The following is a 144,179-nucleotide window of genomic DNA, read 5'->3' as shown; positions in this document are numbered from 1 at the left end:
AGGGGCTTTTTGGGCCAATGGGGGGGGGGTGACTTCTCAGCTTCTCCCTCTTTCATGCATTGAAGTCTGGCCAAATCTAACTCAACGTCTGCTGCATGTTCATACCAAGCAGTCACTCGGCGGGGAAGGTGTCTGTTAACGCACTGTTGGTAAATTTTTTCATTCAATCCCCCAGCGAACTGATCTAATAAAGCGTCTTCTGACCATCCCCTCATACAGGCTGACAGCTGTTGAAACTCCTGAATATATTCAGCCACCGGTCTATTTCCCTGCTTCAGGGCCATAAATTTCACCTTCCCGCATTTCTCAATCAGCAGGTCATCAAACCTCCTCTTCATTGCAGCCATAAAGTCATTAAAATTCCTCAGGAGATGTTGTAACATAAGTGTAGGCATGCAAAGGTATGCTGGAACACTATACAACAGCAGTAATCATTTACCATAAGACCAGAGGTCACAAACTGTTAACTCTCAGTACTAAGTAGGTCAGAGGTCACAACTGGTTAACTCTCAGCATTAACTAGGGGGTCAGAAGTTTGCATGCTGACTTTGCAATATCAACTAGGGGTCAGAAGTTTGCATGCTGGTAAAAGATTTATTTGCTGACTATGGGCATTCTTTAGGTTCAGAGGTCTACATGGAAGTAAATGAGTTACCATATACCATAGACTTGTACAACCATGATTGGTCCACATAGACCATGTGACTCCACTCTTTCCTTGTGTATGCTCAATAAAAGAGGCCTCCGGATTCTATTCCGTGTCGGCTCATCCCGAGAAAGACCTGCCTCCGAGTCTTCCTTCATCATTGGCTTCATGGGCGACCCGCGGAGAAATCGCATCTGGTGACCCCAACGTGATGATCCATGTCGCCCACCTCATCTCACCCCCAGGCTGGGAGAAGCCTCACACCCAGGGATGGCCGTCAGCGAACGGAGCACCCTCCCATTTCGTGAGTATGAGGTCAGGTTTCTCGAAGGAACAGGTAGCACACCTTCAAGAACTTCGGGATATCTGTAAATTTTCTGGTGTAATTATTCAAGCGATGGGCAAGTCGCTTCCCGTTTTCCCCTTGAAAGCATTTAATTGACTTATTGACTTATGTCTAAAATCATTGTCCAATCTACCTGGAAAAAGGGGCCTTTAAAACTCTCCTTATGGATAAAATTGGGCACCTACTTCCATGAGGAACCCCGAGCCCCTCCGGGCATTTTAACAACATGGTGTTTGCTTATCAAATGCCTCCAAATTCACGAGGAGGGCCATTCCTTTTAAAACCATTAAGGAAATTAAAAATGCTCCTTCTCTGTATGGCATGCAATCCCCGTACACCAGGGGTTTAGTTAGAAGTCTGTTGACTGGCTCCCCATTGAAGCTGTGGGGGAGGGAACCTTGTTTTCATGTTTTTCAGGCCTGGAAGATTTACTCTTCAGGTGAGTAAAGATTTTTTTCTTTTGGGGGAGGAGGAGAGTGTTGCCTTGTGTGTGCATGTATAAGATGAAGGAAATTCCTACTAAAGGTTTGCCTTCAACCTGAGTAAAACCCTCTGCACATCTATCTGGCCAACCTACTCGAAACCTGGCCTCTAGAAGACAGTTTTCATTTAGATTTTATAACAAATTTGCTGATTTTCTGGCCACCATCAGATGAACTGAAGAGAAGTTCTACCTGAGTTTCTTCCCCAAAGCGATTAAGGAGTCCACAGGGATATGTTAGAAAGCTGTTAATAGTTGTCTTTTAAAAGAAAAGTAGAGCTCGAGCCCCACCCAGATGCAAATGATGTGTTAATAAAATATCTATATACCTTGCTCTTTAAAACTATGCCAGCGCTCAGCTGGGAGGACCAACCTGGAACCCTGGCCAATGCAAACAATGTGGACAAACATCTCTATACATTGTCTCTATAAATCTTGACCTTTAAAAATATGCCAGCGCTGCTTGGAGATCAAGATAGAAACGGAACATCCCAGGGAGAGACAGATATTAACAATCTAGTGCTTAAGGAGATAGAATGGGCATAACTTTGAGCAAAAGTAAGAAATTTAGCAGGTAACGAGGTAAAGCCTGACTGAATGGGAAGACCTAGGTAATTGGACTTGATTACTTTGATGTAATGTCTGTTAAAAAATTTCTTAGGTGTGCATCTAATAACATGTAGAATTGAATTGAATTGATGGTGATATGTTTGATCAGCTAGCTAAATAAATAAATAAGCTTGGGCTTGAAGCTGTGGGGGAGGGAAGAGTAGTTAGGATTTAAGCTGCTCTCTGAGTTTCCCCACTGCTTGGAGAATGAGCCACAAGTTCTCCAAGGAAAGAAATTTGAAGATTTAAAGTGACAGAACCTCCCCCAGGCCTGAAAGTGTTGTTTCATGGTATGTGTGCATATATGTGTACATGTGTGTGTGTAATCATTTTCAGACCTGGAGGGAAGTTGAGATTCCTTAATAATAGAAAATGGAGCTCATTGGCTTATGTACAGCTCCCTGAAATAATTGTAATAATTGCTTTGTATGAAAGAAGAATGAAATGGGATATTTTTGTATGTGAAATTAATTTACACAAGCAGTCTGATTGCAGTGCAAATGTATGTCATGGTAAAAGTTGGTATGAATGTATTTTAATTCCTTTCATATAAAGAAACAGTAAGTTGCAAGGTTATTTAATGGTATGTGTGTGTATGCTTGTGTGTTATCATTTCCAAACCTGAAGGGAGGGTGAGATCCTCTAATAAATAAAATGAAGCTTGGTGGCTTGTGAAAAAGCTTCCTGAAATAGTTACATTGATTGGTTGGCATGAGCAAGCATGAGCTCTGATTGCAGTATGAATGTATATGTCCCCAATGCCCCAGAGAGTGATAACTGAAGAGATCCAAAGACCTGTGGTTGCCTGCGTGAACACCCCCCCCCTCCTTTCCCTCTGGGTCATTCTTTGGAGGGAAGCAGGAGAAATGGGGAGAGTGTGTGTCTGTTCATTTTGCAATGAGCGTGTGTATGAAATGCCCCCAGAGATACCTGTGAATGCCTCTGTGCATTCCCCCCCCCTTTCTTTCCCTCATTCTTTTTGGGTCATTGAAGGGCGGCTGAAGTTTTTTGCTCACTTTAACCATTTTTTTCCTCTCTCTTCTGAGAAATTTGGAGTAAATGGGTGACTTGCTCCTTCACCCTTACCTTTCACTGTTATCTTTTCATCTATAAAAGTTATGCAATTACATTTCCTTTTCTGCTCTGAATACAATTTTGATTTTTTTCTTTTCCTTCTGGACATTTTTGAGGTTTAAAATGCTTAATTAAACCTATGAAAAGAAATGATTTTGAGATATTTTGCTTACATTTGTAAATGTTCTAACATACTTGATGAGAATTTGCTTCCATCTGAATGGAATCTAATATTTTGGAGCGTTGGTACCTCTTTTTTTAATTGCATTTTTTTTAAAGCTATTTTTCTTCCCTTTCTCTTTTACACCTGAGTGCATTTTTTAAAAGCTTGTGAGTCAAGGTACTCTACCCTATGATATTTTGTTTGTTGTTTGCAAGACAAGTTGTTGTCCCTTTTGAAAATTTACTCATCTTACTGCAAAAGTGTTTCAATCATAGAAGCAGTGGGAATGTGCTGTTCCATGAAATTTACATCATTTACATCGTCTGCCTTCTGGAATAATGTTTGGATTTCCACATTTGGACAGAATGGGTGAGATTCCACAACATGAGACTAAAGATATGTCTGTAAAGAACTGTACACTTGGCCTCTCCTTTTCTTCACCTCAGAAACAAAGGACTGCTAGCTCAAACATTAACTCTTGAAGTGGCTGCTGGTGATTGCATCCTGATAAAACCTGACATGAGGAAAAAGAAAAAACTTACCCAAGCCTGGGACAGACTCTACCAAGCCTGACTGACCACTCTTATCAGCAAGCTAAGCCTAATGCCATCCAGCAGATATGAAAGAATGGACCCAGAGATGGAGAAGTAAAGACCAAAAGACTTTCTTCTATCCCCAGAAGACAGCTGTAAAGACTATAGGGGAGGGTGAAAATTGATCCTAAAGTTTTATTTCTTTGCTTTCTTCACAGAAATTCATTGTAAGGTTTTTTTTCTTGTCTCATTTATATTGTAATCAGTTTAATGTATTCATGTAAGAATTGTATTTTGAGAATGACTAGCACAGCAATTCTGAACACCTTAGATTTATGTCTGGTGGGAGGGAAAGTTTGTCCAAAATGTCTGTATTTTCTGTATTGTAGAAGCAGCTACACACACACACACCAAGAGAGAGAGAGAGAAAAGAGCCTATTCAGAATTAGATTGAAACTATCTCCTCCACACACAGTTTTTCCTAGGTTGATTTTTGCCCCAGGCACAAAAGCTTGGATTGCACATTAGCTAAACTCAATTTGGCCTCACTAAAATAAGAGCCAGGGCAGGTTGAAGAACCATCCCTTTTTTCTGCTTGTTTAAAAACCTGTCTGAAAGCTCATATAAGGTGATATCTGATACTAATTGGCATGGAAAATTGGATATTGTAAATTTCTTTCCAGAAATTTGTGCCCTGGTTGCTAGACCTTCATGGTTGAAAGCTATCTGGGAGCCACTGAAGAGATCCTTCTAGTGTCTCTCTCAATGCTTTTTCATCAGAAGAATTGGATCTCCCTGATCTGACCAATTTTAATCTTTTGTCAAAAACATGTGCATTCCACTCACATGTTTTGAAGAAAAAACAAAAGGAAGGGGAGTATGTGGGAAATTTAATCTTACAAATTGCTGTCTTCAAATTGATGAAACTGGCAAGGTAGTGGCCGATCTCACCGCGGACTTGCGGAAATTGGTTCACGTACCCGTGCAAAAGTGGACAGGATTAATGGATGATGCAGGTTTCCTGGGAGGAATTTTTCGCAATTGGAAACAAGCCGCCTTCATGGCAGGCATGGCACTCCTAGGGTTTCTCCTTTTGCCCTGCTTAATCCCAGTGCTCCGAAGCATCATTCAGTCCACAGTAGAAAGTATGACACAGAGCAAAAACATTAACACAGCAACCTTTGATTCGCAACACAAAGCCCTGCTAACGGCCTCTCCGATGAAGGACCAGAGGAAGACAATACTCCTTTCTGACTCCTCAAAATTTAAAACAAAGGAGGAGATGTTGTAACATAAGTGTAGGCATGCAAAGGTATGCTGGAACACTATACAACAGCAGTAATCATTTACCATAAGACCAGAGGTCACAAACTGTTAACTCTCAGTACTAAGTAGGTCAGAGGTCACAACTGGTTAACTCTCAGCATTAACTAGGGGGTCAGAAGTTTGCATGCTGACTTTGCAATATCAACTAGGGGTCAGAAGTTTGCATGCTGGTAAAAGATTTATTTGCTGACTATGGGCATTCTTTAGGTTCAGAGGTCTACATGGAAGTAAATGAGTTACCATATACCATAGACTTGTACAACCATGATTGGTCCACATAGACCATGTGACTCCACTCTTTCCTTGTGTATGCTCAATAAAAGAGGCCTCCGGATTCTATTCCGTGTCGGCTCATCCCGAGAAAGACCTGCCTCCGAGTCTTCCTTCATCATTGGCTTCATGGGCGACCCGCGGAGAAATCACAAGGAGAGGGGAATTGCATTGGTGCAAGCCCACCGTCCAGTCGGCCGCTTTGTCTTCCAATGAGAGTAAAACCATTCTTACTTTCATATCATCCGTTTCTAAATCCGGACCATAAATTTCCATATAGTTCCAAATCTGTATGGCAAACAACCCTAATTTTTTGGGATCGCCATTATATTTCACTGTTAAGGGAGTTAACAGTTAACAATTGGCGTCGCCAGGCCCCCCCCCCCTTCTCTTGGAGCAGCCCTAGCTGGGGAGGAGGCTGGTTCTGGGTTTCCTTGCTCCCAACCCCCCTCGGCCTCTTCACCCTCCCTTAACCTATGCATGGAGTACCTTTGTTCAAACTCTTCAGCTTGATCCCTTTCCATTGCTCTTTCACGGTTTTTGCGTTCGGACATAGCTTCCTCAAGGATTCGCATGGCGTGGGACAATTTGTAATCCTCGTCTCCAGCGTCACCCCATTCTGCTGATTTTTTTTCCGGTCTCCTTCTCGTGACTCCTGCATCCAACTCCTCAGACTCCTCTTTTTGCCCCACACCCAAAGTCCATCAGGGACGAACAGTAGGCTCTTCCACTCTTAGACCAGCCAGCCTTTCAGTTAAAGATGGTTCTGCTGCCGCCCCTTCAGTTTCCTCTTCATCACTCACATGCAAAGACATTCTTTTTCTTCTTGTGAGAACACCCCCCTCGGTAGGTTGTAGCTCCTGGTGGGGTGGAGGTTGAGACTTCGCTTAATTGTCAGCCCTTCCTCATTCAAAAATCAGGAAAGAAAATCACAGGACTCCATTGATAGAAATCAAGTGTACTTTTACTAATTATAAATGAATAGAAGTGAAGCTAAGCGAAGTCTGATTATTTAGGCACGAAAGCGAATAATATATTGTATAATTCATTCCCCTCCCCTTGGCATCCCGTGCACAGTCCAGTCATAATTCTCCCAATTGTCAGGTGTGAGATAACTTCGAAAGGCATCACCAGGATGGAATGCTGGTTCTGTTGGCCTTGGCGGGAAACACTCCTCCTCCACATGCACAGTAAGGTGGACAGTTCGAACGCTAGAATCTTCCTCCAGCAGAACAATCAGTCCCCTCCCAAATACCGTGCCCCCCTCCCCGTTTCAATGGCAACCAAAGCAGCAGCAAAGCGGAGGCTGACATCTTCTTTCTTTCTTTCTTTCTTTCTTTCTTTCTTTCTTTCTTTCTTTCTTTCTTTCTTTCTTTCTTCACAAAGACCTTTCATGCAATTTTCATTTATTCAAGCCACACAGATCTTCATGGCTTTCTTTTCTTGCTAACTGGAGGGCTCTTTCTCTGGCTGGGCATGGGATTCTATCTATTGGCCCCTCCTTGACAATTCCTCCAGCAAGTTGCTAACTGGAGGCCTCTTTCTATCCTTCTTCTCTGAAATTTGAGCCCAATTAACATATGTTTTGTATGCTCATTCCACAAGTTCAGAGATGCCTTTACTGCCCCCACTTTTTGTCTTCTGTATTTTACTTATTTATTTTTTTAGCCTAATGTCATCTGCAGAGTGACCAATGAAGATTGGTTCACCGACAAAACTGCGAAGCCCTTTTCCACGCCGACATAACCGCGGAGGGCAAATCCACGCCGTCCAAAGCACTAAGCAAAATGCGACCCTAGCGCGGTGACACAACCGCAGAGGGCAAATCCACGCCTTCCGAAGCACTCAGAAAAATGTGACCCTAGCGCGCCGACATCAGTACTACATTTTACTGTCTGTAATTGATATATTTATTCCATTTGATGCAACAAAATAAACTTTTACTAGCATTCAAAAGCTAACCCTAACCCTAACCCTAACCCTAACCCTAAACATAACGCTAACCCTAACCCTAACCCTAACCCTAACCCTAACCCTAACCCTAACCCTAACCCTAACCCTAACCCTAACCCTAACCCTTACCTTAACTTAAATCGGCTTTCTGTCACCGCACTGTTGTAAAGCGCCCTTCTGTCGCTGCGCTGTTGTCGCCGCGCTGTTGTCGGCATGGTGATGATGTCGCGGTTTTAGCAACGCGGTTTTGTTGGCGTGCTTTTGTCGTGCGCGCTTTTGTCAGGTCACAATGAAGATCATATTGATCATTCTCTTACTTTCTTCAAGCTCAGGATCTAATGTGGTATTTTGCCTAAAGGTTTGATAAATGCATGCTAGGATTTCCCCTGGATTTTCATCCTGTTTCTGTTGAATTTAATAGACCTTCTCTAAATTTTTAACTTTTGTTGAATCCTAACAAAACTAAGGTCCAATAGTTTTTCAGCTGAATGGACTAGGTTCCCAATCTGGTTCCTTCAGTAACCATGTCCAGTCTGGAATTTTTTTTCATGATCCTTCTGCAAAGGCTTATTCATAGTTATCTTCACCAGTCTTCTTTTCTCTGGGGTTAATAAAATTTCCATCAGACTTTGTATGTCAGCTCAAGCAGACTGGTGAGTTCAGAAGGATGGATGCAAAAAGGACATACATCTCATCTGGATTTTCTCTATAAGCAGGAATTTGATTTTTCCAATTATATAAATCAGCCATTAAGAATGGAGCATATCCACACCTTATGTAGCTCCCCCTCAGTTTCTGGCAATAAAATTTTCCTTAGGGGCAATTTGAGTTTTTGTCTCAACTACTCCCTTGACCAGGTTGTGGTCCACTTAATCTGTCCCTTCGGTAACCTTTTTGGTTTCCTTCCTCCTGGCCCCACCTAATGGGACCGTTTGTTCATTCTAACCAATATCTGATCCCACCTTTTGTCTCCCTAGGTCTCCTACCCCTTCAGTGTCAACTACTTCATGTTAAGGCTACACAAGTGGAGGGCACTGATGTCGGAGACACACTCTCTCTTTCTCTTTTTAAACACATCAACAAAGACAAACATGCAAGCTAAAACAGCACAGGAACTAAATGTTTCATTGAGACTCTCTTTTTCTTTTTTGTTTCTTATCTATGTCTCTTTTGTGGATTCATACAGTGGTTTGGCTAGGAGGGCAAAATTCGGTATCCATATTCTACAATACCCTGCTACAACCAAAAACCCTCATAATTGCCTCCTATTTTTGGTTTTGTCATTAAATCAAATCATTAAATTTTTCAACACCACTACTCTGTAGGGAATAGACAGCATGAAGTTTCCACTTAATGCGCATGTGCAAGCTGCGAACGGTTGGTAGCCTTCTTGCTCCGGCTCAATAGGCAGAAAGAAATGCTGGAAACATTACCGGTTTAACTGTGAGTCCTGCGAGAAGGGGTTCCAATGGTAGAGTATGACCCAGGGGACCTGGGCAGGTGGTCAGCCAGGGGGTCGCCATTCTCGGTTGGCTCCCAGCATACGCGGTTGCTTTGGTGGTCCTTTTTATCTGGTGGCGAATATGGCGGCGTCATGCTGACGGCTTTATTTTCTGGACTCGGGAGACCCGGGAGAGCCTTGGACTATATTGGACTATATTGGATACCATCGTGCCAGGGAGGGAGTGGCTGGTCCGGATGGCGCTGAATGAGAGCAGGCGGCTGGCTTCATTGCCACCACCACGGCCCTCCCAGGCGCCCTCCCTCCCTCATCGTCCCATCGGCTTGCGGCGGTCCTGGCGGCCTTGTTCCTGTTTCTCACGACTGGGAGGAGGCCTTGGAATTGTACCAGTTTATCGTCATCTTCCAAGGAGTGGGGTGGTCGATTTACTCGGCGCTGGACGGACGTGGGCAATTGACTTTATTTGGCATTGTCGCGGCCCCTTCGGGCGCCCCCCACTCCATTCAATCGGGGTCTTCTCTGTGGTGCGGCCTCTCCCCCGCCTTTCCTTGTGGCTGCGGAGCCTCCTTTTCCTTACCATCTTTACCATCTGGCTCTCTCTGTCTACGAACTTGGACTCTCGGACTTTCCAGACTTACGACCTTGCTTTTTTGTTACGACCACTGCCACCCACCGCTACCCCAGGGACACCATTTCAGCCACCTAGACTCTTGGCCCCCTTTTCACGCTATTTTGGGAGGGAAGGCAAATTATTCCCTCTATATCACCATCGATCTGCCATCGACTTGACTCTTATGCCTCCGCTTCACGAACCTTTTTACGAACTTACTTGCACAAGATTATTTTTAATACCTGCACAATCTTTTCCGTATGTAGAGTCTATGTGTATGCTTGTGATTGAATGAGCCCACGTTCTTTTAAATTAGCTTAATATACTTTCTTAGTGTATTGTTGTATTCTTTTAATTCTATAGTGGGGTATGTATGTGGAGAATGTTTGGCCAGTGCATATGAGGGGATTGAGAGTGCAGCCTGGAGCTCCCTCCACTGAGTGCGGAAGCAGAAGTGGATGGGGGCCCGGATTTGCCTCTCATCCCAGAGTGTTTGGTATGAATGGCCTGCCGAGAAGAATGGGGGCCTTGGGAGGGAGGGGGGGTCTACGGGGATGGGGATGGGCCGGAGCATCATGGTCACAACTGGGAGGGGCAGGTATGACGGGAACTACAGGGCTAGCCATTACCGGGGAAGGAGGGTTCGCTACGTCACAGCGATCCCTTGTTCTGGCCCTGAAAGCTCAACTCGGGAGCCAGGTGACATGGGAAGTCAGGGCCCTGGCTTCAGGCTGCTGTTGCTAAATGCCAGGTCTGTGATTCATAAAGCTCCCCTCGTACAGGACTTACTATTAGACGAGGGGGCAGACCTGGCATGCATTACTGAAACCTGGCTTGGCCACGAGGGAGGAGTCCCCCTCTCATAAATGTGCCCAGAAGGGTTTCAGGTGCTCCACCAGCCATGACACCAGTTAAGGGGTGGGGGAGTAGCAGTTATTATCCGGGAGTCATTAGTTCCTCGCAGGATCCCTGCTCCAGAGAATGCCGGGTGTGAGTCCCTCCTAGAGTCAATAGCCGGACTGGCGGTTGAGTTCCCCACATTTATAGTACTGGGGGATTTCAACCTGCCATCTCTTGGCAAACGCTCCGATGGGGCCCAGGAGTTCATGGCTTCCATGGCAACCATGGACTTGACCCAAGTAATTCAGGGTCCGACTCACGTGGCGGGACACACGCTCGACCTTGTGTTTCTCTCGGGGCAGTGGAGACGTGATCTGGAATTAAAGGGGATAGAGATCTCGCCCTTGTCATGGTCAGATCACTTCCTGCTGAGGCTTGATTTCCGGAAGCTACTCCCCCACCACAGGGAGGTGGAACCGATTAAATGGTTCCATCCCAGGTGCCTGATGGACCCATTGGGATTTCAGACGGAGCTTGGGGAGATACCTGACTCCCTTGCCCACAATCCGACTGAGTCCTTGGTCGCTGCCTGGAATAGAACGGTGGCTGGGATATTAGACCGGATTACGCCTTTGCGGCCTCTCCGCGGCAGTGGATCCAGGAGGGCACCTTGGTTTATCGAGGAACTCCGGGAGATGAAGCGCGAAAAGAAACGGCTAGAGCGATGCTGGAGGGCTAGTAACTCCGAATCCGACCGAACACTACGAAGAGCCTTTATTAGGACTTATCTAGTGGCGATAAGGGTGGCAAAATGTACTCATTTTTCCGCTCTTATTGCGTCCGCAGAATCACGCCCGGCCTCCCTGCTTAGGATAATCCGCTCCCTCCTGAAAGAAAGGGATGCGAGTGAACCCTTACAGGGGAGAGCTGAGGAATTTGTTCAGTTTCTATCGGACAAAGTCACTCAGATTCGGACGGACCTGGACTCCACTTGGACAGTGCCAGCAGAGATGCCGAGGGAGGGCCTTGATCAAATTTTGTGGAGTGAGTTCCAGCTTGTCACTCCTGAGGAAGTGGACAAGGCCATGGGAGCAATGAGTGCCGCCACCTGTTTACTGGACCCGTGTCCCTCCTGGTTGGTTTCGACCAGCAGGGAGGTGACACGTGGCTGGATCCAGAGGATTGTAAACACCTCGCTTCAGGAGGGATCTTTCCCACAGCCTTTGAAGGAAACGGTGGTGAGACCCCTCCTTAAGAAGCCTTCTCTGGACCCAGATGCTCTTAAAAACTATCGCCCAGTCTCCAACCTCCCTTTCTTAGGGAAGGTTGTTGAGAAGGTGGTGGCCTCCCAACTCCGACGGACCTTGGATGAAGCGGATTATCTAGATCCCTTTCAGTCTGGTTTCAGGCCTGCTTACTGCACCGAAACCGCTTTGGTCGCGCTGACCGATGATCTCTGGCGAGCCAGGGATAGAGGACCTTCCTCTCTCCTGGTGCTCCTTGACCTCTCAGCGGCCTTCGATACCATCGATCATGGTATCCTTCTGCGGTGGCTGGAAGAGGTGGGAGTGGGAGGCACCGTTTTACAGTGGTTCTCCTCTTACTTCTCTGGCAGGTTGCAGTCGGTGTTGGTCGGAGGACAGAGGTCGACCCCTAGGCCCCTTGAATACGGGATGCCGCAGGGCTTGGTCCTGTCCCCCCTGCTATTTAATATCTACATGAAGCTGCTGGGCGAGATCATCCGCTGGCACGGGATTAAATACCATCAGTACGCGGATGATACCCAGCTGTATCTGTCCATCCTGTGCCAACTCAGTGAAGCAGTGGAAGTGATGTCCCAGTGCCTGGAAGCTGTCAGGGTCTGGATGGGATTGAACAAGCTTGCATTCAACCCCGACAAGACCGAGTGGCTTTGGATGTTGTCCCCCAAAGAAAGTCCAGATATTCCATCTCTAAACCTGGGGGGTGAAATCTTACACCCCTCAGAGAGGGCCCGCAACTTGGGTGTTCTTCTGGATCCGCAGATGACACTAGAACATCATTTGTCGGCTGTGACCAGGGGAGCTTTTGCCCAGGTTCGCCTGGTGCACCAGTTGCGGCCCTATCTGGACCGGGAGGCACTCCAAATGATCACTCATGCCCTCGTCACCTCAAGACTCGACTACTGTAACACGCTCTACATGGGGCTGCCCCTGAAAAGTGTCCGGAGACTACAGTTGGTCCAGAATGCAGCTGCACGCGCGATACTGGGTGTACCGAGGTACACCCATGTGACACCTATCCTCCGCGAGCTGCACTGGCTCCCTATTGGTCTCCGAACGTGCTTCAAGGTGCTGGTTATTACCTTTAAAGCCCTACATGGCCTAGGACCTGGATATCTCCGTGACCGCCTCCTGCCGCATACCTCCCAGCATCCGATAAGATCTCACAGGGTGAGCCTTCTCCGGGTGCCGTCGACTACACAATAACTACAAGGATGAAACTTTTCTCGTGTCCTTTTGGATTGGAGACATCTTAGTTTCAATTACCTTGAGGGTGCACAAAGACTTAGACACACCTAAGAATTTCAACAGACATTACATCAAATTAATCAAGTCCAATTACCTGCTAAATTTCTTACTTTTGCTCAAAGTTATGCCCGATGTTCTATCTCCTTAAGCAATAGATTGTTAATACATGTCTCTGCCCTGGGGTGTTCCGTTTCTAATTTGGATCTGCCAGCGGCGCTGGCTAATTTTTAAAGATCCAAATTCTTCTATCTTGACCTCCCAGCCCGTGCTGGCATATTTTTAAAGATCAAAATAACACATTGTTTGCATCTGGGTGGGGCTCTTAATTCATCTGATGGTGACCAGAATCTGAGGCCCTACAGAAAGGCACCCCGAATCTTGGCACAATGTCTTTTAGTACACACAAAGCCAAGAGATCTCTAAATCCCAATTTCTGGGAATATTGTGGGGAAATCTATTTGCCATACAGCACCTGGGAGCCCTGTAGAAGGACTTCCAAAGGAAGTTTCCATCCTGTCTTTGAGTTGTTTTTTTCACAACTGAGACAGGCTGCAGCAACCTGATTAACAACAGCATATGTGTCTCTAACTACTGATCCCTGCAAACAACCTCCTTGAGGCTTGTACAATGGGGGTGAGGATAATTTCTCTGGCGGAGACTTTACTAAAACTTTCTGAAAGTATTTTTCAACATGTATTGGAGGGGCGTTCGAGGAACTCTCCCCACCCTCCCATGTTCTATTTCTAACACACTTTCTGCTGACCTGCGGTCCCGAAGCTCACGGTCACCAACAGGAACTGCAACAGATTAACTTCCCACATAGACCTAGAGCCTCATTAGGATACGCCAGTTCCGTTTGGAAGGGACGCTATCCCGGGCTCAGGAGGGTGATCGCCCCCCCCCTCTTCCACTCCTAACCGAATGGGTCTACAATTCTTTTGATACTTGCCTGCAGGCGTCTCCTTTCTCAGCTGGCGTAATTTTTATTAACTTGTCCTGTCCCTGGTCAGATTCTTGGATCAATGATGTCCTCCGGATGCCCAAGAGAGGTCATCAGCCCTCTTCCAGAGAAAGGTCTCTGTGGCGCCTGAAGATGGGGGAGATGGCTTCGATGGGGCACTGGTCGTCCGTTCCGTCCTCAGCAAAATATCACTCTAAATCCTGCCCACGGTGGCCAGAATTGTTGCAGAAAATTACAGGCTTTAGACTTCTCAGAATACAGGAAAAGTTTATTTGGCAGCCAGGTTCAGAAAGCTAGCCCATGGCTAGCATTGCAAGTTCTGAACAACCTTCATTATCAAAGCACACGTTCTTATACATTCTCAAAGACAGCGTAACACGGAAACACTTAACTCATTTCTTAGTGGTTACCTTGAGGAGAAAGCCTTATAAGGAGATGGGGTCTTACTTCTCCTTTTGTTACAAGTATGGAGTATGTGTCATTAACGAACTTTAATTGTGGTTTGGATAGGGTGACCAGACGTCCCGCATTTGGCGGGACAGGCACGCATTTTCATCATTTTTCCCACGTCCCGCCCACTTCTCAAAAAACCCCGCTTTATTTTGGCGCTCGCTGGCTCCCCTGCCCATCATCAGCTGCCGCTAGCTCGCTCGTTCCGTTCCCCCATCTATTCTATCTACACTAAAAATCTAAGCCAGCCCAGTGTGCCGCTCACTGATTGGCCTGGACTCCAGCCAATCAGTGAGCTGGCTGGGATGGAAAACTTTAAGCACGCAGTTTTCCATCCCAGCCAGCTCACTGATTGGCTGGAGTCCGCTTAGCTTACCGCGCGAGTCTCCATTTCATTTCACTTTTGCTTGCTGCAGCTTAACTGGTGAGTAACGGTACCGGTGGGAATCGGGAGGCGCTGGGGGGAGGAGACGGCCCTCCTCTCCTTCTCCCCCTTTGCGGAGTTTCCCTGTGTCTCCCAGGTCGCGCCCGTTCCCTCTCAAAAGGATTCGGCTCAGCCACCGCTTCCTCCTCTTCTTCTTCCCTGTCTGCGGTTCTGATTGCAGTTGCAAGGAGTGAGAAGGAGAGGAAGGAAGGAGGGAGGGGGGAAGGAAAAGAAGAAGGGAGGGGGGAGAAGATGGAAGGAGAAAAGATGGAAGGAAGGAGAAAGAATGGAAGGAGAAGGAGGAAGATGGAAAAAGAAAGGAAGAAAAAGAAGAAGGGAGGGAGAAAAGAGGGAAGGAGGTAGGAAGAAAAGGGGTCGCCCGAGCTCTGATGCTGGCAAAAGAAAAGTCCTTTCCTTCGCCTGAATCCCGCCCGAGCTCTGATGCAGGCACCGTGGGGTCCGTGCAGGGAGGAGAAGAGAGATTCCTCCCAGCACACACTCCACTGACTAAAGCGCTTTCACGTGCAGGGAGGAATCTCCTGTCCTCCCAGCTCCCTTTCGCCCGCAGCAGAGATCGGGCGGGCCAGAGGAAGCACTTTATTCAGTGGATGTGTGCAGGGAGGAGGGGATATATTCGTCCCTGCACGCAGCCCACTGATTAAAATACGAGCTCTGATGCCGGCAAAAGAAAAGTCCTTTCCTTCACCTGAATCCCGCCCGAGCTCTGATGCAGGCACCGTGGGGTCCGTGCAGGGAGGAGAAGAGAGATTTCTCCCAGCACACACTCCACTGACTAAAGCACTTTCACGTGCAGGGAGGAATCTCCTGTCCTCCCAGCTCCCTCTCGCCCGCAGCAGAGATCAGGCGGGCCAGAGGAAGCACTTTATTCAGTGGATGCGTGCAGGGAGGAGGGGATATATTCGTCCCTGCACGTAGCCCACTGATTAAAATACTTGCTTTTGCTCGCCCGAGCTCTGATGCCGGCAAAAGAAAAGTCCTTTCCTTCACCTGAATCCCGCCCGAGCTCTGATGCAGGCACCGTGGGGTCCGTGCAGGGAGAAGAGAGATTCCTCCCAGCACACACTCCACTGACTAAAGCGCTTTCACGTGCAGGAAGAATAAACTGACAGTTGGTCGGAGGGAAGGTGGGGGTGGGGGTGGCAGCTGAGTGTCCAAGGAAGCCAACCCAGACGGGCATCGCAGGGCGCAGAGGAATCCAGCAGACAGACGGGAGACCGGGGGGGAGAGGGAGGAAGAGATCCCATCCAGGGTAGGCTCTCCGCTTTTCCCTCTTTTTACCCTGGACGGGATCTCTTCCTTCCCCCCTCCCCAAGTCTCCCATCTGTCTGCTGGCTTCCTCTGCGCCCTGCAATGCCCGGCGCCTCGTGAACATGGGTAGCGGCGATGTGACACCGTTGCATCCGTATTGAGGTTGGCATGTTTCCGGTGGTGCTCTGGGAGGAGGGGGAATGATGGAGGGGAGGACGGCGGCGCGGCGGCCAGTGCCTAGAGCGGAGCCAAAAGAGGTCCGTGACGGTGGCTCGGAGCCGAACGGGAAGAAAAGGCGCTGCAGGCCTGGGGAGTGGGGGAGCGGGAGGAGCGCTGGTGGTTTGTTTTTGGGGTGGGGGGCGTGACGGGGAAGGGGGTGACTGCGCGGAGAGGCTCAGAGGCGGACCGTGCAAGCTCCCTTTCCCAGCACACGCCCCTCTCAGCACCGTCCCCACCGACTGCCAGGCGTATCCGCCTCTGAGCCTCTCCGTTTTGTTCCAAGAACGGGCTGCTCGGTGAGAGGAAAGGGAGCTCCCTGGGAAGCGAGAGCAGCGAAGAGGTGATGCAGTCGCAGAATTCCCCGACACTCGCTTTTTTTTTTAACCCAGCCTACCTCGTAGGGTTGTTGTTACGGGGCTAGACTAGGAAAGGCAGCCTCTCTCCCGTTTTCGAGAAAAAGTAAGGATGTCCATCTGGTAGAACAACCACCTGTGCAATTTGGTGGCGATCCGCGAACGTTCAAGCCATGTAATGCGTGGGAAGGCATAGAATAAAGTTAGCATACTTGAAATGAAATAGGCTTTGGTTATGTTTAGGTTGCATTAGCTAAAATGTGTCAATACCGTCCTTGTTGGTAAGAATTGTTGTCATGTTAGAAGAATGACTAAGGCTGACAGCCTAATCTACTCTGTGTTAAATAAATAAAATGGATGGAAGGAAATGAAAGAATACAGAAAAGGTTGGTGAGGCATTTAGTGGCCTATGGATGAGAATGGTGGCTGTTTAGTAAGAAAATCTGTTTGGAATGTGCATATATATTCATATGTGGCCATAGCAAAATAATAAATAGAAATAAAAAAGCATGAGTGATTTTTACTGATTTTTATGAAAGTGAGAGGATTAGTGAAGGCTAGGTGCAGCAAGGATCCCACTATCTTACTATTTTATTTTTCTTTATGTACACTGAGAGCATATTCACCAAAGACAAATTCCTTGTGTGTCCAATCACACTTGGCTAATAAACTATTCTATTCTATTTTACTCTACTCTATTCATTTCTATTTCAATTCTAACAAGGAGTTTAGCTTCTCTCTCTTGAAAATGTAAGCTAGCATAAGGCATTATAATGCAAGCTAGCCTTAACTTTCAAACAGTTCATTTAGTGACCAAAGTTACAATGGCATTGAAAAAAGTGTCTGATGACCATTTTCACACTTAGCAACCATTTTCACACTTAGCGACTGTTGCAGCATCCTCATGGTCATGTGATCAAAATTTTGATGTTTGGCAACAGATTCGTATTTATGATGGTTTCAGTGTCCTGGGGTCATGTTTGACAAAATATAAATTTTTTAATCAAGCCCCCCCCCCCCCCAATCTGAAAATCTGGTCACCTTAGGTTTGGACTTTTGACAGAGGTTTTTACATAGGGACGTTGGCTAGAACATCTTGTGATTAGGCACTTGCTTCCTGTTCTGTTGCAAGCTGCAACTCTGCCTATGTGGCTTTTTAAAATAGAAGTAAACGGCCCCGGAGAAGCTGTCCAGCCTGACCCAGTAGGTTTCACACTTAATGTCCAAATCTCATTTTACATCCTACTTTAAAGGGAGGCTTTGTTATTAAATTGGGAAAAGGTTAAAAGATTACACTACTTAAACATTCTAGTCTGGATATCAATGATTGAAGCATTTTCATATCCAGTAATATATAAAAAGGAACAAACAGTTAGATATGTTGAAATACTGAATGCAGAGGGTGAACTCAAATCTATCCAAGAGTTAAAACAAGAAGGAATAGAAATGAATTGGTACTCATATGTACAGATACAATCTAGATAGAATGAAGATAGAAAATCAAAAGGTTTTTACAATAAAATGACTGAGATAAAATTCTAGCATGTACTGATGAAAAAGTAATTAAAAAATTATATGGATATTTATTGGAGGTTAAATTACAAGAGGAACAAGTTAAAGAAACCATGATAGCTTGGGGAAAAAACTTTAGGCATGGGATTGATTTAGAGAAATGGCAGAAATTGTGGTCTCAAAATTATAAAATGACAATGTCTACTGCATATAGAGGAAATTTGTATAAGATGTTTTACAGGTGGCATCTACCCCCAATGAGAATTGCAAGAATGTCCAAGAATAAATCAGAAAAGTGCTGGAAATGTCATCAGATACCGGGCTCATATTACCACATGTGGTGGACTTGCATTGAAGCCAAAAGATACTGGACTAAAATTCACATGTGGTTGGAGAAAATGATACACAAACACATAGATCTTAAACCAGAGATTTTTTTATTGGGAATTATACCAGAAATCTATAACAAAGACTTAAAATATTTGATTGTAAACATCTTAACAGCAGCTAGAATCGTATTTGCAAAAAACTGGAAAAATGAAACAATACCAAAACAGGAAGAAGTTATTCGAAAAATAATGGAGTGCGCTGAAATGAGTAAATTGACATTTGAAATTAGAGAACAAGAAGATGAGCAATTCTATAAGATATGGGATTTGTTTTATGAGTGGTTGGGAAAAAAAACTTGGAAATGAAAAATGTTTTACCTGTTTGCAGAATTTTAGAAGAATTCTAGAGATGAGGTTCGGAGTAGAGTAATAAAATTCTTTTTATTAAAAATCTCTCTTGATCAACGGTTTGCAAAGCGTGGTGGATTCCTCGTGTGTTACAAGAAAGAGCCACACCCACAACGAAAGCGAAACAGCAGTTATACCCTCCCTAACTCCTCCTACTCCCATATCAGCTAGCCTGATCGGGGCAGTTACAAACCAATCAGCGACAGTAATGCCCTAACTATTACCTTATATAGAATTATGACGTTTAACCAATCAACTTCTAACATTGTTTTTCTTTAACCAATCAAATGATTACACATTTCTCTTCTAAAACTCCCTCTTGGACTCCCTCTAGTGGTCATACAAAATATTAACTCTTTTTCAATTTATTCCATCAATTCCCCCATCTCTTATTTGGCAATTTTCTTAATATTTTCCCTTATTTCTTTCAACCTTTCTTTTTCTATTACTGTACTTTCCATAGGGAATGTATTCATACTTTCCAATAATTGGATCTGATCCCCAATTTCTTTTAATACCATCACTGACTTTTCATGTTGCTGAGCTTGTATTATGCCTCCCACAGTGGAGGTGACAACATTTCTTATTATGGGAATTAAACATGGCAGCATCATTAATCCAATAAAAATTATACCAACCATGAACAATGCTTGTTTCCAATTTCTAAAAATCCCCCCTAAAAAGCCCCCACCATCCAAATTGAATCCCCGCCATATCTGGTCAGGATTATAAGTTAATTGCCGCATCTCTGCAGTTAACTGCTTCACAACGGCCCCAGTTTCATCAATTTGTAAACAACAGTTAGATAGATTAAACTTCCCACATACACCCCCTTCCTTGGCTAACAAATAGTCTAATGCCAAACGGTTTTGATATACTGCGGTTCTTATTTTGTCTGTAGCAGTAGACAAAATATTAAGAGCTTTATCAATTCGTTGACCAGCCAAATCTAATACTGCTTGGAGACGAATAATTCTATTTATCATATAAATGGGTGTACGGTACCCATAAGTTCCATCTTCTGCCCACGTTGCTCTACCATATGTACATATAATTCTTTCTGAGCTCCAAACATCACTATTTTCAAATTTCGTGAAATCACTACAAAGAAAGTTGGAAAAGACCGAGTTTGATTCTAACTCTCGTCTTCTTCTGCTCTGAGAGCCAACCTTTTCATACAGCGGGACCCCTAACACCTGTCGGGCTTTTATAGGCAAGAGGAAAAATGATGGTTTTATCCATCCTAAAATACAAGAACCAGACCAATTTTTGGGCAGAGTTTCATATGCTAATTTTCCACAAATCCAATACATAGCATTGGGTGCTTTCCACATATCATCAATAGAAGAAGAATTCAAATAGCTCAAATTAGTCATATTAAAACATAGGGGTTGAGTATTATTAGCCGGAGAAGACCAAATATTATAGTCAGGACTCCATGTTCCCAGACAAATTAAATTCCCAACATGAATAGATCCATTCCTAACAAAGCAATTTCTCCCTACCAGGTTGGTAGACAGAGTCCACACAATTCCAGTGAAGTCTTTTCTTGCTGTGATATTACCAGCATACGAAAGGTTATTATATGTCACTGGATCAGCCTCCAGAGCTTCCCATGGCCATTGCTCTCCCATGTTAGTCCCTCCACAAACAAAACAGTTTTTAACAGTCAAGGTTTTAGCCACCTGCTCAGCCATCTCTATAAATAAATTATTAGCCTTAGTATTTATTGGTAAGGGGTCATCTAATTTTCGTAGAGTATCATACACAGACCACCCAAGGGATTTTATTTCTCCATCTTTAATCCTCTCAACTTTAATAGTTAGATATGTCTCTGGATCCGACCCTTGTCCGTCAATTCCAAAACCATACGTCACCATGGGTGGAATATCACGGGATATTTCTAATTGGATAGTATTCCCGACACCCCTTCGGAAGGAAGTTACATAAGGGCACCCCTCATAACCGCCCCCTGTGTGATCACAAACACATTTCCATCCGGAGCACTGGGTGGTGCCTCCACAAGGAATCCAAACGTTAGGATTACCATAAGCCTAGTTAAGAGTAGTTTCACACAAGTATTTATGATTAATGTTATAACTATTAATCCAAGCCTGGTCTCCACAAGGCACTCCTTTTCCCCACTTAGTGGCAGTACATGCACCAAACACCAGAATTAGGGGTTGTTTCCCCTGCTGCAACTGTATAGTATAATTAAGGAAATACAGCTTACCCTCTCCCTCGGGATCCTTCCTAATACCCGTCTTGGGCAAGCCTGTCCATAAAGTAACGTTAAGGCGAACTGGAGTATTGGGATTATAACATACAGTTTTTCCCTGTAGAGTACACAGACTGTACATCGTTTTGTTATAAAGGCAATCCATTTTAGTAGGTTTACATCCCTGGGGTGGATGCGTATGATATATTAAGGTGTTGATAGTCCGTTCACCCACCTTAGCCTTGGTAATGCAGGGTGAACAGTCCTCTGACTCAACTTTGGTCACAGCAGTTGGAACCCTTTTAGTTCGAGAGGGGCTTTTATTGTACCAGCTGGGTTCCCATAATACTTTACACAACCCACTCCATCCTAATTGTATGTTTTGACTCTTATTATTATTATTACAAAGAAATTGTATATCTCCAGGGCTTCCTTCTGAAATTTTGCAGCTACTAGACCATAAAATTTTATCAATCCAATAACACCTTGGGTCTCCATTATCTAAATCTTTCTTAGTTACATTCTTACATATTTCGAAAATTCCTTTTCTCCACCCATCATTTTGATTCTTACATGACCAGGCCAATCCTCTCTTAGTTTGTTTTGCCGTTACTTCTAATGTTAGATTGCATCCCTCATGTGTCGTTTTCGAATATTGGAATTCTCCTTTCTGTAGTCCTCCTCCTTTTATACAAATGGTGTTTACGGGTGGGTTTATGAGTCTCTTCGCATGATGGTGAAAACTTATCTCTCTTTTTGAGCGATTCTGTTTAGAGGGAGGTCCATAGAAATCCTCTACTATTCCCTCCTTATTTTGATACTCATATTCACATGCTCCCCACACCACCAAAAGTAACACACCCATCATTATTGTCATGCCTAGAAAATGCAACAGGAAATACTTGCAAGATGGTCGAGGAGCCCAATAGTCTCTAAATAGGAGGGAGACGGGGGACTCCCTACAGGGTAAGGCTGAGGAGTATGTCCAGTTCTTGGCGGACAAAGTTGCCCGGTTTCGAGCGGACCTGGACTCCACCCCAGTAGATCCAGCCGAGACACAAGGAGAAGACTTGGCAAACCATCTCTGGGTTGAGTTTCAGGAAGTTGCCTCTGGGGATGTGGACAAGGCTATGCGAGCTGTGAGTGCCTCCACCTGCATACTGGACCCGTGTCCCTCCTGGCTGGTTGCCAACAGCAGTGAGGTGACACGAGGCTGGATCCAGGCGGTTGTGACCGCCTCTCTTCGGGAGGGGTACTTTCCCACCGCGCTCAAGACAGCGGTGGTAAGACCCCTCCTGAAGAAACCGTCCTTGGATCCAGCTGTTCTTAATAACTATCGTCCAGTCTCCAACCTCCCCTTTGTAGGGAAGGTTGTTGAGAAGGTGGTGGCTCTCCAGCTTCAGCGTACCTTGGAGGAAGCTAACTATCTTGACCCCTTCCAGTCTGGCTTCAGACCCGGTTACAGCACAGAAACCGCTTTGGTCGCATTGACCGATGATCTCTGGAGAGCTAGGGATGGAGGCCATGCTTCCATCCTAGTTCTCCTGGACCTCTCAGCGGCTTTCGATACCATCGACCATGGTATCCTTCTGCGACGACTGCGGGAGATAGGGGTGGGCGGCACCGTTTTGCAGTGGTTCTCCTCCTATCTCTCGGACAGGTCGCAGTCAGTGTTGGTGGGGGGGCAGAGATCGTCCCTGAGGCCCCTAACTTATGGGGTGCCGCAGGGGTCGGTCCTATCCCCCCTACTATTTAACATTTACATGAAACCGCTGGGCGAGATCATCCGAAGGCACGGGATAAAATACCACCAATATGCGGACGATACACAGTTGTATCTGTCCACCCCGTGCCAACTCAATGAAGCGGTGGACGTGATGAACCGGGGTCTAGAAGCCGTTAAAGACTGGATGAGAGCAAACAAGCTGATACTCAACCCAGACAAGACCGAGTGGCTGTTGTGTTTCCCTCCCAAAAATTTGACCAACATACCATCACTCAGGCTGGGGGGACAAAACTTACACTCCTCAGAAAGGGCCCGCAACTTGGGAGTCCTCCTGGACCCACAGCTGACTTTTGACCACCATCTCTCAGCTGTGACCAGGGGGGCATTTGCCCAGGTTAGCCTGGTGCGCCAGTTGCGGCCCTACCTGAATCGGGAGGCCCTCACAACAGTCACTCGAGCCCTTGTGATCTCCAGGCTGGAATACTGTAATGTGCTCTACATGGGGCTGCCCTTGAAGAGCATCCGGAGACTTCAGCTAGTCCAGAATGCGGCCGCGCGAGTGATTGTGGGCGCACCACGGTTCGCCCACATAACACCGATCCTCCGTGAGCTGCACTGGCTACCTGTCGATCTCCGGGTGCACTTCAAGGTTCTACTCACCACCTATAAAGCGCTCCATGGTAGTGGATCTGGCTATTTGAGAGACCGCCTTCTGCCAATTACCTCCCTGCGTCCCATCAGATCGCATAGAGTTGGCCTCCTCCGTATTCCATCCGCCAGTCAGTGCCGACTGGCGACTACTCGGAGGAGAGCCTTCTCTGTTGCGGCTCCGACACTATGGAACAATCTCCCCATGGAGATTCGTACCCTCACCACCGTCCAGGCCTTCCGCACAGCCCTCAAGAACTGGCTAGCCCGTCAGGCCTGGGGATAAGTTTACTTTTGCCCCTCCCGAATGTTGAGTGAATGTTGAGTTTTACTATTTAATTTACTTTTGTGCACATTTCTTTTTGTATTGTCCTACACTCCCTTTCCTTTTTGACTGTAAGCCGCCCTGAGTCCCCTCAGGGAAAAGGGCGGCCTATAAATGTCTAATAAATACAAAATACAAAAAAAATAGTCCCAAAATCCTGCTTCCTGCCCGGGTAACGGTCCTCTGATGAAAGGGCATCGTGGTTTCATCTTCTATAGGCCTAGGCGGCGTGATAATTGTCAGAAAAGGGATTATCGAGCGCTCTCTGTACTGTTGGGGTAATACGGAGGTCTGTGGTGAGAGCAGTTGAAAATAGACCCGGATAATAAAAATATTCCGCCAGGTATTGTTCAATCAATATAATGTCACAGGGGATCCGGCAGTGGGTACAAAGTACACAGTCAATACAATGGGAACAACAGCAAGCTTCACATGGACAGGAACAGAACCAACACATTGGTCACAAACCAGGAACTCACGGGCCTTTTCCTTTAGAAGAATTACTGCCTTTTCAACACCAACTTCAATGGCTCCTTCTGAAAGGCCTTCCAAGTTTCCGACTCCTCCAAGTTGTCTCTCTTCGCTCTGGTGTAGTGGGTCCAGCCTTTTTCTTTCATCCGGATGGCAGTGTCTGTGGTCAGCAACACCAGGAATGGTCCATCCCACTTTGGCTTTAGGGAATCGTCCTTCCAAGTCTTTATCCACACCTGGTCTCCCACTTCAATGGAATGTACTTTGAAGCTCAATGGGGGAGTCTGTATTAAATAGCCCGCTTTTCTGAAAGAATCAAAAGTCTGGGACAGTATTTGCAAGTATTGTATCAACCCTTTGTCTTTGCTAGGTAAATTCCCCATTCGTATCCCAGCATTCCTTAGTGGCATTCCAAATAACATTTCATAAGGTGAGACTCCCACATCCCTCCTGGGTTGTGTTCTTATTCTAAATAAAGCTATCGGCAAAGCTTTTGTCCAATTCATTCCTGTCTCCAAATACAATTTTGTCAACATTGTTTTAATCTTTCCATTCATATTTTCCACCTTCCCACTAGAGGGTGGATGCCATGGACTGTGTAGGTCCCATTTTATTCCCAATACGTTAGCCACTCCTTGAGTAATTTTCCCCGTGAAGTGTCTTCCCTGGTCACTATCAACTCTCTGAATAATCCCATACCTTGGTATAATATGTTCTAATAATAATCTAACAACAGTTCTAGCAGTTTCATCAAAACAAGGGTAGGCTTCTACCCATCCTGTCAGATGATCTATAATAACTAACAAATATTTATATCTTCCCACTTGTGGCATTTCAGTGAAGTCTATTTGTATATTTTGGAAAGGATAGAGCGCTAAAGGTCTTCCTCCCTTTTGTTTTTCCCTTAATTGATTTCTATTTACCCTTTGACAAATTATACATTTTTGAGTTACTTGTTGTGCTGCAGTATAGACTTTTACTCCTGCATATTTCTTTAATACTTCATCAATCAAGGCCTGAGTTCCCCAATGACTCCCCTCATGTAGTCTTTCAAAGATTTGTCTCATGAGGGGGTAATTGAGAATTTGTCTCCCATCTGGTAACCACCATTTTCCATCTTCATCTTTCGTTCCCCCCATCTGTTTAATTTTGTTTTCCTCTCTCTCATTAAAAATTGGTATCTCCTTCATTTCAAATACATGGGGAATCATAATTTTGATTTGTTCAATGACTTCATTCATACCAGCTTCTTTAGCTTCCTGGTCTGCCAACCTGTTTCCCTTCTTCTCAACCTCATCTCCCTTTTGGTGTGCTCTCAAATGCACTACAGCAATTCTATGGGGCAGGGCAAGGGCTGATAACACCTCCTCGATTAATTGCTGGTGGATCAGGTCCTTTCCCTGGCTTGTCACATATCCTCTTTCCTTCCAAATCTTCCCAAAGGTTTGCACCACTCCAAACGCATATTTAGAGTCGGTGTAAATCGTTAAATTTGATTTTTTTCCCCAATATGAGAGCTCTTTTCAAGGCATACAATTCGGCTGCCTGTGCAGACCAATGGTTTGGCAATCTCCCCCCTTCCAGAAGAGCCCATGTGCCCTCCTGGATTATAGCATATCCATTTTGTCTTTTCCCTTCTATCACTCATGAAGAGCCATCAATATACCATCTTTCTCCTTTTTCCAAAGGGGTATCCTGTAAATCTGGCCTGATTTTTGTTTCTAAATCTACTATTTCACTACACCAGTGTTCAATTTCTTCACTTTCAGATGAACTGGTTTTATTGAGGAATTGTGCTGGATTCAATGCTGAGTCAGTTGTCAGGACTAGGTCAGCATGATCCAGTAACATTCCCTCATATTTCAGCAACCTTGAATCAGTCAACCACCTCCCAGCTTTTTGTCTTAACAATGTTCTCACTTGATGTGGGCTGCTTACAATTAGCGCCCCTCCCATTGTGATTTTCTCACTCTTCTTTACTAATAACGCTACTGCTGCTATGGCTTGAATACATGTGGGCCATCCTTGAGCTACAGGGTCAAGGTTTTCGGACAGATATGCTACTGGCTTCTTTTGCCCTGCCCAACTTTGTGTCAAAATTCCCAGGGCTGTCCCTCCTTCCACTGACGCAAAAAGGTGAAATGGTTTCTCTAAATTGGGAAGACTTAAGACTGGGGCACTGACTAACAAGTGCTTAAGTCTCTGAAAGTCCTCATCCAACCCCTTGGTCTACCCAATTTTAAATGGTTTTGTTTGAGTTAACTGTTCATATAATCCTTTTGTCCATTTGGCATAATCTTCTATCCATAACCTACAATATCCAATTAATCCTAAAAACTTTCTCAACTCTTTTTGCGTTTTAGGCCTTGGTTGTTCTATAATCACTTGAATTCTTTCAGCACTGATCTTCCTTGAGCCCTGACTAATTAAATGTCCCAAATATTTTACTTCTTGTTCTACAAACTGAAGTTTTCCCTTACTTACTCTCAGACCCTGTTGGGCCAAAAAATTTAGTAAGGCTATTGTTCCTTCCTCGGTATCTATTTTCTTTTTGCCTGACACTAAAAGATCATCTACATATTGGATCATGTTTATTCCTTTTGGTAACTTGAACTTTTCTAAGGTCTGCTCTAATACTTGTCCAAACAAATTTGGAGATTCTGTAAATCCTTGAGGCAACACAGTCCATTGATACTGCTGTTTCCTCCCAGTGAAAGGATTCTCCCACTCAAATGCAAATAAAGCTCTACTGTCTTTGTCCAAAGGACAAGACCAAAAAGCGTCTTTTAAATCTATTACACTAAACCAGCGGTGTTCTACAGGTATTTTGCTCAAAATAGTATAAGGATTTGGGACTACCGGATGTCTGGTTTCCACTATTTTATTTAAAAGTCTCAGGTCCTGCACCATCCTGTAAGTACCATCTGGTTTTCTCACAGGCAATATAGGGGTATTGTAAGGTGACATAGTCCCTTCTAATAGCCCATCTTTTATTAGTTGGTCTATCACTGGTTGAAGACCTTTTCTTCCTTCCATCGAAATATTATACTGTCTTTGGCTTACTATCTCACTATTGGGTTTCAATTTTATCTTTAGAGGCTCTATCTCTAATCCACCTCTATTTCCCGGTTGCACCCAAACTAAAGGATCAATCTTTTGTTCTTTCTCTTCTGTTAGAACATAAACTGTTTCACTTTTATCAAAGCTTATTGTAAGTCCTAAGGCAGACATCAGATCTCTTCCCATGATGTTAATTCCTGCTTCAGGCACATACAATAATTTTAGAGTCCGGATCTCATTTTTCCCATATCTTATTTTCACTGGTTCTAACTGCTTCACATTAAAAGCTTCCCCCTTTACCCCACTAACTTTGATTTTTGCCTGATTGTCAATTTTTCCCTCCTTTGGCATCACACACACAGAGGTGCGAGATGCTCCGGTGTCCACTAAGAAGGTATATTCCTGGGTTCCCACCTCCAAATTTATCAAGGGCTCCCGGCGGGAACTCCTAATGAAGGGCCCCTGACTTCCCTAATATATATCTTCATCTTCCTCCATCAATCGGTTAATTTGCTCCTCCCCGGCCAGAGCGGGACATTCTCTCTTAAAATGTCCTGTCTTGCCGCAATGGAAGCAAGTTCCTCTTTCTCCTATTGTTTTCCTTCTCATCATTCCTCGGTTAACTCCGCCTCTACTTCTCATTCCGGACTTCCCTGGCCTAAGTCCGGTATCGCCTCTCCCTCGTCCACGTGGCACCCAGCCCCGCCCCCTTCCTTGCTTGGGCTGTGTTTGCATAGCCCCCCTCACTGCGATAGCCATCATTCGACTTGTCCTCTGTCCGTCCCTTTTCACTTTTTCCTCTTCCCTATTTACATATGTTTTCTGTGCTTCCCTTAACAAAACTTCTAAAGATTCTGTAGTCCAATTCTCTCTCTTTTGTAATTTCTTTGCAATGTCTGGCCATGCCTTAGTTACAAACTGAATTTTAACTATCTGCACATTTAGGGCATCGTCAGGATCCGCCCCAGCATACTTCCGCATTCCGTCCTTAAGACGTTGCAAGAACGTAGCTGGTGCTTCTTCCTTTTCCTGCTCTATATTTATGGCTTTAGTCATGTTCTGAGTTCTTGGTATTGCTTCCTTCATCCCCTTTATAATTATTAATCTTAAATCTTGCATGTTTCTTCTTCCCTCTGCTTCATTATTATTCCAATTTGGCCTTACCAGGGGATATTTAGCATCTCCTCTGTCTTGATTTCCTCCCGCCACCACAGGGTTCTCTCTCTCCCACACCGCCATGGCGGCTACTCTGATTAAATTTCTCTCTTCGGGGCTAAACAAAATACCCATTATATTTTGTATTTCTTCCCAAGTATATATGTTAGGTCCTAATAGAGAATCCAATTGATCGCTAGCTGTTAATGGATCCTCAATGAAGCTTTTCATTTCCTTTTTAAATGCCCGAACCTCCGTTGCCCTTAGCGGTTCGTGTACATATGTTATAATTGGGGCCCCTTGGGCATTTACTCCATTCGGGGTCTCTCTTAGAGGAAATTGCTTAACCTGTTCCTCTTCATCTAGTTGGTTTATTAAATTCTTCCTTGCACTATCTAATTTGTCCTTTGAACATCCTGTTTTCTCATCAACCCCTGGAGTGTATGGCATTAGGAAAGGGATTGGGGGGGTGGAGCAATTAGGAGTCCAGACTGGGTTTTCCCCTCCCTGTGGACTTAATACGGGCATCGGAGAACCAGACCACTGCCCTAGGGTGAGTTGGCTTATTCCTCCCGGCATTTCAGGATATAATGGTGGAGTTACTATATTAGCCGGGTGTGGTGGATTTTGGATATGAACCGGATTATACGGAGGAGGGATATTTTTCAACAAATCCCTTTTTGGGGTTTCTTCCTCTTCTTCCTGCTCTCCGGGCTTCACCATCAGAATACGTTCTTGTGGCCAAAGATCCGGATTCCAGAGCAGGGCGTAATCCAACTCATTGTCCAAACTTTTACACTTTTTCTGTTTCACGTAATCATACAGATTACGGCATTTAAAGAAATTTATAGAGCCGTCCCGCGGCCACTCAACATTATCATCTTGCCACCAGATAAAACAGCATAAATTTACCATATCTTCTTTAGTCAATCCTAATCTCAAAATCTCCCGATTATAAGGTGGGGACCCCCATCCGGCCAGCATTTGGCCCAATGGGCCGTTCGGGTCGATTTTAAGCTTAGGATTCTTTCTAATTTTCTTTACACACTGTGTTCCTTTCTCAGCTGAACTTGTATTTCCCCCCATTTCTTTTATGGGTAGGTAGCCTTTCCTTGAGTGTGTGCTCCTGTGTCCCTCCCAGCAACTCTTTTCAATTCCACACATCACCGTCTCCGGATATTCACAATATCCCCATCACTCACTCCGTCCTGCGAATCTCCCCTGAGATTCCTCAAAAGGACTTCCACCCGGCCCCGTTGCCAGTTCTCACATCCACACACTCCCTGACTGCCCTGGGTCTTGTGTTCTGGTGTTTTCAAAACCAGTACTCACCAGGGTCTGCGCGCAGAAGTTATCCGGTCTGTCTTCAGGCTGCTTCTTATTTTATTCACTCCCCTCCTACTGCTCGTCTATCGCACAATTTTTACGGGCTTCCAAAAGCTACGCAGTCCTCTGGGTGGCTCCCCTCCTTTCAAAAAGGAAAGGGGTGCACCTGAGGGGGACCCCTCAGAGTCCCAACGCAGATTGGATCCCGGACACGAGCCCCCAATTTGTTTGCAGAATTTTAGAAGAATTCTAGAGACGAGGTTCGGAGTAGAGTAATAAAATTCTTTTTATTAAAAATCTCTCTTGATCAACGGTTTGCAAAGCGTGGTGGATTCCTCGTGTGTTACAAGAAAGAGCCACACCCACAACGAAAGCGAAACAGCAGTTATACCCTCCCTAACTCCTCCTACTCCCATATCAGCTAGCCTGATCGGGGCAGTTACAAACCAATCAGCGACAGTAATGCCCTAACTATTACCTTATATAGAATTATGACGTTTAACCAATCAACTTCTAACATTGTTTTTCTTTAACCAATCAAATGATTACACATTTCTCTTCTAAAACTCCCTCTTGGACTCCCTCTAGTGGTCATACAAAATATTAACTCTTTTTCAATTTATTCCATCATACCTATATTTTAATTGAAGGAGTTAAGTGATAATGCAATTATGACGTGAAATAGATTAATAACGATACAAAGAAAAGACTGATACATATATGAATTGAATAATTTAGATTTTTTTGTTTTAAAATAGATAAGGATAACAATGAATTTATGTATACTTGATAGAAGATTGGTGATATAATGTATAAGTCTAAGTATATATTATAAAGATATTCTGTTGTTGATAAACAATTTTAATAAGGAAGTAATCAAAAACTGGTATATATATGAAGTGAGTATTTAGAATACCTTGTTGAAAAATGAAGGAATAACATCTTTGTTTGAATGTATGACGTACAAGGACAATAATGAACATAAGCATACTCGATAGATGATTGGTGGGATTATACATAATTGAAAATAGTGATATACAAATATAAATAGTGGGTATTTTTGTATATTGTAAAAATATTTAGAATGGGATAAGTGATTATATAAAGGTATATTGTTATTAAACAGACAATCAAGAATGTAAGGGAATTAGGTTTATTGAAAAAATATTCCTTGCAATTGAATATATGTTGTATAATGAAAGTGAGGTATTTAGTTATAGTCGATGGAAAATCTGCGATTGTATATGTAATAGAGAATATGGATGCAAAAACACTTCTAACCAAACTCAAGAATGATACAATCCCAGGACACTGCAGAATCTAAGAGTAGTCGGATCCCCTGGGGAAAAAAAACCCTGTTATTAAATTGACAGACCAAACCATTGCAGAACTTTTGATACTGATAGACGGAGAAAAGCTTTCTGTGTTATGATTAACTGTTCTGCGAATAACCATCTCCGGAATGATAGGGAAAGTGCCATTAAACTCAGTTAGTGAGGCTCCTTGGTTTCAGTCATGGGTTAAGCAGAAATCGAATCAGTTTCAAGCTGTATGTTTGGAGTAGGTGTGTTCTCTCTGGGGATGACTTAATTTGAGAAAATAAATGGGATGGTTTCAGAAGAACTGAGAATCCAGTTGCTAAAGCTTTGGAAGAGCAAAAGAGACAGATTGGAGAACTGCAAAAAGGTTGGGCAGAATATTTGCAAGCTGTGAGTGGCAGAAGGAGATGAATTATATTTACTTTCCACAATAGCAATAGCTTTTCATCATTAAAGGCAGTCCTCGACTTATGACCACAACTTAGCCCAAAATTTCTCTTGGCAAGCAAAAAAGTTGAATTTTTGTCCTCTTTACAATCTTTCTTGTCACAGTTCTTAAGGGAAACACCATAGTTGTTAAATTAGTAATGTGTTTATTAAGTGATAACCATTGACTTTGCTTGTCAGAAGGTCACAAAATATGAGACAGTTGCCAAGCATTTGAATTTTGATCATGAGATCACAGGGATGTTGCTACAGTCATGTGAAAAACAGTAATGTCACTGTTTTCAGTGCTGAAGTAACTTAAAATGGTCACTAAATGAATGATTGTTAAGATGAAGATTCTATGTATTTTTGACCAAGATAACAAACCATCCTGGTGTGGAAAGTTATCACCCAGCCCTCTCCCAGAGAAATGAAATATCCTAGGAAATGTTGAAAAGGCAGAATATTATATTTCCCTTGATGTGAAAGGGAGAAACAAACTTCCTGCAGCTTCCTGCCTCCCCCACTTTTGTCAATGGACCATTAAGAAGGCCAAGCTAGTCACTTTACATAATAAAGAATTCTCCACTTCAGTTCCAGGGGGATGGGATTAAGGAATGATAATATTGGCACTTTGCCCAACTCACCACATGGCATCTGAGAACTCAACCAAACCTGGATTCAAAATGCAGCCTAGAGAGTTGCCCCTGCATGGCCCCATGGGAGTCTGACAACCAATCAGAATACAAGCTCAAGATCAAAGGCCAGAGAGGGCATAAAACCAGGACTCAGCATCTCAGCCCTTCCTTCACTATATAATGTGATCACCTTTTCTGTTCAGGACTCAAGCCATGTGGTCCTGTCCACAAATAAACCATCTTTCCAAGCAGCCTCCATGTCTCCAGTGTCTTTTTCCTCACTTGGAGCCAAACCCAGAAGGACATTTCTTTCAACACTGGGGAACAAGATTTATTAGTATACTCCATGTTGTGGTCTTAATTTCTTATTTTCAATGGTGACTGGATGAAGGAGAATCAGATGCTGTTGGTCCAAATGTTCTTTTAACTGGATCTAAAAACCAACTGCTTTAATTCATCAATTCCAGTAAGGATCCTAATCAGTGTGTCTGTTGTTTTCCTAAAGACCAACCATTTGCAACATGATGCAATGATGCAAAATGTCATGTGTGCAGTGAAGACATGATACTTGTAAAGTCTTTGTGGTTTCTACCTCATTTACTGAAACATGCAAATTAAAAAAAAACAAGCAAAGTATTAAAAAATTGACTCTCGTGAAGGCTGAAGGATCACAAAACAGCGGATTCATTCTACGGTTTCAGGGGCAATCAGTGCAGGCCAAATTACAAATAAACCCATGATATTCCCTTAATATAGAGTTCTATGCTTTCCCCCCTTCCATTCAATAATGTTTGATTCTTGGAGATGGCTTGGAAAAGTCCCTGCATTTTTCTTATTGTTTTTCAGAAATGGTTTGCCATTGCCTCCTTCTTAGGGCTAAGAGAGAGTGACTGGCCCAACAAGGTCACGAGGCTGGTTTTGTGCCAAAGGTAGGACTAAAATTTAGTTTCCTGAGTTCTAGCCTAGTGTCTTAAACACTATACCAAACTGATTCTTCATAGCAGTTTACAACCAATCAATAAATCTACCTTGTTTTTCTAGTAGTAGAAATCTTTTCTCTGTTCTCTTCAATTTTTTTGTTCCTTTGCCTCATTTAATGGCGGTTTAGGTATTTATTTCCCAAATTGTTGTTTTTTGCATTGTTCAATAGCTGTCCCATCTGTGCAGTTTGTAAAATACAATAAGACATACACAACAAATTTAAAGTTGTCATTGATTAAACTTGAATGAATTGTTTGTGGCTGCTGTTTAATCTGTTTTGAATCAGCTTCCCTGGCAATTTTCAGTCACATAAAACATTTGAATAAATAACTATTGCATATAAATGTGCAGGATAATAAATGGATCATTAATCGATGTGCGGCTGGTTGCTAAGCTCTAATGTGTAGCATAGGGCTCCCTTCTCTCATGATGTTGAGATTCTGTCAGCATTTCAGTTCTCAATGGGGTGAGTCTCACATTTGTCCATATGTGGACCTGCTCTATTTCCTGGGTATTTTGCATTTCAGAGCATTTGTGCATTTATAATTGTTGGAAGAAATGTCCTTCTGAGTTCAGTTCCAAGTGGAGAGAACGACACTGGAAACATGGAGGCTGCTTGGAAAGATGGTTTAATGGTGGACAGGATCACATCGCTTGAGCTCCTGAACAGAAAAGGGGGATCTCATGCTTCCAGATGTTGGGTGAAGAAGAAAAGAGAGCAAGATGCTGAAAGTTCCTGGTTTAATGCCCTCTGTTGGGCCCCACCCCAGAGCTTCCCATTCCTGGGTAAGAAATGCATTCTGATTGGTGGTGAATCTCCCAGGGAGCAGTGCAGGGGCAACTTTGTAGGCTGTGCTGAGATCCAAGCCTGTTTGTCCTGCTGGCTGAGGCAATCCTCCCAGGTGACATGTGGTGAGATGGGTAAAGGGCTAATACTATCATGCCTTAATCCCATCACCCTGGAGCCGGAGGGGGAGATCTTTGTTATGTAGACTGGCTCAGGCATTTTAATGGTCCATTGACAAAGGTGGGGGCTATTAAGAGTTTCCTACCTAAAACATGTTTCTCCATTTGTTATCCAGGAAAATATAATATTCTGCCTTTTCAATATTTCCCAGGATACTTCATTTTTCTAGAAGGGTATGTTTTAACTTCCTAGTGTTCCTACATTAACAATAAACAAATGTAAAAAAAGGCAAACCTGTTTGTTTAGTCTCTGTAATCAAGAGTCCTTGATTCATGATAATGGAAACTACCTATAATGGTCGTAAAGCAGGTCACGCAGTGACAACCCAATTTTACCTTTTTTGCAATGGTTGTAATGCACACGCTACGATTGTTGAATTCACTGTTCACTATGTTTTGCTGAAAAGTGAAAGTACAAATTTCAACAAAAATATAAATCAGTCATGTGGCTATGGGAAGCTGCAAACAGCTTTAAATGCCGGCTGGACTTTAGGGGAGGCAGCAGTCAGAATTTTGGAAGTGGGTTGTTAAGTAGCTTTTGGGGAAAATTTATTATAACTTCAAATGGCCACAGCAACAGATTCATAAGTCAAGAATTATTATAATTAAATGTAACAGCTAAAAAAGTTAGGTTTGGAGAAAACCTAAATTCAGTCGCTAACCACAGAGGTTCCAGTGACTTCGAGTCAGCTCAAACCAAGAATGTTATTTAAATTTGATTTTATTAATTTCATCTTATTTTTGTTGATTTTATATTTGTTTGTTTGTTTGATTTCTATTATTGCCCAACTCAACTAAGTGACTCTGGGTGGCTTTATCTTAGTTTTATCCCTGAGACAAAACACTACTTATTTATTTTTTATTTTATTTATTTGTCAAACATGTTCAAGATAACAAGTATAGGTATGAACATAAACATGAACAAAGGAAGTAAATACAGATAAATGGCGACAGTAAGACAGGGACAGTACGCACACTGGTGCACTTATGCACCCCCCCCCCCCTTTATGGACTCTTAAGAATGGAGTGAGGTCCACAGTAGACAGTTTGAGATTGAAGCTGTGAGGGTTTGAGGATGACCGAGTCGGATAGGCGTTCACCACTTTGCTGCTGAAGTCAAACCACTGTGAGGTGGTTTGGGCTAAGGGATAGATAAAAATGCAACATATAAAAAATATGATTGGAAGTTTACATATTTACAGTCCAATGGTTTACAAATACAGCATGTAAAATATATATTTGTATTAAAGTGTCATATGGACTAGAGATGAGTAACATGAAATATCAGGCAATTTCTATAAGCCATAATTATTGATAAAACATCTTGCAAAAAAGCACATGAACTTTGCAATATAAAGAAATGTGCCACCACCCTTGTGTATGTCAACACTCCAAATGGCTGACAATGAATGATATTTTTAAAAAATCACAAACTGTTGGTCTATACGATTAGAGTGAGTAATGTTAAAGGACTCTTATCTTGATCCTTTATGGATAAATTTTTACTTTCTTCATTTCAATCCCTCATCCCCATTTTGTATATTTTCTTTTGATTTAATCAGCATTTCATGGGTTACACTTTATCATATTTTCTGTTGCTATATTTCACTACTTTATTTTAAAAAACCAAGACACATGGGGGGGAGGGAATATCATCAAAGATAAAAAAATATAAATTATAAACATTAAAATTATAAACATTAAAATAAAAATGGAAACCAATCCTATGAAAGCAAATAAATCACTTGCCGACTATCAAGAGCATTTATCATAGGCTACACCCCTTAACCAGGCCAACTAATCCAGCACCACCACAACACGTGTAGGCTCTACCCAAGTTCCCAAAACCCACCGACCACCCGCTCCAGCTGGCGGGCAGAGCAAACCAGCGCTCATGCGCGGCCAGGGCCAGCCTCCTTCGGCCCGGCAGCCTCAGCAAATCCGTCGGGGAGGGCGGGGCCGCGGTTGCCTAGCGACGGCGCCCGGGCGGCCTAGTATCCAAGCCGCCTCAGTTGGAGATCGCCGTTGGCGGCGCGTCTTCTCAAATTCCGGAGCCGCTTCGCATTCCGGCTGCTAAGTCTCTTCTGCGGCCGTCCTCATGTGTGGATGCCGCTGAGCGGGAGCGGCCACCACGACCCCCCCCCCCCCCCAAGCGGAGACGCCGCCGGCAGATCCTGAGCGGGCAGCTGCATCGGCGAGGAGGCCCGGTGAGGAGGGCAGGGGGCTCTGTGGCTGGAGGAAGCGGGTGTTGCTGTTCTTCTAAGCTCTCATGGCCCAGGCCGGGAGAGTTTCCCAATGCAGGGGCAGTCTACCTTATAGAGTCCCAGAGATTTAAAACAGCGGAGATGGAGGGGGGGGGGCTCTTCCGGATCTGGCTGGGATCGCTGAGATCGCAGTGTTGTCTTCGTGGAAGAAGGGGGAGGTGGTGGTTCACCCCCTCTTTTTTCCCCTTCCCCTTCCGAGAATTGAGTTGATATCCTGGTTTTCCTCTAGGGGAGGCCCCAGTTGACGAATTTTTTATCAGTATAAGTAGTCCTCGAGTTACAACAGGTAATTTAGTGACCGTTCAAAGTGACAACATCACTGAAAAAAGGAACATGATCATTTTTCACACTTACAACCGATCCTTATGGTCACATGATCCAAATTCAGACAGTTGGCAACTGACTCACATTTATGACGGTTGTAGGGTTCCAGGATCATGTGATCTCCTTTTGCAACTTTCTTACAAGCAATGTCAATGGATAAATCAGATTCACTTAACAAACATGTAACTTAACAAGCTTAACGAGCCGAGGTGGCGCAGTGGTTAGGGTGCAGTACTGCAGGCCACTTCAGCTGACTGTTATCTGCAGTTATCTGCAGTTCAGCGGTTCAAATCTCACCTGCTCAGCCTTCCATCCTTCCGAGGTGGGTGAAATGAGGACCCAGATTGTGGGGGCGATATGCTGACTCTGTAAACCGCTTAGAGAGGTCTGAAAGCCCTATGAAGCGGTATATAAGTCTAACTGCTAAGTCTAAGTCTAACTGCTATTAACAAACATGTAACTGCCATGATTTCTTAACAACTGTGGCAAGAAAGGTTGTAAGATGGGGCAAAGCTCACTTAGGAAATGTCTCACTTAGCAAATTTGGGGTTCAATTGTGTCTACGACTACCTGTACTTTATGTCTCTGAAAAATATATATAAAAATTTTAAAAGCCAGAGAGGAATTCGTCATAAAAGAAACCAATGTTGGGTTTGAAGTCCAGGTTTTCAACGTCTGGCTTATGATGGAGGCCGTGAAGTGGCTTCAATCCCTGGTGGGGGAACTGTCAGGAGGAAACCCAGGGTTCCAAAATGAGACCTAGCCTTTGGTGGGTCTTCCTTGGGCATTCATTGATTGCATTCATATATCCACTGATTGCATTGGTTTGCTGCTGTCTGAAGCATTTGACGCCCATATATTGGACCCATAAAGAAGAATATTTGTAACTCAAGGTTGAAAGGAGGCGTTCTCCGTGCTCTCTGAGCTTGTTTGTTTTCGTGCAGACATTTCATTACCCAAACTAGGTAACAACATCAGTGCTAGTAAGGAATGTGGTTTGCTGTCAGTTTGTATTCTTTATTGGATTGAAATCTTGCCATTGATATGCCTGGTTTGGTTGTATGCATTGTGTTGGTTGATTGCATTGCATTGATTTGATTTACTGTATTTTTTGGAGTATAAGACACACCTTTGTCCCTTAAAAAAGAGGGTGAAAATCTGGGTGCGTCTTATACACTGTATACAGCATTTTTTGCCTCCCGAATCCCCACCTTCTTCACCAAAATGTGCATACATGAGGCTTCCAGAGGGGTCCTGGGGGCTGGGGTGGGCAAAAATTTACAAAAACGGGCCATTTTTTGCTTCCCTCCCAGCAGTATTCTATAAGCCTCCTAAAGGCTATGCATGCCCTTTTTTTGACAGAAAATGGGCCAAGCCTCTTAAAGGCTAGACATGCCCCCATTTTTTTTGCCAAAAATTGGGCCCGTTTTTGCGAAAAACAGGTCATTTTTGGGAGGTTTGCAAAAACTTTTTTTTAAAATTTGCCTCTTCAAAATATTGATGCATTTTATACTCTGAAAAATACATTATATAGCCTCCCCTCTTGCAAAAGTAACACTGGGCGGCTCACAACAATTTTTTAAAAAATCACAATTTAAACAATTTAAAATATATAGGTAGTCCTCAACTTACAACAGTTCATTTAGTGACCATTCAAAGTTACACTGAAAATAATGACCATTTTTCCACACACAACCATTGCAGCATCTCCATGGTCATGTGATCAAAATTCAGTCATCTGGCAACCGACTCATATTTATGACGGTTGCAGTATCTTGGGGTCATGTGATCACCTTTTGCCGCATTCTCACAAGCAAAGTCAATGGGGCAGTCAGATTCACTTAACAACCATATTACTAATTTAACAACTGCAGTGATTCACTTAATAACTGTGGCAAGAAAGGTTGTAAAATAGGGCTAAACTCTCTTAATAAATGTCTCACTTAGCAACAGAAATTTTGGACTCGAAGATACTAGTACTAGCTTCCAGCAAGAACCATATCTAGAATAAGAGATAAAAAGGAACAACCAAATGCAACTAGTCCTTGACTTACAACAGTTCATTTAGTGACCATTCAAAGTTACAACAGCATTAAGAAAAAATGATTTACAATCATTTTTCATCGTTACAACTTTGAAGCATCCCCCTGATCATGGGATCAAAATTCAGATGATTGGCAACTGGTTCATACTTACGACCGTTGATGTATCCGAAGATTATATGATTACCTTTTGCCATCTTCTAACAAGCAAAGTCAATGTGGAAGCACAATTCACTACCAACCATGTTCCTAACTTATCAACTGCAGTGATTCTCTTAACAACTGTGGCAAGAAAGATTGTTAAATGGGGAAAAACTCTTTTAACAAATGTCTTACTTAGCAACAGAAATTTTGGGCTCAGTTGTGGTCGTAAGTCGAGGACTACATGTATTTATCTTTATTTCATTTGTGCAGAGCTTTCATCCCTAGGTTGGCTTGCAACCAGGATTAAAAGCCGCTAGTGTTACTGAATGACCATTATCAGTTTGTATAGCTTCAGGTGGGGGGTGTTGGATTAGGGTTTTGATTAGATGACCTACAAGGTCCCTTCCAACTCTATTATTCTCTATTATAACAGGAGTGGTTAGGAAGTGCAGGGTAGTAACATCAGCAGGCCAAGAACACAAAAGAAACCCTAGGTTGGTGGAGAGTGCCTTTTGTAAGAAGATGTTCCCTGGATATGTAGCATGACTCCTAGAAACTTATTTCTCAGTATTGGGCATTCTTGCATATTATTCCATGGCATCTTTGCTTAAAGGCAGTGAATTCTGAAATTAACAGCTTCTTTGGCTATAAAATTGTTTGAACAGACAAAAGTGAAAGTAGGTTTATTAACAAGTATTAATTATACTGGTTATACCACAGCATTCTCAATAGATTGCCTTTTCAAAATAGAATCTTTGTAAAGTGACCCAGAATTGCTGGGAGTCAGGCAGCATATAAATTTAATTATTACTCTCATAAATGTAAAGTATAAAACCACTTTTCAACCAGAAAAAAGAAACACAGGTAGTCCACAACTTATGACCACAATTGACCCCAAAATTTATGTTGCTAAGTAAAACAATTAAGTGAATTTTTCCCCATTTTACGACCTTCCTTGCCAGAGTTGTTAAGTGAATCTGGTTTCCCAGTTGACCGCAACTGTCATAAATATGAGACAGTTGCCAAGTATCTGAATTTTGATCACATGACGATGCGGATACTGCAACAGTCATAAGTGCTGTACGTCATTTTTCAGTGCTGTTGTAACTTTGAACGGTCACTAAATGAGCTGTTGCAAGTCAAGGACTTCCTGTAGTTCCTGAGTCTGTTTACAATAAAAGATAAAACAGTATAACAATAGCCAAAAGTTCACTGAGTGAGCAATATAATCAATAAAATTATCTCAGCTAATATTCATTTTAATTATCTAAAGACAATTTTTTTCCCCAACCAAATTTTTATTTTTTATAATCTCTCTCTATATCAGTGCATGAATGGTGTGGTAACTGGGTAACATACATTTCATATAGTCTTATTATTCCTAAATATTACATTTCATTTCCATTATTTCATAATGTTTATACATGCCTTTTATTATCACCTTTCATTTCTGAACCATCTTTCTGTACTTTTGTATATCTTAACATATTGATATATAATTATTATTCCCTACTATTTTCTATCCCCCTTAACCCTCCCCTTTCATATCGCTATAATATTCAAAGACATGTTTACCACCTATTTTGTTGTTCATATTTCCTTAATTAAATCAAAGGTCCATCCTTCATTCTTCATTTATTCAATATCTCCTTATATAGTTTTAGTATCAATCACAATCATGTATAGATTTAAGGTACTTCAATTCATATTCTTTCCAGTTCTTCAATCCATATAATTCTTCTATTAATGCACATGTTTAAGTTTACACACACACATACATACATACATACATACATATATATATATATAATGTTTTTTTTTAAATTTGTGCTGATAGTTACACACACATACATACATACATACATACATACACACACACATACACATACGTACACACACATACATACACACACATACACCTAATCACTTATTGTTAAGTTCTAGCCATCCACTTTTGTTCATATTTTTATACATATTTAGTAGTACAGTCATTCAAAATCTATTTTTCCAATTCTTCATATCCATCTATGTTAAAATATTTCCTGATATTTGTCACACTGCTAAAATAATAATCCAACCTTTAAAGTTCTAATATTAATACACATTATTGAAATATATTCATAAAACTATTATTTTACTCTATTTTGCCTTATCCATCATCCCTTACCCACGTCCAATCTTATTTTCTTTTTAGTTTTCCTCCCATAATTGTCCCTTATGTATTTTATTCCCTCTATTTGACTATGCAATCTAGCTTTTCCTCCCAACTCTATCCTTTCCCACAGTCTAATTTCAGAACTATCCATTCCACCTCCTATTTATTTATTTATTTATTAATAAAATTTATAGGCCGCCCAATCCCGAAGGACTCCGGGCGGCTTACAAAAAGAAGGAAGAAGGGATAATAAAAAAGGAAAGACAGATTTAAAATTACCACACATGCATTTGTTCTGATCGGGGCTGGACCTCAACAGTGAGGTCAACAGCCCCAGGCCTGCTGGAATAGCCAGGTTTTAACAGCTTTCCTGAAGGCCATGAGAGTGGGTAAGGTCTGGATCTCAGAGGGTAGCTCATTCCAAAGGATAGGAGCAGCCACAGAGAAGGCTCTCCTCTGGGGAGCTGCCAGCCAACATTGTCTGATTGACGACATCTGAAGGAGGCCCACCCTGTGGGATCTCACCAACCTCAGGGAGGTATGTGGCAGTAGGCGGTCTCGCAGGTACGCTAGCCGTAAGCCATGTAGGGCTTTAAAGGTAATAACCGACACCTTGAATTGCGTCTGGAGACCAATTGGTAGCCAGTGCAGCTCGCGGAGGACAAGTGTAATGTGGGTGTACCTCGGTACACCCAATATCGCTCGCGCGGCTGCATTCTGGACCAGCTGCAGTCTCCGAACGCTTTTCAAGGGTAGCCCCATGTAGAGTGCGTTGCAGTAATCTAGCCTTGAGGTGACAAGGGCGTGAGTGACTGTTTGAAGTGCCTCCCGATCCAAATAGGGCCGCAATTGGTGTACCAGGTGAACCTAGGCAAAGGCCCCCCTGGTCACAGCCGACAGATGGTGTTCCAGTGTCAGCTGTGAATCCAGGAGGACCCCCAAATTGCGGGCCTTCTCTGAGGGGTGTAAGTTTTCACCCCCCAGGAGCAAGGATGGACTGTCTGGGCTGTCCTTCGGGGGCAACATCCAAAGCTACTCAGTCTTATCAGGATTGAGTACAAGTTTGTTCACCCCCATCCAGATCCTGACAGCTTCCAGGCATCGGCACATCACGTCCGCCGCTACACTGAGCTGGCACGGGGCAGAAAGATACAGTTGCGTATCATCTGCATATTGTTGGTACTTAACCCCGTGCTGTCGTATGATCTCACCCAGCGGCTTCATGTAGATGTTAAATAGGAGGGGGGACAAGACCGAACCCTGTGGCACATCACATTTAAGGGGCCTAGGGGTCGACCTTTGCCCCCCACCAACACCAACTGCGACCTGTCAGAGGACGGGAGGCGAATCTGGGCCCCCATCCACTTCTGCTTCTGCACTCGGTGGAGAGGACTCCCGGTCCTCTCATATGCACCAATCAGACACTCTTCTCATGCACACCCCACAATAATCATTAAAATACAATACAATATAATAATTAATTAAGTTAAAAGTGGGCACATTCTCTCTCACATTCATACATTCATACACTCAACAAACAGGCTAAAAACGCAGTTCTTAAATCCGCAAAGGCGGTCAGCGCAAGTTCAAAGTGGCTGGGGTGGGTAATAGTTTGGGAGGGAAGGGTTTCTCCCTTCCACTCTTCTCTCCTGCGGGGCCCGGAAGAATGTAGAAAGTCCGAAAGTCTGAGATGGCTGTGGGAGTTGGCGCCAGTTGGGGAGGGGTGGGCAGGCTCCCTGTCCCCATCCTCCTCGTCCCTTGTCTTCTCATAGAGCAAAACGCAAAGCTGCCAGCCTCTCACTCCCACCTCCTCCAGCCGTCGCAGAAGGATACCATGGTCGATGGTATCGAAGGCCGCTGAGAGGTCAAGAAGCACCAGGATAGAGGAATGTCCTCTATCCCTAGCCCGCCAGAGATCATCGGTCAGTGCGACCAAAGCGGTTTCCGTGCTGTACCCAGGCCTGAAACCAGACTGAAAGGAGTCTAGATAATCCGCTTCATTCAAAGTCCATCGGAGTTGAAGCGCCACCACCTTCTCAACAACCTTCCCTAAAAAAGGAAGGTTGGAGACAGGACGATAGTTTTTCAAACTAGCTGGGTCCAGGGAAGGCTTCTTGAGGAGGGATCTTACCACTGCTTCCTTTAATGGTTGTGGGAAAGACCCCTCCTGCAAAGATGCGTTAGTAATCGTCTGGTGCCAGCCTCATGTCACCTCTCTGCTGGTCGAAACCAGCCAGGAGGGGCACAGGTCCAATAAACAGGTGGAGGCACTCATTGCTCCCATGGCCTTGTCCACTTCCTCAGGGGTGACAAATTCGAAATCTATTATTACTAAATTTCACTAAGTTTAACTAGTTCTCCATAGCGAGGGGGGAGGAGTATCCAGAATGGGTTGACCTTATCCTCTCGTGATTGGATTGAGTCAGATAAGCTCTTTGGGCAACGCCCCCCTGGCACCAGGAATCCCCAGTTTTTCTGACTCAAATCGATCATGAAAGGTTGCTCATTCTGGATCTCCAGCAATTTACTAGGATCTAAGGGAAATTCAGTTGGACCCGTCGAGTTTTGCCTCCCTGCTCCGCGCACAGCCTCCTCCTGCAGGATTGGGACTGCCACTATATTCTTCCATCTATCAACTTGTATCTTTCCAATAACAAAATAATCTTGTATCTTCTGCCATAGTATTTTAACTCAGATATTTATACATGTTACCCTTATACCTCCAATTTTTATTTGACTATAATTTTTTGAACGTCCTTCATAAAATATACCCAGATTTAATACATAACCATATACTGGCATTTCATTTAATATTTCTAAAATCCTTCAGTAACACTGAATCCTTATGTTCTGTTCTAGCTAAACATCCATAATATTTAGTAACAAACCTTTCTAATCCTCCTTCCGAGATCACTATTTGTAATTTTCATCCAGTTTCCTTATATTGTACCTATACCTATATAAAGGTTGTCATCATTATCCCTCCTTTATTTGACTATATCCTGTATCATAACATTTCCCCCTAATAATAAAAACTTAACTATATCTTATTTAGTTCTTTTTTATTAAACTTTGTATATAATCCAAAAGGATTTCTAATCCTCTTTTCATGAGTACCATTCAATATTCATATCCATTATTACTTACCATAACACAACACATTGCATACATTATTATCATTATCAATTATTTATTTAATTATATCTATTATTACTAAGTTTCACTAAGTTTAATTAGTTTTAAGTTATATTCTTCCATCTATCAAACTGTATCTTTCCAATAATAAAACAATCTCATATCTTCTGCCATTTGTGGTCTCAATCCTCTAGTCATCTTCTTGATCAGCTTTGTATGGACTTCTCTTAGCAACTCCTTGCTTACAAGATCTCTCATATAATCTTGATGCCCTCTTTCTGTTTCCTTATTCAGTTTGTCTTTGATTGTCAGCAGTGTTATGAAAACTTTTGCTAGTGGAATTTCTTTCTTTAAGTCTATAGGTTCTTTAATTTTATCTTCTTCTATCTCTTGGCCCTTGAAGTAGATTTCCTCTCCATTTAATTTCTCTTTCTGTATTCCATTCTTTCCATTGTCAGGAACAAACCAATTACCATAGATATCAGCAAATTTGGTCTCTTTATATTCATTTTCCACTTTGGTGTTTTGAATTTCAATCACCCCGTTTTGCATTTGATGAACATTTTCAATTTTTTCATCATATTTCCTTGTTATGTGCTCTAAGTATTCCAATTGTTTCTCTTCTTTATTTAATATTTTCTGTCGTTCTGAAAGTATATCTTGCAAAGTCAAGACCTCTATGTTTTCTGGGTATTGCATCATTGTGACAAACACAGCAACCCTAGCTTAAAAGATTTCTCCTCTCTGGTCAAATTTCAAAGGGACATTTGTGCGTTCATTATCAGTGTGTAGCCAAAACAAAGCCTTGGGGTGCCAAGTCAGCAATCCGTGAAAGAAAAGAAAAGAAGAAACGTTCCATTTTGAATATGGAACACTCTTAAAGAGTTTCTTTTTGTAAATAGCCACAGAGATAAAGAGGAAAACTTTAATCTGTATGTTACAGAGAGTCACAAAGAAAGAAGAAAACTTAGTCCATCCGTTTCAAAAGGCTTGCATAGATTCGATCCATGTAATTAACATTTAAAAAGTATGATAACCACTGTCCAAAACCATTCCAAATTCAATTCCGCCGCTTGGTTCTTCTATTCTATAATTTAAATTGGTTTTTAAGTTTTTGTAGGCAGACTCTTTTTTAAAACAATAAAAATTCCTCACCAGCTGAAAACACTTTCTCTTTCCATATCCTTCCCTTTTGGGCCGCCCTGACTTTGTCAGCCTTGTGGCTGGAATTTTTGTCACTGTCTTGAAGATCTTCTCTTGCTTCTTTCGAGGATTTTGCGATATCCCTGAGATCAGCAAGACGTAACCTTCCTGTTCACTGTCTTCGGGACGGTTTAGGTCCGTTGGGACCACCCAGTGGCAAAAGTATTGGCTGTGGTCTCAGAGCATTGAGACCACACAACTATCTCGTCGTGACATTGGCTCCTCCCTCGTAAAAAGAAATTTTTAAATCCAATAATTGGGCAATATTTATAAAAAGAAATTTGGGACTTTAATTCCAGCATTTTAAAATGCTCTCAATATCATGTATTTTAACTTTGAGAACCAATTTTTTATTTATAATTTAAAAAACAGATCTTTCTCCTGTGCGCTGCTTGGAGACTCCATGCATGGGTTATAACTTCTGCCTATTAGCCCAGAGACTGAGTTTGAATTGTTTGGACATGTCTCCTTGGCTTGACTGGAGCCAGTTCTTAATTCAGTCTAAGCCCAAATAGACGTATTTTCACTCACTCTCTAGGTTAACAGACAAAGGTTTGGAATAAATCTATGCTGAAGTCTTCAAACAAACAGGAGAACATCTATAACATCAGCCTTCAGCAAGGATTCCCGAAAACACCATCGGAGCTTCTGAATGGTTGCCATATAGCTGGTGGCCGTTCCACTTAAGCCTTCGTCAGGCTTCTTCCTAACCACTTGCTGGAGACGATTCGGCTAATTGATTGCTTCCCAGCTGCACTACTCGCTTTCAAGCGCCAACAATGATTCATTTCAGTACTGGCCATAGCGAGGCAGAGGGAACTCCTTTGGATTCACGATCTGCCGAATCGTGTTTCCCGCCATTTGGGGCTGTTTTTTGCCGTGCCTTGCCACCTGACCTTCAGGAGCCATTTTTAGCTGTGTCATCCGCCATTTTGTGAGGCTGTCAGCTTCAAATTTCTCTGCGACGAGACACGAAGGGCAATTGTAGCCAAGTTGCTGGGGTGCAACTCTAAATGATCCAGTGCCTTTGCAAAAGGCTAGCAGCACCTGAATCTTGCCACCTCGGCTGATCGCCCCGCAGCAGTTCTTCTACCAACCGCCATTTTGGGGCCCTCCTTCTGTCAGGACTGTTGTTAACAAAGGTGCGGCTGCCATTTTGCAAGGTTCCTTCATTCCAGCAATCTGCTTGCATAGGGGAATCTATTTTGGGCCCTCATGTTTGCTTGCATAGAGCCTAAGAATGACTTTTTATTAGTTCCATCGCTTGGCTCCCTAGTTAGCCTTTCTATCCAACTGCTCCCTCTTGCAGCCTACCTGACAGCCCTTGGTCGACTGGGGTGCTGTTTGCTCTTGAGGGCCTATTCATCTGTAGGCACAACCATTATATCTCCTATCTCCGGGGCTACTGTCCAAGTACTTGTCACATCCCAGGGCTGTAGGTTGTTATACATTGCACCATCTGGCTGCTGTCTTTAATTTGGCCTTTTCATCTTGCTCGAGTACATATGGCTGATAACAAACCTGAGCCTGGCAAGGCCAAGGCTAAGACCTGGCATTTGTCGTCATCCAAGTCCTCATATTCTGCAGATAAGCTTTCCTCCAGACGCCAAAAGGCACTTGAAAAACAGTTTGCCAAGGCCCAAAAGGCAGCCGCGTTGCTGTCCAGCAAGTCTATGACTGTGCAGACATCTTCACCAGTGCCAGCCAGATTCATCATGATTTATCACTTGATGCACCCAATCTTCCACCTGTGCAACCAGCCTATTTTGAGGAGTCCTTTGCTCCCTTTGACTGCTTTCCTGCTATGGAAGGGATGTCGACTGATTCTCATCTGCAGCCAATTCCTTCTACGTCCATTCCCTCTCCTGCTGCTGCAGTCCATCCTTCTGGACACACCAGTTCTCTATTTAAAAAAGAAATGTGAGGTTACATCGCTGAGGCCATTCTCCAGGGCATAGAGGCTGCCTTTCATCTCAAGTCCAAGTGCACTGCTTATTCTTCTACCACGACTGCCAACAGACAGGAACCACCAGTGATGGAGAATCATGACACTGCCCAACAGCCCAACCACAGCAATGATTCCATCTTGGAGGAAGGAGAAATCAAGGATCAAGAGCTATCAAGCTTGGAGCCTGACAAGCCAGCATTGGCTTGTTCAACCCAACTCTCTTTAAGTCTCCTATTCAAAGCTAGGGCCATCACTAATTGGGGGGGGGATGGGCGATTCCACTACACCCTGCAAGGAGCCACATGACACAGGTGAGCGGCTGGCTGTTCACTGAGCCTGCAGCCACACAAGAATCCATTCTGTCCCCTAAATTGTTCATTGACGTTATCCAGGGTCAGTGGGCTGAGCCTAGCTTCTCTGCAGCTCCCAGTAGTACGGATAGGCATTTTTATACTGTAGCTCCAGAATTGGAGGATCTCATCCAGTGGCCAAAGGTAAATGCCCCAGTAGCTACCTTTACATCCTCGGCTCTGGTTCCCTCTGATGTGATGGAGGCTTTGAAAGTGGAAGATAAAAAGGCGGAAACATCTTTTCGCAAAGCCTATCTAGCTTCAGCTTGGGCGATCAGGGCGACTACTACCACCTCATTCTTTAATAGGGCATCCTTGATGTGGCTATGTTAAATTTTGGCCAGAATTCCACCCAAGGACACCAGGCTACACCAGGATCTTAACAAGCTGGCTGCAGCCGCTGAGTTCTTGGCTGACACCTCAGGGTCAAGTTCGTTTCTCGGGCTTTGGCCGCTAATGTCACCCCATCGGTTGGCTTGATTAAGACACTGGCAAGCCGACATGAGATCTAAATGGAGGTTGGCATTGGCTCCCTTTAAGGGAGACAACTTATTTGGAGAGGCACTAGATCGAGTCCTTGTGGAAAAAAAAGGCCTAAAGAAAGTCTTGCCCTCTAGCACCAAGAAGTTTGACCGCAGGGTGTTTCCCTACCCTGGTCGGCAGCCATTTCGCGCAGCTGACACTGGGTTCCCAGCCCAACAGTATGAGTGAAGCTACTCCCATGGAGTTGATCGCTACCACGATAGATGGTCCTTCAGGGATAAGGACAGGCAGCAACAGCAGCAGTCCCTATTTCAGGAGATCCTTCAGAGGATCCAGCAATAGGCCCTTTAGGAAGTCCAAGTGACTCCCTAAACACTCCCATTCGTGGTCGTCTGCAGTTCTTCATGACTCAGTGGGAGGCAACCACCATAGATACGTGGGTTCTGCAGACCCTCCATCTAGGACTCACTCTGGAATTTGTATCTCCTCCATCTCCTCACTTTATTTGGTGTTTCACTTCAAACAACTCCCTCCAGAAGAGGTTCATCGAAGCAGAGATTTGCCACTTGATGGACATCAAAGCCATAGAGCCAGTGCCACCGAGTCACGAGGGAACCAGGTTTTATTTCATCATCTTCCTGGTTCCCACGGTCTTGGGAGGGTGGAGAGCTATTTTGAATTTAAAGAGGCTCAACAGGCATATAGCATACAGGCAACTTCAAGATGCAATCTCTGTTGTCCATTCTCACCTGCATTCGCAAGGGAGACCTCCTGACGTCTTATCGACCTCAAGGAGGCCTATTTACAGTGGGGCAAAAAAGTATTTAGTGAGCCACCAATTGTGCAAGTTCTCCCACTTAAAAAGATGAGAGAGGCCTGTAATTGATATCATAGGTAGACCTCAACTATGAGAGACAATATGAGAAAACAAATCCAGACAATCACATTGTCTGATTTGGAAAGAAATTTTTGCAAATTATGGTAGAAAATAAGTATTTGGTCACCTACAAACAAGCAAGATTTCTGGCTGTCACAGACCTGTAACTTCTTCTTTAAGAGGCTCCTCTGTCCTCCACTCATTACCTGTATTAATGGCACCAGTTTGAACTTGTTAGCAGTATAAAAGACACCTGTTCACAATCTCAAACAAACTCCACTATGGTGAAGACCAAAGAGCTGTCAAAGAACACCAGAAACAAAATTGTAGACCTGCACCAGGCTGGGAAGACTGAATCTGCAATAGGCAATCAGCTTGGTGTGAAGAAATCAACTGTGGGAGCAATAATTAGAAAATTGAAGACATACAAGACCACTTATAATCTCCCTTGATCTGGGGCTCCATGTAAGATCTCACCCCATGGGGTCAAAATGTCACAAAAATCCCAGAACCACACGAGGGGGGGGGGACCTAGTGAATGACCTGCAGAGAGCTGGGACCAATGTAACAAAGGCTACCATCAGTAACACACTACGCCGCCAGGGACTCAGATCCTGCAGTGCCAGACGTGTCCCCCTGCTTAAGCCAGTACATGTCCGGGGCCGTCTGAAGTTTGCTAGAGAGCATTTGGATGATCCAGAAGAGGATTGGGAGAATGTCATATGGTCAGATGAAACCAAAGTAGAACTGTTTGGTAGAAACACAACTCGACGTGTTTGGAGGAGAGAGAATGCTGAGTTGCATCCAAAGAACACCATACCTACTGTGAAGCATGAGGGTGGCAACATCATGCTTTGGGGCTGTTTCTCTGCAAAGGGACCAGGACGACTGATCCTTGTACGGGAAAGAATGAATGGGGCCACATATCATGAGATTTTGAGAGCAAACCTCCTTCCATCAGCAAGGGCATTGAAGATGAAATGTGGCTGGGTCTTTCAGCATGACAATGATCCCAAACACTCCACCCGGGCAACGAAGGAGTGGCTTCTTAAGCATTTCAAGGTCCTGGAGTGACCTAGCCAGTCTCCAGATCTCAACCCCATAGAAAAGCTTTGGAGGGAGTTGAAAGTCTGTGTTGCCCAGCTACAGCCCCAAAACATCACTGCTCTAGAGGAGATCTGCATGGATGAATGGGCCAACATATCAGCAACAGTGTGTGCCAACCTTGTGAAGACTTACAGAAAACGTTTGACCTCTGCCATTGCCAACAAAGGAGATATAATACAGTATTGAGATGAACTTTTGATATTGACCAAATACTTATTTTCCACCATAATTTGCAAAAAAATTCTTTCCAAATCAGACAATGTGATTGTCTGGATTTGTTTTCTCATTTTGTCTCTCATAGTTGAGGTCTACTGATGATGTCAATTACAGGCTTCTCTCATCTTTTTAAGTGGGAGAACTTGCACAATTGGTGGCTCACTAAATACTTTTTTGCCCCACTGTACATGTGCCCGTCAGTCCCAATTTGTCTGCAATGCTATCCGGATGACATCCTGATCCAATCGTCCTCCCTACGCCAAGCCCATCAGGACCTTCACATTACACTCTGGTCCCTTGTAAATACGGAGAAAAGCCACCAGGTTCCCAGCACCTGCCTTCTCCAGCTAGGGGTGGTAATCGACACCGAAGTATCCATGGTCTTCCTCTTGCAGGAGCGTTGCAACAGCATACCAGCCCTCATGGACACTGTCAGCTCGTCGCAAAGTGCCTCTGATTCTGTTATCCCACCTATGAGGGAAGCTAATATCATGCATCGACATAGTCCCATGGGCACGACTTCACATCAAACCGTTGTAATGGTTCCTTCTTATGCACCAAAGAGTAGGCACCTCTACATCTCCTGCGGCAATCCACGTGCTACACAGAGTCCTTCGATCCTCTCAGTGGTGAACATCCCGGGCAGTACAGAAGGGAACCTTGTTCAGGGAACCCAACTGGATCACTGTCACCTCAGACGCCAGCCTGTTTGGCTGGGGGACCCATCTCCAGACTCAATTGGCCCAAGGTCGTTGGTCAATTGGCTGGAACCCATCTTGCTCTCCATCGGCTCCACAGGTACATATCCAGATGCTATGTCCTCTTGCTGACAGACAGTGTTGCCACCAAGGCAAATGTGACCCATCAGGGCGGCACTCACTCCAGGGCATTGATGCATTAGGCCGAACGTCTGTCCCTCTGGGCAGAGACTAACATCCTCTCCCTGTGGGTAGAGCATATATCAGGCACAGCCAATATCCAAGCAGACTGGCTGAGCAGGGCCATGATCGAACATGTGGAGTGGCGCCTGCATCCACCTGAATTCTTCCACAACATCTCCCGGAGTTTCGGTCAACCAACTGTGGACCTATATACCACCCCACAAAGCACTTACCTATTAAGGCTCTTTCCGTGGTTCCATACCCCAGGAGCAGAGGGCACGGACACTATGCAGTCACTGGCCACCAGGTCTTCTGTACACCTCCCCTCCCCCTCCTATTGAAGGTCATCAAGAAGGTAATCACAGAAGGGGTGGGACTCATCCTCATCGTCCCGCACTGGCAAAGACAACAGTGGTTCACAGACTTATTCAACCTGTCCATGTCCCCGCCACGGAGGATACCAGAGAACAGTGTCTCTCTCAGCCAGGGGGAACCAGAGCATCCAGATCCTCAGTAGCTCAAGTTAACCACCTGGCGCTTAGCGCAGTGCAACCTGTTCAGAAATGTCATCTTGACTATCCAGGCATCCAGGTGGGCTTCTACCACCTGTAACTATGAAGCATTCTGGAGGGCCTTTAGCAGCTGGTGTGTGAGAGTTCACACCGAAGCCTCGCCCGCTTCTGTACCTCATGTTCTGGACTTTTTACACCAAGGCCTAAGTAGGGGTCTGTCGCCTAGCACTCTCAAACATCAGGTGGCTGCCATATCCACCATTCTCTCAGTTGAGGGTTCCAGCTCTCTTTCCCAGCATCCCCAGGTAAGGAGCTTTCTCAGGGGAGCTATCTATGTATTGCAGGGAGCCAGAGATTGATAGCTCCCCTATCAATCTTTGGCCCCCTGTAATACATGGATACCTCTCCTGGAATCTCTTCCTTGTTCTATAAGTCTTCATGTTGCCTCCCTTCAAACCATTGAAGTCTACAAGTCTCAGGCTCCTGACCATCAAGGTAGCCTTTCTCGTGGCCATAACATCGACTAGGAGAATCTCAGAATTGGCAGTGCTATCAGTTCATGCAGACCTGACAGAATCATCCTCAGGATCGATCCGTCCTTTCTTCCAAAAGTGAATACGTGGTTTCACAGGGGACAGGAGATCATTGTGCCGGATTTTTGCCCCAGAGCTATTCCCCCGGCGGAGCTATTCACCTGGCATAAGCTAGATGTCAGGCAAGCAGTATGTCCATATATAAAGAGGACAGTGGCAAACTGAGGCCTTATTCGTGTCCTTCCAGCCTGCCGCAATGGGCAAAAAGTTCTTACCATCCACGATCGGTAGATGGTTGAGGGCCGGCATAGCCTGGCCTAAGAGATCCATACCACACCACATCATAGCCCATTTGATACATAGCGCAGCCACCACTGCCACCTTGGCAACGCAGGCATCAGTAGAAGAAATTTGCAGGGCGGCAACTTGGGCTTCACCATCGCCGTTTATAAAACATTACAGGTTGGACTCGTTTGCCTCAGCTGAGGCAGCATATGAACGACACATACTTCAAAGGGTTCTCTCTGAGGAAGGGACCCTGGACCAGCCTGTCACCTGCCCTTGATCATCTATGCTTGAGTATATCCCATGCATGGAGTCTCCAAGCAGCGCACAAGAGAAAGACGGTTGATGTTACCTGAATGGTAGTTCTCTGTGTGCTGCGGGAGACTCTGTTCCCTCCCTAGGACACCAGTCCAGGATCCACATCAGATTCTGAAAAGTTCAATACAAGTATCTTCAACCTACCCCTTCGTTAAGAACGGGATCCAATCAAGCCAAGGAGCATGTCCAAACAATTCAAATTCAGTCTCTGGGCTAATAGGCAGAAGTTATAACTCATGCATGGAGTCTCCCACAGTGTACCGAGAACTATCATTCAGGTAAGTCTTTTCCTTCTTCAATTCTCTGATATTTTCCTGTGTGCTCATTCGACGCTTCAACAAATAGCTTTAAATATAATCCCCCCTTGGATTTCTGGGGTCAACTTCCAATAAAAAATATTTTCTCACCAGGATCATATTCCATTCACTTTCTCCACTCCAGCACAGTCTTGGGTATTCAGCCTGTCCCTGGTTTCATGGCAGCCATATTGGCTGCTGCTGCTGCTGCTCCTCATCTTCAGATGAGGGGGCTTTCCAAGTCAGGGAGAAAGATGCAGCTCTCTACCTGCCAGGCGGTCCCCCTTTACTTCACCACCCCTTCAGGGTGGTTATGGTCCGAATTTGGCTCCTCTGACAGGGAGAGATCGGAACTGACCGCAGAGTTTGTGGACCAGGCTTCCAAAGGTGGCAGAAGTACAGCTGGAAGTCTGACAATTCTTTAGAACTGTAATTGAAAGCAAAAACAATAGATTTCCTCACTCCTTGGGAAGAGTTTTACTAAGAATTCCTGTGTTTAGTGCCCATCATTTTAATGGATCTCAATATTTGCCCTCAGGTTGGGCTTCTGATAAGCTTTGCAGTTTGGACAAGTTTTCATGATCATTTGATAGTGACTCTATTTCATAGGGACCATTTCTCTAAGACAGGAAGGGAAACATGAATGTATACGTGGTCTTCCCAAGACCCATGTTGCTTTGCTCTGACTTTCTGTAAGAAGTGGACTGAATTAATGAGTATATAGCTTGGTTGTGCAGAACTGCTTTCTTCTGAAGAAATAATATTGTTTATTTACAATGTCATGTTTGATCAAGAAATGATGTCTAACTTAGATAGCCAACAGATGTGCCATCACCTGTGGTCCTACTCATAACCATCCTTCAAATGATACAGTGGCTTTTGTGAAATTGGATCTATATAGATTATTTAAGTGCTGATGAACTGGTGCGCTGGGTAATACCTTCCATTTTGTTTTCAGTTCCTTCATCGTGCTGACGATCATAATCCTTTCCTGATAATTACTTTTCCCTATATTTAGTTTTGAGTAAACTTTCATATACAATTCAAAGATCACAATATGTACAATATGATCACAATATTTCTGTTAGGATAAAGAAATCACAAATGCAGTCTTCTGCAGAAAGAAGAAAGGAATTAGTGGCTGAGCAGCATTTAAGGCTGCTCGTTTGAAGCAAATGCCACTAAAATCCTTTCTCTCCTCCCCTTTCTCCCTGTTTCTCCTCCCTCTCTCTCAGGCCGTAGTTTGAAGACCCTTGCTCAAGACTGTTCAATATTTGAATATCAGATGATCAAATCAAAATTATTTACTGGAAAATAAGATTCTTTGAATTCATTAGAAATTACACTATGGTAAGAACTTAATCTTTGCCAGACTGAAATATTTATGTGGCTGTTAATTTGTAACTGTTTTAGTTGTACTGAAAAATGAAAGGTTTTTATGGCATCATGAAGACCAATCCATACCTTCAGATGGATTTTATTGGAGGGAGGGAGGGAGGGAGGGAGGGAGAGAGAGAGAGAGAGAGAGAGAGAGAGAGAAACTCTGCTCCCCACATACTTTTTATATGTGTTAAAAGGTTTATATGATTGAGAATATAATAAAATCAAAATATGTACAGTTACCGTATTGTGTTTACTTTATTTCCAGGTGGGAAAATTCTCTTACAGATATTTTTTAAGCAATGAACATTGATGTAATGATAATTCATGGATATTATGTAACTGCAGTTCAAAGTCATTAAAAAGAATGGAAGATTTATGACTATGTTCATGCAAAGTTTATTGTCACTGAAAAGGAAGTTTTGTGAAAGAGTGATTGGAAATGGTAGAACAGGCTTTTCATAACAGAGATAACATTTACGATTTTGGGCACTCCTTCTGTTGGAAAGTATTTTATCTTTACAGTCTTAGCTATGCTGATCAGGATTAGTATTAAGTAAAGTTTATACTTAATGTGTTGATATGCAAGCAAAGGTTAAAGTTAACGACTTATGGTAGCTAAAATGTAACACTATATCATATTGAGAGAGAAAAAAGAAGAGAATTTATATTATAAATTTATGATAAGGCATTGTGTTTTATCTATGATTGTTACTAATCGTTTTATCAGGTTACAGCATTTGTTTCAGCCAGGTATAATTAATAAAATCCTCATTCTGCTATATTTAAATTTCACTCTAATGAGTTGTATATTAGTACTGAAAACCTGCTCCATTTTATTGCATGATGGGTATTCGGAAATATCTAATTGAGTTTAGTTCTTTAAAAAAAGCTAAAAATATAGCTTTATTCAATTTGAAAATGTAGTAATTGTACTTTTGTTATTTATAATTTTCATCTCACTTATATTTCAGAGAATACCTCATGCAGTTGTCAGTGAAAATATATAAAATAAAGTACAAACTTATTGAAGCATAAAAGTAAATCTCTAAAAAAAGAGAAAGATTAGCCATTGTTTAACAGATTATTTAAGAGCCCAAAGCATAGAAATAGAAAATGTAGTTATCTGCCAGTTCAAGGACATATAAAAATTGCAACTATATGGGCAGCCACCTTGGCAATGATTCACTTAACAAGTGCGTGGTGCGAAAAGTTGTAAAATGTGGCAAAACTCACTCAGTAACATAAATTTTGAGCTCAATTGTTTAAGGACTACTTGTAATTCTCCATAGTGAGGGGGGAGGAGTATCCAGAATGGGGTTGACCTTGTCCTCTCATGATTGGATGAGTCAGATAAGCTCTTTGGGCAATGCCCCCTGGCCAGTAGGACTTCCCCATATTTGACTCATCCACTCACTGGATAGATTGCACCACTCTGGACCTCCAGTAATTTACAAAGGATTAAGGAAAATAAACTTGGACCTGGCGAATCCTGCCTCCCTACATCGCGCACAGCCTCCTCCTGCAAGGACTGGACTGCTACAAGCCCCCTGGGGCGGCATGCTGCCCTGGCCACTGAGTGAGACGGAGTCACTCAGTGAGGACCTTTGCCGGGCAAGCAGGAGGACAGGGCACATGCTTCCTACAGGCAAGCCCTTGCCGCAGAGGCTTCTCAGGAGCAGGAGCGCTCCTCCGCTCCCCTCAGGGGTTGAGCCACGAACCGCGGGTTGTTAAAATGCCCTGGAAAGCCTGCGCTAGCAGCTATCACCAGTGAACAAGGTGAGAGCCAGAGAGGCTCAGAAAGAGCTGCGGGAGGCAGGGGGAGGCGAGAGAGATAGCCTCCAGCGGCAGCGGCAGCCACATGACAGCCTGCAAAGGCAAAAGCCATTTCTATGTGCTTCAGCAAAGAGGAGCCTTTTGAATTTGGAGCCAGGGGGCATCTTGAAACCACGTGGTCCAGCAGTTCAGAGGAGGCCGGCAGGAGCCCAGCTCTCAGCCCTCCAGCAACAACCACAACTGGAGGCTCTGAGGAGCCCTTAAAAAGGTGAGAGACCATCACAGAGGCATTAGCCAAGGGCGGGGGAGGCAGGCAAAGGCCAAAAGGAGGCTTATTTCCTACAAGGGGTGTTAAAAAGGCAGGTGGTGGATCAATTCCCCCCCTCCCCCCAGCCTTCCTCCAAGTAAGAAAGCTGAGGCAGCAGGAAGAGCCCTCCCCACGTGCCTGGAAACTGAGGAAAGATCACTAATTTTCTCTTCAGGCAGCAATGACTTTGTCATCTGGGTTCCAATAACCTTGCTTTCAGGATTTATGCAAACCCTATTCTGCCCCTTTCTGAGCCGCAGGAGAATTTTTTGTTGCTAATTCTTGAGGGCGGGGCTATGGTATTTGCCCCGCAGAGCCATTTGGGAAGAAGGGGGAGGAGAGGCCCCACGTGGCCCAAGACGGCAGCCCCTTGCAGCCTGGAAAAACACAAGCAGAGTGGGGAGGAGTAATCAGCCCGGCTGCTAAAGGCTGCAGCTCTCAATAGAGGGACAGAAGAGGTTAGAGATTACCCCTGAAGGCCTTCCAAGAGTGGGGGGCGACTAGGCAAAGAACAAAATACAATGCAATACAATACTATGCAATACAATAGCAGAGTGGGAAGGGACCTTGGAGGTCTTCTAGCCCAACCCCCTGCCTAGACAGGAAATCCTATACCATTTCAGACAAATGGCTATCCAACATCTTCTTAAAAACTTGCACTGTTGGGGCATTCACAACGTCTGGAGACAGGTTGTCCCACTGATTAATTGTTCTGTCAGGAAATTTCTCCTCAGTTCTAAGTTGCTTCTCTCCTTGATTAGTTTCCACCCATTGCTTCTTGCTCTGCACTCAAGTGTCTTGGAGGATAGTTGGGCTGCCTCTTCTCTGTGGCAACCCCAGAGATATTGGAACACTGCTATCACGTCTCCCCTAGTCCTTCCTTTCAGTAAACTAGACCTACCCAGTTCCTGCAACCGTTCTTCATAGGCTTTAGCCTCCAGTCCCCTGATCCCCTCTGTTGCTCTTCTCAGCACTGTCCCTAGAGTCTCCACATCCTTTCTACATCATGGTGACCAAACTGAATGCAGAATTCCAAGTGTGGCCTTACCACGGCCTTATAAAGTGGGATTAACACTTCATGGGAGCTTGATTCTATTCCTCTGTTTATGCAGCCAAAAACTGTGTTGGTCTTTCTGGCAGCTGCTGCACACTGCTGGCTCATATTTAAAGGGTTATCCACTAGGACTCCAAGATCCCCTTTACAGTTACTACTGTGGAGCAAGGTATTCTTTACCTGTGCATTTCATTTTCGTTGCCTAAAGGTAGAACCTTACTTCATGGAATCTCATTTTCTTAGACAGTGCCCAATGTTCAAGTGTACAAGATCCTTCTGTATCTTTAGCCTGTATTCTGGAGTGTTGGCTATTCCTGCCAGCTTGGGGTCATCTGCAAATCTGATGAGTTCCCCCCACCGATCAGCATTTAACAAACAGAGAGCTAACAGTCATTCTGGCTCCTTCTTATGACTGCTTGAGATAAGAGCAGTACTTAAAGAAACAGTACTACTATCATGGCATATATATTGCTAACCCAACTGTTAGCTTACACACCTCACACCCTCATCCAAATCACTGGTGAAGATGTTGAAGAGTACTGGGCCCAACACAGAGCCTTGGGGTACTCCACTGCATTCTTCCCTCCATGAAGAGGCAGTTCCATCGAGAAGTACAGGTGTGTGCTGTTGGTCAACCAGTTACAAAGCCATCTGGTGTGACAATGTCTAACCCACATTCTTCTACTTTATCTAGTAGTAGGTTATGGTCTACCTTATCAGGACTTGTTGAAGTCCAAGTAAACTGCATCAATGGCATTCCTATGGTCCACTAGTGTTGTCACTGTATCTAAGAAGGCAATATGGCTAGTCTGGCATGATCTGTTTTTGACAAACCCATGTTGGCTTTGGGCTCTTGATCTGTTTTTCTCCCTTTCTGAAGAGGGGAACCACATCAGCAATCCTATAGTAGTTCTCCGGTACTCCAGGATCTCTGAAAGATATAGTTCAGTTCTTTGGAGATCTCGTCTGCCAGTTCCTTCAGATCCCCGGGGTGTAACCCATCCGGTCCTGGGAATTGGACTTTGGCTAGGGTAGACAGGTGCTCACTTACCATTTCTTCCCTATCTGATCTTGGGTTCCTAATCTGATTTTTGGGGTGCTATTCTTGATAGGTTGGACTGTTTTATCCCTTTGGGTAAAGACAGATGCCAAACAGGAGTTAACCCCTGCTGCTTGTCACCTTCTGGCCACTTTCTCCCAGCAAGGGACCAATCGTTTCCTTAATCTTTCTTGGTTTTAACAGGCGGGAAGATGCCCCCTTTTGTATTTTATTTTATTTTATTTTATATTATTATTATTATTATTATACAATTGTATCACAGCGGCCAGTTGTTTCGCCGGATTTGGCATTGGTTACTAGTCGGGCCCCACCCAGGGGCCTAGGACGTTGTAACGTATTTTCGTAATATGCGTGCAGATCCAAGCAGTGCGGCTTTTTGCATTTGACTGATGGTGATTTTGTCAATTTTTAACTGTTTTAAATGTAATTCCAGTGCTTTTGGTATAGCACCCAGTGTGCCAATTACCACTGGAATTATCACTGCTGGTTTGTGCCATAGTCGTTGAATTTCGATTTTTAAGTCCTGGTATCTTGCGATTTTTTCATGTTCCTTCTCGGCGACCCTGCTATCACCTGGTATTGCGATGTCTATGATTGTGACCTTGTTTTTCTCAACCAGTGTGATGTCTGGTGTATTATGCGCCAGTATTTTGTCGGTTTGTATACGGAAATCCCACAAGATCTTGACCATCTGATTTTCGGTGACTTTTTCAGGCTGATGTTCCCACCAGTTTTTTGCTGTTTTGATATTATAATTTTTGCACAAATTCCAATGGATCATTTATGCTACTGAATTGTGCCGCAATTTATAATCAGTCTGCACGATTTTTTTACAGCAGCTGAGTATGTGATCAACAGTTTCATCAGCTTCTTTGCAAAGTCTGCATTTGGCATCATCAGAGGATTTTTCGATTTTGGCCTTAATGGCGTTTGTGCGGATAGCTTGTTCTTGCGCAGCCAGGATTAGTGACTCTGTTTCTTTAATGTACCTGTTGTTAACCATAACCAAGTTTGTTCACTGTCCACTTTATCTTTTATTTTTTCCAGAAATTGGCCATGCAGTGCTTTGTTCTGCCAACTCTCCATTCTTGATTTTATCACATCTTTTCTGTATTCTTGTTTCGTCTGTTGGGCCTTCAGTAGATTTTTGTTCTTTACTTCAATTGATAGATGTTCTTGACTTTCTTTTAAATAATCAGCCAGTGCATGTTTTTCTTCTTCAACTGTTTGCTTCACTTGTAATAATCCTCTGCCACCTGATTTTCGAGGCAGGTAGAGTCTATCAGTATCACCATGTGGATGTAAACTGTAGTGCATTGTCATTAGTTTCCTGGTTTTTCGGTCCAAAATGTCCAAATCAGCTTGTGTCCAGTTAACTATACCAGCTGTGTATCTTATAACTGGTATTGCCCAGGTATTTATGGCCTTGATTGTATTTCCACCATTCAATTTAGATTTCAAAATTTTCCTAACTCTGTTGGTGTACTCTCGCCTGACAATAGTTTTTACTTCTCCATGCTTGATATTATCCAACTGCAGAATGCCTAAGTATTTGTAGGCTTCATTTTCGTTGCATTTAATTAGTTGGCCATTGGGCATTTCAATTCCCTCACATGCAGTGATTTTGCCCCTTTTTATGGATACAGTGGCGCATTTTTCCATGCCAAACTGCATTGAAATATCGGTGCTGAATACTTGGACTGTGTTTGTCAATGATTGGATTTCTATTTCTGACTTTCCATAGAGTTTCAAATCATCCATATATAGTAAATGCGAAATTTTTTCAGCTTCTTTGGCTGTTTGGTAGCCTAATTTCATTTTTTAAAAGATTACTGATAGTGGGATCATTGCGATGATGAAGAGAAGAGGTGAAAGTGAATCACCCTGGAAAATTCCTCGCTTGATATTAACCATTCCGTAGATCTCATTCCCTACTGCCAACTCAGTTCTCCATTGTTTCACCGCCTTTTCAGTAAAGGATGTAATATTTTTGCTAATGCCAGTTGTTTCTAAGCATTTTATGATCCAACTATGTGGCAGTGAGTCAAATGCCTTTTTGTAATCAATCCAGACCATATTCAAGTTCGTTTTTCTGTTCTTACAATTCTCCATAGTGAGGGGGGAGGAGTATCCAGAATGGGTTGACTTTGTCCTCTCGTGATTGGATTGAGTTAGATAAGCTCTTTGGGCTCCGCCCCCTGGAACCGAGCATGCCCCAGTTTTTCTGACTCAAACGATCGTGAGAAGTTGCTCATTCTGGAGCTCCAGGAATTTACTAGGATTTAAAGGAAAATTTCATTTGGACCCGTCGAGTTTTGCCTCCCTGCTTCGCACACAGCCTCCTCCTGCAGGATTGGGACTGCCACTAGCCCCCCTGGGGCGGCACGCTGCCCTGGCCACTGAGGACATCCGAAGACTCTCAGTGAGGAGCTGGGCCGGGCAGCAAGAGGACGGGCAAAAGCCTCTAGCAGGCAGCCCTAACCGCTGAGGCTTGTAAGTCGCTGGAGCGCTCCGTTGCTCCCCTCAAGGGTTGAGCGACGAACCAGGGCTTCAAACGCCCTGGAGCGCCCGCGCTGCCTCCACGTGGCCAGAGGATCGTGAGGAAGCCGAAGAAGCTGTTCCTGGCCACAGCGGCATCGGAGGAGAGGCAGGAGGAAGAAAATCCGGCTGGGAGCGCACGTGGCTAGCTCTCAGGAGCTCAAGCCTCTCTTCAGGCACTTTTAAATTTCGCGCCCCTTTGCAAGCCGGTCGGCGCCATTTTGAGGCCGGGAGGACCCACGTGGTCCAAGATGGCTGCGCCCTGCAGCTACCAGGAAGGAGAATCCCAGGCAGCTGCAAACATGGACTGCAGCCCCACCGGAGGGGCAGAAGAGCAAGCACCCAGGTCAGTGGCTTCCCCAGAGACTGCCCGAGGAGGGGGGGGAGAGGAAAGGCTAAATGCAAAACCAAGCACCTTTCCCCCAGGGCAGATCCAGAGGAAGGGAGGGGTCATAAGCCCTCCAAACCTTCTAAATACGAGTGGAGGAGGCATAAGGCTTTAGAGAGGCTTTGCAACAAAGCAGCCAGCCATCAGGACGCCCCAGGCAAAGGGGGAGAAATCCAGGCACTCCCTTATCCAGTGGAGGCTCAGGGAGAATCCTGCCAGCTAGGATCCCTATAGACACCTCGGGACTTTGGGGCTCTACTCAGGGGTGGCAATCCCCTACCACCCCTACTGTGGGGGCAGCCTTGCCTACTGGCTTTCCCCTTTTGGGCAGCCCCCCCTCTGCTCAGGGGGGCATCAGCCCCAACCAAACACCTCCCACAGGGGCCCCCAACTTCCAGGAATTAATGATGCAGGCTTTTCAGCAATACATGGCTGCAGCATTTCAACAGCCACAGCCTCAGGGGCCCCCCCTCCCCCCCCACCCCCAGGGCTCCTGAATTCCCAGAAGCCCAGGAGGAAGAGATTCACAGCTCCTCAGATTCATCCCAGGAGGACAGTGACAATGAAAGTGAGGAAGGCGAGATCAGAGAACTCAAGCTATCAGAGGATGAAGGCATGCCTCCTCCTAAACCCACATTCACCGGGTTGTTCCAGCCCTCACTGTTTAAGTCCCTGCTCTTCAAGGCCAAGGCAACGGTCAAGCTAGGCAACAGAGCAGCGGAGGCCACACCCCAACGCCAGGGCTTCTCAGCGGAGAACATCTTCGATGAGCAGGCCATCGAGGCAGACACTGTTCCTACGTCCAAGACCTTCCTCGGCCTGATAAGGCGCCAATGGGCATCTCCTACAACTGGCCCCTCACCCTCCTCTTCAGACAGGATGTTCTTCAATGTGGACCAAGAGCTGGCTAAGCTACTTGCACAGCCCACCATAGATGATCCAATCGTGGCTCTTCATACATCCACCAACATGCCTGGGGAGCCAGAGGATGCCTTGAAGGCGGAGGACAAGAAGGCAGACCTCACCTTGCAGAGGGGCCATCTAGCAGCGGCCTGGGCTGTGAAAGCATCCACCACAGCCTCTTTCATCATCAGATCTTCCTTGCTGTGGCTGCAGGAGCTACAGCAACGCACCCCCATAGCAGATGCCCGGTCACATCAGGACATCAACAGGCTGGCAGCGGCCATCCAATTCTCATCGGATGCCACCCTGGCTGCAGCCAGATTTGCTTCCAGGGCGATCGCATCGTCGGTGGCATCACGCAGGCTGCTGTGGCTTCGACAGTGGCAGGCGGAGGTTCGTCACAAGTGGCGCCTGGCTTCAGCCCCCTTCACAGGGGACTCCCTCTTTGGCTCGGCTCTGGACCGGTTCCTGATTGAGAACAAGGACAAGAGGAAGGTCCTCGCCACTGCCCAGAAGAAAGGCAGCTTCAGGTCAACTCCATACCCCAGACGCTCCTACTCCTGGGGTCAGGACTCTGGTTCCTTCTTTCGGGGTCAGGACTCCCTTAGGGGGTCAGAGGCAGGTTTCTCGGGAAGCAGGCAGTATCAGGGGGGATTCCCTGCTAGACAGAGGTACCCAGACAGACAGCAAAGAGGCAGGCAGCAGAAGCAGCCCTTTCGAGGGGGCGGCGGAGGGGGGCGCTCCTTCCACAGAAATTAAAGCTAGGTCCAGTGTTCTCCCCATTGGGGGGTGCTTAGCGCACTTCGCTGACCGCTGGGACCTCACCTCCTCTGACAGATGGGTGCAGAAGACCATCAGGCATGGCCTTTCACTCGAATTTCTTTCCAGTCCCCCGAGCTTCTTCCGGATATGTCCGGTTTCTAAGAACCCGACCCGGAGGCTGCTGATGCAGGAAGCCATCCAACACCTGTTGGAGATCAGGGCGATCCAGCCAGTGCCTCCAGAGCAACAGGGTCAGGGGCACTATTCCATCCTGTTTGTCATCCCCAAGGCCTCTGGGGGCTGGAGAGCGATCCTTGACCTGAAATGCCTGAACCGCTCCATTCGCTATAAGAGGTTCAAGATGCACTCCCTACACTCTATCTTGGAGGGGGTTAGACAAGGAGACTTTCTCACTTCTATAGACCTCACTGAGGCCTATCTGCACATTCCCATTGCCCAGGATCACCGTAGGTATCTCAGGTTCTGCTACATGGGACACCACTATCAGTACCGGGCCCTCCCCTTCGGGCTGTCTTCGGCCCCGAGGGTATTCACAAAGGTAATGGCAGCGCTGGCAGCGCACCTGAGACAGGTCCCGGTGCGCATCCAATGTTACCTGGATGATCTGCTCCTGGAGTCATCCTCCTTTAGGGGCGCTCTGCGAGACCTAGATGTCACCATGACAGTCCTGAGGGACCACGGGTTTACAGTGAACCTAGCCAAGAGTCACCTCCACCCCTCTACTAGTCTGATTCACCTAGGAGCCAGAATAGACACCCAGGCGGGCATGGTCTTCCTGTCGCCCGACAGACAGATAGCGCTTAGACAGCTAGCCTCCTCGATAGCCAGGAAGCGCAAGGTGTCCCTAGCCACTCTGTCTAAACTACTAGGCACCATGGTCTCCGCCATTGGCATCGTCCCGTGGGCTCGCCTCCACACCAGAGATCTCCAATGGTTCCTCTTGCCATTCCAGCGAAGGCGCACGAACTGTTCGCAGACCAAGGTACTTCTCCCGGTAGAGGTCTCCCGCTCCCTGACTTGGTGGACGTCCCCAGCGATCATGAAGGGCGAAACCTTCTGGACACCAGACCGCTTGACGGTAACGACGGACGCCAGTCTGAGCGGGTGGGGTGCCCATCTGCTGGCTCAGATGGCGCAAGGAGAGTGGACTCAGGCGGAAGGGACTCACAACATAAACTGGTTGGAGCTCAGGGCGGTCCGCCTGGCTCTGTTACGGTTCCAGAACTCGGTCAGGGGCCAGCACATATTAGTCCTCACAGATAATATCACCACCAAGGCTCACATAAACAGACAGGGGGGGACAAGATCAAGGGCCCTCATGAAGGAGGCCAAATGTCTGGGTCAGTGGGCCGAAAGGAACCTCCGGTCTTTGAGGGCAGAACACATAGCGGGGGTGGACAACACCAGGGCCGACTGGCTCAGCCGGGCCGAGGTGAACAACTCAGAGTGGAGGCTACAGCCTGCGATATTCGAGGAGGTGGCCGAGCGCTTCGGGCGCCCAGAAGTTGATCTGTTCGCCACTCCCCTCAACACTCAGCTCCCGAGGTTCTTCTCCAGGTACCGGACACGGGGGGCGGAAGGGACGGACGCTCTGCGGAGCTCATGGCCCAGGGGTCTTTTGTATGCCTTTCCTCCCTTGCCCCGGATTCCCAGGGTCATACGGAAGATCCTTCAGGAGGGGGCGGAAGTGGTTCTGTTGGCTCCTCATTGGCCCCGGAGGCCTTCGTTTGCAGATCTCCAGTCTCTGTCGGTGGAGAGGCCCTGGAGAATTCCCCAGGAGAGGATATCCCTCAGCCAGGGGGCGCTGGAGCACCCGGACCCTCAATGGCTCCAGTTGACCGCTTGGCGATTGAGCGGAGCATCCTGAGGAAAGACCTCTTCTCCCCCAGGGTGATAAGGACTATCCAGGCCGCCCGCAGGCCCTCCACAGAGCGCATCTATGGCTCCACGTGGCGGGCCTTTGACTCTTGGTGCAACTCCCGGGGGTTCAACCCCATCCAGGCTACGGTGCCTCAGGTTCTGGACTTCCTCCAGGCGGGCCTGGATAGGGGGTTAGCTCCTAACACAATTAGGAGACAGGTTTCAGCCATCTCATCAGTTCTCCTGTGTGGCAGAAACCAGAGCCTGACGCACCACCCCATGGTCAGGCAATTCCTTAAGGGGGCCTCCAATCTCAGACCACCTACGGTACACAGGTACCCTTCCTGGGATTTACACAGGGTATTGGACGCTCTAATAGGCGCTCCGTTTGAGCCATTACAAACAGTTTCCCTTAAGTTCCTGACCCTGAAGGTGGCGTTCCTGGTGGCCATCACCTCTGCCAGGCGGATATCCGAACTGCAGGCGCTGTCCACCAGGGAGGATCTCTGTGTCTTTCACCAAGATAGGGTGGTGTTACGGCTGGATCCATCCTTCATTCCCAAGGTGTGCTCCTGCTTCCATCGAGCCCAGGAACTGATTTTGCCCAACGTTTGTCCAGACCCTTCTCACCCATTGGAGAGGAAGTGGCACACTCTGGACGTTAGGAGGGCTCTGAGGATTTACCTCAGGAGAACCAGGCCAAACAGTAAATCCGAAGCCCTGTTTGTCTCCTTCCAACCAGGATCCCTGGGCAATAAGGTAACTTCCACCACTATTGGCAGGTGGTTGCGAACCTGCATTGCCACTGCGTACCAATCGCAGGGGTTACAGACACCAAACCATATCACGGCCCACTCCACGCGGAGTGCAGCCACATCCACAGCCTGGGTCACACAAGCATCCCTGGCCGAAATCTGCAGGGCAGCCACGTGGGCTTCCCCCTCTCCCTTTGTTAGGAACTATAAGTTGGACTCCTTTGCCTCGGCAGAGGCCTCGTTCGGCTGCAGGGTGTTGCAGGCGGTTCACAGGGCAGGACCCGTGCCTCAACAGGCCTGAGTGGGGGACATGGGGCCTCTGGGGTTTCCCTCCCTAGGGACGTGCAGGCTTTGGTACGTCCCATTCTGGATACTCCTCCCCCCTCACTATGGAGAAAGGGCGTTGGTACTTACCTGATACGCCTCTTCTCATAGTGGGGGGAGGAGTATCCAGTCCCTCCCTGACTATGTTTGTACGACTAAGTGTTATGTTCATTGTTTATGTTGTTATTTAAATATTGATGTTGAAGACAATAAAAGCAAAAAATTGAATCAAGAGTCTGGAGCGAATGATGCAACGAGTCGGAGAGAGCTCTTCGTCATTAAAACTGGGGCATGCTCAGTTCCAGGGGGCGGAGCCCAAAGAGCTTATCTGACTCAATCCAATCACGAGAGGACAAAGTCAACCCATTCTGGATACTCCTCCCCCCACTATGAGAAGAGGCGTATCAGGTAAGTACCAACGCCCTTTTTCTAATATCATTTTATCAATTAGAAGCTGATCTTTTGTGCCCCTGCTCCTTCTTTTGTTGCCTTTTTGCTCTACTGGCAAGATGTTGTTTGTTTCCAAATAATCCATCATGTTATCTGCAATAATGCTTGTGAGTAATTTGAAGGTTGTTGGCAAGCATGTTATTGGTCTGTAGTTTTCAGGTGTTGTTCCTTTAGTTGCATCTTTCTGAATCAAGTATGTTTTTCCAGTTGTCAACCATTCATCAATTTGGCCCTTTTGTAAAATTTCATTCAGTTGCCTGGCCAATATTGCATGTAAACTGGTCAGATATTTGAGCCAGAAGCCATGTGATTGGTCCTTTCCAGGTGATGTCCAATTCTTTACCTTTTTAACTCGATTTTTGACCATCTCAGTTGTTATTTCTAATGCTTGCATTTGTTTGTTGCCAATGCTTTTCTCAAAGTCATGTATCCACTTTGCTTCCTTGTTGTAGTCCTTTGCATTTTCCACAATTCTTTCCAGAATTCAACTGTGGCCTGTTTTTCTGGTTTTTCACTTTTGGTGTCACCATTCACATTAAGACTTTGAGAAAAATGCCGTTGGTCTGATCAAAATTGCTGATTTTGTTTATATTGGATGATTCGTGCCTCATATCTTTCAATTTTTCTAGCTGTTGCTGTTATCTGCTGTTTTACAATCTCTACAGCTTCATTGATGTTTCTTGTATCCAATCTATATCGTCTGATTAGCCGATCTATGATTTTGTTGTTTTTAAGCCATTGCTCATGCATGTTCTTTAAGTTACTAGCATCTGCCCTTAATTTTTTGATTTTTTGTTCTAAACGGATTTTCCATTTTGGCTTTGATGCTTTTTCTGTTGTGTGACTAGGTACTTTAATTTTAATGCCTAGTTCATTAGTGACTATTACTGCTGCGCTGTACATTAACTGGTTTGTTTCCAAGATGGATCCCGGTTCAATTGTTGAAAACACTGCATTAACCATTTTCATGATAGGGGCCAAAATTTTCTTAGGCACAGTTTTTAGTGATGGTAAACGTTGCCTTTCCTTATTAAGCAGAAAATCCTCCATGATCTTATCCTTCAATTCTTTTTGTTTTTGAGTTAGTTCATCAGTTGGTTCAGTGATAACTGGTTCTAGTGGTGGTGATGTTATTTCCTCCCCGAGAGCTTCTTCTGGGAGTTCTACTATAATGTCTTTAGTTGTGTCTTGAATATCAGTTATTTCCGCTTGTGATATTGTTTTTTGGGTTTTGCAATTTGCCTGAATTTCCTCATGTTCAACTTCACTAAACACTTTATTCCGTATAATAAATCGCCTTTGATCTGCTAGTCGTTGTTCACTAACATTTGAATCTGGATATTGTTGTTTCCATAATTCATACATTCGCTTTAAATAGCCTCGTTTTTCTGGCTCTGAGTTGTAGTAACAGGCCATTATGGCACGGTTTTCATCTGCACTATATTTTTGTCGTTTTGTTGGCTGGTCCACTTGTAGCCCACTTGTCGACGGATGTCCAGGGACCCCAACTTCTGCCGCGGCCCTTGTTAACCCGCGCGACGACCGATGCGGTATGGAATTCTTATTTGTTTTTTTCACCATATTGTATGGGTTGGCGGGTTTTTTTTTACGGGACCAGATGCCAACCTGACCCCAACCCTCCTCCTTTCTCATCCGGGCTTGGGACCGGCAACGGCGGAGTTTTTATTATTATTATTATTATTATTATTATTATTATTATTATTATTATTATTTTACCTTTGCGGCAGGCCTTTCTTTATTGTGAACCTTAGCTTCCCTCACTTCATCTTTACACGCACTCTAGTGGCTGACCATTGAACTCCGTCTGTGTTTACATTCAGAATATCTCTGCGCTAATCCTAGCCATAGAATCATAGCACCCTTATGGCTGAGGAAAAAGGGTCAGACAGGCCAGTCCCTATGCCAGAACCCACCACAAACTCAGAATGGCATGTCTGAGTATGAGAGATCGCAGAAGCACCTCAGATAGCCTATGATTTTAGACAGCATTCGCTGAGGAGAGAACATATAGCAGGGGTGGGGAACATCAGAGCCGACTGGCTCAGCCGGACTGAGGTGGATAATTTGGAGCGGAAGCTGCAGCCAGCAATCTTCAAGGAGCTGGCGGAGTGCTTCAGATGGCCAGAGGTCGACTTTTTCACCATGCCCCTCAACGCTCAGCTCCCAAGGTTCTTCTCCAAGTACCAGACACAGGGGGCAGAAGGGGTGGATGCTCTGCGAAGCCCCTGGCCCAGGGGTCGTCGGTATGCCTTTCCGGCCTTACCTCTGATCCCCAGGGTCATATGGAAAATCCTTCGGGAGGGGGCGGAAGGGGTTCTGTTGGCGCCTCACTGGCCCTGGAGGCCGTGGTTTGCAGATCTCCAGTCGCTTTCAGTGGAGAGGCCCTGGAGAATCCCCTAGGAGGGGATATCCCTTAACCAGGGGTCGCTGGAGCACCCAGACCTTCAATGGCTCCAGCTAACCGCTTAGCTCTTGAGCGAATAATCCTGGGGAAAGACCTCTTCCCCCCTAGGGTGATGCAGACTATCCAGACTACCCGCACACCCTCCACAGAGCGTATCTATGGCTCCATGTGGCGGGCCTTTGCCTCATGGTGTAACTCCCTGGGGTACAATCCTATCCAGGCCTCAGTGCCTCAGATTCTGGACCTCCTCCAGGCATGCCTGGACAGAGGGTTAGCTCCTAACATGATTAGGAGACAGGTTTCAGCCATCTCGCCAGTTCTCCTGCGTGGCAGGAACCAGAGCTTGACTCACCATTCTATGGTCAGGCAATTCCTCAAGGGGGCTTCCAACCCCAAACCGCACACGGTGTTCATGTACCCTTCCTGGGACTTACACAGGGTAGGGGACGCTCCAACAGGCGCTCCATTTGAGCCTTTACGAACAGTTTCCCTTAAGTTCCTGACTCTTACGGTGGCCTTTCTGGTGGCCATCACCTCCGCCAGGCAGATATACGAACTGCAAGCTCTGTCCACCAGGGAGGATCTCTGCGTCTTCCACCAAGACAGGGTGGGGTTACAACTGGATCCGTCCTTCATCCGAGGGTGGGCCCCTGCTTCCATCGAGCCCAGGAACTGATTTGCCCAAATTCTGTCCAGACCCTTTCCACCCGTTGGAAAAGAAATGGCACACTCTGGGCGTAAGGAGGGCTCTGAGGATTTACCTCAGGAGAACCAGGCCAAACAGGAAATCCAAAGCTCTGTTTGTCTCCTTCCAACCAGGGTCCTGGGTAACAAGGTGACTTCCACCACAATAGGCAGGTGGTTGCGAACCTGCATTGCCACTGCATACCAATCGCAGGGCTTACAGACACCAATCATATCACAACTTACTCCACACGGAGCGCAGCCATGTCCATGGCCTGGGCCACACAGACATCACTGGCCGAAATCTGCAGGGCAGCCACGTGGGTTTTCCCCTCTCCCTTTGCTAGGAACTATAAACTGGACTCTTTTGCCTCGGCAGAAGCCTCTTTGGCTGCAGGGTGTTGCAGGCGGTTCACAGGGCGGGGCCCACGCCTCAACTGGCATGAGTGGGGGACATGGGGCCTCAGGGGTCTCCCTCCCTAGGGACGTGCAGGCTTTGGTACGTCCCATTCTGGTTACTCCTCCCCCCTCACTATGGAGAAAGAGCATTGGTACTTACCTGATACGCCTCTTCTCACAGTGTGGGGAGTCCCTCCCTGACTATGTTTGTACAACTTAGTGTTATGTTCATTGTTTTATGAAGTTATATAAATATGATGTTGAAGACGATAAAAGCTAAGAACTGAATTAAGAGTCTGGAGTGAATGGTGCAAGGAGTCGGATGGAGCTCTTCATCAAATATGGGGAAGTCCTGCTGGCCGGGGGGCGTTGCCCAAAGAGCTTATCTGACTATCCAGTCATGAGAGGACAAGGTCAACCCCCTTCTGGATACTCCTCCCCCCACTATGAGAAGAGGCGTATCAGGTAAGTACCAACACCCTTTTTCCCTCAAAGTCTTAAATGTGGTTGGTTCATATGGAGAACAAAGAATACATATGCAAATAAATTTAATGATATACTGCCTATAAGAGCCAGCTAGTCTAGTGGTTTAAGTCCTGGATGAGAAGTCTAGAGATGAGTTCTAATCCTGCCTTAGATATAAGGCCAGCTGAACGACTTTAGGTCAGTCCTCTTTCTAAGACGTAGGAAAAGGGAGGTCCAAATCACTTAGGAAAACATTGTCAGGAAAAGTACAGGGATTTGTCCATATAATTGCCAGTTGTCGAGACATCTGAAGGCACAGTAAAATAAATCAATACATCCCTGTATTATTTGAGATAGCAATTGAGGACAATCTTGTTTTTTTCATTGATTATCAAATTCCTTTACAAGTGATAATTATTCCATGGACAGGTCAGGTTCCCCTGCTGCGTGCATCATTGTAGAAATTAAAATGTGTCTACTGTGGGATATTAAAATGATAACTCTAGGTGTCTATCTTACTGAAAACCTCTGCAGATGTGTAAGCTAATGATGATAAACTTGGAGTGGGGGAAGCACCTACCTACTTGCCTAACTCAAAACATGATCTAATTACTTTATTTATAGGTATGTATAATACAGAGCTGGCACTTTTTCTTTATAACGTTCATCTGTTTAATTCTGCATGTTGTGAACTATTTATATAGACTTTTTGTTACAAGAAGAAATTGTAATTCTAAACTACTGAGCCCATATTCAACAGATTTGGAAAAGCAAGAATTTGAACATGCAATGAAAAATCTCATTAATTTTTGGTGAGGATGGAGCTGACGTCGCGATGATACGACATGCGATCTTGAAGCTCCAAGATCGCCATCGATATCTCTACCGCTGGACAGTCCTTTTGGACCTAAACCGTCCCATAGAGACGGTGATAGAGAAGTGCACATCCTGTTGATCGTCGGACATCGCAAAGTCCCTGATTGATCCAGGAGAAACACTTTTTTCCGGCAACAGAGATGCAGCCATTGAAGCTGCTGAAGTTGGGACAGCTCCAGAACGGAAGGAAAGAGGGAGAGAAAGTTTGTCGAATTGGTGAGAAAAATTTTATTAGAAAAGAGATCACCCAAAAAACCCAAAAGTGAAATTAAAATTGAAGACGGAAGAGAGTAAGCGGCGAGATTAAGCCAGAATTAAATTTAGTGTGTTAGCTTTTTTAATTTTTTCTTTTTATGGATGGAATCTTTACAAATGTTTCCTACTTTTCAAATTGGATTGGTTAATTTTTCTTCTATTTTCTCTTCTTTTCATCTTATGAATTAAAATTTTCTTTTTTTTTACAATGCTTGATTGGATTGTTTTTCTTTTAAGAACTTTTCTCCTTAAGTTTGGAACACAATGAGGGACGTAAAAGCAGAGGAAAAAGAAGTAACACTGCCACTTAGAGGCTGGAGGCTTGGAAACTGTTTTTCTCTTTGAACGTTTGACATATCTCAAAGCTTCTCAGTTTGTTTATTGAAAGTGATAGTGGAAAGAGCATGGGTTGTTTATACAGGTGCTCTTCTGGAGTACTATCAGTAGCTAGATTGGAGTGAAGAGAAAGCCTTGACTTGAAAGATAATGAACTTGCTTGAAATTTAACTAAAAAGCCTTGGATGTTATAGTGGCAGTGTTTATAAGTTGGAAGAATGGCACAACATGAAAAAGAAACATTAACATTGCATATGATTATGCTAGAAATTCAAAAAATACTAGTAATAACAGAATATAGAGAAGAAAATGGAGAATATAGAACACAGAACAGGAAAAATAGATGGAAAAATTGAGGATACTTATCAAATGATGATGAAAGTGGAGGACAGAGTTCTAAACATTAAAGAAAAAGATGAACAAAGAGATAAGAAAATTGTTGATATTGACAGTAAACTGAGTGTGGTTGGAAATGGTAAGAGTGGAATATGGAAAGGGAGATCGATGGATTGGAACTCTACCTCAGACCTCAAAGTATAGAAGAAGAAAAGGGAGAAAATTTGACAGAAGTAATGAGAGAAATTTTGGTAGAAAATTAACCAAAGGCAAGCTGATGGAAGGAACAGATGGAGGGTTTCGAGTTTTTACAAGATATGCAATGAGCAACAAGTTGCTAAGAGTAGTCCATATAAGATTTAACAAGAAAGCAACCAGAATACTAATACTACAAATGGCAAGAGATATAAGATTGCACTATTACTGGAAGGATACAGGATGATGTAATGAAAGGTCATAATACAAATTAAATTTAGTTAAATTTAGAGTATTATGTATAAAATGGAGTGATAATAGTTATAGTCAAATAAATAACAATGATAATAATGCATATATATACACCAGATTCATAATATGAAACTTTATACAAATTGTAAATGAGGACTATGAGAGGATGTTTAAAAGCCTTGTTATTAAATATAAACAATTTTTATATAGAACATGGTATAAAGATGTAATGTTATTGGATGATTTTAGGAGGATGTAATGAAATGCCATAATATAGATATTTAGAATATTTTATATAAAAGGATGTAATAACAGTTATCGTCAAATGAATGTTTAATAATCATAATATATATATATATATAATGTATATATATATACATTATATATGTAGGTCTCTAGTTGTTCGGGTTTTCTCCCGCGTAGAATTGGAGATGTCTTGGCGACGTTTCGACGAAGTCTCATTCGTCATCTTCAGGCTGCTTCAGATGACGAATGAGACTTCGTCGAAACGTCGCCAAGACATCTCCAATTCTACGCGGGAGAAAACCCGAACAACTAGAGACCTACATACTAACACCCGCGAAAACCTCAGAAAACACACAAACACATATATATATATTGTATTTCATTTCATTTATATATTTATATATTCATTTCATTTATTTCATGAGTCCTGTACTCAAAGCCATGCTGGTGATTTATTTTCCACTTGTTAAAGAACAATTTTGAACAATTTTATATGACATTGTGGGCAATGTCACAGTGAAAAAAAGAATAATGAGGTAAACAGATTTGTGGAAACATTTATTATATTCAGCATGGAATTTCTACTCCAATATTGCGGTATTGTTATCTGATGAAACATAGCAATTGAAATTTATGTTTTAAATGCCACAAGAGGAATTTAGTTCAGTCAGTTCTCTAAGATGCAGTGATTTTGGGGGGAAATGCTGGCTGTCTGACCTCTCTATATGTGGAAGACTTTTTTCCTTGGTTACGTTTTACCATTTAATTGTCATGATGAAGTAGTAACTTACTGAAGCAATAGGCCTAGTGCCGTGAGGGCATGAAACAAATATATTTTTCTTGCTTGTAGTGGGAAGATACCCATTTAAATGCATCTATGTGGACATCATTCACGTGGCAAGCTTTGTGTGAAATTCTAATGACTTTAGGCCTTGTCATAGCAATGATTCTAGTAAGCAGACTTTCTCTGTGGAACTGCTTCTGTCCAATTGTCTCTATCTCTTGATGTATTTTATGTAACTCTCTTAACAACACCTGAGTCATACTCTATGCTGAAGTTCTAGCCAGCATTAAGTTACATATTTTTATTGTTTTGCTGTGTAGGTGGATGTAGGAGAGTAAGAAGCAGCAGCCAAGGCAGAAATCAGCTAAAGCTAAGCATCTTAATAACTGCATGAAGCTGAATCCTACTAAAGCATAAATGTCCCTTAGTTAAATAAAACTGAATAAAGTTGAATAAAAATTGTTAGGAGGAAACATTACCTGAGGAATTACCTTTTTCACAATGGATGTGCATAAACTAAATGGTTTGTCTCTGTCACAGAACACATAACAGTACTAAATCTGAGTGAATAAGATGCTTTAAAAAAAAAAGTAAATATAAGGTTTAAAATTCTTCCTTTCTGACATGACAAGTTCAAGGTGGAAGGGGCTAGACATTTAGGATTGGTTTTTCTATTGAAGGAAAAAAATCTGGGCATAGGTTAGCTTCAAAATATTTGTATGACCTACAAGGGTACAAGAAACTCCAAATTATTCTGGAGTTGATATGGAAATGTTAATTTCCACTAGCCAACTTTAGAAGCTAATTCTATCTTGTAGCAAAGAATATGATATGAGTTTCATTAATAATTCAGAGTTTCCCAAAATGAGGCAGCCTGGAAGTGGGAAGAATCAATTGATCAGTAATCTGGTCAATCTTGAATCTTCAGGAAGGTCATCCCATAATTGAGAAGCTGTGAATAGTAGTGATGCACACATGAGCAGACTTGTTCCATACTCAAATTGAGCTTGGAAATTTGGTAATCAGTAAGTTTTTATAAAAAAAAACCAGAAGTGTTATGATCTCAGTATCATCTTTGAGGATGCTCTAGTAGAGGAAGGCTTACCAAACCTGGTTGAAGGAAGCAGTCGGGGGGATGACCCAATGATCAGGGTAGCCACTCCTCCCTTTACTATCAAAACCCGGATAGTAGTGCCGGAAACTGGAACCCAAGGTGAATTGGAAGCTGCCATAGACACCAGCTGCACCAGATGTCTAATCGGCCTCCCCATAATTGAGCAGCTAGGCATTTGCACAAGTCCCTTCAAGTGACCCATCCACTTTGAGCAGATCGATGGCACACTAATCGGTGGAGTACCGGCCACCTTAGTCATGGAGTTGGTCGCATTAGAAATGGGGCATCATTGGGAACTGTGATCATAGCCCCCAAAATGAATGAGTCATCATACTGGATCTCACCTGGCTAGACAAGTGGGGACCAACCATCATTTGGGAAGGCAGCTATAGAAAGCTGACTATAGACCTTGGGCCACTGCCTCCTGTAAAGTCAGACCCAGGCCAAGTCTCTGTAAGACATGTCACCAATAACAAGCCATAGGCTGCTGCCCCTGCCACAGAGGCCCTGCCTGGTTGCCGCCAAATACCAAAAAAAATACCGTGGGGGGTATACTAGCGGGGGTCTTTAGCAAAGAAGATTGCAACCTTCTCCCTCCTCATCACTCCACCGACTGCATGATAGAGATTGTACCAGGGGCCAACCTACCAAAGCCAAAGATGTTCTCCATGACTCCAAGAGAGGTGGGGGAACTAAGGAGATACATTGATGACAACTTAGCAAGAGGGTTTATTCAACCTGCGAAGTCCAAAGTAGCAGCCCCAGTATTCTTTAAAAAAAAAGGAGGTTGAGGCTCTGTGTTGACTTTAGTGTAGAGAACACCTCCCCTTACTCTTCATGAAGGATATGCTGAACCACTTGTCCAAGGGTAAAATCTTCACGAAGTTAGACCTGAGAGAAGCCTACAACCACATCCAAATTAGGGAAGGGGATGAGTGGATCATTCAACTGCCCCTTGGTAATTTCCAATTCAAAGTCATGCCATTTGGCTTACAGGGAGCCCCTGCAGTATTCATGCAACTAATCAACGAAGTGCTGCATGAACGCTTGTACCAAGGGGTTCTAGTCTACCTTGATGATATTCTCATATTCAATGATACTTTAGAGGAGCACATAAAGCGAGTGTGGCAAGTATTGAAGAAGTTTTTCGCCACCAAAAGGTACACTAAGCTGTCAAAGTGTGAATTCCACAAAACCTCTCTGGACTACCTGGGCTACCGGATATCTAGCGGAAAGGTGGGAATGGAAAGGTTAAAGCAGTCCTCAACTGGCAATTGCCTCGCCCTTGCAGGCAACTTCAAAGCTTTTTGGGGTTTGCTAACATTTATAGGCAGTTTATCCTGGTTCTAGCAGAAGTTGCCCTGCCCTTAACAGCTATTCAAATTGGGGTCCTCTCCCAACAAAGCAAAAACCAACTCAACCTCTTGCTTGGACAATGGATTTCCAAAAGGCCTTCGAAAAGTTGAAGAACCTCTTTGCTGAGGAACTGATCCTGCAGCATCCCGATTCAGAGTGACCATTCTTCATCCAAACTGATGCAAGTGATGTAGCAATAATGGTAGTACTACTGCAACAAAACCCAAAAGGACCACTCCTGCTGTGCACTTATGTGTCAAAGAAGCTCACCAATACCGAGAGGAAATGGGGAATTTGGGAGAAGGAGGTCTACGCAATCAGGTGGGCCCTTCTTTCATGAAGACATTTTGTGGAGGGGGAAAAGTGCCTTTTGAGTTCTGGATTGATCATAAAAACCTCAAAGCCCTATAGACCCCTAGGAAGTTAGCTCCCAAAATGTCCATTGGGCACAATACTTCAGACGGTTCAATTCTGAACTGAAGTACATCACAGCAGGAAAAAACTTGCTAGTTGACGCCCTGTCAAGAAAACCGCAGTTTGACAGCCGCCGGGAAGTAGTAGTCCACACAGTCCTTACTCCCTCACAGCTAGCAGTGCAAGTTACCACCCAGGCACAGACCTGATGGTCACCAGATCCCAACTGGGACAAACTGACTGATGCATTAAAGAACACAATACCAGATGACCCCTGGCTAACAGACAATAAAGACATATTGACTATGAGGGAGGGACTAACTTGGAAAGGATCCAAGCTATATATCCCCGTGAGCTTAAGATTAGAGGTGCTTCAACACAGCCACGACTTGAAACTAGGCAGTCACTTGGGATTCCTGAAAACCCTACACCTCACTAGAAGACAGTTTTGGTGGCCAAAGATGAAAGCAGATGAGGAAGATTGTGTGCCACCTGTGTAGCCATGAAAACGAGACCAGGGAAACCCCCTGGCCTCCTTCAACAAGTAAAAAGTCCCAGCAGGCCTTGGGAAGAAATAGCAATGGATTTTATAGTTGAACTCCCAGAGAGTGGGGGGAACACCAGTCATTTGGACAGTGATTCACTTGTTTTCCAAACAAGCACATTTCATTGCTTGCTCTGGACTGCCATCCGTGAAGAATCTAACTAAGCTGTTCATGAAACACATCTACCGACTGCATGGAATTCCTTATCGAATCATCTTGGATCAAGGGGTCCAATTCATGGTCAAATTTTGGAGAGAGATCCTGAGGTCCGTTGGATCCACACAAGGACTTAGCTCAGCTTTTCATCTGAGTACTAATGGAGCTGCAGAGAGGGTTAACGCCATGGTGGAATAATATATATGATGCTATGTGGATTACCAACAAGAGAACTGGGCAGTCTTATTGCCATTTGCAGAAGTGGGTTACATACATACATAGCAGTACAGGACTGACACCCTTCCAAGTTACTAGTGGTTTTGAGTTCGTCCCCATGCCAGAATTACCCAGGGAGCCCTCCTCAATGACTTTGACAGAGTGGATGAAGGGGAGGGGCTGGGAGAATGCAAAAAAAAGCATTAGCAGACACCACTGATGATTATAAAAAACAGGCTGATAAACATCGTTTCCTTCAGACCCCCTTCCAAGTGGAGACAAAGTATTCTTGTCTACTAAATATATATGGCTAAGATTACCTAGCAAGAAATTGGGACCTAAGTTCTTAGGCATTCCCAATAGTGAAAGTAATCAATCCAGTGACAGTCCAGCTCAATCTCTCCCGTATTTTAGGGGAAATACATCCTGTGTTCCATTGTAGCCTATTGAAACCTATCCTGGGGTCTAGGTCCAGGCCCCAGCTCCACCTATTGTAGTGCAAGAGGAAACCCACTATGAAGTGAAGAAGATTCTAGACTCTAAATTACAGAAGGGTCAATTACAATACTTAATCCACTGTAAAGGGTACCCTTTGTCAGAAGCCACATGGGTAAAAAGCTGGAATATAAGTGCAGATAGTCTAGTTAAGCAATTCCATGACAAATACCCAGACAAGCCAAAGGGTCCCCCTGGGTGGGGGGACAGGTGGTTAGATACCTGATTAACCTCCTGTGTTACTTTTGTTACAGGACACGGTCTTCTGTCAAGGGGGGGCAACCTGTCAGGCTTGGAAGCCATTAATGATAGGGTCTCAAGCCTGCCACATATTCAAATATAATTACTATGGGAAACTGGGAGTGGGGATAATATTGAGCTTGGGAGATATGTAGCCATAATAACATTTCTTCTCAGAAAGTCAAGGTTGCCTTATCCCTGCACCTGGACAGATGTGGATGGGAGGAATCTTCATCCACAGTAGTAACTGATTGGACCATTTGATGGACTTGTGGGTGTTGGGGCAGGATCTTGAACTTTCAACTGGGTGGGGAAAACTGGAAGCTTTCAGATTTGGGTTTTCCCAGATATGCCAACATGACTCTTCTAATAAATTGGTGTTTTGAGGAACTTCTTGCCTTGAGGCATTATTTCATACAGGATGCTATTTGAAATCCTGGCATGTAAGAGCTGTGGTGGCGCAGTGGTGCAGTGGTGCAGTACTACAGGCTATTTCTGCAGATCACCGGCTGCCAGCAGTTTGGTAGAGCGAATGTCACCAGGCTCAAGGTTGACAGCCTTCCATCCTTCCAAGGTGGTAAAATGAGGACAGATTGTTGGGGTCAATATGCTGACTCTGTAAACCGCTTAGAGAGGGCCGTAAAGCACTGTGAAGCGGTATATAAGCGCTAAGTAGGTTGAGGGCTGCCTTTAATTATGAAATCAAAGTATTGAGAACTGCAGCCAGATCAAATTGACTGGTTGTATATGAGGTATGAAACATAGATATACAAATGCTTCTTGCCCCTCAAGACCTAGAGAACAGCATAGAACCAATAGGCATTACAAACTTTTAAGAAGAAATGTGTTAATTTTGGGGAAGATTTCAGAGATCCCTAGGCGATAATCTGAAATGAACTTCTGAGAAAGGAAGGTTAAAATCAGATACCAACTTCATTCTCCCTTTGATCCATCATCTAATAAAATTGTTCATTAACTCTTGTGTGATTTATCAATAAAGAAAAAAAATCGACACTTCTAGTGGTGATATCATGGTGAAGTGGTGCAAAGGAATGGTTCACTTTGCCTGAATTTCCCTGCTGGAGACCTTGAAAAAGGGGAGTGTTAATCCCAGAGGGATCGACAGGAGAGAGGGGAAGCTCAGGACATCAAGGAGAACATGCACACACATCCCCAATGAACATTGGATAAGTGCTACATTTGCCGATGCAATTCTTGCGGAGATATAGTCACTTGTTTGACCCCATACTGCAGTCTTCAACAGTATGACTGAGATTTCAGCAAATTTGAGACATAATATCTCCGGCAATATTTTGTTAAGAGAAACCAAACTTGGCCATCTTGTACAACTTCTGCTTTATTAAACAAAATAATAAAAACATTCTCATGAGTGATCTGCATCTAGATAATTTGGAGTGAAGTTGGCCAAAAATGACTGACGTGAAAAAAAGGGTAAATTTTGGCTTCTTATATCTCTGGAAGGAAAGATATGACAAACGTGAAACATTGTGCATAATAACTTAGCAACACAAGGTTTTTGAATAAAAAATTTCATTCTCCTGCTTTCTAATAGTTCACAAATGGAGTGTAAAGTTGATGTTTTTTGTAAAAACGCCAAAAGATAAGGTACTTTCAGCCTTTTACAAAAAAAAAAAAAGACTTTCTGAAGTGTTTCTCATTAGAAAAAGCATCTTTCAACCCCCCTAAAATAGTAGAGTTGCTGATGTATAAAACCCTAAAAATAGGAACTAAGTGGAGGACGTTGTATGACAGCGTCACATGCATTCTATTATTGTTTCGTCTTGTTTGTTTCATATAGACATCCAGTTCAGGCACTTGACCCAGCAACCCCATCGCCATAAGGGACATGCCCAATAGCTGTGCAATACCAGCCACGGGTGGGTTTCTTGGTTCAGGATCCCAAGCCTGCAGTTTGGCTTCTTCCTCGGGATTCCAAAACCTTGTGTGGGTATCTTATATGGTTCCCAAGCTGAAGTCCGTACTGTTTGTATGAACTGCCAAATTCCAATGACCACTTATTTATTATTGAATTTACACCCCACATTCTTTAGTGTCACTTCTGGGAATTGATACTGTCAACCTGACAATGTAACTGAAGGCGCTGGAAGCACACAAATAAAATGTGGTTCTGGAACCCAACAAACATTTGTCCTGTTCTGACCTAGGCATCACAAAATCACAAAGCAGACTCCTTGTCCTGACAAAACCCCTTTTTATTAGACTAATGTGAATTCCACTCATTCACATTTAGCACAGTTCTGGCAAACAGTCTTTCAAGGGTGAATTTACAAACACTGACCTTATCAAGATTGGAGAGTTGCCAGGCTGATAGCTTCCAAAAGCAACACTATACCAGAAAATACTTGGCAAGGAGTCTCTGGGAGTCACGAACAACTCTTCATATTCATGAAAGGAACTTATTGTCTCCTGCAAACTCCACTCCTCATTCGCTCTGCTTTATTCCCTATGCGAGGGACCATTCACTGTCCACCTGTGCCTTTACTCCCGAGTTGGCCCTTGTTCCTTAACTGTTTCCTTCTCCTGGCAGCTCTGTGCCATTGCACATTGTGCACATTGGGAACAGGCTCCAGCTGTTCTGCCTGACTGAACTCCTACTCTGAAGGCAGCTGATAACTGTTGGATGGCCCTGGCCCCATTTCTGCCTCTGACACAGAGCACTCCTCAGAGCCTTCTCCAGACTCCCGGACTGGCCCATGTTCCTCCCCAACCTCCTCACTGTCTGAATCTGCCACCAGCTCTGCTGGTCACTGGCAGGCCACAACATTGCCTTTCAGGCCAATAAAATGAATGAGCAGGGCCTGGCGGATGCATAAATCTTACCAATGCATCATTTTGTTCGAACAAAATGTCACGACGTTGCCTACCCACCATTTTTTGTCACAAATACAGGCAACATAACAACTGGGAAATATGTCAGCCAATTTTAAATTCAGATCGGCAGTATTGGACATTTTGGCCACAAAGTTAATCATGTCATTTGAAACTTTGCTGACAAATCGAATTTGACTCAATTGGCACAAACTGGTGGTGATCTCTTGTGCCAGCTATTGTGCTGCTAACTTTCCATCTTTCTTCTTGTAGCATCTTGCTTTCTTCACTTTCTTCTTTCAGAACACACACACACACACATATAATTCTGTGAATGTTTTACCATGCGATTTTGTTTCACCAAATCACAATGCGATGGAGTTGGCGGCTTGAGCCAGCAACCAGCAACCGACCAAATACTGATGCCGAAAGATCTGTTCAACTTTTGCAACAGAAACATTCAGAGACTTAAAATATATATACATTCCGAAGGAAGAAATCGAAGAAAGCAGGATGCTGCAAGAAAAAAGATGGAAAGTTAGCAGCACAATAAATGGCACAAGAGATCATCACCAGTTTGTGCCAGTTGATTCAAATTCGATTGGAATTTGGCAGTTCATACAAACAGTATGGACTTCATCTTGGGAACCATATAAGATACCCACTTTAGGCTTGGGAACCTAGGATAAGCTGCCTAATTGTCAGTTTGGGAACTGGACAGTTATCCACACAAGCCTTTGGAACCTTGAGGAAGAAGCCAAACTGCAGGCTTGGGATCCTGAACCAAGAAACCCATTGGTGGCTGGTATTGCATGGCTATTAGATGTGCCCCTTATGGTGATGTGGTTGCTGGGTCAAGTGCCTGAACTGGTAGTGACAATGTCATCATGGACCAATGCAATAAAATAGTAGTAATGATATCTGTGCCATGGGGGATGGGACGAATTGCTGAGTGAAGATTGGGGTATGAAATGGAATGCTTCCATTTGGAATTAAACCCTTTCACATCGCATGAACAAAAGTAACAGTTATCACTATGGTTCTTTTGCTCTCGCCATACCATAGGAATCCCATAATGGAAAGATTTTTTCTTACCCTTAAACCAGTTTCGGCGGTCCTCAACACACCGTTTGCACACTTTATGAGGCGCCCAAACTTTATCTTGATCTCCAATTTTTAGTCCAAAGTATGCAAAGTATACTTTTTTCACAAAGTCTGTAATATTCTGTTGTTGCTTCAACACTGTATATTTACCACAGATGAAACAGAAACTGTCTGGTGAATTAATACACTTTCGCGGAGCCATAACATAATGGTTGAAGAATGAAGAGCTAACATGAATTGCAATGAAAAAGTGTGAACAGCCTAGAACCAAGAACCTGATGATGATTCATGCACAAGTGTGGCATGCAGGAGAGAGCAGCTCTGTGTCTGTACACAAGATGTCACAGTGCTGGCCATGTCCCCTGCACTGACCGGAGATGCTGCTATCTGCCCTGTGTCTCTCTCCCACTGGATTCTTCAGGAAAGATTAACCCCTTCTACCATTAGAAGCACAGACTTAAAACTTGCTTAGTTTATGTATATATTGCTGACCCATTTCATTATTAAATGCAACTACAAAATATTTACAACCATAATTTCAGAATGACTGAAAAAAAATTAAATGAAGTTATTCACTCAGACCAAAATGGATTCCTATCGAAAAGACAATTAAAACATAATATGAGAATAATCACAAATACATTAGAATATTACGAAGTCCATCCCGGAAAAGAGGTTGCACTGATTTTTTTTAGACCCCCAAAAGGCCTTTGACAACTTCATTACTACATAATTAAATAACATACAATTCAGAGAGAAGTTTGTGAAAATGGTGGAAACAATATATTCGATCCAAACTTCAAAAGTACTGATAAATGGAGATGTTACAGAGAAATTTAACATTTTGAAAGGTGTAAGACGATACCCCCTATCACCCATATTATTCATTTTAACTTTAGAGGTATTATGAACAATAAACTAAAGGGTCACCATCAGTGAGCTATTGGACAGCACAACTTGGTCATTGTGTGGATGCTTGAGTAGCTTAGGGGTGGGGAATTTTTTGGTGGGTGGGGGTGTGTTTGGGGATTGTTATGTGTGTTGGGCCTGGTCTGGGGGTTATGTGAATTTCTTTGTGTGCGTATACTGTTTCAGCGTTCCAAATATCCAGAATGAAATCAGAATTCAAGACATAGTTTCATCAAAGTTCTAATTTAATAAAAGAGACATGTTAGTACAAACTGTGGAAATCCGAATTTGAAAGCTTCCTGGGTTTCCACCCTGTTGAAAGTTCAAACTCTTGCCACCACACCCACAAGTCCATAACATGGTCCAATGTTCCTCTGCCATGCTGACATTTCCACCCATCTAGTTCCAGTCAGGTGCAGAGGTGCGGAGACAAAAGATGACCTTGGGCTTCTGGAAAGGAATGTTTTATTATGACAACACCACATTCTGCTTCTTACTCCTCCTCCTCCCTATTCCCCACTAATGAAACAGCATAGAGAAAATAATAGAAAGTGTGGCAGGCCAAAGATCCTAAAAGGAATATGACTGCAGGCCTGACAGGCAGCCTCAGAAGAAAAATGTTTCCTGAAAAGAGAATTACATAAAAGTTAACACAATACAATTAACCACCTCTCCCCCCCCACCAGGGGGAGCCTTTGGTTTATCAGGAAACTTCTCATGGAATTGTTTTATTAACTTATTCACTTTTAGGTCCCAACTTTTCATCCAAGTAGCTTCAGACAAAGGGTACCCCTTCCAATGCACTAAATACTGTAAGCGACCCCTATACAGCCTGGAATCTTAAGATTTTTTTTCACCTCATAATGTGTTCCCCCTTCTACCACTACAGGAGGAGGGGGAGCTTGGGTGGACGGTCTTATGCTGGACCCAATTACTGGTTTCAACAAGCTACAATGAAATGCTGGGTAAATTTTCCCTAGAATTCTGAGCAGACAGTCAAACTGTAACTGGGTTAATTATCTTCTCTATTGGGAATGGACCAAGAAATTTTGGGCCCAATTTCTTACTAGTCATTCTTAATCTTATGTATTTCATAGATACAAAAACTTTGTCCCCCACACGAAGGGGGGGTTGGAGCGAGCGGTGTTTATCAGCTTACTTATTGTAGGATTCTGTCGCATCTGCTAGAGCTTTCTTCGTATTTTCTCACCCTTTCTTTAGTGTGTCCATCCATTCATTCAGAGACATGGAGGAAGGAGGTTCTCTAGGCAGCTCACACATGGAAACAAATTCCATGCCACTGGTAATCTGGAAAGGAGTTAATCCAGTGCTGCTGTGGACCGCATTGTTGTATGCCACTTCGGCGAAAGGTAGCAAGTCTGACCGGTTGTCTTGCTGATAGTCCACATAACACCGGATGTATTGTTCCACCATTGCATTGGCCCTCTCCGCTGCTTCGTTCGAGCGGGGATGAAATGCTGAGCTCAGTCCTTGTGTGGACCCAATGGATCTCAGGAACTCTCTCCAGAACTTGGCGGTGAACTGAACTCTGCGGTCTGAAATGATCCTCTTGGGCATTCCGTGCAGGCGATAATGTGTTTCACAAACATTTTCGCTAATTTCTTTGCAGACGGCAGCCCTGAGCAAGCAATGAAACGTGCCTGCTTGGAAAACAAATCAATAATTGTCCAAATTACTCTATTTCTGCTGCTCTCTGGAAGCTCGATGATGAAGTCCATTGCGATCTCTTCCCATGGTCGGCTAGGACTGTCCACTTGTTGTAGTAGTCCAGGGGACCTCCCCGGCTGTGTTTTCATCATTGCGTAAGTAGCATAGCTACTTGCTCCTTACTATTCCCCCTCCCTATTCCCCACTAATGAAACAGCATAGAAAAAATAATAGAAAGTGTGGCAGGCCAAAGATCCTAAAAGGAATATGACTGCAGGCCTGACATACTGTGTATTTACATACAATGTAAAGACAATAAAGTAAAGTAAGTAAGTATTACTAATGGAAATTAGACAGGAGCAAGAAATAAAATGACTAAAAATTAAAAAAAGAAGAATATAAAGTACAAGCATTTGCGGACGATCTAGTGTTCATCCTAGAAGAACCATTAGAAACAGGGTCCAAATTAACACAAAGAGATGGAAAAATTTGGCAAAATAGTAGGTTACGAGAGCAAAACAAAGACAATAACAAAAAGTCTTACTAAAAAGCAAGAAATAGAGGAAGTAATGGGCAGGCAGATAACAAAAAGTGAAATATTTGGGAATTTGGCTAACAGGAAACGTTCAAACATGATAACTATAAGAAGACTGCAACAAATAAAAAAGAGTTGGAAAATTGTGAAAAACTACAACTTTCACATACAGGAAGAATAGCTGCAGTCAAAATGAACGTATTGCTGAAACTTCTGTTTTTATTCCAAGAAGTAGTACCAATAAATCTAGGCAAATTTTTATGGAACTAAATAAATTAACCACAGAATTCATTTGGCTAGGGAAAAAAACCATCAAATTAAAACTACTGTATTATTCAGAGTATAAGACACACCAGAGTATAAGACACACCAAGATTTTGAAGAGGCAAATCTAAAAAAAAAGTTTTTGCACTCTGCAGACCTACTAAAAACGGTCTGTTTTTCGTGAAAACGGGTCCTTTTTTTTTTTCAAAAAAAGGGCATGCATAGCCTATAGGAGGCTTATAGAGTGCTCCTGGGGGCTGAGGGAGCAAAATTGAGCAAAAAACTACCCGTTTTCCACTCATTTCTGTCCTCCCCAGCCCCCAGAGCACTCTGAAAGGCTCCTAAAGTCTTTGCACGGCCATTTTGGTGCATACCTTTGGCCAGAGTTAGATGTCATATTTCTACAACCGGAGTACCGGAGGTACTGTTCCAAAACAGAATTAGTCTGTTCACAAGCTCCGTTAGTCTGAGGATGGTGGGCGGAGCTTAGCCCCTGGGCGGAGCCAATTAACTTCAGAAACTCCTTCCAGAAGAGGGAGGTGAACTGGACCCCCTATCCGAAATTATGTGTTCAGGTACTCCATGCAACTGGTATACATGTGAAATAAACAACTTAGCTAGCGACTTAGCCAATGGGATTTTGGAACTGAGTACAATATGAACTTGTTTGGAAAACAGGTCGGTGATAATCCAGATCACGGTATTTCCTAGACTCTCTGGTAATTCAACAATGAAATCCATCAATATCTCCTTCCAAGGAGCCTCAGGACAGACCACACCTTGGAGAAGGCTTTGGGGCTTTCCTGGTGGGCGCTTTGCAGCAGCACAGACTGAACAACTGGCTGTGTAGGACTCAATGTCTTTTTTCAATGAAGGCCACCAAAATTACCTCTTAACCAGATGTAGAGTCTTTACAAAACCAAAATGGCCTGCCATTTGTGAATCATGGGCCCATTGAAGAACAATAGATTTCAGGTTAGCAGGAACATACAATTTAGCCCCTACCCAAGCCAGTCCATCCTTCATAGTACATTCATTTGAATGTTGTTTGAACCAGTGATCGGACTCAAGGCCTTCCTTGAGTTTGCATATGAGGTCTGTCGTGACCTCTAAATTCGAAATGCATTGGCTTCTGGTAACTGGGGCAGCAACAATTTTTGCTGGGATGACTGGGTGAACTACGCTCAGCTTCGAGCTGTTGTATTATGGAAGTCTGGATAAAGCATCAGCCATGAAGTTCTCCCCCCCCCAGGAATGTACTTGAGGGTGAAGTTGAACCAGTTGAAGTGTTGCACCCAATGCATTTGTTTAGGAGATAGCTTATGAGGGGTCTTCAACGCTTCCAAATTTTTATGATGAGTCCATACCTCAAAAGGGTGTTTAGCCCCTTCTAGGAAATGTCACCAGGTCATCAAAGCCCACCTGACTGCAAAAGCTTCCTTTTCCGATATAGCCCATCGTCTATCCGTCTCTGTTAGTTTACAAGAGGTGTAAGCGCATGGCTGCAGTTTCCCATTAGCATTCGTTTGAAGTAATACTACCCCCACCGCCACATCATTGGCATCAGCTTAAACAATAAATGGTGCATCCATATCTGGGTGTTTCAAAATAGGTTCAGCTGCAAAGAGTCACTTCAATTTCTCGAACGCGGCTTGACACTCCATAGTCCAATTCAAAGGCTTACCCGGTCTGGGCTTGGCCTCGCCTTTTGACTTTAGGAGATTTGTAATGGGCAGAGCAATGCTGGCGAATGAGGGGATAAATGGACAATAGAAATTCCCCAAAAGCTTTGTAATTGTTTGCAGGTGCGAGGGGGCGCCCACTCTTTCATGGCGGTGTCCCTTCTCTTCCCAGGTTGTTTATCTGGTTTCCTCTCCCCTTCAGCAGGGGTCTTTGGGCCCATCTTGGAACGGCAATTTGCTGCCCGGTGCTCTTTCTTTACGCAACGGAAGCTGGTGGTAGATCAGGGCTTGCTTGTAGACCAATTTTTCCCTCTTTTCGGAGCTCCTTTGGGGGAGGGGTTGGGGGGGAGTGCTTTCTCTTACTGTCTTCGCGGTACCTGTCTCTGGCTAGATCGATCTCCACGTCTGCTGCCAATTCGTACGGTTCTGGCCTTCCGCTCCGTGAGCGGATCATCAAAGCGTTTCCTCAGGGTGGCCATAAACCTATTATAGTCTCTCAGTAGGGGGGGGGAGTCATCATTATGCAGGGCAACCATCCAAGCCACTGCCTTGTTCTCCAGCAACATGGTAACAACTCTTACCTTGGCTTCTTCTGTGGGGAGATCCTCTCCGAACTGTTGCATGAAATTCCAGACTTGAACCAGGAAGAATCCTAGGTCCTTTGATTCCCCACCAAATTTCAAACCAAGCGGAGGAACTTTTGCCATCTGGCATCTGCGGGGGGCCCTCCCTCTCTTGGAAGGGCTCTGGGGCTTCTCCAAGGGACATGAGGATGCAGCAGCTCCCATGTCATCCTCCTGGTCGCTGCCTGGGTAGAACATTATTTTGAAGCTTTTGGTTTTATTCCCCTTTGGAAGATGTTAGCTCCAGGATGAGTGCAAAAGTGAGATCTTGCTTAATGTCAAGCCAGCCTCCCTCAGCAACCAAGAAAGAAACCACTTAACTACATTTTGCAGAATTAAGAGTACTTTTAATAGTTATGAAAAGATAGCAGCTAAGCAAAGCAAAATCTGAGGCAAAAGCACACGGAATCATAGATATCAATATATGACCCAACCCCCTCCCCCTGGTAACCCCATCGCATAGTCCAATCTGTAAATCCCTCAGGTGTCATGTGAGTTCCATCTTCAAAAAGCATCATCAGATTGGTATGCAGGACAGTTGGCCTTGGGGGGCCCAATCACTATCTCCAGCATGCACAGTCCCTTTTCACAATCTCTCCTGTACTTAAAACTTCCCTTCCCAAATACCATGCCCCCCCCCCCCCGGTTTCAATGGCAGCTGATAGCAAGTAGCAAAACAGAGACTGATACCTTGTTGGTGAATATGATTTATGACCCAGACAGAGGGGAGGGGACACAGGGGTAAAGTTCAAACGCAATTAAGTAGAAGTCAGTTTTGGCTCCGCAGACGAACATGCCAGAATGTTGATCCTAATAAATTAATGGATTTCTTTTGAACTTTGTCTCGAGGCTCGTAAATTAATTAGGTCATCTTCTGGGAACTTCACAACACAGTTACTTCCAAAGACACCATTTAGAAATGCTCTATTACAAACATGGCAAAAAATTAAAAGAAATCGTTATAACAAAATACCAATTTGGCTATTGATTATGGAAGTATTAATCTACCCAAATGTATTAGACATAAATACAATAATAAGATATCAAGATCTATTGGACAATCAGGAGAAATGAAAAACAAGACAAGAACTAACAAGTCAGGGAATAGGAATTGACTGGTGGCCATATATGCAGATTCAGACCAGATAAAAGAAGGATTTAGAACTATATGGATTTTATAAAGAACCACAAGAATTAGACACAATTTTACAGAGGACAGAAGAAAAATTAATCAGAAAAATATACAATTATTTATTCGATTTAAAATGGAAGAAGTAGTAGTGAAGGAAACCATGATAACATGGACAACAAATTTTGGATACAACATAGAATTAGAGAAATGGGAAAAGCTCTGGGGAAAAAAATACTAATTAACAATGGCAACAACATACAAAGAAAACTTACACAAATTGTTCTACAGATGCCTTCTACCCCCAGCGAGAATAGCGAAAATGTTCCCGAACTGTTCATCGGATTATTGGAAATGTAGCCAGGCCCATGGAACATATATGTGGTGGACATGCACAGCAGCAAGAAAATATTGGATAAGAATTAAAAAATGGCTTGAGGAGATAAATAGAATTAAATAGATAGATAATAGAATTAAAACCAGAACTATTTTTATTAGGGATAATTACAGGGAACTATGAGAAAAAAATTATATATTTAATATTACATTTCATAACCGCAGCAAGAATTATATATGCACAAAATTAGAAGAATAAAAATATAACATCTGAGGAAAATGTGATTAAAAAAAATAATTAGAGTGCACTGAGATGGACAGACTCATAAAAAAAATGAAAGATAAAGGAGACTCTGATTATTACTTGGTATGGAATATATGATATAAATGGCTACAGGAAAGATGTAAAGAATAAGAAAGCATTAAGGGAAGAAAGATCAAGAAATCAGAAAATAATTAAAAATCCGCATAAATAAACAAGATAAAAATGTAGGATGTATATAAAATAGTACACTAATAGATTAATATGCATAAGAGGAATATATGTATGTATGTATGTATGGATGGATGGATGGATGGACAGACAGACAGACAGACAGACAGACAGATAGATAGATAGATACAATATGTATATAAATTGGTACATTGGTAGATTAAAGTGTATAAAAGAAGTTGATTTACAGCTGTGTGAAAAACGGCTTTGGTCCTTACCTCATACTGGTTATGAAAAGATAGCAGTAAAGCAAAGCAAGATCTGAGGCAAAAGCGCACGAAATCATAGATATCAATGTGTGACCAAACCCCCTCCCCCTGGTAACCCCATCCCACAGTCCAATCTGAAAATCCCTTAGGTGTCATGTGAGTTCCATCTTCAAGGAGCATCATCAGGTTGGTATGCAGGACAGTTGGCCTTGACCAAACCAAGCACTGTCTCCAGCATGTGCAGTAGACGGTGAGAACAAAACTCCCTTTTTACAACCTCTCCTGTACTTAAAACTTCCCCTCCCAAATAACAGCCCCCCCTCCCTGTTTCAATGGCAGCCGAAAGCAAATAGCAAAACAGAGGCTGAGATCCGGCCATTCTTCAGGAAGAGAACTCATCCCTGCAAGAAAATAAAACAATAGAAAAGATAACATAAGAAATATACAGGATGAAGGTTTATCAGGGTACTTCGTGTAGAACTTCCCTGAGAGTCTAGGAGCTCTAACACGAGATTTATCAACCCATTCAGCCTGGAATGGGGGAAAATGCTTCCAGGATACTAGATATTGAATTTGATTCCTATGCTTCCTGGAGTCCAAGATTTTTTTAATCTCAAAATGTTGCTTTCCCTCAATAAGAAGAGGGGCAGGGGGTACAGGTAGGGGTGCACAAAAAGAAGTGTGCTCTGGCTTTAACAGGTTTACATGAATCACAGGATAAATCCGTTTAAGATGCTTTGGTAATTCCAATCGTACAGAAACAGGATTAATGATTTTCACAATAGGGAAAGGACCGACATACTTTGGCCCCAGTTTCTTTGATTTCTGGGTGGTTTGGAGAAACTTGGTGGACAAAAACACTCGATCTCCTACTTTGTACTCCCTTTGCTTCACCCTCTTTTTGTCAGCCTGTTTCTTGTACGCCCGGTGAGCAGCCTCCAACGCCCTGTGGGTCATGGGCCAAATTTGGCGAAGCTGGTCATTCCACTTGGAGAGGGACAAAATTTGCGGTTTTTCTCGAGGTAATTCAGGAATTGGTACAAAGTCCTGCCCAAACACAACTCTAAAAGGGGTCAAGCCAATACTGCTGTGCACAGAGTTGTTGTATGCCACCTCAGCATGTGGTAACAGTTCAGCCCAGTTATCTTGCTGATAATTGAGGAAACACCTAAGGTACTGTTCCAAAACAGAATTAGTCCGTTCACAAGCCCCGTTAGTCTGAGGATGGTTGGCGGAGCTTAGCCCCTGAGCGGAGCCAATTAACTTCAGAAACTCCTTCCAGAAGAGGGAGGTGAACTGGACCCCCCTATCCCAAATTATGCGTTCAGGTACTCCATGTAACCGGTATACATATGAAATAAACAACTTAGCTAACCACTTAGCAGATGGGATTTTGGAACAGGTTACAAAATGAACTTGTTTGGAAAACAGGTCGGTGATTAGCCAAATCACGGTATTTCCTAGACTCTCTGGCAATTTGATAATGAAGTCCATCGATATCCTTCCATGGGGCCTCAGGATGGGCCACACCTTGGAGAAGGCCTTTGGATTTTCCCAGTGGGCGCTTTGCAGCAGCACAAATGGGACAACTGGCTATGTACGACTCAATGTCTTTATTCAACGAAGGTCACCAAAATTGCCTCTTAACCAGATGTAGAGTCTTTACAAATCCAAAATAGCCTGCCATTCTCGAATTGTGGGCCCGTTGAAGAACAATAGTTTTCAGGTTAGCAGGAACATACAATTTAGCCCCTACCCAAGTCAGTCCATCGTGCCTCCATATTTGGGTGTTTCAAAACAGGTTCAGCTACAAAGAGTCACTTTAATTTCTCGAAAGCGGCTTGACACTCCATAGTCCAATTCAAAGGCTTACCCGGTCTGGGCTTGGCCTCCCCTTTTGACTTTAGGAGATTTGTAATGGGCAGAGCAATGCTGGCGAACGAGGAGATAAATTGACTATAAAAATTCACAAATCCCAAAAAACTTTATAATTGTTTGTGGGTGCAAGGAGGTGCCCACTCAGTTACAGCCTGGGTCCATCTTGATGCCATTGTGGGAGATGCGCTAGCCCAAGTAATCAATTTTTTCTTGATGAAATTCACATTTAGGCAATTTGGCATAGTTCTGCGGCCCAGAGTTTCCTTGAGTACTGATCGTACTAACATCACGTGTTGATCACGTGTTTCCATGTAGATAAGGATGTCATCAAGGTAGACCATCACGCCCTTGTACAGGTGTTCATGTAAAACTTCATTTATTAATTGCATGAAAACAGCTGGCACCCCCTGTAGGCTAAAGGGACATTCATGAAACTCTTGTCTGTAATCAGCCACTGGGTTCTTGTTTGTTTGTTTGTTTGTTTATTAACATTTGTAGGCCGCCCTTTTCCCTGAGGGGACTCAGGGCGGCTCACATAAAATCAGGAAGGGGGAATACAAACAATGACGTAGACACATATAATAAAAGTAATAAGCAACATTCATTCATCATTCGGGAGGGGCGGCTATCCTTGTCCCCAGGCCTGATGGGCTAGCCAGTTCTTAAGGGCTGTGCGGAAGGCCTGGACGGTGGTGAGGGTACGAATCTCCACGGGGAGCTCGTTCCAAAGGGTCGGGGCTACTACTGAGAAGGCCCTCCTCCTTGTAGTTGCCAGCCGGCACTGGCTGGCCGATGGAATACGGAGGAGGCCCAATCTATGAGATCTAATTGGTCGCAGGGAGGTAATTGGCAGAAGGCGGTCTCTCAAGTACCCAGATCCACTACCATGCAGGGCTTTATGGGTGACTAATAGCACCTTGAAGCGCATCCGGAGATCGACAGGTAGCCAGCGCAGCTCGCGGAGGATAGGTGTTATGTGGGTGAACCGAGGTGCACCCACAATCACTCGCGCGGCCGCGTTCTGCACTAGCTGAAGTCGCCGGATGCTCTTCAAGGGCAGCCCCATGTAGAGCACATTGCAGTATTCCAGCCTAGAGGTCACAAGGGCCCGAGTGACTGTTGTGAGAGCCTCCCGATTCAGGTAGGGTCGCAACTGGCGCACCAGGCGAACCTGGGCGAATGCCCCCCTGGTCACAGCCGTCAGGTGGTGGTCAAACGATAGCTGTGGATCCAGGAGGACTCCCAAGTTGCGAACCCTCTCTGAGGGGTATAAAATTTGACCCCCCAGCCTGAGTGATGGAATATTGGTCGAATCTTTGGGAGGGAAGCACAACAGCCACTCGGTCTTTTCTGGGTTGAGTACAAGCTTGTTAACCCTCATCCAGTCCATAACGGCCTCAAGGCCTCGGTTCATCACGTCTGCCGCTTCATTGAGTTGGCACGGGGCGGACAGATACAACTGGGTATCGTCCGCATATTGATGGTATCTGATCCCGTGCCTGCGGATGATCTCTCCCAGCGGTTTCATGTAGATGTTGAATAGTAGGGGGGATAAGACCGAGCCCTGAGGCACCCCATATGTTAGGGGCCTAGGGGACGATCTCTGCCCCCCCCACTAACACCGACTGCGACCTGTCCGAGAGGTAGGAGGAGAACCACCGCAACACGGTGCCTCCCACTCCCACCTCCCGCAGTCGTCGCAGAAGGATACCATGGTCGATGGTATCGAAAGCCGCTGAGAGGTCAAGGAGGACCAGGATGGAGGAATGTCCTCCATCTCTGGCTCTCCAGAGATCATCGGTCAATGCGACCAAAGCGGTTTCTGTGCTGTAACCGGGTCTGAAGCCTGACTGGAAGGGGTCAAGATAGTTTGCTTCCTCCAAGGACCGTTGGAGCTGGAAGGCCACCTCCTTCTCAACAACCTTCCCAAGGAAGGGAAGGTTGGAGACTGGGCGATAGTTATTAAGAACAGCTGGATCCAGAGATGGCTTCTTTAGGAGGGGTCTCACCACCGCCGCTTTCAGTGCGGCGGGGAAGTTCCCCTCCCGAAGAGAGGCGGTAACAACCGCCTGGATCCAGCCTCGTGTCACCTCACTGCTGTTAGTAACCAGCCATGAGGGACACGGGTCCAGTACGCAGGTGGAGGCACTTACAGCCCTCATGGCCTTGTCCACATCCCCGGGGGTAACATCTTGAAACTCAACCCAGAGATGGTCTACTTGATCCTCTTGTGCCTCGGCTGGAACTGCGGGGATGGAGTCCAAGTCCGACCGAAACCGAGCAATTTTGTCCGCTAAGAATTGGGCATAATCCTCAGCTCTGCCCTGCAAGGGTTCCCCCGCTTCCCTTTTATTTAGTAGGGAGCGGGTTATCTTAAACAGGGCGGCTGGGCGAGACTCAGCGGACGCAACCAAGGTGGCTATGTGAGATCTTTTCGCTGCCCTAAGTGCCCTGGTGTATTCCTTGGTGCTGGTGGTTACCATTGCTCGGTTCGATTCGGACTTATCGGACCTCCATCGGTGCTCTAGGCATCTCCTCCGGCGCTTCATCTCCCGGAGTTCCTCGGTGAACCAAGGAGGTCTCCGGGATCCGCCGCCTCGGAGGGGCCGCAGTGGCGCAATCCGGTCGAGGGCCTCTGATGCTGCCGAGTGCAAAGCAGCAACCAGAGTCTCTACCGGACTGTGGGCGAAAGTATCAGGAATGACCCCAAGCTCCGTCTGGAACCTTAACGGTTCCATAAGTCGCCTGGGGCGGAACCACCTGGTCGGTTCCTCCTCCCTACAGTGGGGGTTTGGTCTCCGGAAGTCGAGCCTCAGTAGGCAGTGGTCTGACCACGACAGGGATATGATGTCGTTACCCCTCAGACCAAGATCACAAATCCACTGCTCCGAGAGGAATACGAGGTCGAGCATGTGACCCGCCGAATGGGTTGGGCCCCGAATTGCTTGGGTCAAGCCCATGGCTGTCATGGAAGCCATGAACTCCTGCGCCCCATCAGAGTTTTCACCGAGCAACGGCAAATTAAAGTCCCCCAGGACCATCAACCTAGGGAACTCAATTGCCAGCTCGGCTACCGACTCGAGGAGTGAGGGGAGGGCTGCTGCAACGCTGTTGGGAGGCAGGTACGTTAACAGCAGACCCACTTGACCCTTGAGGTCCAACTTTATCAGCAGAGACTCACACCCGACAAGCTCCGGAGCAGGGACCCTACGAGGAACTAACGACTCCCGGATAACAATGGCCACACCCCCACTCCTTCCCTGGGCTCTCGGCTGGTGTAGCACCTGAAATCCTTCTGGGCACAGCTCTACAAGGGAGACTCCTCCCTCTGGGCCCAGCCAGGTTTCAGTAATACATGCCAGGTCTGCCCTCTCGTCTAAAATTAAGTCCCGGACGAGAGGAGCTTTATGTACCACAGACCTGGCATTTAGCGACAGCAGCCTGAGTCCAGGGTCCTGATTACTTGCGCCATCTGGTCTCGGAGTGGGACTCATAGGGCCGGAAGGAGGGATCTCTGTAATGTAGCGAACCCTCCTTCCCCGGTAATGGCCTGCCCTAAAGTCCCCGCCGTATCTGCCCCTCCCTGTTACGACCGTAATACCCCGACCCTCTCCCGTGTCTCTGGTCCCCTCAACCACCCCCATGGCCCCCGCATCTCCCGGCAGGTCCTCCGAATCATACATACCCATGCACTCCCCCAAACAGTCCCCACGTAAGAGTTAAAACACAAAAATTTACAACAATATAATAATAAAAAGTGGGACATTCATTCATCTCATACGTATCTCATGCATATCCCATACAAAGAAAGAAGAGAAAGATGAAAGACAAGAAAGAAACTAAAGTAGTTGCGCAGTTGATTAAAATTTAAGGTGCGAGTTCAGATGGCAAAATTGGCTCTTAATGTTCAGAGTTAAAGTGTCTAGGGACCAATTATAGTTCAGATGGAATATATGGGGGAGTGTCTTATAGCCCCTCTCTTCTTCTGCAAATTTGTTGGTCAAAAGGTCCTGCGGGGGTTCAGTGCGAACACACAATGCTGCCATCGTCTGTCCACCCGCAGCCCAGGTCCAAAGTTTTTCTTCTGGGGGTAAAACCACTCCAAGGAGTTCCCAAAGGCACACCACTAAAAATAAGTAGGGTAAAAAGATGGAACAGGCGTTGTAATTGCCAGGGGACACCGTCGCTGTTCTCCAGATGGAACTTGCTTCCTCAGTGTTAAATGGCCGAGGCAGCCCGAGAACCACCGGAATCCCTAGAGCCAATGGGATCATCCAGGTCTGTAAAGTCCAAGGGTGGTCTCCCCCATTCCTCGTCCCCACTGCAGGCAGACAGAGTAGGGAAGTGGGGCAGGCGATGAGGCCGCTAAAGAACGACGCCGCTGCCACCGAGCTGAGGTTCCTCTCCTCGCCGCCGAACAGCTGATATGGACGAAACAGCACGGAGACCGCTGGAACCGCCAGAATCCACGCGGTCCGCGGTCGTAACGTCCAAACGGCTTGGAGACGGTCCTGGGGGTGGTCCCATGGCCGTAGGGCGCTCCCGTCGCGGGCAGGCGAAGCTGAAAGATTAAATAGGCGCCGGAGCCGCCGAAGAACGCCGCCGCCGTTTCCAGGCCGAGATTCCCCTCCTCGCTGCCGAGCGGCCAGACCAGCATGGAAGCCGCTGAAGACGCTGGAGCTTTTGCGGTCCGGGGCTATCCCCGAAGAGGTAACCCCTACCGCTAGCTGATCTTTTCGGGTTCCCAGGGTCTCAAGCCTCCTGGACAAGCCTCTCATATTATATTTTAAAGTTGTTACTCGCGGTTTTATCTGCATTTTTCGTCGGGTAGTTTAGAGCGGACGGAGCCTCGCAGCCATCTTGGTCTCGCACATGCGCACATAAGGTGTAAGGGTTTTCATTCTGGTTCTGGCCTTCTGCTCCGTGAGCGGGTCATCAAAACGTTTCCTCAGGGCGGCCATAAACCTATTATAGTCTCTCAATAGGGGGAAGTCATTGTTATGCAGGGCAACCATCCATGCCGCTGCCTTGTTCTCCAGCGCCATGGTAACAACTCTTACCTTGGCTTCTTCTGTGGGGAGATCCTCTCTGAACTGTTGCATTAAATTCCAAACTTGGACCAGGAAAAATTCCAGTTCCTTTGGGTCCCCTCCAAATTTCACACCAAGCGGAGGAAATTTTGCCACCCGGTGTCTGTCTGTGGGGGGGGGGGTGCTCCTCCTCTTGGAGGAGGGCTCCCATTGAAGGGCTCTCGTGGCTGCTGCTGCTGCCGCCGCCGGGGCTTCCCCATCCTGATGAGCTCCACTGTCTTCCCCCAGGGCCCGCTGAACAGGGCTTCTGCAGTTCTCTCCTCTAGGTCTGGGAGATCAGCTTCTCTTTCGGGACTGGTCTCGTATAAACGTCGCCTCTCCCAAGCCTCTTGAAAGAGTTTCATAGCCTGGGACATCATAAGGTTCTCCTCATCGGCGTCCTGCCAAGCAGCTGCCTTGTGGTAACTCCAGCCAGAATTTCCTCTGGGTCATACTTCTGTCCCACTCCCAGCGACCACCTGGGGTGGACAGATTGTTCCTCCAAATTCAGATCCAGTACCCACTCTGTCACCAAGGGACACGAGGATGCAGCTGTCCCTATGTCATCCTCCTGGTCGCTGCCTGGGTTGGACATTCCTTTGAAGGTTTTGGTTTTATTTACACTCCCCTCGGAAGGTGTTAGCTCCGGGATGAGTGCAAAAGTGAGATCTTGCTTAATGTCAAGCCAGCCTCCCTCAGCAACCAAGAAAGAAACCACTTAACTCCATTTTGCAGAATTAAAGAGTATTTTTACTGGTTATGAAAAGATAGCAGCTAAGCAAAGCAAGATCTGAGGCAAAAGTGCGTGAAATCATATATATCAATATGTGACCAAACCCACTCCCCCTGGTAACCCCATCCCACAGTCCAATCTGCAAATCCCTTAGGTGTCATGTGAGTTCCATCTTCAAGGAGCATCATCAGGTTGGTATGCAGGACAGTTGGCCTTGACTAAACCAAGCACTATCTCTAGCATGCGCAGTAGATGGTGAGAACAAAACTCACTTTTTACAACCTCTCCTGTACTTAAAAATTCCCCTTCCAAATGCCAGCCCCTCCCCCCCCTCCACGTTTCAATGGCAGCTGAAAGCAAATAGCGAAACAGAGGCTGACATCTTCACTCTCTTGGCTATTTCTGTACAGGAGTAACCTTCTTCATGAAGCACAATGATGCGATGCCGCTGCTTAGTACTGGAGAAAGCAAAGGCCTTCATCCTTGCCCACAGCCAGAGCTCAATTAAATTTCTCAATGCTTTTATAGTCAGTGAGTATGACAATATTGCTTGGCTCATAGATTTAGACTCTGTGCATTTTGATTGGTCAGTCAAAGCTCTCTGCTGATTGGCTACTTTCGATCCTAACATTCTTAAAAATTTGTGGGTTTTTTAGCACATAAACTCACTCAAAACCTTAAAAAGACTTTGGTTATATTAATAAAAATTATGCATCTCAATCCGACTACAGAAATTTTCATCAAAGTACTAATTTTGCGTGGTTTCTATGAGTGTAAAGTTGATTAAACATGTAAATACAGCTTAAAACTGAAAACGTGCAGGACTTTTTCATGCAACTGAATATATGTATGGATAAAAATAGTATAATGAAGGTATACCTGTGTGGAAATGTTGTAAAGTTGATAATTGTGTTAAAAAATTTGAAAAAAATGTTCCATAAAAATGTTTTTAATAAAAATAAAGAAAATTCTTGCATACAACCATATTTTGTTTAATGGTTTCAATCTCCATGGATTGAAATGTTCTTTACATAAATTAGTCAGATATTATTGTAATCTGTTCTATTGTGATTTTTTACTAGGAATTCCTGTACCGTAACAGATACAAGAAATTATTAGGGCATTTTAGAAAAGAAAATAGTTTAATGGTAAGTTAAAGTCTTCCATTTCCTTTTAATATATTATTCTTCAAAATAGTAGCTCAAATCTATTAAGCATGGAGCAATGGAGTTCCATGCTTCATAGCCATCAAATATGGTTTGATGGTTTTCTTAACTTGAAAATTTGTTCTAATTGCAGAGCATTGCTTCAACATATTTCCCATCATCCAAAGTATTTTGTTAGAATATCAGTATGATTTTTTCATTTAAAATATGTTTTATTCAACTATGAATTTGACTGAAATTATGGAAATATAATCATGGGAAAACAGTTATTAAAAATAAGTTCATATTATTAATACATGAAGGATTACAAGTTGGAATAGCATTCAAGAGGAAATACTTTGGTTTGAGGGGAATTTGTTCACTGATACATATAGAGGACCTCCAAAGTCCCTTCCAGGGGGACATAGAATATTATTCTATGTTCTATGTCAATTAAATTTAGTGTATTCTGTGGTTCATACATTGTAGATTTTCTCCCTGTTTACTACCAGGGGGACAGCTTCTATTTCAATTAATATATTAAATGCTGGCTTGGTTTCCACCAAGAAAACATTAGAAAAATAGTCAGCGTCACTTTAGTTTCTTTGGGGATGCTGAGAACTGAAACTAGAACAAGGATCTGGAACTGATCCTTGTTCTTAAGACAGCAGGTTCTGGGTTGCTTTTTTTCCATTGTTGGGAGTGGTGAAAATGGGAGGAACATTCTGATTACAATTTCCTTACTTGGATTAACAAAATGGCAACTCAAATTATTTTGGGGTTATTGTTGGGGAGTTTCAGTAAGAGTTTCTGCTAGATACTCTAATACAGCAGCCTCCAACCTTTTGGGCACCAGGGACCGGTTCTGTAGAGAAAGGATTTTCCACGGACCAGAGAGGGCATGGTTTGTGTGGTGCCTGCATCATGCAGATTGGGCTTTGTTTGTTTGCGTGGCCTACTGCTGGCATGCCGTGGACTGATGCCAGTCCACGGACCAAGAGTTGGGGATCCCTGCTCTAATAGTAATGTTAAATGTGCCTAAATTTGATGATGGAGTGGGTGAAGATTGAAAAACTGAACCAGAATCAGTATAAGATAGAGACTGATCCAGTTTGGTCTAGACTCTAATGGTTAAGGCACCAGGCTAAAAAGCGGAAGACTGTGAGTTCAAGTCCCACCTTCACCATGAAGCCATCTGGGTGACTTTGGGCCAGTCCCTTTCTCTCTCTCAGCCCAACCCACCTCACATAGTTGTTGTGGGGACACCTGAAGTTATTTGTAAAAATAATAAAGGCTAAGGAATTCTGGGAGTTGAAGTCCGTAAGTCTTAAAGTTGTCAAGTTCACAGACACCTGCTATAAAAGCAACGGTGGCCACACATAGTGCTGTAGTCAGAGTGCAATAGTTGAAAGTCTGAGACTAATCCATGGAGAAACGACACACCATGCAGTAGTGTCATTCAGTTGTGGTGGTGTTTTACAGGATGGGGGAATGTCCCTTTGTTTTTTTCTTTAGAATGTTGCTTTTTTTGCTACAGCATGCATTTTCTAATTTGGAAAAATGTGCTGCAAATATTTAGCAATGTGGCTAGAAGAGCTTTGATATCAAAGAAAAGGGGTATGGACCCCTCTGGCCTTGGGAGGTGAAATTTCCCATGCTTATTGTATTGATTGTTTCACTTGTATCAACATAAATCAATATTTCTTTTTTTTTTATTAAAAGTTTTAAAAAGGTTTTACAAATATATACCTTCCCTCCCCCACCCAGACCCACCTCCTCTCCCAACCTCCCCCCCCAACCTCCCAGAAAAAAATACAGGGTATAAGTCTTTAACAACCATATTCTAAAATAAACTAACAGACTTTAGCATCATCCCTCACTTGCACTTTAACTCCCCTTTTGTTAAGCTAACTTTAAAGAAGTTATATCATTCCTTGCTCATTCAGTCATAAGCTATCTGGAGTTTCTTAGTCCCATATTTGTTTTGAATATAATCAATCCATCTTCTCCATTCCAGGTTATATTTCTTGTCTGAATGATCCTTGAGATATGTTGATATTTTAGCCATCTGTGCTGTTTGTTACTTTTAACGTCCATTCTTGAATAGTAGGCAAATCTTCCTTCTTCCAGTACTGCGCCACCAACAGTCTTGCTGCCATTGTTAGGTTCAGAATCAAATTAGTCTCTATAACAGTACAATCAGTAGTTGTACCTAACAAGAATAACTGGGGAGTAAACTTTATCTTCTTTTTAAAGATATTTTGCATAATCCACCATATTTTTATCCAAAATGCTTTAACCTTTTTTACAAGTCCACCATATATGATAATACGTAGCATCAGTACAATCACATCTCCAGCATTTAGGTTGTAGATTTGGATACATACAAGCCATTTTTGGGGGATCTAAATGCCATCTCTAAAACATCTTGTAAAAATTATCTCTCAGATTTTGGGCTTGCATAAATTTTACATTTCTTACCCATATCTTTTCCCATGTATCCATCATTATTGGTTCTTCAAAATTTTGTGCCCACTTTATCATACAGTCTGTAACTAATCCTGTTTCAGAATCTATTTCTATCAATATATTATATAACCTTTTTCTATGCATTTGACTTTGATCCCTGATTTGTTTTACTAGATTGTCCTCATTTTGCGTAATACCAATTTTCTGGTCTTTTTTTCCATCTGGCCTGTAATTGTCCATACTGAAACCATGTTTGGATTACCTTTTCCTCTTTTAATACATTCAGAGTTTTTAGCTGTAATACACCTCTTTCTATAGTAAGAAGCTGTCTGTATGTGGTTACATCCTGTATTTGTTCTATGCTTATATTCTCTATTGCATGTCTGGGAATTGCCCACATAGGTATCTTATCATTTAATTTATATTGATATTTTTTCTAGACACGCAATAGAGCATTCCTTAAAATATGACTTTTGAAAGTCTTATCCACCTTCTTGTCGTATATCAGATAAGCATGCCAACTGTATACCAAATCATGCCCTTCGATGTTCAGTATTCTATCCTCTGTTGAGTTGATCCAGTCACTAATTATTGATAAAACTACTGCTTCGTAATATAATTTTAAATTTGGCATTTTCAAGCCTCCTCTCTCACGTACATCTTGCATTATTTTAAGTTTTATTCTCGGTTTCTTCCCTGCCCAGACAAATTTATTAATACCCTTCTGCCATTCAAGCAAATTTGCGTCTTTTTTAAGTATTGGTATCATTTGGAAAAGAAATAAGAATTCATTTTTACTGCTGCTATCCTTCCCAACAAAGACAGTTGTAGTTTTTCCCATTTTTTCATATCTACCTGTATTCTGTGCCATAATGGTTCATAATTATATAATTTCCTATTTGAAGTTGTAATATAAGCTCCTAGATATTTAAACTTTTTTACTATCTCACATCCTGTTATTCTTTCTAATTCTTCTCTTTGGTTTGTGTTCATATTTTTAACTAAGATCTTTGTTTTCCCAAGATTTATTTTAAACCCAGATACTTGACCATATTGATTAATCATATTTATTAAGGCCTTAGTAGATTTCCCTGGTTGGGTTAAAGTTACAACCAAATCATCCGCAAATGCTCGTAATCTATATTCGTGATGCCTAATCTTAATTCCCTGTAAATCATCTAACCCCCGTATTTTATTCAGCAATAACTCCAGGGTTAGAATAAACAATAATGGCGATAGGGGGCAACCCTGTCATGTACCTTTTTCAATTTTAAAAGGTTCTGTTAAGCTTCTATTAACTATAATTTGTGCTGTTTGTTCCTGGTATATTGCCTTAATAGATCTTATAAAGTACTCTTCAATTTGCATCTTTTGCATTATTTTCATTAGAAATTGCCAGTTCACTCGATCAAATGCTTTCTCCGCGTCCAGAAATATAAGCGCTGCGGGGACTTGGTTATTCTTTCTCAGATATTCCAATGTATTAACAATTTGTCTTACATTACTTCTCATTTGTCTCCCTTGTATAATGCCAGTTTGATAATTGTGAATCAATTGGTGTATAGCTAACATCAACCTGTTTGCTAATATTTTGGCAAAAATTTTGTAATCTCTGTTGAGTAATGATATAAGCCTATAATTTTTTGGCTGGCTGAGATCTTGATCTTCTTTGGGAATCAAGGATATAAAAGCTGTTCTCCAAGATGGAAGTACCTTTCCTTCCATTTGGATTCTGTTAAATAATTCCTTAAGGGATTCTACCATTTCTAATTGTAAATTTTTATAGTAAACTGCTGTCAAACCATCTGTACCAGGTGCTTTCCCAGCTTTTAACTGTTTAATTGCCTGGAGGATTTCCTCCGAAGTTATTGGTTGGTTCAATCTCTCCCTTTGCTCATCTTTAACTATAGGTATTTTTTCTTTGTCCAAGTATCTATCTATATCTAAGCCTTGTATTTTGTCACCAGTGTACAATCCTGTGTAAAATTCTAGAAAGGACTTTTGGATCATATCCTGTTGATGAACTTCTTTACCTTTATAATATATTTTTTGTATGGTACGAGATTTTTGTTTTTTCCTCGTCATATATGCTAACCATCTGCCTGGTTTGTTTGCATTGCAAAAAGTATTATGTTTAGTATATAACAAATTAGTAGCCACCTGATCTGACATCAACATATTAAATTGCAATTGTAATAGAGTAATTGCCTCTTTTGTCTTCTAATATCCAACCTGGGTTGGATATTAACTCCTGCTCTTTCTTCTTTATCTCTTCCTCTAATTCCTTTCTTTTTTCCCCTTACGTCTATATAGCTTATTTAAATTTATTAGGACTCCTCTCATATACGCTTTGCTTGCATCCCAAACCATTTCCATAGATGTACCCTTATTCATATTAAAAACAAAATATTCTCTCAGCAATTTTTTTACATTCATTGACATTTTTCTCATATCTAAATAAATTTTCATTTAACCTCCAGCACCTTCTAGATTCCTTCCAATATTCCAATTCCATCCAGGTTATGATCTGTTAAGGCTCTGGAACATATCTTCATCTTCTTTACCTTAGAAAGCAAATCATTTGTAGTTAGTATAACTACATATACATATACGTATAACTTTTCAATCCTAGAAAAAGATTGATGTCTATCCAAAAAGAATGTAAAGTCCTGTTCTTTAACATTCCTTTCTCGCCAAATATCTCTTAGCTCCAAATCATCCATCATATCGAAGAAAGACTTAGGTAATTTCGCACGTGTTTGGATATTTTGCAAAAGACCCTTCTTATCCTTCTTGGTATCCAAGACTCCATTCCAATCACCCATTAATATGCAGGATCTGTAGTCCCATTGTATTAACTTGGTATGGAGCATCTTGTAGAATTTTTCTTGTTGTTGATTAGGGGCATATACTCCCATTAAGAGTAACTTTTTTCCCTTCTAATAATAGTTCTATTGCAATATATCTTACTTGAGAGTCTGCTTCAATTAGTTCAGCCTTTATGTCCTTTCTTAGGTATATAACTATACCATTTTTCTTCTCTGAGGCGGAAGCCACGAAATGTTGTCCCAGTCTTGAATTTATCAAATATTTCTGGTCATTTGTTCTAATATGTGTTTCTTGCAGGCAAATTAAATCATTTTTGAATTGTTTCAAATAATGGTTTATTTTTTTCCTTTTCTGTAGTGAATTTAAACCATTGACATTCCAAGTTAAAAATTTAATTGTCATCTTTAGCTCCTTGAAGCTTTTTAAGAGCCACCTGGAAATCCTGTAATTTGATTTTTGGCCTGGCTCCTCCCACCGCTTCTGAGCTAATATTTATAGCAGTTAGACTTATGGCTTCTTGGGCCATTGTCTGGGCTTGTTGCTGGGCTTGTTGCATCTTTAGTTCTTGTTCCTTACGTCTGGTAGCCGCTCGAGTTTGTCTCTGCTCCTTAACTCCTTCTAACTCCGCCAGGGAGTTAGGGCCACCTCCAATGATCCTTGGGCATCTTCCTGTCTGGCCTCTCCTGCTTTCTCCCTTTCTCTAGATCCTGGAGATGAGGGATAACCAGCCTTTAATACGTTGCTGTAAAAATCTCTGGCCTTCCAAACTGAGTTAAGACGGTGTCTTTGTCCCATGTAGTTGACCACTAATCTGGCTGGGGCCTCCCATCTGTATTGTATCTGGCGGTTTTTAAGTTCGTCCACTAGGAATGCATAGTCTTTTCTAGATCTCAACATTTTGGGTGGGATTTCCTTCAATATTATCACCTCCTTGATTTTATAGGACTCATGTAGTATCAGGTTCCTCATATTCCTTGTGGCAAAATAGACTACAATGTCTCTTGGAAGTTATTTATGTCTGGCAATCCATGAGTTAACGCGGTATATTTTGTCTATTTGCCAGTCATAGTCCATTCTTGATTGACCTACTAATAGATCAAAGGTTTTCTGAAAGAATCTCCTTCAGGTTTTCTTGATCATTCTCTTTAAGGCCTCTTATTCTCAAAGCAAGTTCCATCTGCCTATATTGTAGCATTGTAATTTCAGTTTCTGCATCGTGAACCTTGTCTTGGACTTCCTCCATTTTATTTGCTAAATTAACATTAGAATCGTTAATTTCTTCCACTTTATTATCCAGTAAAGATACGTAGCCAGATAAGCCTTTAAGGGCTTCCACAATATCTTCTCTAATCTCTTGGTTGCGAATCTGGATTAACTCTTTAATCTCCAAAATCTCCTCCGAGACCTCCTTGAAGGCAGCAGGAATATTTTCCTGTATTTTAAGTTCTAAAGCAGCTGCATGGTCTTTTAGAGCATCATTTAAGACACCTTGCAGCACCTCTTGGGTTAAAACTTCTCCAGCTGGAGGAGGGGGGTTGTAATAATGACTGTAATTTATTTGTCGGGGCTGGAGAGCTTCCAGCCGTTGTTTTAAATTGTTTTGAGGCCATTTCTAACCTTCAATTAAGCTTATCTTCCACCAAATTATTAAGTCCAAACAAACCGCTTATTCCAATTATTACTCTTGTAGCTTGCTAATAAATCAATGCTGTTTTAAGATCTTAAGCTCTGTAGTAGTTTATTAAATTATGATTCAGCCCCGCCTTCAAGACTCTGGTGCCATTTTATCTTCTGTCTCGTTAGTTTTAATAGAAGGAATTTTTAGAAAATGGAGTTAAAGTTTAAATATACCTACAGTTGTAAATTCTCAGGTATTTGCTCTGCCTGCTTTTGGCTCAGATGTAAATCATACGTTGTGCAGGGATGATCGTGAGCTTTGGTTTCTGTGGAAAAGCAGAAAAAGTCCCGGGCGCGGAGTTTGCCGAGTTGCAGGGGGGCTCACACCTTCCACACCCCAGAATTATCTCCTGGGGGGCTTAATGGAGCTCTCCCCAAGCTCAACAGCTTTCCCCTTTCCTCTTCACCCAAGGAAAGGGTTATCAATCTGTCAGACGGCTGATATATGCTGTCCAAACAGTGTAACGTGGTCTCGGGGCTGGAGCTACTCAAATGAGCTGCTCTTCAGGCAGCACGAACACCAGAAGCCAACATAAATCAATATTTCTTTGATTAATTATGTAAATTTGGATGATTTTTCTTTTATTAAGCTTTTTTTCTCTCGAATATCATTGATGAATGTTATAAAGGAGAGTGTGCCTACATTGTACACACCAAACAGCATATATTGTTATAATGAAGTTTACAGCTAATAAACTAACACTGTTGTTTTGACAATGTTTATAAATTTTAGGGATGACAAAAAGAGCTTTAAATTCCTTACTTGCTTTTGGAAGTTATATTGTAGGCAACTGATAACACACTTCTTTTTTAATGACCCTGCAATTTAGAAATTTTTTGGTGCTTTCAAAAGTGATTAGCTCAATGTTTAAATTTCCTATAATCCCCATAACATTTTGAAAAGTGGATTCATGTTTTTGCTATTGATACTATCCCCGTGCCTATTGTGGCTCTAAGACAGATAATGCCTTGTTCCATGTATTTGATGCTTCACATGCCATTGAAATAATATGAGTTCTACCTGTTCCAGTGGAATATTTGGTCCTGATCGTTGATCCGTGCAGGAAGTTAAATGAGATCCCTTGCTTCTGATGAACCTTAGGAAATTTCTTTTCATTGCTGTTGTTTGGGAGTCAAATCTTGGTTTTCAAACTCATCACGAGAAAATGCTTGTCCATGGCTTTGATTGAATAAGAGGACTTTGAAGCACCCTTTAATCTGTATTGTTTGTAAATTAGGTGGATTGGTGGGACCATTTCTTGATATAACTGCCTGAACCAGAATAGAATAGTGTGTAGAATCACAATGATCAGCTGTTATGTCTTAATATTTTTTTAAAAAAAACTGATGTGAAAAACATACTGTTTCTTAATTTTTGATTTAATCATGGTATCATGGTGCATAATTGCCAGCAAGAGTGCCAGTTTGATGTGGTGGTTAAGGCACCAGGCTAGACATGTTTTAGTTCCGTTTTAAGCTTAGAAGTCAGCTGGGTGACTCTTTTTCAATCCTAAGAAGACAGCAAGGCCAAAGCCTTCTGAAAATATTGCTGATAAAACTGGAAGGAATAATCAGGCAGTTGTTGTGAGCCCTCACTTGCTCTTAAGTTGCAATAAATAAATCATAGAAGATCTTCTTAAAAAGCTTGTATAGAAACTTCATTAAGCTATGTGACCAGAACTCAGACCATTCTAAAATACATGTTTTCTCTGAATTGCATTAGCAGCCCTACTAGTCAGTCGTGACTGCTGAAAAGCAATGTTTAGGTAAGGATGCCTGGTTACTAAGCAACGGGCAGCAAAGGCTTAAACACTTAAAGCTATAGTGCAAAGTTTTCACTTCAGATGATGACATTTTTGCAGATTACAAATGAGAAGCTGATAGTACTGCATGGTTTTCTCCTTAAATTGCTTTGTGTGTATCTGTGTCTGTATGTCAGTGTATGTTGTATTTACATCAGCATTGCTGTACTATAATGAAGTTTAAAATGCGGGGTGGGGGTGGGGGGTTCCTTGATTCTCTCTGAGCTTGGTGGTGTTCTTGCAGATGTTACATTACCAAACCAGGTAATATCAATTTAAAATTTTGAAATTTTATTACACCACTTGACAAATTAGCATTATTTACAGATTTTTCTGCTCAGATAGCATAAGAATCCAATCATAGTCTCCCATTGAATCTGGCCATAGTTTCAGACAGGAGAAAAAGGACATCTTTTGTTTTAACAAGATAATACATTTCTGGGTAATGTATTTTTTTTCCATTACTTTCTTTCTGTTCAGAACAGGAAAAATCTTTTCAGAATTTCTAGTCAGGAGAAAGTTACTGTTTTCAAGAAACAATCACAATGTTGAGTAGTTCGGAGAACCAGCAAATGCCACCTCTGACTGGCCCCGCCCCCATCTATTCTCTGCTTCCCGAGTCCCAGTTGATCGGGAGGGAATGGGGATTTCGCAGAAACCTTCCTCTGGAGTGGGGAGGGAATGGAGATTTTACGGTATCCTTTTTGAATCCCACCACTGAATTGATAATCTCTTCCTCGTGTTGTATAACAACCTTTAATTTTTGATATTTGGATGTCAGCACCATTGATTGAGTTGCCAAACTATTATGATGTTACACAGAAGACAGGCATTAGCATGTATAGGAAAACTATGGTTAACACAAATGTAAAAAGGCACACATACAACCTTCAAGGGGCGGGGGAGTCCCTAATATGGGGAACTCCCCAGCCACTCCAATGACTAAGGAATACTGTCCCAAAGAGGACTGGTTGTGATTTCTCTCAAAATGTAAACCACCTTAGAATGATTATTATTTAGGATTATTTCCTCATAGCCATGTGTTTAGAGGCAGTGGTGATTTTCTCATGAAAGTACCCCTGAGTCCTGGTGGTTTTTAAATGAAAAATGATACAGCTGAATTTTCTTAATAGCTTTCAGAGTTGACAACTACTTAAAAAAAAGGAGATAGAAACTCCTGTGAGTCATGGAAGTGGGTGTGTTTCTGCAGAGAGCAGCTTTCATAACTCACACAGTCCCTTAGCAGAGTCCAAAGAGTAGAAAACTGTTATACACACTATTTTTGCCGAGAATGTATCATCTGTATTAGTGGTGTTGATGACAGGTAAGCCGCCTGCTTCCTCTAAAGAGAGTTGTGAGTATCTAGCTGGAGTGCCTTTGGAGAACCATTTTTAAATTTGTTTTGTTGGCTTTTGAAGTTTCTTGGGGGGATTTATGACAATTCTTTTAAGTGCCTTTTCTTTATACTGTAAGGATAGGTGTAATTCCCATCCCCCATGATCTCATGAGATTTTGGGTCCATCAATGGTAGAATTTGTTAGAGATCTGAATGAAGCAGGAAAAAAGGTGTACATTTTAATATTCTGAGGTTGATTTTGAAGAAAGAAATATTTCTTTTAAAAAAGTGTGTACATTTGCCTCTGCTATGCCTTTTAGAAGAGTTTAAGTTATAGCTATGAAAGTAGTTTGCAAAAAAGGAAAGGTGGGAGGAGAAAATATTTCACCCTTCATCATTCAAAGATGTGCTCCTCTGATGGTGCCAGTTGTTTTATTCCAATGAGTACATTGGGTCGGAAAACAGATACTATCAGAAAAGATATTCATGGGGAAAGAACAGGTAAGTAACAAAATTAAGTGCCTCTTGTTTAGGTTGTTTTGCATTAAAGAAACAAGTTTTTCACTTTGTTAAGTTTTAAGAAGTTGCTTATCCTGCATTTTCGGTTGTGCAACTCTATCCTCATAGCAAATAAGGGTACATTACCAGTAAGAATTTATAATTTTGACTACAATTGCTTATTTTAAAAAAATGCCTGGGCAGGTGATTCGATAATACCTATTCAATAGATTCAAGGTTCTCTGTGATATATTTCATACATAGTAATCTACGCAGTTTTTCTTTTATTGCTTTTAATCTGTTTTGTTTTGTTATTTTGTGCTTTCTATATTTCCTGGGCTTAGAATTGTGACTGCAAGTTTTTAGACAGAATATTTTTATAGCCATATAAAAATAACACAATGGATACAATGCAGATTGATCTGTTGGTTTTACATTTTTCAATTAGGTACTTCCTTTTGTAGGATACCTTTTATTTATAATTAGTTCCCTTGATATTCAAATAAAGTTTAGAAATGGCACCAATAATACAGAGTCTCAAATATTAGGACTTGTGAAGTTTATTTCTATTCAAAATATACTTTCAGAGGATACTGAAAGGATAGGCTTGCACAAATAGGGTTTTGTTTTTTAAGGGAAGAAATCCAGTAATATTAAACAAAGGCAATAATTGGCAGTGACCAGTACCAGGATTTTGCTGGAACTCATCAAATTTGCAATCAACACCAAGCTGGCAGGAATAGCCAATACTCCAGCAGATAAATTCAAGATACAGAAGGATCTTGACAGACTTGAACACTGGGCTTTACCTAACAAAATGAAATTCAATGTAGAGAAAAGTAAGCTTTTACATTTAGGCAAGAAAAACCAAATGCACAGGAATAGACTAGGTGATACCTGGCTCAACAGCAGTGAAAGGGATTTTGGAGTCGTAGTGAACAATCACTTAAATAGGAGCTATCATTGTGCTGTAGCTGCCAAAAAAGCCAACACAGTTCTGGGCTGCATTAACAGAGGGATAGAATCAAGATCACATGAAGTTCTAGTACCACTTTATAATGCCTTAGTAAGACTACCATTGGAATATTGCATCCAGTTTTGGTTGCCATGATATAAAAAAGATGTTGAGACTCTAGGAAGAGTGCAGAGAAGAGCAACAAAGATGACCAGGGGGTTGGAGGCTAAAACATATGAAGAACCCTTGCAGGAATTGGGTGTATCTAGTTTAATGAAAAGAAGGACTAGGGCGATATGATAGCAGTGTTCCAATATCTAAGGGGCTGCCACAAAGAGGAGGGGGTCAACCTATTCTCCAAAGCATGTGAAGGCAAGACAAGAAACAATGGATGGAAACTAGTCTAGAATTAAGAAGACAATTCCTGACAGAAAATTAACCAGTGGAACAGCTTGCCCTCAGAAATTGTGGGTGCTCCAATACTGGAGGTTTTAAAGAGATTGGACAACCATTTGTCTGAAATAGTATAGGGCAGTGTTGGTGAACCTTTTTGGCATCAAGTGCCAAAACGGGAGCGTGCATGCGCACACTCCAGAAACCAGAAAAGCAGCTGCTCAGTGCACATATGCGCACAGGGAAGATAATCTTCCGGATTCCGGTGCGCATATTGTCATGTGTGCATGCACGCCAGAAATTGGAAACCAGAAGAGCAGGCATGCACATACGTTCTGGATGACTGCTCTTCCAGTTTGGGCCGCTCTTCCAGTTTTGGCCTCTCCTGTGCATGGGAAGATGGTGGATGGTGGATGGTGTGTCAGAACCTGGAAGAGCAACAGGCGACAGCTCATGTGCCCGGAGAGATGGCTCTGTGTGCCACTTCCAGCATGTGTACCATAGGTTTGCCATCATGGGTACAGGGTTTCCTATCTGAGCAGGGGGCTGGACTAGAAGGTCCCTTCCAACGTCCCTTCTAACTCTGTTATTCTGAGTTGTGAGAAACTATTGTATATTCCATTCTGTGTGTACATGCAGCAATATTATAGTTTGCATATGAAAATGTCATAATCTATTTAACAATGTTAGTTTTAGTTTATAGGAAGATGCCAAGAATTAGAGCACTAACCAGATCTAACCACTCCCGCAGAGAGTGTGTATATATATTGTTGGAAACCTTCATTGCCTGTTCAGTTACATTTTTCACTCTGCTAGAGAGATTTGGAAGGGATTTTGAACTGCAGAAACATAATTTCTCTCTGCTATTCACTAAAAGAGACACAACTTTTTTCAAGCCTTAGAAAAGATGTGACCTTTTCAACCAATTGCAGAGCTGTGTTACATTTTCAAATTCTGAATAATTTTTGAAGTATATATAACCCTTCTGTCCATGCCTAATGTCCAAGGTGCATTTTTCTTAAACAAATTTTATCGTATGCTTCAAAGACTTGTTTCCCTTTTTTCAAATAGCATTTGAATTTGTTTTATGTTAAGTATTTTTTTAATTAGTTAGAAATAGGGGAACCTCTGGGAAAGAAAACACAGAAATATGCCAATGAATTGGGACACTTAATATTAGAACATCCTCAAGTGGATACTTGTCCAATATTTAACAGAAAGACTTCCAAGAAGCAATGGTGATTAGTCTTTGTGGGCCCCATGGGAAAAAACTCTTAATGCTGCTTCTCTGTAATTTAGAACTTCAGACCCAAAGTCATGTTTTAATTTCATTAACCTCATTAGAAATAGCAGCTGCTAAATTATGTCCCATTAACTAGAATTAAATTTTAGCATTCCTGATTTTCTTTGGATTTGTGACAGTATTTATAGAATCATAGGACTGAAAAGGTCTTGGAGGTCTTCTAGTCCAACCCCTTGTCTAAGGTAGGAATCCTTATACTATCCAAGACAAATGGAAGTCCAATCTTTTCTTGAAAACCTCCAGTAATGGAGCACCAAGTTCCACGTTGGATCTCCCTCTGACCATTGGATCTCCCTCTTCATCCATTGCTTCTTGTCAGGTACTCGGGTACTTTAGAGAACAAATTGACCCAGTCCTTCAGGTACTGGAAGACGACTATCCTGTCATCCCTAAGCCATCTCTTTGTTAGGCTAAACATACTTAGTTCCCTTAGCTATTCATCATTGGTTTACCCTTATATTTGATGTTCTTCTCTGCTCTCTTTCTATGGCGTCAGCATGAGTTTTTTTGTATTGTAGTGTCCAGAACTGGACAAAGTATTCCATGTGTGGCTGCATCAGTGCAGTATGCAGCAGTACTGTACTATCATTTATTTGCAATTTTGATGCTATCTCTTTGTTGATGTAGCCTAGGACTTCCTGGGCTTTTTTGGCAGCACACTGCTGTCTCATACTTAAGTGGTGGTCTACTACGACATCTAGAACCCCCTCACATGTACTACTGTTGGGTCAGGTACTGTCTGTGCACTTGGTTTTTCCTGCCTAAATGCAGTACCTTACTTTTCTCACCACTGAACTGCATTATAATGGATAGGGTGTAATACTCAAGTCTGTCAAGATCCTTCTGGATCTTGAGTCTATATTCCAAAGTGTTAGCAATTGCCCCCAGCTTGGTGTCATCTGAAAATTTGATGAGCTCTCCTTCTATCCCCTCATCTATATCATGTATGAAGATGTTGAAGAGTACTGGCCCCAATACAGAATCTTGAGGTATCCCACTGCATTCTTTCTTTCATGTAGAGATAGTTCCAGTAAGAACCACATGGTGATCCATCTGGTAGAAGTACTGTCTATCCCACATTGTTCTCTTACCAAGAAGCAGGCTGTCATCTACTTTATCAAATCCAAGTTTACTATACATATACTATACACAGTGCTTCCTTGGTCCACTAATTTAATTATTTTATCGAAGAAGGTAATAAGATTTATTTGGCGTGGTCTGTTTTTAGAAACCCATGCTGACTTTTCATAATCATCTTGTTCATTCCTAGATTCTCAGAAATTTACTGCTTGCTTAACTTTTCCAGGATTTCCCCAGATTTTGGTATGTAGTTTCATGGATCCACTTTCCCCGCTTTTTTTGAAGATTGGAATCACATCAGCTCTTTTTCAGTTCTCTGGCAGAACCCTCTTGTTCCAGGAGCTCTGAAAGATTCAACATGGCTGGCTGAGGAATTTTGGGAGTTGAAGTTCACAAGTCTTAAACTTCTCTATCTTCTTTCAGTCTGTCTTAGATTTGCTAAACTTGCTCTGTACTAGATACTTCAGTGGCAACACATAGTTCATAAAGACAACTCCTAAAAACAAGAAGACAGGAAAGTGGAGAACCTGCAACCCAAAGTCCATGTGGTTACACCCCCATTCTCATAATCAAGTCTTGTTCTTTAGTCTTTGTCTAGATTTCTGTCCTTTGAGCAAACTGCTAACTTGGCTTCCCACAGTGTAGGAAACTCAGGCAGAGGAACCACAATGAGCCAAAGCCGTTGCCTACTTGGCAGAATATATCTTGATGATCTGCAAAATAGCAGTGGATTGGCTCAGCCTGAAAATCCTCTCAGGCTTGGTGTCAAGCTTTCAAGCCTGATACTGACTAGTGAATGTGATTAAGTTTTGTTCAAAGAGAAGCAATCTTACCAATGACAACCTTCAATCTTCAATGTCAGGCTTACCAACGGCCTTAACAAAGAACTACAATCAAACAGACAACTTTGAGTCTTCTCCTTGGTCTCTTATTGGGAAGCAATAATCATTCTCTCTGCTCATCCTCATATCAAGAAGTTCTTCAGAGGGTCTGCATACTAAGACAAACTAGTATACACTAGTACCTGTCATAGAATGATGCCCTAGCCCAACTCCATGCTCAAAACCTTGCATGAGTCAGCCTCAAAGCATCTGGCATGGAAAGTGGCCATAACCTCTGCTAGGTAGGTATCCCAGATAAGAGTGCTCTCTGCCAAGATTTTTGCATCCTATGGTAGAAATGATCACAAAGCAAATCTTTGCATCTAAGTTGAATTTGGCCTCCCACCACAGTCAGGAAATGACCTCCTCATCTATCATAATTCTAAAACTGAGTTAGAATATTTCAAATATTGAATAGTACTCCCAATCTCCTAGATTCCTTCCAGTAGTCTTCCCATAGAGGTGTAGGGCCTCATGATCTCCAGGTGAGTCAAGGCCTGCCTCAAACTAGCCTATGAGGCCCAAAACAAGTCTGTTTCACAACGAAATGTAGCACATTCCATTAGAAAGATACACCTTCCTCACCCCCAGGAGACAGGCAACTAATAGAAATCTTTTCAGAACACACTGTGCTTTCTGGACTTCTGAAAAGGATGTGTTGAATGAAGGCACATATAGCTGCTTTTGGCTGTGTTATCAGAATTCTGGGTGTTTCTGAATTTTGGAGGATGAGCAAGATTGAATGCAGAAAATATCAAGTCAAAATCCAGACTTTCTGTCTTGAATAAAAAAGGTGAATTGTAGTTGGGGCTGATAATGCAATCATGGACAATCAAAAATTATAAATTTGGTCACTTGTTGACCAAGCAAGCTTTGTTTTTATTTTTTATAAAAAATGTATTAGTTTTATTACAAACAAACACACACACACACACAAAAAAAATCATCTGTCATTACAACTTGTAGAAAGTGTATCCATTGGTCACAGGTACATTTTGTGCATTCTGTCCACAATCACATATATTTCATTCAGTCTAAATTGTACATGTTAAAAATTTATATATTTTACTCTCACCATATCGTAGTTTTCATTTAGTTAAGATTTCAAAAACACAGCCACCTGTTGGCATTTTTCCCCTTCCCCCAGTTCCAGTCAATATGCCATATCTCTATATCCTTATAACATGTTCTAAAAATAAATTTTTTTTAAAAAAAGAAAAAATAAAGTCAATTAGTAGGACATCTTATATTTCCTCTCTCTAGCACAGTGTTTTTCAACCACTGTGCCGCGGCACACTAGTGTGCCGTGACATAGTGTAAAGTGTGCCGTGGGAAAATTACTTTATATATAGTCAATATAGGCACAGAGTTAAATTTTTTTAACATTTTCTAATGGTGGTGTGCCTCGTGATTTTTTTCATGAAAAAAGTGTGCCTTTGCACAAAAAAGGTTGAAAAACACTGCTCTAGCATATCTTTGTTATTATTATAGTTAACTAAGGGTTGTTTACATTTTTCTCTCCTCTCCACAAACGCAAAAAGTAACAATCTCTGAACAACAATCTATTAATATATGTTAACGAAATGACCATTTAAAATCTAAGACAATCTAAAGAAAGAAGAAAAAAATATATTGACATTTCTAATTAATAATCACCAAAGTATATGTTAACATTCCCTTTTGTTTTTATAGTTGAAAAACAGGGAGAGAAAAAAAGAAAACAGTTGTTTGCTATTTACGTCACATCACCTCTTATTCTAATCCAAATTATTTATAGCTTCATAAAAAGGTCTAAAGCACAAATTTATAGGTTTTATCATTCCACCAGGTCTCAGTTGGAATTTGTGGCCTGGTTATTTATCCTAATTAAGGTTATCCTTTCATTGTTAATATCATGATATATTACATGTTAGCGATTAAACATTCAATAATAATCTATAAGAGTCTACAAAATACTAACATCCCTACTTATTAACCATCAAAAATTAACTAATTTTTAACATCAATTTGGCATTATCAACCAGTGTCCTTCCAGTAGCAAAATGAATCTCTCTCGCCAGCAGCTGTGTCATCTCTCTTATTAAAATCTTTTCAGAGTTTATCATTTCTCGCTGCACTCTGTAGCTTGAAGAATCTCTCATGTAATTTAGTCGCTCTTTAATTGTTATTAACGTAGGCTTAACTTTGGTTGTCAAACTTGTTTCTGGATATATTTGTCTTTTTAGTTCCATTTTTTCCACTCTTTTTTTCCCCTTCTGCATCTTGAAGTCGAAAGAAAGGCTCCAAGTTGTCAAAAGCACTTTTACAGCTTCCCTTCTTTTCACTTTCACTCGTATTTAGTCCATTAGTAGATTCAGCTGACATCTTGTCCTTATTTTCTATATTTCCATTCTCTTCTTTAATCTCTGGGGCTCCAGCCCCCTCCTCTTTAACTGTAGCACCCCATAAACTGTTCCATTTCTTATCAAATCTCTTAAGTCCTTCTGCAATATTTTGAAGTCCAGCCAGTATGTTTTGGATTATTAAATTTTCTGCCTCTGAATATTCATCCATTTTTCAAAATGCAAAGAAATACAAAGGAAAAAAAATTGGAAGAGGAATCTGCCACTCTAGCCTGTCAAAGTTTTAGGAAATGTGTCTGTATTTATTTTGAACCTTCAACACCAGTTCTTTCAAGGTTTTTTAAAATAGGAGAGTTTTTATTCTTGTTTATCTTTTTCCTTCTCTTGCCAAAATATTTACCAGAAGCACTAACAAAAACAAGTTTCATGCTTTTCCAAACCCTTCCATTGCAAGGTCAGTGAAACCAAGTGAAGCAGAACAAAAGATACATTGTAACCAAAACAGAAACAAAGTTCAGACTTTGGCTTCCAGGTGGCAGATTCAATAAATTAGCGGTTTTAACCAGTAGAAGAAGAAAAAATTGTTGAAGTAAGAAAATAAGTTTAATTTAGCCAGCAAAAAAAATTAGGGTAGAAAAAAGGAAAAAAAAAATAGAAAGAAAAAAAATCAGTCCATAGACTACAAGCAGGGAGACAGGAAATGTTGCAATTACTTCAATCCACAAAACATCGTTACTAACAAGAGCAGGAAATCTTCTAATAACAGTCCAATAAGTGTCAAAAACGCCGCTTTATTCTTACTTTGGGGACTGGATGTTATTTTATTTTTTTTAAAGTTTCTTAGCACGGATCTTCTGAAAGTAAAAAAAAAAAAGAAAAAGAAAACCTCACCAGATGGAATGCTTTCACTTCATCTCTTCCTTCAGGAGCGGTCTCCGACTATGCCAGCCTGGGGGCTACCTGTTTGTCCTCAATTGGAAGCACTACCCTTGCGATGTCCCTGTGACCAGCAAGGCTTTGGCTTCCCTGTCGCCGTCTCTTCGGGATGGTTTAGGTCCTACCGGACCGTCGAAAGACAAAAGTTTCATCGACTGTCGGGTCTATGCGATGTGTCGTCGCGACGTGGCTCCTCCCTCCACAAGCAAGCTTTGTTTTTAGAAGTTCAAAACCAAATACTATTATTTTTTAAAATATCTTTAGCAAACTCTTCACTGTTTTTCAAAAGTAAAGAATTATTTTCATTGATTTCATAACAAATTAGGCAGGAGTTCCATGTTTATAAAATACAATCTGATGTGCCTTTAGTCTTAGGTCATATTTATGATCTTTTTTGGATTCAGTCCAAGTTCATGCTATTTCCAGACCATTGGCAACTTTATGAGGACATGTTCTGGAACTATCTGGGAAGGTGGAAGATTTTTCCTCACCTTATTTTTAACTCTTTCCCCTTAAGTGTTTGTTCCATTTTTGTTAATCCTCAAGGTACTCCTCTGTTTTCTGCTGCTGAAGATCTGAGCTCCATATTCCTCCAATTGTTGGCAGTGACTTCCATAGCTAGGCCTTGATGTTAATGGGCCGCAAAATATGTCTTAATAATTGGGAAAAACAAAAGAACCCCACATTTCTCAGGTTTTTTTTGGGGGGGGGGGAATAGTTGATTTATGCTTCGAACTGGTTTGCGCTTATATGTCAGTAAATCAGTTTTGATCTTTAATTGCTAGTAAAACATCTGTAGTTACTATTTATTTTTTATACTAAATTTCAGTGCTGAAATGTTAGGTTTCTTGTTGATCTGTGTTAGAATGAGGATTTTCAACACTGGTGTCTTTCCCTCCACCCCTTAAAGTAAAACAAAAGCAAAAAGGGTGGAAGAGAGACCATTCCTTTTTTAACTCATATGGAAATTCTAAGCTGAGAATTCCCCTTGATTTGCATAGTTGGGCTAGAGTACAAGACAAGGCCTAAACTTTAGTTTTCGGTTTCAGAAAGCACGTGGACTATCATAACTTTAAAGTGAGCAGATTTCACATTGCAAAATAATTCCCAGGTTGCAAAACAGATTTCAGTAAACATACCAGTTTCTCTATTTTTCTTGGGGGAGGCGGATACCTAAATCATTGTAACAGCAGTTCCTTTCTAATGAAGTTTCCCAAAAGACTGCCTCCGGGTCATATATGGAGATTTGTGATGAAAGCCTTCTTAGTTTCTATTTAACATTTCAACCTTCCAGAATACTGTTTAGCAGACCTCAAAGTGGGCAGTTTGGGAAAAGTGGATTTTTAAACACTCTGCTATGGGGTGAGAAGTTGATGAACTTACATACATCAAAAGGTTTCAGGCTATTGCACAAGTTCTCGGCAAATACTATTGGTTTTTACAGATTACAGTTCTTAATTGAGGAAAAATATCATTAATTAATTAATGAGGGATATCTCATGTATAACCTGTGTTTGCATAACAAAACATCTTCCTGTCTCTTTCTGCCTCATTCCAGTTTAAATTCTTCATACGTTTAGGCACTCTATACTCTCCAGCTTTTGACACAGTCCTATATTTGTTCTAGGAATACCTACCATTGAATTCAGTGGAATTTACTTCTGAGTCTGTGTGTAATATATGCATAAGATAGGTTTGTGGTTTCATATATGATTTCCTGATCCTAGGTCAATAGACCAGTCATGTGATTGGTAGGCTGCTTGAAAGCAGTCATGTCAGATGCGAGATAACAGGAACCAAGTTTTTTCAAATGAGTTCACATTCATTCCAAACTAGCTCACTGCAAGAATCTGAACTACTAACAGTCAAGGCAAATTGACAGTAGATAAGAGTCAATGGAATTCAAGGTGGGTTGGTCTTGTGGGCAACTAAAGGACTCCAGACTGATGACGTGAGAGTCAGCCCCTCCCTTGAGAGTCAGCCTGGTCATCTCGTACAAGTCATAGGCTAGGGAAGGTATAACACCAAGATTAACATTAGAACAACACTCAAGAAGTAAACAATACCCCAATCAAGGAACTGCCAAACAAGCTAACAGTAAACAGCCCAAACAAAGAACCTCTAAAACCATCCACACTGACAGGACAAACCACTAGAATATAAATTGAGAGCAAACCCCACTCCTTACTATCACTGATGATGTTACCTAGCTTGGGAAAGGAAACATCCAAGCTCAACCCTGAGCTACAAATATTCTCCTTTTTCAGATGGTGTTCTCTGAGAACAGTGCAGTATATACCTCTGGCAATTGATGGATGAACTGATAGTCTAGTCAGCATGTGAAAATTGCTCCCAGCAATGACAACACACCCCAAGGAAAAGAGGGATGTATCTGCTGGCCACTAAAGGTTGTCCTTTCATGTGAGCAATTTGATGCCTTTACGTATTTTGAATTACAGCTTCCAGAATCAGTCACCAGGATTTGTGCTAGCCTAGGTGCTTGAGAATTCTTTTTAACACATTGGGAGGGCATGATATTGCTTACTTCTTTGAGAACAGTGGTAGGAATTAAGCCTTTCAAATGACAGAAGAATTTCAAAAGGAGCTTTATGTCAGTTAATGTGACATGCTAGAGATTTAGTAGAGTTCATTTTCCATTTTTGCTGAATTCTTTATGAAACTGTCATTAAAGGTTTAATCAGTTTATGGCCAGCTCTCTCTTTAAAGACCACAAGTAAAATAACAATTGAGTATCATTTTTTTGTTCATGTTTTTCTGGAGGTGATGATTTAAAACATACTGAACTTTTAATCATAGACTCATAGATCAGGAAGGGACATTGGAGGTATTTTAGTCCAACCCCCTACTCAAGGCAGGAGTCCTTATACCATCCTGGACAAACGGTTGTCCAATCTTTTTGTTAAAATCTGCAGTGATGGAACCACTACAATTTTGGGATGTAAGCTGTTCCAGTCATTAATTGCTTTCACTGTCAAAAGTTCCTCCTTATTTCCAGGTTGAATCTCCCTCTGGTGAGCCCATTGCTCCTTGTCCTGCCATCAGGTGCTACGGAGAATAAATCGATCCCCTCTTCTCCGTTACAGGCCCTTAAGTATTAGAAGACTTATTGGGTCTCCCTGAGCCTTCTCAGCCTTCATTAGGCTAAATATAACCTAGTTCCCTTTGACATTCATTGTATGATATAGTCAGTCCTATTGGTATCTCAGGTTACCTCCTGGAGTTCAGGGCAAATCTCACAGTACTCCTTATAAGGAACGTTAGGCTGGAAAATCATACCCAGCATATTTCCATGTGCAGAAACCTGAATCTGAGTCTCTCAATCCAGTTTCCAATGACAATACCATACTTGTGTAATAGGATAATTCAGGGGTCTCCCATTTTGGCAACTTTAAGACTTGTTTACTTCAACTCCCAGAATTCCCCAGCCAGCATGAGGAATTCTGGGAGTTAAAATCCACAAGTCTTAAAAGTTGCCAAGTTTGGAGACCCCTGGTAATGATTAGTACTCATTGATAATTTCAGATGAATTTGTCTAATAATTTTTCAAAAAGTTTAAATAAGAGATTATGGTCATTCTATTGGTTAGCTTTGGGTTGGTTACCTTGACTCTTCTAGAAGTACCATTTGACGGTTCCTGATATTAATATTACAGAGGATGGAGATAAATCTCTGCTTTTTCCACATTGTGCATTGTTTCTCATATCTCCATGTGGTGGCCTACCTTAATAATCTATTTCCTGAAATCAAAACCTTATATTTCTTTGAAGGAATTTCTTCTTTAATATTGCTAAATATTAAAGGAGAAGCTAAAGCTTTCTTGCTCTACGTTTTATTTGAGTTACCACAAACAAAGCAACACATAGTATTTCATGTAGTCATACTGTATACTTGTATAAAAGTATTAGAGTATTAATAGTTTTGTTTTTTATCCCTTTTCTAATGATCTCTAACATATAATTTCCTTTTTATTTTTATCTTTTTGCAGCTGCTGAATACTGGCTGAGCAGTTTCTTGGAGCTGTTCAAGAAAACAATGATCCATTTCTCCTTCAGTAAGTTTCAGCTTGGACACCTTCAGCTGATACATGAAATATAGGGAGGAAGGTTTGGTCCCAATATGTTATTGACATTGTTAAAAATTAACTGGATTTTAAGAAGGGGTGGGAGAATATGCTAACTTACTGATACTTTTCTACTATTTAGTTCATTTGATTATTTGCTCATATCTGCTGCTGCAGAACCATGCCAATTATGATTTGTTCAGTAAAGGATAACTAATGAAGTCATGGTTTAATGCCTTGATTGACAGCATGTCTCAGAGAGTGCATGTAGTACATCACATCACAACTCCTTATATTGATTTTATTGTCCCTCAGTAACAAGTCCCATTCTGCTCCAGTGTTTCTAAGTTTCATTTTCCCTCTTTTGAATCTGTGGATGTCAGTTTTTGTGTGTGTACAGGTAGTCCTTGACTTACAACAATTAGGATCATAATTTCCACTGTTGAGCAAACTGGTTGTTGAATGAATTGCATCCAATTTTATGACAATTTTTTCCACAATTGTTAAGTGAATCACTGTAGTTGTTAGTAAATCATGTGGTCATTAAGTGAACCCAGCTTCACCCATTGATTTTGCTTGTTGGAAACTGGCTGGGAAGGTCAGAAATGGCAATTGCATGGCCTCCAGATGCTGCAGCCATTGTATCAATGTGTTGGTTGCCAAACATCTGGTTTTTGATCACATGATTGTGAGGATGCTGCAACATTCATTAGTGTGAAGATCAGTTGTAAGTCACTGTTTTCATTTTCATTGTAACTTTGAGTAGCCACTAATTGAATGGATGCAAGTCGAGGATTAACTGTATAAGTGTACAAGAAAAACTTGTAATTTTTATTTGAGGGAACCACTTTTAATGCTTCTAGTCTTTGTAGCATGGCATAAAATATGCTGTTTAAAAACTGGTGTGGCTTTTGCTGCTACTAAACTTATGCACTTCTGCTTTATCATAATATGAGGTGTGAATCTGGCCTACATTTAACTAATTTTAGATCCCATTGTCTGATCTGTTACAGTATTGTCCCAGGAAGTATTGATTTCTCAAGCAGAGATAATCATACATGGGCTTCTAACTCTGCATCCCTCACAAATCCTTTCCATACGAGCAATTCTTTTAGTTTATCTGGATTTGAGACCTAATCTACTTTTCTTATTGTGGCAGACTACTACTTGTCACTAATTTCGTTTTTTCCCCTTTTATTTTTCTTCCCTCCCTGCCAAAAAGTTGTGCAATTGTTTTTGTGACTTTCACAAATCAAGACTGATTTAAGAAGCAAGCCACAAGATGATGCAGCGGTGCGTACATTCCAAGCACTTTTGGCACTGAGAGCAATTTGAGGGTATCTCACCAGAAGGTCAACGTGATGACGGCCTGGTCTATGGTGGAAAGGCTGAGAATGGAGAAGAGGCACTCCCAAGATGAGAGGACTATTGAGCAAGACGGCAGGGATTGCAGCACCGAATCTGAAGAATGGACAAGCTCCGAGAGTGAACATGAGGAGCCTTGTGTCAAGAACAGCTCCCACAACCCCCTGCCTAGGGAGAAGGACATTCCCCCCCACAAGCTTCACCGGCAGCTTTGCCGCTCTCCTTGCTTGGACCAGCCCAGCTTCTCCCAGAACAGCCTTCTTCAGGATTTAAAACTGGAAGATGGTAAAACAAACTCGGACAAAGAATATCAAGCGAAAATTGATTTCGCTTTAAAACTGGGCTACGCGGGGGATCAGATTCAAGCCGTGTTGAACAAGTTGGGGGTGGATGCTCTCATCAATGATATTTTGGCTGAACTTGTGAGGCTTGGCAACAAGGCTGAGAATGAAGGGCCAGCTAGCCTGGGAAGTAGCACTGCTCCCACAGGTGGAACAGCTGCCAAGGAGGTGACCAGCCCCGAGCTGTCCCTGGAGGAGGATGTTGTGGACAGTTCTGACAACTTGAGGCCGATCGTAATTGATGGAAGTAATGTGGCAATGAGGTAGTTCATAATTTTGTGCTGTTTTTGTTGCACTTGCTCCCCTCTTGCATTAAAAACCCTTGAAGGAAGTTAGCATCCAGATAAATGTTTATTTCAAATGTGGATAAGAACATACAACAATGAATTCAAATGGCAAATTTTGCAGAGATCCTTGAATTCTATACCCAGGTACATCAGATACAGGTAGTCCTGAACCACATTTGAGTCCCAAATTTCTGTTGCTAAGTGAGACAGTTGTTAAGTGACTTTTGCTCCATTTATAACCTTTCTTGCCATGGTTGTTCAACAAATCACTGCAGCTGTTATATTAATAACATGATTGTTAAGTGAATCAGGCTTCCTCATTGACTTCGCTTGTCAGAAGGTCGCAATATGACCCCTGGGACACTGCAACCGTCAAAAATACGAGTCAGCTGGCAAGCATTCGAATTTTGATCACGTGCCCATGGGGATGTTGCAATGGTTGTAAGTATGAAAAATGGCAATAAGTCATTTTTTCAGTACCGTTGTGACTTAGAATAGTTAATTAAATGAACTGTTGTTAGTCAGGGACTATCTATACTACCTTACAAGGTTTGAATCTGCCCATCCACTGAGAACATCCTAAAATGGCCACAAACTGTCCCTCCACACTGGGGATTAGGGAGATGTGGACCATATGTGAGTCCATTTCTATTGTATCCCTGTACATTAAACTTTCTATTCCTGGAGGTATATGCAGCCCCCTCCTATGGCCCTGTCCCATTCAACTGTTACCTCTAGTTCAGCAGCTCCCAACCTTTTATGTACCTGGGACATGTATCAGTTCTTTACTGGTTCTGTGGAGAGAAGCTTTTCTGTGGACCAGAGGGGGCGTGGTTTCACACACTTTCTGCATCCCACAGATGGGACTTCACTTGTTTGTGCAGCCCCATTTCTGGTGCTGTGACACACCAGTGCCAGTCCATGGCCCAGGCGTTGGGAACCCCTGCCCTAGTTTATTGTTGGAGGTGTCCATTTTGGGAGAGACATTTAGAGCTAGTGCACCTTAAACTGTTTCTGACACAGTAGTAATCTGCCCAGAGTCTTTTGATTCAGGCATGCTATAAAAACAAATTTATTCTGTTTGGATGCTGCTCAGCTCCAGCTGACTCTGGGTGACTCACAACAATAAAATAGCAAAAACAACAGCTATAGAGAATGAATCAAACCAGATTTTTTTTAAAAAAACCTGGAAAATAAAATATACCTGGAAGCCATCTTTTACTTTTTGGATTTTAGGCCTGCCACACTTTCTACTGTGGGAAAATGGGAGTTGGGGGGTGGTGGTTATACAGAGTATGGGTGATGTGTAGCCATAATAATATTCTTTCTCAGAAAGTCAAGGTTGCTTTGCTCCTGCACTTGGACGGATGTGGATGGGAGAAATCTTTCTTCGTGGCAATGAAGGATTGGACTATGTGATAGACTTGTGGGTGTTGGGGCAGGGTCTTTCAATTGGGTTGGAAAACCTGGAAGCTTTCAGATTTGGGTTTTCCCAGATGTACCAGCATGACATCTCTAATAAAATGGAACTTTGAGGAAACTCAAGCCTTGGAGATTTCTTTCGTTGGGGGTGTTTCTTGGAATTCTGACATTAACACAAGGTGGCAACTCAGCAACACAGAAGACATAAAATCTCACAAACAGGGTAGTGGTGCTCGTGTCCCATCCACCCTACCCGACGGCCTGGGTAAGAAGCCAAGTCTAGACAGCATGATATGTCATCAGGCAGGGAACTATATGGATCTTATGACATCTCATCATGGATCTCCAACCTTGGCAATTTTTAAGGCTTGTGGACTTCAACTTCCAGAATTCCCCAGCCAGCAAGAAAACAGAGTGAAGTTTTGAGTGGATCACCAGGACCAAACATTTATTCTTCCAAACTTTCAGGCTCATCTACAGCTCATCCTCAGGAAAATTCTCTCTCTCCAGATTGTGCGCCATTCTCTCTCCAGAATGGGCATATATTCTAGAAACAGAGAAGTTCCCTGAGGATGGGCTGCAGCACGAGTCTGAAAGCTTGGAAGAATAAACCTTTGGTCCCGATGACTGACTCAGACTGGATCCTGCAACATTATCCTGGGACACATATATTTGCCTCCATTTGCGAGAGTGTTTTCCCCCTAGATCTTTTTAATACTGTCTCCTAAATTTTAATAAACGCCTTTCCCTTAACTATTGCATTTTTATATCAGCTATCTTTATCAAGATACATCAGAATTCTCTGAATTATTTTTGCTCATTTTCAGCCATGGAAATAAAGAAGGATTTTCCTGTCGAGGGATTCAACTAGCTGTTGATTGGTTTCTGGAAAAAGGTCACAAAGATATAACAGTATTTGTGCCAACCTGGAGGAAAGAACAGAGTCGACCAGATGCACCAATTACAGGTAACCATTTCGGGGACTGGAATAACTGTTATAAGATCAAAAATGAGAATTTTTCCAATAGGATGACTCAGTTACTCTGTCTATTATAATTGCATACTATTTTTACATAATATAATAGAAAAATTTTGCATGAGCATTTAAATCTAATGGGCTATATCAGTGGTTCCCAAAGTGGGCGGTACCACCCTCTGGGGGTGGGTGGGATGACTTAGGGGGGCGCTAAGAGGCAAGGGGGGTGGCAGGGGGGCGCTAGGAGGCAAAGGGGCGGCAGGCGGCAGAGAAGGAGCCACACTGAGCCTACAGCTTCAACTGGCTAGCCTGCCATAAATGCCCCTTCTTTGATCTACTCGATACTACCACTGCTACTTCTCATTGCTGCTGCTATCCGCCGCGGCGACTTAAGCAACAGCAGAATCGATCCTAACTACCAGTGGCCTCAACCACCGCCCAGCAAAAGAGAGACAGAGAGAGAGAGGAAAAACATACAGAGAGCGCGCAACCGAGCAGAGGAGGGGGGGAGTTGAAACAACTAAATCAGAAGACACCGAGCCGCTCCCATGCGGCGGCTAGGCACACACCGCTCAGGGCTTCCCCCCCTCTCCGGACCGAGCGCCATGGCTTGGAACATGCATGCCCCCTGAGCCCACCGCAGACATGAGCCACTCTCATCCTCCCCCCTCCCCGTCCTGTCAAATGGTTGCTTCTGGCCTCTTGCATACCACGCATTCCTCGGGGTAGCCAGTCAGTCAGTGCGTGCTCTATCGATCTGCACGCTGTGCACCAAGGGCGGCAGTAACGTGTTCCACGGGCAGGGAGCCCTCTTTTCTGCGGGCGCATGAAGGGCGATCCCGGGACAAAAAAGGGGTGGTGGTGTTCCTGGGGTGGGAAGGGGGCAGCGGGGCAATGGCCAAAAGGAATTTCGACATGGCGACAACAAAGCAAGTTTTGCATGAACTCCAGGGGCAAACTGGTAGGAAACGGGCCACACTTTTTAAGTGTCTTTTAAGACAAACCATCACCCAAAACTACTGGAAACTAGAGCCAGGAGTTAATGCCACCGAAAAGGCTCCTCTGATGCTGTAATAGTAGAGGAGAGGAAAACAGTTCTGATGCTTTTAGAGCAGTGTCTCTCAACCCTAGCAACTTGAAGATGTCTGGACTTCAACTCCCAGATTTCCCCAGCCAGTATTCCCTGGCTGGTGAATTCTGGGAGTTGAAGTCCAGGCATCTTCAAGTTGCCAAGGTTGGGAAACTCTGCTAAGTGACTTAAAACCAGGGAAACTGGTATCACTTCATCAAGCCCATCCATCACATTAAGAATTTACTGAACAGTGAAGTAGTTACTAAATTTTACTGAATTTACTAAGTTACTAGTTACTAAGGTTCTTGATAAAGAAGTGAGTAAACTTTTTTTACGATGATGATGATGATGGAGAAGATGATCAGCCCCAAAGGACTCCAGGCGATATTAAGGGAAATAGTTAATTTTGTTATCAGATTTAAAGGAAGAAACAAGTCCATATATTCTACTGGAGATATAAACACTTATTTTAGAATGGATGAATATAAGAACTTGGCAATAATCACACTCTCCACAGTAGATGATTTGCACTGAATTTCATTGGCATGCTCTCAATGAGCTCCTCAGAAGTTGGAGTGATATGTGAATAACAGATTATTTACTCTGCCTTAAGTAACAACTTTGTTCATATTTTTCCATGTTCTTATTTTACTCTCTACCTTTTCAAAGCTCCTTAAATGTTTGAAAAGAAATGTAGACAAATACTTGATGGATAAAGGCCAGAGGAAACCTAATTACAGGTTTAAATCACTCTAGAGTAGGTGGTTTCATGGGAAATTCACACTAGGCAAAATACTATTTTAACCCCCCTAATATGTTCTTTAAAATTGTCCTATAAATTATGACAAAAACTTAATAGCATGGGGAAATGATGACTCCGATATGAACTGGAAATGTTAAGTAAATGTATGTAAATTCTGTAAAATTCTTTTGGGATCCTTAAATGTAGCTTAGATTCTTTAGCAAGTAAGCCACTGGTCTGCCAAACTTTGGGTATGGCCCCAGAGAAAACTATATTACCAAAAAGTACTTTTTTTGATGTGAAAAACCGAAACACGATTGCATATGTATTATAGAAGAATTAACTAAGTTTAAATATAAATCAATTCAAGCCTACTTTTTACTTTTAAAGCAGACGTGGGTTCTGGCCGGCACTACTGCTGCTTGGATTGGAGTGCACTGTGCGTGCATGCGCAGTACAACTAAAATTGCTCTGCATATGTGCAAAAGCAATAAACAAGATGGTGGCAACCTATGGTTTGGGGATGTGGCAGCCCTGAGTCGCTGCCGGTTCCAGCAACCCAGGCTGTCAAACCGCTACCGGTTTGGTTGAACCAGGAGGAACCCACCACTGTTTTAAAGCCAAGTGTTGTCTAGAACTTGAAAAAAGTTATGTAATCTTGAACTAAAAGAATTAAATAAACTCAATGAACCAAATGGGTCATATTAATCCTGCAGTTATATAACTGCCAACAGTGAAAAACCATAATAAATGCTCTTTATCCAAGTACCTTGATCTTAACCTTCTTATGTAAATCCTATTTTGCAGACCAAGAAATCTTGCACAGATTGGAGAAGGAAAAAATTCTTGTTTTCACCCCATCGCGGAGAGTGCAAGGAAGACGAGTTGTCTGTTACGATGACCGCTTTATAGTGAAGTTGGCCTATGATTCTGATGGCATCATTGTGTCCAATGACAATTACCGGGACCTTCAGAATGAGAAACCAGAATGGAAGAAATTCATAGAGGAACGGCTGCTTATGTATTCCTTTGTAAATGACAAGTATGCTATTTCCCCTCATCTGCTGTGCACAAATCTTCCTTAGAGAGATTTCCTTTTCTTTTGGTGTGGGTCCAATTCTCATCACACATAGTCCTTGGCTTACGACCACAATTCAGCCCAAAATTTATGTTGCTAAGCCAGGCAGTTGTTAAGTGAGTTTTGCCCCATTTTACAACCAGTGGTCGGTTCCAGATCCCGTTCCAACCGGTACGGTGTCGTCCACATGGACGTGTGCGGTGCGCGCATGCATCATACTTACTTGCGATGCCTCCACAAGCCTCTGTGACGCTCCAGCTGCTCGGCGGAGCATCACGCAGGCACCATACGCGCCATACGTGTGCGCGTAAGCACCAAAGGCTTAAAGGACAGGTAAGGAGCTTGGGTGGGCGGGTGGGCCCTCCGGAGCACCGTGCTGGAACGGTACCCATACTGGGGCATACCACCTGCAACCCATCACTGTTTACAACCTTTCTTGCCACAGTGAATCACTGCAGTTATTAAGTTAGTAACATGGTCATTAGGTGAATCTGGCCTCTGCTTGCTTATCAGAAGGTCACAAAATGGGATCATGTGATCCCGGGACCCTGCAACTATCATAAATATGAACCACTTGCCATGCATCTGAATTTTGACCAGGGGATGCTACAATGGTTGTTTGAAAACGGTCATAAATCACTTTTTTCAGTGCCGTTGTAACTTCAAATGGTCACTAAATAAACTTTGCAATTAGAGGACTACCTGTATTTGAAAATAGCATGGCCAGGAGTTAATGTCTGTGAACAACGGAAATAGTAGTTAACTGATTTAGGCATTTGTTCTCAATGTTTTCCTATATTCTTCAGTTCTTCTTCTCTCCATAGATTTTGTTCTAAGCTAGAATAACGTTTTTTCCTGTTTAGTGAGAAAACACTGCAATCCTGTTAGCTTTTTGGTTAACACTTGTTGCTTATTCTTCAGGTATCATTTACTTTTACATAGAAAGTAAAGATTGATTGGCACAAGCTGCTTTCTGAATTCACTACTGCTAAACTACAAAAGTGGTTGTGATCTTGGCTTGCTAGTAAAGGTTGCTGCTTTGAGACTCAGAAACAATATTTCTCCTAGGCGCTGCTTGGAGTGTCCAAGCTCGGGTTAACTTCAGCTTGCTGCCCAAGGAACTGAGTTTGAAACTTTGTTGTAGCTCCGCCTCCTGGTTGCTCCAGAGGCTCAGTTTTAAAAAACTCAGTCGCCCAACAGGACGTATTTCCAGGGGCTCCAGTCCTTGTGCAGCAAGCTGGACCCCAATTTAGTATTTCCTAGAGAGTTTGTAGCTCCTTTGTTGCTAGTTTGGATAGATAGGTTGCAGTTAGGGTAATTTTATCCTGCTTTTCTACTTCTTCGAGAATTCTGGACTAGGCCTCTGAGCCTTAAAGGCCTTAATCCATCGCGCAGGCAGGCTCCCTGGGGCGATCACAGCCCAGCCTCCACCTGGGCTGTTTCTAGGTCGGGTCTCTCCCAAAATGCTGGTTCAGTGAGTACGTGGGGGGGGGGGATTTGGCTGCTAAAGCCTTCCTGAGCCCCTGACAGGAGCGCTAGGCTCCGTGCCGGCCCGACAACGCCCCAGGCGCGCGCGGCAAGAGAGCCCGCCATTTTAAACGGCCCGTTTTGGCGCGCTTTCATTTCCAGGCCTCTATTCTTGCCGCGCAGCCTCCCTTGAACAGCGGATCGCCGCGGAGGGCCGCCTTAAGCCCGGAGACTCACGTGGGGTGCTCACGCTGTCTCTTGCCCTCCTTCTCCTTCCAGCGGCCGCAGGGAACCCGGGCTTCAAACCCCCGCCTACCTGCCTTCAGCGCGGATCCGCAGGCGCTAGGCCGATCCTCTCAGCCAGCTCCAGCCTCCCTCTCCTCTCTTCAGCCGGCTAGGCCTCTGAGCCTTAAAGGCCCAGCGTGTAGATCAGGTTCTGGCCTACCCCAGGCCTGGTCTACTGCCATTGCCAGAATGGAGCAACAGCTTAGTACTATCAGCATGGAAGAGAGGCAAGGGGAAAAGACCAGGCCCACTCCCAGTAAGCGTAGCAGGCCCAATCCATCGGGCAAGGGAGTTGGGGGGGGGGTATTTCCCCAAGGGAGAAGCAGCCTAAGGTAGGCCCGGCCTCCAAGGCTGAGGAAAAAATGGCACTGCGCCGTCAGAAGGCCCTGGAGAAACAGTTCCAGAGGGCCCAGGCCGCACAGTGCAAGATTTCTATGGAGCCATCCCCCAACGAGACCGGGGGTGGGTCTCCCAGGGGCGAATCCCAGCAAGGGGAATCCCCTCTAGGCCCAGGCAGTGAGAATTTTGGGTTCTCCCCCAACCCTCATAGGGCTTCCTTGGGATCCCCTACCCATTCCATGGCTATGGATTCCCTAGCAGACATGGATTCAGGAGCTGAGGAAGAATCCTTAGCTCCATCTGAATTGGAGCCCCCTCCCCCGCAGGGTCAGGAGTCCATCCTATCCAGGGCCATGGAGGAGGTGGTAGCTCGGGCCATATCCAAAGGCATCTCAGATGGCATGGTACAGCTGGCGGCCCAGTTGCCCTCTGTGGCGCACAAGCCAGCTCCCAGTCAGGCCAAGATCCCCAAGGCTTCTGAAGCTAGGGCACCCTCACCTGCCCCCACGGGCCTTAGTGAGGTGTCAGATCAGGAGGAGCCTGAGGTAGAGGTTCCGGTCCTATCGGAGGATGAGGAACCTGCCGCTGAACAGGCCACGGGCTCAGCCCTATTCAATCCGGCCATGTTTAAGCCTCTCCTTACGAAGGCCAGGGCTGCAGGCCCCCAGATGGGTCTCCCAGCTCCCGCAGCAAAGCCTATATCTGATCCGGTCACGGGTGTAGTTATAGGGCCCCAGGACCCCGGCGCAGGACTTTTTAATGAGGTTCCTCCGCCTTTGGACCTCGTGCCAGCACCCCAGTTATTTTTGGACATCATCCAACGACAATGGGTGCAGCCGGGGACTCTAGCCACTCCCAGTGGGACGGAGAGGAAGCTATTCACCATGGAGGCCCCCCTGGAGGAGCTCCTCAAGATTCCTCAGGTAGACGATCCAATTATGGCTCTCACATCCCCCACTTCCCTTCCAGCTGAGTTATTGGAAGGCCTCAAGGCAGAGGACAAGAGGGCGGAATCCGCGGCTCTTAAGACGCACCAGGCCACCGCCTGGGCCATGCGCGCTTCCGCCAGCTCCTCTTATTTTGGCAGGGCAGCCCTCTTCTGGCTCCGCAAACTGCGGGCTGGCCTCCCAGCAGGCAACTCCAGGACTAGGCAGGATATCACTAAGATCATAGCCGCCGTGGAGTATTCTGCTGACGTGTCCCTGGCCGCCACCAAATTTTCATCCAGGGCGCTGGCCTCAAATGTCACCTCGAGGCGCCTGCTGTGGCTCCGCCACTGGCAGGCTGATGTTAAAGCGAAATGGAAGGTGGCTTCCACCCCCTTCAAGGGAGGTAAGCTGTTTGGAGAGGCCCTAGATCCATTCCTCACCGAGAATAAGGATAAGCGCAAGGTGCTCCCTCCGGTCACAAAAAAGCACGAACGGAAAGGTCAGCCCTTTCGCAAAAATTCCTTTTGGAACAGCGAGCCCTCCACTTCCACTGCCGGTCCTACTCGAGCCTACGGTGCCTCACAGGATCGCACCCAGGATAGACCCTCCTTTAGAGACAGAGGGAGGCAGCAGGGTTTCCGCAAACCCTTCTGGGGAGGCTATTCCAACAGGCCCTTTAGAAAGTCAAAGTGACCGTCACAGGGCTCCCCCTATAGGCGGCCGGCTCCAGCTCTATGCCGCCCAGTGGGAGGAGACGACGACGGACAGTTGGATCAGGAACACGGTCCGCCACGGGCTGACCCTGGAGTTCCTATCCTTCCCCCCGAGAACCTTCCTCCGTTGCCCTATCCCCAGGTCCGCCCACAAGTTACAACTGATGAGGGCGGAGATACAACACCTTTTAGAGATAGCGGCCATAGAGGAGGTCCCCAGAGGGCAAGAAGGCAGGGGGTTTTATTCCATCCTCTTCCTGTTCCCCAAGTCATCAGGGGGGGTGAGGGCGATCCTGGACCTCAAGAAGCTGAACAAGCATCTGGCGTACAAGCGCTTCAAGATGCAGTCCCTCCAGACCATCCTGGGCTGCGTCAGACCGGGCGATCTGCTGACATCGATCGACCTGAAGGAGGCGTATTTGCACGTTCCGATCCACCCGGTGCACCGCCAGTTCCTGAGGTTCCAGTTTGCCCATCACCATTACCAGTACAGGGCCCTTCCCTTCGGGCTCTCGGCGGCCCCGCGGACCTTCACCAAGCTGCTGGCAGCTATAGCCGCACGACTCCGGTCTCTGCCCGTCAGATTGGAATGCTACCTGGACGACATACTTATCCACTCGTCGTCCAGGGGGCAAGCCCAAGCAGACCTGGCCACCACCATCAAGGCCCTGCAGCTTCACGGGTTCTCAGTCAACCTCACCAAGAGCCATCTGAACCCGACCTGCAGGATCCAGCACCTCGGAACGATCATCGATTCCGAAACCTGCCAAGTCTTCCTCACTCAAGAGCGAGTCAACAGCATCTGGCCCCTGGTGAGGAGCATCCGCTCGACCGGGTCAGCCTCGATCCTCTCTCTATCACAACTGATGGGGAAGCTGGTGTCTTGCATCGCGGTGATCCCTTGGGCGCGGCTGCACACGCAAGAACTGCAATGGTTCCTACTCCCTCTCCAAAGGAAGAAGACCAGCAACTCCAAACGGGTCCCACCGAAGGTTCTCCGCTCCCTCCGGTGGTGGCAGACGGAAGCCCTCCTCAAAGGCACACGATTCAGGGAGCCAAAGAGGCTGATAATCACCACAGACGCCAGCCACTTCGGCTGGGGTGCTCATCTGGGAACAGCGGTGGTGCAGGGCAGGTGGTCGCAGGCGGAGCTCGCCCACAACATCAACTGGCTGGAGCTCCGGGCTGCAAGACTCGCCCTGCGCCACTTCCTCGACCAGGTCAGAGGCCGCGATGTACTGATTCTGACGGACAACATCGCCGCCAAAGCCTACATCAACCACCAGGGCGGCACGCGGTCTCTGGTGCTGATGTCGGAAGCAGAGACTCTGGGTCGCTGGGCGGAGAGTCATCTGGCGTCAATACGAGCAGACCACATCTCCGGCGTGGACAACGTGACAGCGGACTGGCTCAGCAGAACAACCATCCAGAACTCGGAATGGCGTCTGCACCCGAGACTGTTTTACCAGCTGTCTCAGAAGTTCAGCCACCCGGTTGTCGACCTGTTTGCCTCGCCGGCCAACGCCCAACTTCCAAGGTACTTCACCAGGTTCCATTGCCCAGGGGCGGAGGGCACGGACGCTTTAAGATCCCGCTGGCCCCCGGGTCGGCTGTACGCCTTCCCTCCGCTCCCTCTGATACCACATGTCATTCGGAAGATTCTGGAGGAAGCTGCGGAGGTGCTCCTAGTCGCTCCTCACTGGCCGAGGAGGACTTGGTTTGCCGACCTGGTCAGTCTGTCGGTGTCCCGGCCGTGGCGCATACCTCAGGAGCAAATCTCCCTCAGCCAGGGGGCCGTCCAACATCCGGAGCCCCAGTGGCTGCAGTTGGCCGTCTGGCACTTGAGGGGGACCTCCTGAGGCTTCATTGCTTCTCCGACAGAGACGATCCAGGCCTCCAGACGACCGTCCACCATCAGAATCTACGAGGTTACGTGGACGGCCTTCTCCAGTTGGTGCCTCAACCATCACCTTGTGGCATCCTCCGCGACCATTCCGCAAGTCCTGGAATTTCTTCAGGACGGTTTGGAGAAAGGGCTGGCAACAAACACTCTCCGTAGACAGGTGGCCGCCCTGAGCACCATCCTGTCTTCTGACTCTCAGCTACCGATTTCACGACATCCTCAGGTAAAGGGGTTCCTGAAGGGGGCGTCCAACCTTTGCCCGCCCACCATTCACAGGTACCCTACCTGGGACTTGACTGTTGTTCTGCAGGCATTGACCGCATCTCCCTTTGAACCGTTGCGGACGGTGGGCCTATGCCACCTTACACTAAAGACCGCCTTCCTCATCGCCATCACCTCCACCCGCAGAATTTCGGAGTTGGCCGCCTTGTCTGTCAGAGGCGACCTTTGCATTTTCCACTCCGACAGAGTCATATTGAGACTGGACCCTGCCTTTGTCCCGAAGATTAACACCATCTTCCACAGAGCGCAGGAAGTGATACTCCCTGACTTTTGCCCTCGTCCCAAGCACCAGAGGGAAGTCACTTGGCACAAATTGGACGTACGGAGGGCGGTGCGTATTTACATCAAGCGAACGGCTCCTTTCCGTAAATCGGAGGCCTTATTTGTGTCATTCCAGCCGGCCTCCATGGGGAAGAAGGTCACATCCTCTACCATCGGACGCTGGCTCAGAGCGTGCATCAAGTTGTCTTACGAGATTCAGGCCAGACTGGTTCCCTCGCGCACAACAGCACACTCTACGAGGAGCGCTGCGACTTCGGCCACCTGGGCTACGCAAGCGCCAATTGAAGAAATCTGCCGTGCTGCGACGTGGTCTGGTCCATCTCCATTTATACGCAACTATAGACTGGACACTTTCGCCTCCGCTGAGGCATCCTTTGGGAGGAGAGTTCTACAGAGGGTCGTGGCAAGCACCGCGGCCCCGGACATTTCTTCTTCCCTCCCAATTTCGACATAGCTTTGGCATGTCCCGAGCTTGGACACTCCAAGCAGCGCCTAGGAGAAAGACCATTGGCTTACCTGAATGGTCGTTCTCGAGGCGCTGCAGAGTGTCCAAACCCACCCTTAAGGTGGGGCCGCGAGGTGTGTTCTTAGCACCTTTGTGTCTTGGACTTTGGACTTGGACTAGTTCAGTCATGGACTATTGATCTCCTTCATTTTTTAAAACTGAGCCTCTGAAGCAACCAGGAGGCGGAGCTACAACAAAGTTTCAAACTCAGTTCCTTGGGCAGCAAGCTGAAGTTAACCCGAGCTTGGACACTCGGCAGCGCCTCAAGAACTACCATTCAGGTAAGCCAATGGTCTTTTAAATCACCATCAGTCTATGTTCTGTATACACTATATAACTACAGTAAATAAGTCATGGCCTGTTTTAATATCAGAAAATTGTGTGACCTTACCCACTAGATATTGGTTACTTTATATATTGCAGAATAACAGAATTGGATGGGACCTTGGAGATCTTTTAGTCCAACTCCCTGCTTAAATCAGGAGACCCTACATAATTCTGGACAAATGGCTGCAATCAATCTCTTAAAAACCTTCAATAATGATGCACCCACAAATTTTGAAAGCAAGCCATTGATTAATTGTTCTCACTGACAGGAAATTTCTCCTGAGTTCTAGGCTGGATCTCATCAATTATCTCCCAACCGTTACTTCTTTTCCTGCTCTCAGATTCTTTGGAGAATAGGTTGACACCCCACTTCTCTGTCACAGCTTCTCAAATATTGGAAGACTGTCATGTCTTTCATTCTCCAAAGCAGGCAGGACAAGAAGTAATAAATAGAAGCTTGTCAAAGAGAGATTAATGCTAGGCAGTTAAATTTGACTATATTTCATTTTTCTAGGTTTATGCCACCTGATGATCCATTGGGACGCCATGGCCCTAGTCTTGAAAACTTCTTAAGGAAAAAGCCAGTTATTCCAGAACACAAAAAGCAACCATGCCCTTATGGTGAGTAGGTTATTGGAGGGATTTGGAGAAATTTACGTTCTCTCGTTGCTGGCTGGGAAATTCTAGGAGTTGAAATCCATAAGTCTTTAAGTTACCAGGTTTGGAGACCCCCTGCTCTAAAAGTTTGAGGAATACTTTCAGACTGCATAGCCAACATTTTTTTAAATTGGAAATTTGTAGTTCCCTAAATCTCTGGAAGATTCCAGGTTAGGGAAGATTAAAATAATCAATCAACATATTGAATAATTATATTATTATTTTCCATCTCATAATGGTAGTAAAGTAGTATAGCTTTGAAGAAAATACAATTTAGATTTATTGGCTAATCAAGAATTTACTCTGAATTTTTAAAGTTGGGAGGCAGCATAGAAATACTATTTCTCTAGTTTATGCCATGTGATCCATTTAACATGATCTTTGAGAGTAAAGCCTTAGTTTTCTGCTCTCTCTTGCCTATGGAGTTTCAATTATATCTACAGCCAAGAAATTCATTTTATTTAGGATCTAATCTGACTTGGTCACCAGGATTAGAGGTTTTGTCTTTTGAGTTTTCAGACTCATGCTGGAGCCCAATGCACAGGGAACTTCTCTGTAGCATAGTATGTGCTGTTCTGTGTGTGGTATTTATAGTGCCTGTTGTAAGTGGCTTTTTGGATGTAGAATGGGGTGTGTTCATGGCTGGCTTTTAAGTCATTGGCTGTTGTTTCCTTGTGCTGCCCAGCCCTTGCCTTGTAAGTATTTGTTAGGCTTGGAAGACAAAGCCTCTGGTCCTGATGACGGAGCCAGATTAGACCCTGCAGCATTATCCTGGAACATGTATATTTGCCTTCATTCATTTTGTTTTTAGGAATAGATCCTAATGATTCTCTTTGATCAGAATAATATTATCGCAACAAAACTGTGTTCTAATTTAGCTGCATCTCATTTTGAGTGAACATTTAAATGAATATATTTATTTGTGGGGCCTGCTCTAGCTGTCTTCATGGAGCATTGTCACTCAGATTAAAACCTTGACAAGAATTTTGAACTGTTAATAAGGAAAATTGTGGACCTTTTATCATGATGTAAGAAAATACCAATGTCTTATTTTATGTTTTTGTGGTAAGAACAAAGCATTTCACTTGGGTTATCAAGTTAAGACATATAGTTGGCAAAGAATATGCCTAATCAGAGAGGATTTTTCCCCCCTTAGGGAAAAAATGCACATATGGGCACAAATGTAAATATTACCACCCTGAACGGACAAACCAGCCCTTGAGATCTGTCGCAGATGAGCTTCGCATCAGTGCAAAATTATCTGCGGTGAAAACCATGAGTGAAGGTGCCTTAGCCAAATGTGGTTCAGGGCAAGTCCTTTGCAAAGGGGGGGAGAACATTTCAGAAGTGAAGCGCAATCCTCCGAAACGCCAGTCTGATCCAAGCATCCGGTCTGTAGTGGCGGAACCGGAGGACCGGCTGTCGATGATGCGGAAGCCAGAGGCCAGCTCTGTCCCATCTCTTGTTACAGCGTTAAGTGTCCCAACGCTTCCACCTCCTAAAAGCCATGCAGTTGGGGCCTTAAATGCTCGGTCAGCGAGTAGCCCCGTGCCTGGGTCTTCTTCTCAGTTCACCCATCAGAAATCCTCTCTAGAACATATGGCCAGCATGCACTACCCTCCAATCCTGGTCACCAACAGCCACGGGGCTTCAATCAACTACACGGACCCATACGCCAAATATGAATCTTTGGGAGACCACGGCTATTATTCTATGCTCAATGACTTTTCCAGTTTGAACCTTAGCAATATTCATAACACAGATTACTATGGAGTCAATCTAGACCAAGGTGTCTATTCAAGAAATTCAAGCCCGTGTCCTGACAGTTGCTTAAGCCATGCAAGTAATGACTCTTACTCTTCTTCGTATACCGACCTGTACCTGGGTGTAGGAGATGTGGGTTCAGAGGATCACACTAAAGTTCCTCGAATTCCACCACAAAACAGACTTCAGCCTTTTTCTCATGGCTATCACGAGAGCTTAACTAGAGTTCAGAGTTATGGCACTGAAAGGCCCAAACATACTCCACCCAAGCATTCAGCTTCTCATTTAGCACTACACGTCCAACACCCTCTTGTTGGGGCACGATCCAGTTGCCCAGGGGACTACCCAGGGCCTGCAAACGTTCACCAATCATCAGCTACAGCCCAACCAAGCCGTGCACTAGTTATGACAAGGATGGATAGTGTTTCTGATTCAAGACTTTATGAAAGTAACCCTACTCGGCAGAGGAGGCCCCCCCTCTGTCGAGAGCAACATGCCAGCTGGGATCCATTACCATGTGCAACCGATGCCTACTCTTACCATTCCTATCCCTTGAGCAACAACCTCATGCAGCCATGTTACGAGCCTGTCATGGTGAGGAGCATGCCTGAGAAGATGGAGCAACTCTGGCGTAACCCTTGGATTGGGGTTTGTGGGGAGCCCCATGAACCACGTGTTATCCCAGAGCATCAGTACCAGACCTATAAGAACCTCTGTAATATTTTTCCTGCTGGCGTCGTCTTGTCTGTGATGGAAAAGAATCCACACATGACTGATGCACAACAGTTAGCAGCTATGATTGTTGCCAAATTGAGAACAGGGCGTTAGCATGGTATCCTTTTGAATTCCTGGAGAGAAATACTGACTGCACCAAACCAACGTCCTGCAGGAGGTATCCGTGATTCTATAGAGATATTCTCTGTTTGGGGAATAGTTTCCCGCTCTGGTATACCACTCTGTAGATTGTTTTGGCAATTCCATTGAATATGTGATTGAAGAATTCTGTAAAAAGACTGTATTATAAATAAGTATTAAGTAATTTTTTTAAAGCTGGGATTCTTTTTTTTTAAAGATGTATTTTACAGGAAGTGCATACTTTTTGCATGGATATATACTGTTTCTTGAATCCAAAAGGTCCTATGTTTGAAATAATTCCCTCAAATCTATTAGCAATTATATTGCATGAATAAATTTTGTAGTTTGCAGCATTAATTGACAAGCTGCTCCAAGAAAAAATGCGCTGTGTGCATTTGAACATCCTCACATCTCTTTCAAAGAGCGTCTCTGAGGCCCCTCACCTGCTGTGTCTTAGTGGTACATGGTGAGCATTTCTGATCTGAACAACTCTCGGTTCTCTGGCAAATTCAGTTTCTGCACACAATCTTTGCTTGGGGGGAGGGGCTTTAGGTCATGCCCTTTGGGACGAGGCCATCTGTGTCAAACAGATGACATGAAAGCAAGGACAATTCTCAGCTAAACTGTAACTCTCTCATTTCCACATAAATCTTGTTAAAATAGGCAGGTGTGGGTTTTAAAATACAATTAATTGTACAATTCAATTCTTTACAATCCAAAGGTGGTATAATTGTAGCATCCCAAATCAATTTTCACATTTCAGTTTAGCACAAGTACAACTAAGTACAAAATGAGTAAACACATTTTTTAAAAGGATTAAATGTTCATGATAGAAGATGGAGTTGTTTTCTAAAGGATGCTACAGAATTGATAAACTTGTTTCAATTTTTCACTGTCAGATCCATGCAAAGGTATGCATTTGCTTCTTTGGAGCTATTTGACTGACTCAAAGCATCTCAGCAAATGCTTGGGTATTTTTGCTCAAGAGCGGGCAACTTTTGTAGCTAAACATCTCCCGTAAGAGACATATATCCAGGTGTAGTAGCTTTTCCATTTTCTTTTTTTAAAGCTGCACTCAGCGGACACCCTTTTTAAATCCAAACATGTCTTTGAACATTTTGAACCATTACTAACTCGATATGTCTCGAGCTAGGACTTGTTGACTTCTACTGTAGTTTTTTTTCATGAAAGTCGAGAAGGCCGAGTTACTGGCCTTTGGTTTCTTCATGAGAAGGTGTGACACTGCCTAAATGTTTCTGACTAGGAAACACATGGAACGCGAGGCTGCCGTCAGGGTTGTTTCTGGTGTTTTGAGAATGGCTTCCAAGCTGCTTTCTGAATTTTTGTTTTCAGATCTAGGGGTTGTCCAAAGTGTTGCTGGAATAATTACCAGCGATGGCCAGAATGGCTGCCTAATTTATTTCTGTTTGGCATCAGGTAGGATATTCGAGGTGGATCTAGACAGGGATGATGTCACTAACTGGCAGGGTGGTGATTCTATTTTGGTGTCCATAACAAGCATAATCGTACATTGATACTAACAAGAAAGAACTTGTTTAGATTATTGAGATTCTGCTGAACATATTAAAGAAGGTTATCTAGAGGTAGCATCTCTCCAGAATAGTGTTTTTCAACCTGGGCAACTCTTAAGGAGTATGGACTTCAACTCCGAGAATTCTCCAGCTAATATGAATTTTGGGAGTTGGAATCCACTTATCTTAAAATTGCTAAGTCTGAGAAACACTGCTCTAGAGAGAAGGATGACAGTAATTCATCTAACAACTTTCCAACCACAAAAGATATGGATGTCACCTGCCTGTAGCATATTTGCTCTTCCACAAAGCTGTCTTCTGATTTTAAAGACAAGCTTTATTTCCCTGTAGGAAAATGGCGGTGGATCACATGACATAACCCCTGCATTTGTCATGGTACAGCTTTTTTCAAATTGCTGCTGGCACACTGGTGGCTTTTTCTGGGGTGGTTGCTGATTGGATTGAGTTTGGATAGTGCACCATGCTGAGCTTACTGCATTGCAGACCCCAGCATTCCCAGTTTTATCCAGTGCTTTATGAAGTGCTGAATAAAAATGCAGATTTTCCCTTTGGTTTAAGCTGTTCCCTGAATATTCTTCGCAATATTTGGCCTTTTAGCTGTAAAAACATAACAAAGAAAACCCTTGAGTTATCTAGATCCTTTTATCAATGAGGACAAAACCCCACTTTCTTTGGAGATTTCTTTTTTTTTAAAAGTAGCTGAAAGCAACACCTCAAATAACCAGAAACGACTTTTTGTTTGTTGATACAAATTGTATCTTTCTTGATTGTATAAAAATATATAAAAGCCATCTCTAGATTAGCTCAATATTGTACTTTCATCACTATGTTTGTGACACTGTGTGTCAAAGGGGAGTAGCTCATGGAGGATTATAAATCTTTTTATTTAAAATGGGCACTTACAGTTTATAGGGAAAAAAATAGGCAAATTTTGAATTCCATTTTATTTCTATAATGTACACTGCTAGTGTGTGTGCATTTAAGAGCATTATGCTGCATAAATTATATATTGTCTATTTATTAATACATTCTTGCAGATAATTTTTTTTGTAAAATACTCGTGTTAATAAGGCTTATGTTCATATTTATACATGGCTATTGACAGTAAAAGTGCTATACATCCTGCTTTTGTTTTTAAAAGGATCCTTATAGAAGTATGGCTTTTCAGTTCAGCATTGAAATTTTGTGTGCTCACATTTTTTTGCATGGAATCCAGTTTCTGTATGTATAAAATACCAGTAGGTGTTTTCCATTTTATCCCTATTGTAAGAAAATCTTGTAGACAATTCTAGCAGAATCTTTCAGCACACTGAATGCTGAACAAAAGCTACTGCATGGTGGTTTTTTTTTTAAATGTAAGGATGAAAATATTTTACTGTCAGTAAAAGCTATATATTATATACTATATATTGTTAGCAATATATTAAAAATGTTACAAGTCTCTTGTGTGCTTTTTGGGAAGTAATGCTAGGGAGAGGAAGTTGTATACTATCTGTAGCACCTCTTTTCCTTAAGGAAGGAATCCCCTTTTTGTAAAAAAATGATTTCAAAATCTAATCTGTAAAAGCAAGGAGAGAATGGCAATTTTAAAAGTGTCTGTGGTTTTTTTGCTAATTATTTTTCTCTGAAACTGTTGTAACATTTGTTAAACCAATTTACTTCTTTCTGTCTGGATTTTTTCAATACCAGTTCCAAACTGACATGTCACTGCCTTCATCTCTCATTGCTGAATTTCTTCTTATATAGAAGGGATGGTATATATAAAAAATCATAACTGCCTATACTGTAAATACGTTTTGCTTTTAAATGCTCTTTTTGAGAGCAGAGTATTTATTTATTTATTTATCTATCTATCTATCTATCTATCTATCAGAAAGCTATAATATAACTTGTCTATCTTGAAAACCCTGAAAACCCCATCCTATAAAGTATTTATTTGCATTTGAATTTTCTGTAATATACTGTTAAATCAATGCTTAATACTGTGATTATGTAAATATTTAGTAATCCTTTTTTGCTTGTATAGCTTCTAACTACTGTTAGTCCCTTTGTAGTATTTACAGTTTACTTTTTTCATTGATAGAATTAAACATTACTCTTTTAATTGTTCAAAAAAGTGTGTGTGTGTGTGTGTGTGTGTGTGTGTGTAAATAAATTTGGGTTTTTTTCTGTTGACCCAAATATAAGGTAAGTCTCAATGACAAAGAATAAAGGTAGATTTTAATTGCCCAGATCCAATAACACAGGGGTGGACAACTATAGCAACTTTATGACCTGTGGACTTTAACTCTCAGAATTCCTAATCCAGCCTGGATTAGGAATTCTGGGAGTTGAAGTCCACAGGTCATAAAGTTGCCCATCCCTGCAATGAGAGGTGTGACAATGTCTTTTATAAATGCAAGGAGCAGAGTGTACAACACAAGTGGTAGCCTCAACCACTTCTTTGATTAGCAGAATAAAGAAAAAGGAACATGGGCACCAGAGAAAGTCACTAGCTCTGGGTCAGGGCTGGCATGCATGTTTTGTAAAGACTATAAACTCTAGTGGCTTTATCTGTAGCTGCATGTAAGCATTAATGGGCAAGGCCTTTCTTTTTAAGAAAGCATGCTCTTTAACTGAAATGGCCAAGCTCCAAAGTGTCAGCTTCTGGGAGAGACCCCCATTTTTTCCCCTTTATGAGACAATTCATGCTTTTGCATATTGCATTGACATATATTTGCATGTGGTTGGTTGTAAATATCGCTTTATCAAACCAGTGATGTTCTTAGTTTGGCCTGAAGTTATCTTGTTTGCTTTCTGATGGTCACTGGCCACAGAGAAAATATACCTGTCATTGTGTTAAATGCCTCTCCCCTCTACCAGTAGCATGCATCTTTGTACAGGCCTACTTGAAAAAGGAACACTTTTCGTGCCACTGTTGGACACCCATCTTGACTCATTGCTGCAGTCTGGGCCGCCAAATAAGTGCGAGTATAAATACTTATTACTGAATGCTTAGCACATTCAACATTGTTACAAGACTTGCCCATTGGTGCCCTCCAATTAGTTAATGTTAAACTACCTTGTGTGGCTTTGCAAGAGCCATAACCAATCTTAGACAAACAGCTGTTTGTTGTTGGATGGCATCTCTTTTTTTTATCCTCTTTCATAGGCTGCCACTTCTCCATTGATGCACTTTGTTCTTGCAGAATCTTCGAGGATGCTAACAATCACTTAACCCACTTACCATTCTAGCCTGCTTGAACCTTTGGTTTCTAGGGACCAGTCTGGGTAAGAATGTTTATTATTATCTTAGGACTTTTCTCTACTGTTGTTGGAATAGTTCCAATTTCTATGTAACACCATTTGTAGAGATGCTTTATATCCAGTAATTAATGTG

At 43.5% G+C, this 144,179-nt stretch overlaps 1 protein-coding gene across 2 annotated transcripts; it reads left to right on the top strand.

The window, feature by feature from the left end:
- Positions 1-35,978: 35,978 nt before the first annotated feature.
- On the top strand, positions 35,979-143,393 carry ZC3H12B (zinc finger CCCH-type containing 12B). Of its 2 annotated transcripts, none has more exons than XM_032227880.1 (7): positions 35,979-36,214; positions 121,582-121,647; positions 122,879-123,625; positions 125,899-126,038; positions 128,669-128,903; positions 136,486-136,592; positions 137,785-143,393. In XM_032227880.1, the coding sequence occupies exons 3-7, from the start codon at positions 123,018-123,020 to the stop codon at positions 139,218-139,220; spliced, it is 2,526 nt and encodes an 841-aa protein (XP_032083771.1). In that variant the 5' UTR covers positions 35,979-36,214; positions 121,582-121,647; positions 122,879-123,017; the 3' UTR covers positions 139,221-143,393. The 2 variants fall into 2 exon arrangements, with proteins under 2 accessions (XP_032083771.1, XP_032083772.1); XM_032227881.1 differs by lacking the exon at positions 35,979-36,214 and adding an exon at positions 109,108-109,175.
- The last annotated feature ends 786 nt before the right edge of the window (positions 143,394-144,179 follow it).

The sequence above is a fragment of the Thamnophis elegans genome, chromosome 12, assembly GCF_009769535.1.
Source record: "Thamnophis elegans isolate rThaEle1 chromosome 12, rThaEle1.pri, whole genome shotgun sequence".
In the NCBI taxonomy this organism is placed as follows: domain Eukaryota; kingdom Metazoa; phylum Chordata; class Lepidosauria; order Squamata; family Colubridae; genus Thamnophis; species Thamnophis elegans.
Note: the sequence above shows the minus strand (reverse complement) of the source record. Positions and strands in the feature narration are given on the sequence as shown.

Excerpts from the sequence above, each read along its gene's own strand:
- ZC3H12B (XM_032227880.1), top strand. The coding sequence starts at position 123,018 with ATGACGGCCTGGTCTATGGTGGAAAGGCTGAGAATGGAGAAGAGGCAC. Across the intron at positions 123,626-125,898 it reads GGAAGTAATGTGGCAATGAG|CCATGGAAATAAAGAAGGAT; the intron begins GTAGTTCATAAT and ends GCTCATTTTCAG. Across the intron at positions 136,593-137,784 it reads AAAGCAACCATGCCCTTATG|GGAAAAAATGCACATATGGG; the intron begins GTGAGTAGGTTA and ends TTCCCCCCTTAG.